The following is a 144,179-nucleotide window of genomic DNA, read 5'->3' on the forward strand; positions in this document are numbered from 1 at the left end:
TGACACTACCCGGAAACAGCAGGCGTGCTGGAACCAGGCTGGGCAACAGGGAGTCCCCGTGCCAAAGACACTGCCGAGAACCAGCTGACGGTGCTGGAACCCAGATGGGTATCAAAAGCTACAAGAGCCAATGGCACTACCGAGGAACAGCTGACGGTGCTGGACCACGGTTACTAGGCAGGAGGTACTTGTGCTAGAAAGCACTACCAAGGACCAGCTGACGGTGCTAGACCTCGGATAATGAGATGGAGGCACCTAGGCCAAAGGCTCTGGCGAGAACCAGCAGACAGTGCTGGAACCCGGGTGGGTAGCAGAAGGTACCCATTGAAAGCAAAGTAGCCAGGCCGCAAGCCGGCCGCAGTTACTGAAACCCACAGTCCTACAGGGGGTCCCTGTCCCATTGGCACTACGGATCCAGCCTTCAGTGCCAGTTCCCGCAGCCCACATAGGAGTCACCTAAACTGCAGGCACCGTAGAGTCGGCTAACCCGGCCGCAAAACGACAGGACAACGGATTGGTGGCATAGTGACCTTGACACTACCCGGAAACAGCAGGCGTGCTGGAACCAGGCTGGGCAACAGGGAGTCTCCGTGCCAAAGACACTGCCGAGAACCAGCTGACGGTGCTGGAACCCAGATGGTTATCAAAAGCTACAAGAGCCAATGGCACTACCGAGGAACAGCTGACGGTGCTGGACCACGGTTACTAGGCAGGAGGTACCTGTGCTAGAAAGCACTACCAAGGACCAGCTGACTGTGCTGGACCTCGGATACCGAGATGGAGGCACCTAGGCCAAAGGCTCTGGCGAGAACCAGCAGACAGTGCTGGAACCCGGGTGGGTAGCAGAAAGTACCCATTGAAAGCAAAGTAGCCAGGCCGCAAGCCGGCCGCAGTTACCGAAACCCACAGTCCTACAGGGGGTCCCTGTCCCATTGGCACTACGGATCCAGCCTTCAGTGCCAGTTCCCGCAGCCCACATAGGAGTCACCTAAACTGCAGGCACCGTAGAGTCGGCTAACCCGGCCGCAAGACGACAGGACAACGGATTGGTGGCATAGTGACCTTGACACTACCCGGAAACAGCAGGCGTGCTGGAACCAGGCTGGGCAACAGGGAGTCCCCGTGCCAAAGACACTGCCGAGAACCAGCTGACGGTGCTGGAACCCAGATGGGTATCAAAAGCTACAAGAGCCAATGGCACTACCGAGGAACAGCTGACGGTGCTGGACCACGGTTACTAGGCAGGAGGTACTTGTGCTAGAAAGCACTACCAAGGACCAGCTGACGGTGCTAGACCTCGGATAATGAGATGGAGGCACCTAGGCCAAAGGCTCTGGCGAGAACTAGCAGACAGTGCTGGAACCCGGGTGGGTAGCAGAAGGTAGCCATTGAAAGCAAAGTAGCCAGGCCGCAAGCCGGCCGCAGTTACTGAAACCCACAGTCCTACAGGGGGTCCCTGTCCCATTGGCACTACGGATCCAGCCTTCAGTGCCAGTTCCCGCAGCCCACATAGGAGTCACCTAAACTGCAGGCACCGTAGAGTCGGCTAACCCGGCCGCAAAACGACAGGACAACGGATTGGTGGCATAGTGACCTTGACACTACCCGGAAACAGCAGGCGTGCTGGAACCAGGCTGGGCAACAGGGAGTCTCCGTGCCAAAGACACTGCCGAGAACCAGCTGACGGTGCTGGAACCCAGATGGTTATCAAAAGCTACAAGAGCCAATGGCACTACCGAGGAACAGCTGACGGTGCTGGACCACGGTTACTAGGCAGGAGGTACCTGTGCTAGAAAGCACTACCAAGGACCAGCTGACGGTGCTGGACCTAGGATACCGAGATGGAGGCACCTAGGCCAAAGGCTGTGGCGAGAACCAGCAGACAGTGCTGGAACCCGGGTGGGTAGCAGAAGGTACCCATTGAAAGCAAAGTAGCCAGGCCGCAAGCCGGCCGCAGTTACCGAAACCCACAGTCCTACAGGGGGTCCCTGTCCCATTGGCACTACGGATCCAGCCTTCAGTGCCAGTTCCCGCAGCCCACATAGGAGTCACCTAAACTGCAGGCACCGTAGAGTCGGCTAACCCGGCCGCAAGACGACAGGACAACGGATTGGTGGCATAGTGACCTTGATACTACCCGGAAACAGCAGGCGTGCTGGAACCAGGCTGGGCAACAGGGAGTCCCCGTGCCAAAGACACTGCCGAGCACCAACTGGCGTTGTTGGAGCCCAGGGACAATCATGGTGTAGGCCGAGGCCTACTTGGTGGTAGTTTTAGATTGTTTGTAGGCTACAACAGACTGTCAACGTGCTCCAATTAGGCATCTGTCTCCACTCTGTTTCCAGGATTTCACGTGACCACCAACACCGCCAGTTTATGCGTACAGTAGCCGTCTGCCCAATCCACACGTGTTGCTGTGTTACTGGGATTCTGTAATGTCAGCAGATCCCCTGATGTGTGTCTGCCACTGTCTCCTGCTCTGTCCACCTTCCCACCGCTTGCAGTGGGAAGGTGGACAGCGCAGGAGACAGTGGCGGACACATATTGGGGGATCTGCTGATGTTACAGAACCCCAGTAACACAGGAACACGTGTGGAATGCATGGACGGCTACTGTGAGCAGGAACTGGCGGTGTTGGAGGTCAGGGGAAATACTAGAGACAGAGTGGAGACAGAGGCCAAATCAGAGAATGTTTAAATCTGAAGTAGTTACAATTTGGAGGCAGCAGCAGTTTGCCCTCCACACAGCAGGGGATCAGCTGACGTTACTGACCCCCACTTTCACATGAACGAGTGTGTTTTTCTGTGTGGACAGCACTTCTGAGCACCAACTAGCGTTGTTGGAACTCAGGGACAATCATGGTGCAGGCCTAGGCCTACTAGGAGCGAGGTGTAAAGCAGAGGTATTTTGACCTTGGAGGGAGCAGGACACTTTGCCCTCCACACAGCAGGGGATCAGCTGACGTTACTGACCCCCACTTTCACATGAACGAGTGTGTTTTTCTGTATGGACGGCACTTCCGAGCAACAACTGACGATGTTGGAGCCCAGGGATAGTCATTTTGTAGGCTGAGGCATACTTGAAGGCAGTTTAAGATAAGACGTTGTTTGAATTTGGAGGCAGTAGCAGTTTGCCCTCCACACAGCAGGGGATCAGCTGACGTTACTGAACCCCACTTTCACATGAACGAGTGTGTTTTTCTGTGTGGACAGCACTTCCGAGCACCAACTAGCGTTGTTGGAGCCCAGGGAGAACCAGGGTGCAGGCCGAGGCCTACTTGGTGGCAGTTTTAGATTGTTTGTAGGCTACAACAGACTGTCAACGTGCTCCAATTAGGCATCTGTCTCCACTCTGTTTCCAGGATTTCACGTGACTACCAACACCGCCAGTTTATGCGTACAGTAGCCGTCTGCCCAATCCACACGTGTTCCTGTGTTACTGGTGTTCTGTAATGTCAGCAGATCCCCTGATGTTTGTCTGCCAATGTCTCCTGCTCTGTCCACGTTCCCACCGCTTGCAGTGGGAAGGTGGACAGCGCAGGAGACAGTGGCGGACACACATTGGGGGATCTGCTGACGTAACAGAACCCCAGTAACACAGGAACACGTGTGGAATGCGTGGACGGCTACTGTGAGCAGGAACTGGCGGTGTTGGAGGTCAGGGGAAATACTAGAGACAGAGTGGAGACAGAGGCCAAATCAGAGAATGTTTAAATCTGAAGTAGTTACAATTTGGAGGCAGCAGCAGTTTGCCATCCACACAGCAGGGGATCAGCTGACGTTACTGACCCCCACTTTCACATGAACGAGTGTGTTTTTCTGTGTGGACAGCACTTCCGAGCACCAACTAGCATTGTTGGAACCCAGGGACAATCATGGTGCAGGTCGAGGCCTACTAGGAGCGAGGTGTAAAGCAGAGGTATTTTGACTTTGGAGGGAGCAGGACACTTTGCCCTCCACACAGCAGGGGATCAGCTGACGTTACTGACCCCCACTTTCACATGAACGAGTGTGTTTTTCTGTGTGGACAGCACTTCCGAGCACCAACTGGCTTTGTCGGAGCACAGGGAAAATGAGGTAGTAGGCCGAGGCCTACTTGGAGCCAGGTGTAAATCTGAGGTTGTTTGACTGTGGAGGGAGCAGGACACTTTGCTATACACACAGCAGGGGATCAGCTGACATTACCGAACCCCACTTACACATGAGAGAGTGTTTTGTCTGTGCGGACAGCACTTCTGAGCACCAACTGGCGGTGTCGGAGCCCAGGGAAAATCAGGTAGTAGGCCGAGGCCTACTTGGTGGCAGTTTGCGATTGTTTCTAGACTACTACTAACTGTCAATGTACTCCAATTAGGCCTCTGTCTTCACTCTGTTTCGAGTATTTCCGCTGGCTTCCAACCACGCCAGTTGCTGCTCTGAAATGCCGTCTGCACAACCCACACTTGTTCCTGTGAAGAGTCTCCGCGAGCTCAACGATCACTGGGTTTTGGCCGTTGCAGCTGAAAAGAGGAAATCGGAAAACCAGGGGAAGAGTCTTGAGGAGATCATTTGCATATTCCCAGTGCCTTCTGGGAGAAGTGAAGAGTCTCCGCGAGCTCAACGATCACTGGGTTTTGAATTTTGGATCATCTTTCATCGTTTTTAAGAAATCTCAAGATGGAAGAGGCCAGGAGCCATTTGGTGAGCTGCATTTCTTGCTACATGTTCACAGACTTACCAGTGGAAAAGCCAAACTTCACATGCCACAAATGCAAGCTTGTGTCCCTGTTGGAGGAAAAGTTGCAAAATCTCGAAGAGAGGTTGGCTACGTTGAAGATCATTAAGGAAGGTGAAGAGTTCTTGGACAGAGCAGAATTATCTCTTCATGTTACAGAAAGAGAAGAAATTCGAAGTGCACCTGAAGAAACAGAGGAATGGAGACATGTGACCCAGAGAAGCAGGAGGATCAGGAGGCAGTCAGCACCCATACTGCTCAGGAACCAGTACCAGGCTCTCACGCAGGAAAATGATGAAGAAATACATCAGGATAAGACTTTGCCAACAAACAGCAACCTTGTACACCTTCAGAGTCCTCCTGGATGGAGAAAGAAAAATGTTGTGAAGAAGAAACGGAGAGTGGTGGTCATGGGGGATTCCCTGTTGAGAGGAACAGAGGCCGCTATCTGCAGACCGGATATAACTTCAAGAGAAATGTGCTGTCTTCCAGGTGCAAAAATTAAAGATGTGTCTGACAGGATATCAGGACTCTTCAGACCTACAGATGACTACCCATTCCTGCTACTACATGTGGGGACAAATGACACCGCAAGAAACGACCTGGAAACCATCTGCAGAGACTTTGAAGACTTAGGCAAGAAAGTGAAAGAACTGGGAGCGCAGGTGGTCTTCTCTTCCATCCTCCCAGTGGATGGCCATGGAACAAGGAGGTGGAATAAGATTCTGCAGGTGAACAACTGGCTACGTCGATGGTGCCGTCAGCAACGATTTGGATTTCTGGATCACGGAGTGAACTACTTATACGATGGACTACTTGCTAGAGATGGGGTGCACCTTACGAAGACTGGAAAGCATGTATTTGGAAGTCGCCTTGCTACACTTGTAAGGAGAGCTTTAAACTAGAACAACATGGGAAGGGAAGCAAAAGACCAGAAAAAGCCATACACCTGACAAATGCTATTGAGAACTCTGCTAACAGAAGTGGAAAGGAAGAACAAAGACGAAAGAATCTAATTAATAAAAATATTGGAGAAAGAGAAACCAATCACAAACTAAAATGTTTCTATACTAATGCACAAAGCATGGGCAACAAACAAGGAGAATTGGAACTACTAACACAGGAAAAGAAATATGATGTCATTGGAATCACTGAAACTTGGTGGGACGATACACATGATTGGAATACAAGACTAGAAGGATACAACTTATTTGCAAGAAACAGACTTGATAAACGAGGAGGGGGTGTTGCATTGTATGTTAGAAACGCATATATCTACACAGAGATTGAAGCTTCAGAGACTGGGAGTTCTGTGGAAACTGTTTGGGTAAGAATACAAGGACAGAACAATGGAAAGGACACCATTGTAGGCATTTACTACAGGCCGCCTGTGCAAGCTGAAGATATGGATGAACTCTTTATGCATCAAATGGCCAAGTTCTCCAAAAAATATGACATAGTTGTCATGGGAGATTTCAACTATCCAGACATTTGTTGGGAATCTCTCTCAGGCAAAACTAACAGGTCAAGGAAATTCTTATCCTCTCTTGCTGACAACTTTATCTTCCAAAAGGTAGGGGAGAAAACAAGGGGAACTGCTACCTTGGATCTAATCCTTATAAACAGGGAGGAAATGGTTGAGGAGGTAAAAGTGGCTGGAACCCTAGGAGGTAGCGACCATGCTATTTTAGAATTTTGGATAACTAGAGGCGGAAGACCTGTGAAGACTCAGACGTCAAGGTTAGATTTCAGAAAGGCAGATTTTAAGGGATTCAGAAAGATAATTGGAGGAATCCAATGGCTGGATATCCTTAAAGACAAAAATGTCCAGGAAGGATGGGAAATCTTGAAAAATGAAATTCTCAAAGCACAGTTGTTAACAATTCCGAAAAGAGGGAAGAATAGGAAGCATTTAAGGAAACCAGGATGGGTGAACACAGAACTTAAGCACATGCTAAAAAGGAAGAAAAAAATGTTTATAAAATGGAAAGAGGGAGGCATATCTAAAGAAGAATATAATGCTGTCTGCAGAATCTGCAGGGCACAAATCAGATTAGCTAAAGCTGAAAATGAATTGAGGCTTGCAAGAGATGTCAAAAGCAATAATAAAGGATTTTGGGGATATGTCAAAAGTAAAAGAAAAGTCAAAGATGCTATAGGATTTTTACAGGATGAAAATGATGAAATGGTAAGACAGGATGTTGAGAAGGCTGAACTTTTAAATTCCTATTTTGCATCTGTTTTCTCTCAGAAAGGAAATGTAACACCAACTGTTATTCACTGTCCTATTAAGGGAATAGAAGAATCCAGGATATCTATAAACAGAAAGATAGTGAGGAAACACTTAGCTAACCTAAATGAATTCAAGTCTCCAGGTCCAGATGAATTACACCCCAGAGTACTGAAGGAGATAGCAGAAGAAATTTCTGAACCACTCTCCATAATCTTTGAAAATTCTTGGAGAACAGGAGAAGTGCCAGAAGACTGGAGAAGAGCAAATGTTGTTCCTATCTTCAAAAAGGGGAAGAAGGTGGACCCAGGCAACTATAGGCCGGTGAGTCTGACTTCTATACCAGGAAAGATCTTTGAACAAATTATTAAACAACATGTAAGTCAATACCTGGATAAGAATGAAGTGATCAAACAGAGTCAGCATGGGTTTGTAACTAATAAGTCATGTCAGACTAACTTAATTTCCTTCTATGACGGTATCACTGATTGGGTGGATCAAGGAAATGCTGTAGATATAGTATATCTTGACTTCAGCAAAGCATTTGACAAAGTCTCTCATACAATCCTTATTGAAAAAATGACTAAGTATGGAATGGACAAGGCAACTGTTAGGTGGATTCATAACTGGCTTAGTGATCGGACCCAAAGAGTGGTCGTAAATGGCTGCACATCCAGTTGGAAGAATGTCTCAAGTGGGGTACCACAGGGCTCTGTCCTGGGCCCTGTATTGTTCAACATCTTTATCAACGATTTAGATGAAGGAATTAAGGGTAAACTGATTAAATTTGCTGATGACACAAAGCTAGGAGGGATAGCTAATACTAGAGAAGAGAGAGAGAGGATTCAAAAAGATTTAAATAAACTGGAGAAGTGGGCAGTAACTAACAGAATGGTCTTTAACAGGGAGAAATGCAAAGTACTACATCTGGGCAATAAAAATGAAAAAAGCATATATAGAATGGGAGGAATAGGGCTAAGTGACAGCACATGTGAAAAAGACTTGGGTATACTAATAGATCACAGACTGAATATGAGTCAACAGTGTGATGCAGCAGCAAAAAAGGCAAATGCAGTTCTAGGATGTATTAACAGAAGCATACAGTCTAGATCACGTGAAGTCATTATTTCCCTCTACTCCTCTTTGGTCAGACCTCATCTGGAATATTGTGTCCAGTTTTGGGCACCACATTTTAAAAAAGACATCAACAAACTGGAGCAAGTTCAGAAAAGAGCGACCAGAATGGTGACCGGTCTGCAAACCCTGTCTTATGAGGAAAGGTTGCAGGATTTGGGAATGTTTAGTTTGCAAAAGAGAAGACTGAGAGGAGACTTAATTGCTGTCTACAAATATCTAAAGGGCTGTCACATTGTAAAAGGCTCAACTTTATTCTCATTTGCACAAGGAAAGACTAGAAGCAATGGGATGAAACTGAATGGGAGGAGACACAGATTAGATATTAGAAAAAACTTTTTGACAGTTAGAGTGATCAATGAGTGGAACAGGCTGCCACGAGAAGTGGTGAGTTCTCCTTCAATGGAAGTCTTCAAACAGAGGCTGGACAGACATCTGACTGGGATGATTTAGCGAATCCTGCTTTGAGCAGGGGGTTGGACCAGATGGCCCAGGAGGTCCCTTCCAACTCTACGATTCTATGATTCTATGATTCTATGATTCTATGTTACTGGGGTTCTGTAACAGCAGCTTCTCCCTAGAGGTGAGTCAGGCAGTGTCTCCTGCTCTGTCCACATTTCCACTACAAGTAGTGGGAATGTAGACAAAGCAGGAGACATTGCCGTGCTCAACTCTGGAGATGAGCAGATGTTACAGGACCCAGGTACCACAGGATCAAGTGTGGATTGTGCAGACGGCACTTGAGAGCAGAAACAGGCGGTGTTGTAGGCCGGAGGAAATACTCAAAACAGAGTGGAGACATAGGGCAAATCAGAGAACATATTAAATCAGAGGTAGTCAGAAGTTGTAGGCAGCAGGAGAGTTTGCCGTACACACAGCAGGGGATCAGCTGACGTTACCGAACCCCACTTACACATGAGCGAGTGTTTTGTCTGTGCGGACAGCACTTCCGAGCACCAACTGGCATTGTCGGAGCCCAGGGAAAATGAGGTAGTAGGCCGAGGCCTACTTGGAGCCAGGTGTAAATCTGAGGTTGTTTGACTGTGGAGGGAGCAGGACACTTTGCCATACACACAGCAGGGGATCAGCTGACGTTAACGAACCCCACTTACACATGAGCGAGTGTTTTGTCTGTGCGGACAGCACTTCTGAGCACCAACTGGCGGTGTCGGAGCCCAGGGAAAATCAGGTAGTAGGCCGAGGCCTACTTGGTGGCAGTTTGCGATTGTTTCTAGACTACTACTAACTGTCAATGTAATCCAATTAGGCCTCTGTCTTCACTCTGTTTCGAGTATTTCCGCTGGCTTCCAACCATGCCAGTTGCTGCTCTGAAATGCCGTCTGCACAACCCACACTTGTTCCTGTGTTACTGGGGTTCTGTAACAGCAGCTTCTCCCTAGAGGTGAGTCAGGCAATGTCTCCTGCTCTGTCCACATTTCCACTACAGGTAGTGGGAATGTAGACAAAGCAGGAGACATTGCCGTGCTCAACTCTGGAGATGAGCAGATGTTACAGGACCCAGGTACCACAGGATCAAGTGTGGATTGTGCAGACGGCACTTGAGAGCAGAAACAGGCGGTGTTGTAGGCCAGAGGAAATACTCAAAACAGAGTGGAGACAGAGGGCAAATCAGAGAACATATTAAATCAGAGGTAGTCAGAAGTTGTAGGCAGCAGGAGAGTTTGCCGTACACACAGCAGGGGATCAGCTGACGTTACCGAACCCCACTTACACATGAGCGAGTGTTTTGTCTGTGCGGACAGCACTTCTGAGCAACAACGGGCGTTGCTGTAGCCCAGGAAATAAAGTTCAGGTCAAAGAAACATGAACACAACAGGAGACCTGGATCCTGTTGCCAGCCAATTATTTATTCTGGAAGAGGACTGGCAAATTCAGGTGAGATCCAGGCCTTGTTCATTTTCACAAAAGTAAGCCGGTCAACATTATCGGCGGATAGTCGCGTGCAACGGTCTGTTACCACACCACCTGCAGCACTAAAGACACGTTCCGATAATACACTGGCAGCAGGGCAAGCCAGCACCTCCAATGCATACTGGCTAAGCTCTGGCCATGTATCCAGCTTAGAGACCCAATACTTGAACGGGGAAGAGCCGTCTGGGAGAACACTAACAGGGCACGACAAGTAGTCTGTCACCATCTGACGGAAACGTTGCCTCCTGCTGACTGGAGCCATCTGTGATGGTGTAGCCGTTTGTGGCAGTCCCACAAAACTTTTCCACATTTGGGCCATACTGGCCTTGCCTTGTCCTGCGGCACTGCCTCTGCTACCTCTTTGTGCAGAGCTTCCTCCACTGCCTCTACCCACATGGCTGCTTTGAAAAGCACTACCAGCAACACTTGTGGGGGGAATGGAGAACATGATGGCCTGCACAAGTGTTTCTTGGTACTCCCGCATTTTTCACTCCCGGTTCAACTGTGGTATGAGGCTTTGTAAGTTGTCCCGGTAGCGAGGATCTAGGAAGGTGTACACCCAATAATCAGCCGTGTGGAGAATGTTGGCGATGCGGCGGTCATTTAACAAGCACTGCAGCATGAAATCAACCATGTGCTGCAGACTGCCAACTGGACCGGAAACGCTGTCCCCAGCTTGAGGCAGCATCTCTGCCTGCTCAGCATCACCCCACCCTCGCTGTACACACTGACTACTAGAGCCTTGTGTACCTCCCTCCTCTGGAGAGATGTGTTCCTCCTCCTCCATTGACTCCTCGTCATCCTCCTCACTAAGTGTCCCCTGCCTGGGCCTTTGTGTGGAAGCACGTTGCGCAGACTTGCCAGAAACAGATGACATTTCTGACTGCTCATCCTCGACCTCTTCAAAAACCTCCTCACTTAGTGCTTGTAAGGTTTTTTGAAGCAGACAGATGAGGGGGACAGTCATGCTGATTAGTGCATCATCTGCACTGGCCATCCGCGTGGAGTCATCGAAGGCACGCAAAACTTGGCAGATGTCCCTCATAGTGGCCCACTCAGTGGTGGTGAAGTGTGTCCGGCGCACAGTGCGACTTGTTTGCGCCTGATGCAGCTGGTACTCCATTACTGCTGCCTGCTGCTCACACAACCGCTCCAACATATGTAACGTTGAATTCCACCTGGTGGGGAGGTCACATATGATGCGATGTTCTGGCAGGCGGAATCAGCGTTGCAGAGATGCAATGCGCGATCTTGCCATGCTGGAACGCCGCAAGTGAGCACACTCTAGGCGAACCTTGTGCAGCAGTGCATCAAGATCCGGATAGTCCCTCAGAAAGCTCTGCACGACCAAATTGAGCACGTGTGCCAGACATGGTATGTGAGTGAGGTTGCCTAGGCCCAGAGCTGCCACTAGATTTCGGCCATTGTCACTCACTACCAAACCTGGCTGGAGATTCGCTGGCACAAACCACACATCGCTCTCCTGCTTGATGGCATTCCAGAGCTACTGTGCTGTGTGGCTCCGATTCCCCAAAGAAATTAATTTAAGGATGGCCTGTTGACGTTTGGCCACACCTTTGCTCATATCTGGCCTAACAGGCTCACGCAGTGCTGATTCCGAGGAACTAGAGTAGGAGGAGGACTCAATATGTACAGACTGCATTCCTGCAATCCTTGGAGTTGGCAGAATACGTACAGAGCCACTCTCCAGATCTGTACCCGGCTCCACAACATTGACCCAATGGGCAGTGAGGGAAAGGTATCGTCCCTGTCCATGGCTACTGGTCCACGCATCGGTGGTCAGGTGGACCTTGCTACTGACGGCATTTAGTAGCGCATTTTTAATTTTTCCCTCCACATGCTTTTGCAGGGCAGGGACAGCTTGCCTGCTGAAATAAAAGCGGCTGGGCACATTGTATTGTGGAACTGCCAATGACATAAAGTTCCGGAAGGTGTCAGTCTCCACCAGCCTGAATGACAGCATCTCAAGGGCCAGTAGTTTGGCAATGCCGGCATTCAGAGCCAGTGCTCGGGGATGGTTTGCCGAGTATGGCCGCTTTTTCTCCCATGCCTGTGCTACCGATTGCTGGTGAGTGGCCTGGGAGGGTGCTGATGACTGCGAACGTGGTTCAGTGGGTGGAATTTCACTGGGTCTCTGGACAACAGTGGCAGTGGTTCTTCCATGGCGTTCCAGTGAGGAAGCCGAACCAGCTGTGTGTGAGCTGGAGGAAGAGGCCCCAACACGAGCTGAAGAGGTGGTAGGTGCTGCTGAAGGTTGGCCTACATCTTCAGTGTGTCTGTGTAACTCCACCTCGTGCTTGGTACGCACATGTTTCCACATATTTGTGGTATTGAGGTTGCTCACATTTTTCCCTCGTTTCACTTTCTGATGACACAGCTTGCATTTGACAAAGCAAATGTCATCTGCAACTGTGTCAAAAAAAGACCACGCACTGCAAGTCCTGGGAGCGCCCGTTTTGTGTTTTGGAAGAGGATTGCTCCTCACGGGTGCCAAAGTGGAGGCTACAGGCAACCAAGTCTGCCCCCGCCCTCTCCCTCCTCTTTTGGCCGTTCGGGGAATCTCTTCCTCAGAGCTGCTCCCACCACCTTCCTGTGGCTGACGCCATGATGGGTCAAGGACCTCATCATCTCCACTCCCCTCTTCAAGCACTGGCTGGTCCTGGGTTGTCTCGCCAGCACCGTACGCACCAGAAATTGGCAACTGAGTCTCATCATCATCTGATGCATACTGAGGTGTGCTGACCATAGGCACTGGCCCACCCGCCTCTTCAGATTCACAAAGCAGTTGCGCATCACTGCATACTCCCTCTTCTTCATGCTCTAGAATGCTGCTTGGCTGGCCACCTCTTTCCAAGCCAACAGATTCTGAGAACAGAAGTAAAGATTGAGATGGCACCTGTCCAGGGCTCTCAGACTGCCTGGGCAATTTGGCAGGTGGTGAAGAGACAGATGGTTGCTCTTCAGTGCTCTGGCCTTGGGAGGATGCGGAAGTCATTGAAGTGGATGCATTAGCTGCCATCCATCTGACAACGGCTTCAATTTGTTCGTCACGCAGCAGTGGGGTACGGCGAGGTCCTACAAAGCTGCGCATGAAGGACTGTTGCCTGGTAAAAGTGGGGGATGCCGGGTCACTGGTGGCCGCAGCAGATACCGAATCCCCACGTCCTCTCCCTGCTGAATCCCTCCGTCCTCTCCCTGCTGAAACTCCACGGCCACGACCACGTGCCTTACTCCCTGCCTTCTTCATCTTGGTAGACTGATAAAGATAGGCAGAAAAGTAAAAAAGGGGTGGCTTAGTGTTCTTATTCCTGAACACCTGCTAACCAGTATAAGAAACACTAATTTGGCTAAGAGTGTGTGTACTACACTTTAATATGATCTAATGTGGCCTAGACAACTGTAAAGTGGAGTGTTTGGTGAACTTTATTTCCTTTTTTTTTTGGGTGGTGGGAAAGGAAAGGAAAGGATGTGACTAAAGTTTGAAAGCTATAGTATCACAAACTTTTTGGATCGATTACAATGCAGGAAGCTAACCTACAATGCAATTGATGAGGCTCCAAAAAATAGGGTGATACTAGCCTGGCTGGCCCTGAAGGGCACAAGCCAGCAAAAAGGCTCCTCTATCTAATCCTATATAGTGTTTGCAACCAACCAATGACAATGGATGCGGTTGGAAGCACACAAATATAGGAGCAAAAATCTGGCTAAATTTGATGCAAAAAAAGGACTATGTATGAGGCAGTGATGCACGCTGAGCGGACTACAGCTAGCGGTGGCTGTAGAACACACTGCAACGTGAGCTGCACTCACACACAGAGAGACCTATCAGACAGCCAAAAACAGTGCAGAGAAATGGGCTATAGCACTGAAAGGCTGCTGAAAGGCTCCGCTGTCCACTCCTTTAGTGTTTGCAACCAACGTATATGGATACGTATGGAAGCACACTATACAGGAGAAAAAAAAAGCAGCAATAAAAGAAAAATGTGTATGAGGCAGAGACACACGCTGGCCGGCCTACAAGCAGACGTGCCTGCAGGACACACTACACAGCGTGGGTCTGCACTCACACAGCCCTTGCAGACAGCTGTGAAAACAGCGCTGCTAGGGAAAAGCAAGCTACAGTGGTGGTTTATGTAGCCTGGATAAAGCACAATATTGTTTTTAGAATCGCTATTTCTAACTGTCCCTCACAGTCTTCAACAGCAGCCTGTCCCTAACTGAATTCACAGCAGAGTGACCAGAAATGGCGGCTGCAGCGCTTTTTATAGTGCATCATGACATCATTTCAGCAGCCAATCACAGCCATGCCAGTAGTTAACATGCCTACATGCCTAACAGGATATGCCCACACTTCTGAGGATCCCCATTGGCTGAATCAAATCGAGCGGGCTCCTAGCATTATGGGAACTTCCGATTCCGGTATTCGATATGAAAAAAGTATCGGAACTAAGTATCGGAATTCCGATACAGCTAATATCGGCCGATACCCGATACTTGCGGTATCGGAATGCTCAACACTAATCACCATCCCTCTTCTCTGTATTTTGAAAAGCTCTCTGCTCACAATGAAAGAGGATGCACTGCAGGTGGGGCACAATGAGATGGAGCATGGAACCATACATAGTAATTACACACAGCCCAGCCTCATGTCATCCCAACATGGATTGGTTGACAATGAGGAAGAGGAGGAGGAGGAAGAACAGGAGCTACTTTCATGTGCTATAGACAGTACTACAAGCACATCTGTCATACTGTCTGTTCAGCATGGATGGTCTGATGACAGGGAGGAGAGGAAGAGGAGGAGAGCATGGTCAGTCGTTCTCTTCGTAAGGACATGGAAGTCTTGCCTGTTAGCAGTCTGGCACGCGTGGTTGACTTTATGTTGCACTGCCTTTCCCGCGACCCTCGTATTCTCCAATTTTTGTGTGACAGTCATTACTGGTTGGTGACACTTATAGACCCACGCTACAAGGAGAACAGTCAATCTCTTCTTCCTGAGGCAGACAGGTGTACTAAAATGGTGCAGTACCAGAAGGCCATTGATGCGTAATTATTTAAAAAAAATTCCCATCTGAAAACGCTGACGGCAGAGGTCATGTCATGTGCTTGGAAGCTTCTGATTTTTTTTGGCAACATCTTACTTAATAAGAGAAAGACATGTGGATGTATTTTAATGCACACCTGAAACACACTATTTCTTTGTGTAGCATCATGGAAAAGTCACATGGCCACATTGACCAAAAAAATAAAAGAAAAGTTATTACTCTAGGAAGAAGGGGAGCAAAAAACAAAATGCAAAAACTGAAATACCCCTGGTCATTAAGTGGCTAATGGGTGCAGAAAATGAACAGAAAATCTGCAACATTAAAAGCTAACCAGAAGCTCATCATAGGAACATAGCCTTATAAGAGAACATTCTCATAACTTCGTAAGGTAATATTCCCACTATGAGCTCTTGATGTGGCAGATTTTCTGAAATATTTCTGCACCAGTCAAACAAAATAGGTTAATTGCATTTTTTTTAAAAATACGCAGTGTAGAAAAGTCACCAAACGCCTATCGTGGAAACATAACTTTACATTTTTTATTTATATCTAACTTTAAGGTTTTGTTCCCACAATAATTTTTTGATGTTGCAGATTTTCTGTGTCATTTTTCTGTACCTACTAGGTAAAATAAGTTACTTGCATTTTTTTAAAAATACGCAGCATAAAACAACACAACAAAAGCTAATTGTGTGAACATAGTCTTACCTTTTGTACTGATGTCTAATTATAAGGCTACGTGCACACGTTCAGTATTTGGTTAGTATTTGACATCAGTATTTGCAAGCCGAAACCAGGACTGGAAAAATCATCACCACGTCATGTTTTGTAGTGCAGTGGTGTTAACACAGTGCAGTAAAGAGGCAGTGACCAAGGTTAATCCAACATAATTTTTTATTTTGGCAGCTCTCAGCAAAAATGCAAATGTTATCCTCCGGATATCAACCAGATCATCCAGAACAGTCCGTAAAACTTTTTGCCATGGGAAACTACACTACCGTATCTCTTATAAGAGCGTTAGCAGCTTTATTTTCTCTGGCTTTAAACCTGTGTTCAGTCTCCAACATACCTGTGGTACAGAGAGATCCTGCTCTCTAGCTTGCAAACCAAAAAAGTGATGCACTCAAAGCAGAACTGAAAGTTTAAATAGGAATCATAGACATGAGCCACAGCCCAAAGAGATCAATCCCACTACCAATTCTGTAGGTCTCCCAAAATAAAAACCCTTGTCAGGTTTTCTGAAATCTAACCTGGTCAAGTAACTTGACCAAATCCACACTTATTTTTATTTTGCAATGCAAACAAAGCTGTAGAAATTATTACAATGCACTCCAGTGGGTTCAATATACTTCTAAGCACATTCTAGAGGATACATAATGACCCTTGCGTATAATACCCCGCACTGTTTCACATGTCCCCCTTGTTTGAACTTTTGGGGTTGAACACCAGTCACCATACAAGGTGCCTATAACAGAGCATCTTCATTCCCCTGTGGCTTCCCAGCTGGATGTTCCACGGAAAAACTGAAATAATTTGGTGACCCAAGCATTCCACTCCTTAGAATTTTGCATCCAGACATGGGGTAAATTGTCTGTTACCAAGTTAAATTGTTTCCTGAGCAATTATTAACATAGTGACTCTGAGGCCCACTTATTGGCCAAGCAGTCTTTCCCCACTATGCAATAAATTTTTTCTGCTGGGGTAAGTTTCCTACTCAAGTAGGTAACCAGGTGTTCTTCTGCATTCACGTCCTGCAACAGAACCGCTTCTAGCCCTACCTCTGAGGCATCTGTTTGCGCAAAAAAGCCTTTCATGAAGTTGGAGCAGGTAAGGACAGGTTGTCCGCATAACACCAACTTCATAGATTGGAATATTTCCTCCTCCTGACGTTCTACTGAACCATGATTGATTTTCTTCCCTTAAAGAGATTGGTCAAGGGTACCAATCTCCCAGCAAAATTAGGAACTGTTTGAAGTACCCAATGATGCCTAGGTATGCTCTTAGCCGTTCTGTAGTAAAAGGCCTGGGCCAGCTTTGAATGACCTCGGTTTTGTTTATTTGGAATTTGATAACCTAATGCCAATCACGTACCTCAAGTACTTGGCTTCCTCCAGACCTAATGCAGATTTTTGGGGGTTCACTGTTAAGAAGAGCGAATCCACTACCGCTTGTACCTGGGACAAGTGCTTATACCAATTGCCATTCATTCCAAGGAATAATAGTGATTGGATTGTTTGAAACGCATGAGTTTTTATGCTTACCTGTATGTGTGTTTTTTTTTTTTTAATGGATTTTCAATAAAGTAACTTTTTAATACTTTCCATTGATGATTGTGCTGAAATTCCTCCTCTATTGCCTAAATAGCTGTAGCTGTGATTACAATGCACTCCAGCGATTTCAATATGCTTGCAAGAGCATTGTAGGGGATGCATAACAGCCCTCGCATACACATCTCTGGCAAAAATTAAAAGACCACTTTCAAATATTCAGCTTCTCAGATTTTTCTCTTTATAGGTATATTTTTGAGTAAAATGTAAATTGTTCTTTTTGTCTATAAACTTCTGACAACGTCTCTGAATTTTCAACTAATAAATTTTGCATTTTTTTTTCTGACAAAGAAAAATGGTCAAAATAAAAAAAGTGCTTTCAGACCTCAAATAATGCTATGAAAACAGGTTCATAATCATTTAGAAATAACAATACTAATGTTTTAACTCAGGAAGAGTTCTGAAATCAATATTTTGTGGAATGACTATGATTTTTAAAAACAGCTTTCATGTGTCTTGACATGCTTTCCACTAGTCTTTCACACTGCTTCTGGCACAAAAATTTAAACAGTTCTTTGTTTGATGACTTGTGACTATCCATCACCCTCTTGATTACATTCCAGAGATTTTCAATGGAGTTCACGTCTGGAGAATGGGCTGCCCATGACAGGGTTTTGAAGTGGTGGTCTCTTTTTGCCAGAGCTGTAATTCCCCTCACTGTCTCGTATATATATATATATATATATATATATATACACACATATATATATATATATATATATATACACACATATGTATATATATACACGTACTGTATGTGTATATAAATATATATATATATATATATTTATAGTGATGCAGTATATATATATATAGTGATGCAGTAACCTCTGACCTCTGATAAATCTAGGGGGCGCTACATGTGCTACTCAGAATATGCATGTGGGCATTTCCTTGATTGTGGTGGTGAAACAGTGACTGGCGTGATTGTAAATGTACAGTATGTATCGCAGAGGTTCTCTGCGCTATAAGCCCAAACATAATATTGTTATGCTGGGACTTGTAGTCCACGAATTATTTACCTATATGGGGGCTTATAGGGCTAGTTAGAGAGCTGGGCAGGATCGGCTAGCCACACACTCACAGCGCCAACATATGGGGGTGGTTTGGGATATATAATGTGGCTGAGGTCTGATCACATGGGTTGTGTGTTTTGATCCTGAGTGGTCAGAGTGCAAGGTCCTGTAAGACCTGTGTGTGTTGGAAGTGTCTGGGACTGAACTTCCTGAAGAGCACATGGAGTGGCCCTGGACCTTTTAGAGTCTGTGATGGCTCTGCATAGGGGAGCTAATGCCCGGCTGTGGGTCTGGAACTGCCAGGCGGCCTAGTGAGCAAGGCATTGTCCGGAACGGTGATCCCAGTGCGGCCGCTTCCCTGATAACTCATGAGTAATGCTGACAGGGGTCAGTAAGAGACTATGTCTGTGCTGTAAAACTGAATGTTTAACGGACGTTGTACTGGAAGCTGCATGCTATTTAGTTAATGAAGAGCGGTTTATGCTGCAGTTTAATAAACCAAATGAATTGCTTAACCTTGAGTGTCCAAGCGTGTGCCTCAAAGACCGAACAAGCGAGTAAATCCCCGTCCACTCATATGGTGGATCTCTACAATATGTATATATATATATATATATATATATATATATATATATATATATATATACAGTGTATATATATATACTGTATATATAATCAATAGCTGAATTTCTGCCTTTTCTTTATTCTGAGTCTAGAAAAACTATCTTCTATCTAAATAAAAAAGAAGAAAAAATGATATATACCACAAAATGGTAGCGGAAAATCTTTACTTTATCACACAAAAAATAAGCTGTCACACAGCTCTGTTCTCCAAAGAATTAAAAAGTTACATCTGTCAGAATATGGTGACGGAAAAACTATTTGTTATAAAAATGCATTTTTAGTGTGTGATAGCAGGAAAACATAAAAGACCTGATATAAATCTGATATTGCTCTAATCGCATTGACCATCTTATCATTGATATTGCATGTTGAACTGTGCAAAAATAAAAATAAGAACTATTCTTGTATTGTTGATATGCAGTGACCATAATATGGTACGTTTCAATTAAATTTTCAATCAAATATTCAGAAGGAGAAATGCAAAAACCTGAAACTTTAGGATAGCTGATTTCAGCAAATTAAGGTAAGAGCTTAATCATATAAACTGGGACCATATCATGGTAACTGTGGATACTGAACAAAAATGGGGCATTTTTAAGGATTTACTACTAATTAAATCCTGTGGAAAACTTTTACCCTCTGGTAATAAAATGTCATGGAATGCTGCCAAACACAGCTCTCTGCTTTCACTTTGCTGGTTATCAAAAATAGGTGGGAACTCACAATGTTTTTTTTTTTTTCATTTGTTTATTATTAATATAAATAAAAAGAAAAATATATGTCCCCTCTCTATTTTTTAATAACCAGTTGAGGGCTGATGTTGATATTCTGGGAAAGGGCCAATAGCCTTCAAAGTTCTAAGGCTATTTATTTCAGCTCACAGCTGTTTGCTTAGCTTTTACTGGTTATTATAAGGAAACCACTCAAAAAATTGTGTGGTCCCCCTATAATCAATAACCATCAAAGACTAAATTGCCAACTGCAGCCTGATATTAATAGGCTATTAAGTTGCCATGGTTAGTGGTCTCTTCCCCGACTAAAGATTTCCCACTTGCCTTGGTATGTTGGCAAGTGGGGTAATAGTTGTGGAGTTGATATCAGCTTTGTAATGTCAGCTGACATCAAGCCAACATAGAGAGGCGTCTATAAGAAGCCGCCATTAATAACACCATAAAAAGATTGTAATAAAAACACAGCAATTATTAACTCCTTGATTTGAAATAAAAGTCCCCACCATCTTTTACTAATTTATTAAAAAAATAAAAAATAAAAAACACCACATTGCTCACTTGTCCAACAGGAAGATAATCCACATCTGTCCCTCAAAGAAGTCCAGCTCTGCTTCATCTAGGTGGTTTGTTGAGTGCTGACATGATGTGAGAGGTAAGAAAGTCAGTCAGAACACACTGAGAAAGGGGCATGAGAATGCTCATGCAGTTTGTAGCGTGGACGTGAGAAAGGTTACTGGAGTACACAGCTTATGAACCATGGTCACTTTGCTGCTGTCATGGCTCACTGTGTGAGATTTTTCCCACAATAAGAGCAGTGCTGTTAGTGAAGTGACCGGGGTTTATCAGCTAGGAACTCTGGTGACCTTTTTCATATCAGCACTACACAATTCAGGAGCATGATCTCGCTCCTGTGTGTTTTCTGACTGACATGGAAAGGGGGCGCATCACTGATGTGACTGCTCTCCAAATAATTTGGATGATCATGGTACAGATATGGATTATCTTTTCGATGGACAGGTAAGAAACATGGTGTTAGGGTTGGTGGATTGCACTAAATGAAAATAAAGGATAAAGTGCAATCGTAACCCGGGGTCCACCCTGCAGAGATGCATAACTGCTGCTAGTAAGTAATGACGAAACACACAGCGAGCGATTGCTATTACACACAGAGTGAAAGCCACTCAGTGTGCACAGGGCGCTGAGTTCCAAACTCTATTACTGCACAGAGCGGAACTGAAGAAAATAAGCAAGATGCTAAACCCTATTAAATGTCACAGGGAAAGTAGCAAATGTGACACTAGGTGAGACCCTTTCGCTCTCCCAGGGAAATATAAGCTAAGGGTTGGACTTGCTCTGTTTCTCAGCTGTGCTCACTGCACACATGTCCGGAAACAGATACTAAGCCAAGCTGGGTTTACCACCCTACACTATCTGCCTAGACACACAGCTTCAGGTAAAGAGTGGCACACACACGTGCAAACAGAGTGGTAGCGTATCCACACTCTGACCACAATACATATGAAACTAGAGCACCGGCGTGCACCTCTGAGAGATTTTTATACACTATGCTCATGTCCAGTCAGACAGGACCTTGCCCGTGGACCAATCCGGAACTGCCACATCACCAGAGCAGGTGATGTCCAACCACCAATAGACTTGGCTGGAGAGCCGGTAGTAACCAAATGAACAGCATGAGCCTGAGCAAGTTGCTGGGACCGACATCTATGCTCAGCAGCACTCGCAGTGGCTGAAGCTGAATGGGAGACTGCAAAGGCAGATAAGGTCCTGGGGTCTATCCCATGCAGCAGGAGAATCCCGACACCTAACACATGGTGTTTTATTATTTTTGGTATTTTACAGAGGATATGGGCATCGGTCGGTGGGTATAACTTTGCATTTGTATTTTTAGTTTTTGTTTATAAATGTGTAAAACAGAGTGTGGAGTTTTTATTTCAAATAGAGGACTTTATTCTTGCTGTGTAGTTATTATAACCTGACTGTGAGGTTAGTAATGGGGGAGTCTTATAGATGCCTCTCCATTACTAACCTGTGGGCTTGATGTCAGCGACCACAAAAAAGCTGACATCAACCCCACAATTATTTCTCCACTTGCCATGGCACCAGAGCACGTGGGAAGAGCCCGTCAAATCACCATAATTGTCGCATCTACTAGATGTGCCTTTTCTGGGTCGACTGTGGGCTGCTATTTTTAGGCTGGAAAGGGACAATATTGACCACTTCCCAGTATGATAATAACAGCCCCTAGCTGTCTCCTTTAGCCCGGCTGGTTTTTAAAAATGGGAAGTACCCCACACCGATTTTAAAAATTATTTAAATAATTGAAAAATACAGAGTGGGGTCGACTCTGTTTTTGATAACCAGCCAGTATAAAGATGATAGCTAGGGTTTGCATCCCGCAGTTGTCAGGTTTACCTGCGCTGGTTATCAAAAACAGGGCAACCTAACCCTTGTTTTCATTTTTTTTATTTATTGCAAAAGTGCATACTGATGAATACTCTCATCAGCCTCGCTTGCTCTCACTGCTATCTGCAAGAGCAGGTGTAGGATGATGAGAGTAGTACCTAGCCATAATAAGTATCAGTGTACCTGGCCACTGATGTCAGCAGCTGCAGTATCGGACTCTGCCCAGGAGTGGTAGCTGGCGGCTAGAGCCTCCAGTGAGTGAGCACCAAGGTACCTGCTTAGTTATGCCCCTGCCTGGGTAGGACAGCCCTGTGGCATAGTTGCTCCACAAATTCATATATGCCACGTTTGAGCAATACAGTTTGAGCATAACAGTACATTGTCTGTCACTATAAAAGTTAATATTTAAATATGTATGTATATATACAGCTCTGGCAAAAATTAAGAGACCAACACATCAAAATCCTGCCTTGGACAGCCCATTCTCCAGACTTGAACCCCATTGAAAGCCTGTAGAATGTAGTCAAAAGGATGATGGATAGTCCCAAGCCATCAAACAAAGAACTGCTAAAATTTTTGCACCCGAAGCAGTGTGAAAGACTTGTGGAAATCATGCCAAGACGCATGAAACCTGTTTTTAAAAATCATGGCTATTCCGCAAAATATTTATTTCAGAACTCCTCCTGAGTTAAAACATTAGTATTGTTGTTTCTAAATGATTATGAACTTGTTTTCTTTGCATTATTTGAGGTCTGAAAGCACTGGGTTTTTTTTAATTTTGACTATTTTTCTTTGTCAGAAGAAAAACTACAACATTTTTTGCTTAGAAAATCGGAGCCATGTTGTCAGAAGTAGAGTTGAGCGAAACGGGTCGGTCATATTCAAAAGTCGCCAACTTTCGCTGAAGTCGGGTTTCACGAAACCCGACCACAGTGGGAGGTCGGCCACGAGGTCGGCGACCAGAGCGTCAAAGTCGCGTTTCAAAAGATGCTTCCAGCGCCCTTTTTCAGCCAATGATGGAGGACGCACACTGTGGGCAACGCGATGACATAGGCATCCGTCACCACCATCTTTGAGAAGGGCATGCAAGTGATTGGCTGGCTTTGTGTGGCATCACAGGGGCTATTAAAGGGCGTGAATGCCGACCGCCATCTTACTTATGCCGATCAAAGCATAGGGAGAGCTGCTGCTGCTGCTGATTCTGTAGGGAGAGTGTTAGGCAGGGAAGAAGAACCAAAAAACTGCTTCTGCTGTTATTGATTTCCACTTACAACACAACACTTTGTGTGCAGTGACAGGGGAGGCTCTATTTTTGTGCATTAGCTCTGTTGGTTATTAGGCTGCCTTATAAGGCTCCCTGATAGCTGCATTGCTGTTTGCACACTGCTGTGCAAACTGCTTTTTTAAAAGCAAAAATACTTTTCTTCCTCTTTTCTGCACAGTTACCAAGGGTTCATTTTTCCACCCTTTTGTGTGTGCACTGTGCAGCAGTCCTGCTTATTAGGCTGCCTGCGTCCATACTTGGACTGAGAGCATCATTGTCAGCGTCCTCAAATCTATAGTGAGATTCAAATTCTTACCAATCCTATAGACACCCTCCACCTTGTCATACACCATCCAATTTCAGCCTGTTACATTGAGGTGTAATCTCTACTGGGCCTGAGACAATAGTTCTGTGTCCTCAAATCTATAGTGAGATTCAAATTCTCACCAATAGTAGATACACAAAAATGAGCAAGTATGGTGGAAGACGCCATGGAAGTGGGCAGGGGTTGCTAGCTGGTCCCAATGGTGGTGGTGTTGCATCTGTTGGTAGTGGCAAAAGCACAATAGCACCTAAGGCAGGAGGTGTTGAGCCTGCGTCATCGTCTGGCTCCACAAGGCCTCGAAGGCTCTCTTTTCTGGGGGTAGGTAAACCACTTTTAAAGCAGGAGCTTCAGGAACAAGTTTGGGCTTACATTGCTGACACAGCCTCCAGCTCTCTCACCTCCTTTTCTGAAGTTTCAAAAAATAAAAGCACTGAGTCATCATTGGAGGCTACTTGTCAGGAACAACACCTTTCCTTGTGTCCTTCACCACTACCAAAAGTAAAAGATGTGGCAGGCCACACTATCGATTAGTCCATGGAGCTATTTTCACATACCATGCCTGGGTTAGCAAGTCAAATCGTGAATTCCCCAGTCCAAGATGAATCTGACATGGAGTGCACTGATGCACAGCCACTGCTAGATTTTTCTGCTGGTACATTCACTCAGAGCACTACATTGTCCTCGCAGTGTACTGAGGCAGAATCAGACCCTGATGAAACTCAGGTGCCCCTTCCCGCATACTATTCCACCTTACACGGTGACACACAGGAAGGTGCACATGAAATTGAAGAGGAGGTGATGGATGACCCAGTTGTTGACCCAGATTGGCATCCATTTGGGGAAGAGGGTGCCGCTGCCAATAGCTCAGAAGAGGAGGAGGAGGATCCGCAGCAGGCAACGACATCGCAACAGCTGTTATCTGGAAGGACCGTAGCAGTCCAAAAACGTGTTACAAAAAACAAAAGATTTTGAGGACAGCTTGGCCAGATGGTCAAATTAGTACAGCGTGCAAGGTCTCAAAATGTCTTCCATAGTAGGAAAAGTGCAGTGTGGCACTTTTTTGAACAAAATCCTAATGATCAGGCAAAAGTTATCTGTAAGAAGTGCACAAAAACCTTTAGCCGAGGGAAAAATCTTAGAAATTTGAATACCAGTTGCATGCTTAGACATTTAACCACCATGCACTTGCAAGCGTGGACAGACTACCAAACCTCACGTACCACATGTGCACCTGCTCCGAATTAAGGTAGTCAGCAACGCTACATCGCTTTCCCCACTGTAAGCCCACCGGTTAGCACACCACCAGCAGCAAATGTCGAGGTATCGTCGCAAGGCCAAAGCAGTCATGGAATCACAATGTTATTGCTATGAAAGACAGAATCTAGTCCATCAGCAACACCACCAACACCATCACCATCACCAACCCTCTCTCAGTCCGCCATGTCCACCGCTAGTTCCACCATATGCAGCTCTCAAGTCCAGCTCACCCTTCCAGAGATTCTGAGTAGGACAAGAAAGTACTCATCCTCTCATCCGCTTACACTGGCTTTGAACGCCCACATTGCCAATCTAATCTCGTTAGAGATGATGCCCTACCGGTTGGTTGAAAGCAAAGTTTTCCGCGAGCTAATGGCCTACGCAGTACCACGCTATGACCTACCCAGTCGGCACTTCTTTTCGCAAAAAGCCATCCCAGCCCTCCACGTGCATGTGAAAGACCGTATTGTCCATGCACTCAAGCAATCAGTGAGTGGAAAGGTGCACCTCACAACAGATGCATGGTCCAGTAGGCATGGCCAGGGCCATAACGTGTCCATCACTGCACACTGGGTTAATATGGTGGATGCAGGGTCCACAGGGGACAGCGGTGGTGGGACAGTGCTGCCTAGCCCAAAGTAGAGGAAATAGTTGGCTGTAGGCGTTCGACCCTCTTCCTCCTCCTCCAGAAGCGAAAGCTCGTCTACAGAGCGCAGTCGCATGAGCACTCGATCCACAGCTGCCAGTGTTGCACATGAGGAGTCCCACTATCGCACAGCTAGTGGTAAGCGTCAGCAGGCTGTGTTGAAGATGATGTATTTGGGCGACAACAGACACACCGCGGAGGTACTGGCCGACTACTTGCAGCGACAAACTGAGTCATGGCTGGGCAGTCTACATCTTGAGGCAGGCAAGGTAGTTAGTGATAAAGGCCGGAATTTTGTGGCAGCCATAGCCCTTTCAAAACTCAGACACATACCTTGCCTGGCTCACACCTTGAACCTGGTGGTGCAGTGCTTCCTCAATAATTTTACACAGTTAACACCCCTGCTCCATAAGGTGCGAAGACTGTGCTCGCACATCCGACGGTCGCCAGTACACTCCAGTCGTATGCAGAAGCTGCAGCGATTGCTCCACCTTCCCAAGCACCAAGTAATTATCGACGTTGCAACAAGGTGGAACTCCACCCTGCACATGGTTCAGAGGCTGTGCGAACAGAGGCAGGCTGTAATCCATTAGTGGGAGGATACACGGGTAGGCAGTTTGCAGGCAGACATGGAGTTGTCTGGTGCGCAGTGGTCGAAGCTGAAAGACCTATGTAAAGTCCTTCAGTGTTTTAAGGAATACACACGGCTGGTAAGCGCAGACGACGCCATCATAAGCATGAGCATCCCACTTATGCGTCTGCTCATGCAAACTTTGCGCACATTAAGGAGCAGACGTCTGCAGCCGAGGAGGAAGAGGAGGGAAGCCTTGATGACAGTCAGCCATTGTCTGCTCAGGGAAGTCTCGTGGATGAGGTGGAGGAAGAAGAGGAAGAGGAGGAGGAGGATGATGGGGATGATTATTTTGGGAAGAGGATGCTTCTCAGGGGGCAAGAAAAAATGTTGGCGTGGCAAGGTCAGTCACCGAAGGAGGAAAAACAAAAATACAAGCTAAGTCCAGAAAACCGGAGAGGTTGGTAGCTATCAGATTGCAGACCCCTGATCCTATCCACAACAACTAACAGTAGCCGTGGGGGGTTCCTACGATGCCCTAGACCCCTCAATCACAGTCGAAGAACTAAATAGGCCTAAAGAAAGAAAGGGGAAATCTAAACTGCCCTAGAGCAGACCCCAAAGCTATAGGCAGCCCCCAACATATAATGACGGTGAAGCAAGATGAAAACACTAACACAGATAGAAAGATAGGTTGAGCAAACGATGGGGCCCAAGCTAACTAAAAAGGACAGGATAGAAAAGCTGCTGTCTGCAATCCGTAAAAAACCCTATCAAAAAATGTCCCAACCGTCTGATAGGAAAAACAGGCCCTGAAGTCGCTAGGACTTCAAAAAGAATATATCAGCACTCAGGTAAATTCTGAAGACAGAGCAAAGAGACAAACTGATCAGAGACAAAAATGGAACTCAGCACACTCCCGACCGGGGATGGCTGAACGCCAAAAAACAAGGTAAACAAAACAAAACTAATAAGTTCAATGCAGAGCAAAAACTTATCTTTGGGAAGCAGGAATCAGACTGGTCTCCAAGAATCCAGCAGAGAAATCACCAGCGACTGAGAAGGGCGTCGGCTGCCTTATATCCAGCCAGAATTTCCTGTTACCCAGTCATCATCTACCAGATCAGGTGTTTGATAATCAGCCTCACTACCTTCCTTCACCAGAAGAGGGAGTTCATCAGACATCGACGCTGAAGGGGAAAATGAACTCACAACAGTACCTCCCCCTTGAGGAGGGGTCACCGAACCCTCATCCACGCCACCAGGGCGATCAGGATGGGCCCGATGAAAGGCACGAACCAATCTTTCGGCATGAATATCGGATGCAGGGACCCAAGAATTATCCTCCTGGCCATAACAGTTCCATTTAACCAAATGCTGGAGTCTCCGTCTAGCCAGGCGAAAATCCAGTATCTTCTCAACCGCATATTCCACATTACCTTCAACCAATACAGGTGCCACCACAGGAACTACTAGCTCAACAAACCTCTTTAACAGAGACTTATGAAGCACGTTATGGATCTTAAATGTAACAGGAAGAGCCAATCGAAAAGAGACTGGATTAAGAATCTCCAAAATCTTGTAAGGTCAAATAAATCTAGGTTTAAACTTTGGAGAAGCCACCTTCATAGCGATATTCTTTGATGACAACCAAACCATATCACCCACCTTAAACTGGGGACCAATGGTCCTATGCCGGTTGGAAAACCGTTGGGCCTTTTCCTGGTAGAGAGACAAGTTATCCACCACTTGGTCCCAGATCTGGTGCATTCTCTCCACCACAGTGTCAACACCTGGGCAGGCAGAAGGCTACACCTGCCCTGAAGAGAATCGAGGATGAAACCCAAAGTTACAAAAAAAAGGTGACATCAAAGTGGCAGAACTAGCTCTATTATTTAAAGCAAATTCGGCCAAAGGCAAAAATGAAACCCAATCATCCTGATCAGCAGAAATAAACATCTCAAAGACGACTCCAAAGTCTGGTTTGTTCTCTCCGTCTGCCCATTGGTCTGAGGGTGAAACGCAGAGGAGAAGGACAACTGAATTCCCAGCTTGGAACAGAAAGTCCTTCAAAATCTAGACACAGACTGAACTCCTCTGTCAGATAAAATGTTCTCAGGAATCCCGTGCAAGCGAACCACCTGTTGCACAAACAAGGGCACCAACTCTGAGGAAGATGGCAACTTAGGGAGTGGTACAAGATGGACCATCTTAGAGAATCTATCACAAATCACCCAAATAACAGTCATTCTCTGAGAGACAGGCATATCAGAGATAAAATCCATTGAAATATGGGTCCATGGCCTCCTGGGCACCGGCAAAGGCATCAACAACCCACTAGAGCGAGAACAGGGTTTAGACCGAGAGCAAGTCCCACAGGACTGCACAAAATTCCTGACATCACGAGACAAGGCGGGCCACCAAAAAGACAGACTCACCAAATCTCTAGTACCAAAAATACCTGGATGATCAGCCAATGCAGAGCAATGAACTTCAGACATCACTCTCTTCTTCCACTGGTCAGGAACATACAATTTTCCACTGGGACAATGCTCAGGTTTGTCCTCCTGAAACTCTTCCAGAGCACGTCTCAAATCGGGCGAGATGGCAGAAAGAACTACCCCCTCACCTAAGATGGTAGCAGGCTTGGTCACAACAGGAGAATCAGCAAAGAAACTCCTAGAGAGGGCGTCAGCCTTGACATTCTTAGTGCCCGGAAGAAAAGAGACCACAAAATCAAAACGTGTGAAAAACAAGGCCCACCTAGCCTGTCTAGGATTCAAGCGTTTGGCCGACTCCAGGTAAATCAAATTCTTGTGGTCAGTAAGGACCACGACTTGATGTTTAGCTCCCTCTAACCAATGTCTCCACTCCTCAAATGCCCATTTCATGGCTAACAGTTCCCAATTCCCCACATCATAGTTACGTTCGGATGGGGAGAACTTTCGGGAAAAGAAAGCACAGGGATTCATTTTAGATGTTACACTATCTTTTTGGGACAAAACAGCTCCTGCACCAATCTCAGAAGCGTCCACATCTACCTGAAACGGCAGTGAGACATCAGGTTGCCGCAAAACCGGTGCAGAAGTGAACCTTCGCTTCAGCTCCTGAAAGGAAGAAACAGCCTCCGGAGACTAATTCAGCACATCAGCACCCTTCTTAGTCAAATCAGTCAATGGTTTGGCATTACCAGAAAAATTAACTAGATTTTTACGATAAAAATTAGCAAAACCCAAAAACTTCTGGAGGGCCTTCAAAGAAGTGGGCTGAACCCAATCATAAATGGCCTGTACCCTGGCCGGGTTCATTTCAATAGTTGACGGAGACAAAATAAATCCCAAAAATGAAATCCTCTGTACACCAAAAAGGCATTTCGATCCCCTGACATACAGGGAATTCTCCCTCGAAATCCGGAACACAGTCCGAACATGTTCCACATCAGAGTCCCAATCCTTGGAAAAGATCAAAATATCATCCAGATAGATGATCAAAAATTTATCCACCAAGTCTCGGAAAATATAATTCATGAAGCACTGGAAGACAGAAGGGGCATTAGTGAGCCCAAAAGGCATCACCAGGTACTCAAAATGTCCCTTCGGAGTATTAAACGCCGTCTTCCATTCATCCCCATGCTTAATGCGAATAAGATTATACGCCCCCTGAGGTCAAGCTTTGTAAACCAGCAAGCACCTTTAACTCTGGAGAATAGATCAGAAATCAGGGGTAACGGATACTGATATTTAACAGTAATTTTGTTGAGGGCACGATAATCAATACAAGGCCTTAATGACCCATCTTTCTTAGCCACGAAAAAAAACCCCAGCACCTAAGGGTGAAGAGGATGGTCTAATATGACCCTTCTCCAACGGCTCCTTAATATAGGATCGCATAGCCTCGTGCTCGGGTACAGATAAATTGAAAAGTCGACCCTTGGGAAATTTACACCCAGGGTTCAGCTCAATTGCACAGTCATAACTCCTATGAGGAGGCAAAGACGCAGACTCATTCTCACTAAATACATCATAAAAATCAGCCAAATAGTCAGGAACATCATGCGACTGGGGAGAGGTGGAGAAAACAGGAGCATCACTAAGGGCACACCGACAACCCCAACTCACCACAGACACAGATTTCCCATCCAAAACTGGATTATGGATTTGCAACCAGGGAAACCCCAGAACAATGGTATCATGCAAATTATGCAACACCAAAAATCTGCAATTTTCTTGATGGTCTGGGGCGACCCGCATTACCACCAGGGTCCAAAACTGAGGTTTATTCTTCGCCAAAGCAGTAGCATCGATACCCCTCAAAGGGATAGGCGTCCGCAGAGGTGTCATAGGTAATCCACAACTGTTGTGAGTTCATTTTCCCCTTTGTCACTGAGGTCTGGTGAACTCCCTATTCTGGTAAAGGAAGGTAATGAGCCTGATTATTAGGCACCTGAGTCTAATGAGGATGACTGGCTGAGTGGAGTCACTGACTGGATATAAGGCTGCCTACACCCTTCTGCCCTGCGGGTGATTTCTCTGTGGACTTCTAGGACACCAGTCTGATTCCTGCTTCCCTAAAGCTAAGTTTTTCTGCTTTGCCTGTTTGCATTTATGTTTTGTTTTTGTTTTCCTTGCTTTTCTGGATTCTGCTATTCCCTGCTGGGATGAGCTGAATCTCCTTTTGCCGGTTGCTCTGTCTTCAGAATATTCCTGAGTACTGACATAGCTTTTTTGAAGCCTAGCGTCTTCAGGGCCTTTTTCACTGTCAGTCTGTTGGCTCTTATTTTCATAGTGTTTTTCACAGATTGCAGACAGCAGCCTTCCTGTCCTTTCCTATCTAGGTAGTTTGGGCCCCGCCTTTGCTCAGTCTGTCTTTCTGTCTGTGTTAGTGTTTTCATCTTGCTTCACCATCATTATATGTTGGGGGCTGCCTACTGCTTTGGGGTCTGCTCTGGGGCAGTTTAGTTTTCCCCTTTCTTTCTTTAGGCCTATTTAATTCTCCGGCTGTGATCGAGGGGTCTAGGGCATCGTAGGAACCCCCCCACGGCTACTGTTAGTTGTTGTGATAGGATCAGGGGTCTGCAATCCGATAGCTGCCAACATCTCTGGTTTTCTGGACTTAGCTAGCATTTCTGTTTTTGCCTCCTACGGTGACTCAATCATAACACACAACGTTTAGCAAAATCCAAGTCCATCAGGTTCAGAGCTGCTCCCGAATCCACAAAATCCTTAGCGGAAAATGTGGACAGGGAGCAGATCAGAGTAATTGCCAGAAGAAACTTAGGTTGAACACCTCCCACAGCAAATGTGTGTGCAAAACGTTTCTCTCGTTTAGGGCAGACAGAAATAATATGCGAGGCATCACCACAGAAGAAACACAGCTTATTACTAGAGTTGAGCGACTTTTGGTTTTTTAGGGTCGCGTTTCGTTTCGTGAAACCCGACTTTTCCAAAAGTCGGGTCGAGCAAGATCGTTCGATTATAGGGAAAAGTCGGGGTCGTACCGAAACACGAAACCCAATGTAAGTCAATGGGGAATAAAAGTCGGCAGTGAGAGGAGGACAGGAAACACACCAACAGTTCCCATTTGAATGCCAAAAGCATCAATTCTTCTTACTTAAGCTTGTCAACCTTAATTAACTTCATAATACAAGTTACGCACTGAAAAATGGGGGTTATTTGGCTAAAGTTGTGGGGGGGGAGGGCTGCCTCCAGGTTTTCATGTGCCCTGGGCGAAAGAGCGCCCCTTTAACACATACCACAACTCATCATGCTCTGATACGGCAGAGAAATAGCGGTATAGTACAATGAAAAATACTTCACTTTTTACATCTCATGACGAGGCCCATCTATTTCTCCATACAGAATCATTGGTCCCATATAATGTTTGAAACAGTATATGATGAGCTCCACATAATGCTACAGTATATGTTGGTCCCCATGGATGAAGCTCCACTGTCTTATGGGCCCAAATAATGCTCCAAACATAATGGGCCCCATTTCTAATGCTCTAGTGTATAATGGGCCCTGTAAATGCTGCTCCAGTGTCTGATGTCCACCTTTGGAATGTTCCAGTGTATGGTGGGCCCCATCTATCATTCTTCAGAGTATAGTGCTCCCCAAAAATTGCTGTTCCAACATTGAAAACAATCAAATAAGTCTCCTCGCTAGGGAATCCCTGTACTTGTCTGGACTCCTCGTCGTCCCCATCTTCCATCTCACTGCACAGTATTTCAACTTTGCAAGTGCTGTGATCCTGAGCAAGCAGGGGGGGCCCACTCATTGGCGACGGCACTGGCACAGGGCCCCTGAGAGTACGGTGGTGTGTCTGATGGCGGGTGGGCCGAACCTGCACTTTCATCTGCAGCTTCCTCTTTGTCACCGTGTAAGATGGAACTGTATATGGGAAGGGTAACCTGAGTTTCATCAGGGTCAGATTCAGGCCGTGTAGCGTGCGAGGGGAATGTAGTGGTCTGGGTCAATGTACCAGCAGATTCATCGAGCAGTGGCTGGGCATCAGTGCACTTGTGTCGCCCCCAGGAGTAGGGTCGCCACAGTGGCATTACCTTCTTCCTAGGGAGTGTGATGTCATGCTTGGGAGCAACGAACGATCTCTCTAGCAGGTTAACTGATTGGGCGGCGTTATTCCCACGAGTGATGACCCTCCAAACACCGTTCATGAAGGCAAAGTGTTTGTTTTACGTGGGCAGTATGGTTGCAAAGCTGAACCTTAAAGGAATGTCCAGAAGGGCACCACCAGGAGTGGAGCCTACGGTTAAATTCGACTCCACCTGGGAAACCTCAACCATGCCAGCTACAGAACAGATGCACACATTGCAAGCTTAATTCCGTTAACGAACGAGACTCCGTCATGCCCCGCGGTCCGAGTCCGGCTTACTAGAGGGACACGTGAGGCTCTGGCACATGAGATTAGCCAATAACTCGTGTGTCATGCCCTTACATGTCCGTGGCTGCATGTGCGCTACACTGAAAAGGCCAGCGTTTGTCGCTTACAGGTGCAGATAACCTGCTGAACAACGTTAGTGATGGGGATCACTGATTACAATTATTACCCGCGAACAATGATTTCCCAGTAAGTGCAGGTCAACCGCAGTTCCGGAATTAGGCCTAACCGTCATTCCTGAAAAAATGAAAAACTTACGTGTGCAAACCACAGGTGCTGTAGCTTGCTTAACAGCTCGCCAGCCGTTCTCACGCCCAGTATGGATTACACGTGATTGCACAAAGGTGAGAAAGGGTACCGTATCCCCAGATAACATGTATGGATAGCGTACACATTCAAAATATATGTCTATGCATCAGGAGGCAGGCTCAGACGGTGTTAGGCCCAGTATGGATTGCATGTGATTGCACAAAGGTTAGAAAGGGTACCGTATCCCCAGATAACATGTATGGATAGCGTACACATTCAAAATACATGTCTATATATCAGGAGGCAGGCTCAGATGGTGTTAGGCCCAGTATGGATTGCATGTGATTGCACAAAGGTTAGAAAGGGTACCGTATCCCCAGATAACATGTATGGATAGCGTACACATTCAAAATATATGTCTATACATCAGGAGGCAGGCTCAGACGGTGTTAGGCCCAGTATGGATTGCATGTGATTGCACAAAGGTGAGAAAGGGTACCATATCCCCAGATAACATGTATGGATAGCGTACACATTCAAAATATATGTCTATACATCAGGAGGCAGGCTCAGACGGTGTTAGGCCCAGTATGGATTGCACGTGATTGCACAAAGGTTAGAAAGGGTACCGTATCCCCAGATAACATGTATGGATAGCGTACACATTCAAAATATATGTCTATACATCAGGAGGCAGGCTCAGACGGTGTTAGGCCCAGTATGGATTGCACGTGATTGCACAAAGGTTAGAAAGGGTACCATATCCCCAGATAACATGTATGGATAGCGTACACATTCAAAATATACGTCTATACATCAGGAGGCAGGCTCAGACGGTGTTAGGCCCAGTATGGATTGCACGTGATTGCACAAAGGTTAGAAAGGGTACCGTATCCCCAGATAACATGTATGGATAGCGTACACATTCAAAATATATATCTATACATCAGGAGGCAGGCTCAGACGGTGTTAGGCCCAGTATGGATTGCACGTGATTGCACAAAGGTTAGAAAGGGTACCGTATCCCCAGATAACATGTATGGATAGCGTACACATTCAAAATATATGTCTATACATCAGGAGGCAGGCTCAGACGGTGTTAGGCCCAGTATGGATTGCACGTGATTGCACAAAGGTTAAAAAGGGTACCGTATCCCCAGATAACATGTATGGATAGCGTACACATTCAAAATATATGTCTATACATCAGGAGGCAGGCTCAGACGGTGTTAGGCCCAGTATGGATTGCACGTGATTGCACAAAGGTTAGAAAGGGTACCGTATCCCCAGATAACATGTATGGATAGCGTACACATTCAAAATATATGTCTATACATCAGGAGGCAGGCTCAGATGGTGTTAGGCCCAGTATGGATTGCACGTGATTGCACAAAGGTTAGAAAGGGTACCGTATCCCCAGATAACATGTATGGATAGCGTACACATTCAAAATATATGTCTATACATCAGGAGGCAGGCTCAGACGGTGTTAGGCCCAGTATGGATTGCACGTGATTGCACAAAGGTTAGAAAGGGTACCGTATCCCCAGATAACATGTATGGATAGCGTACACATTCAAAATATATGTCTATACATCAGGAGGCAGGCTCAGACGGTGTTAGGCCCAGTATGGATTGCACGTGATTGCACAAAGGTGAGAAAGGGTACCGTATCCCCAGATAACATGTATGGATAGTGTACACATTCAAAATATATGTCTATACATCAGGAGGCAGGCTCAGACGGTGTTAGGCCGAGTATGGATTGCACGTGATTGCACAAAGGTGAGAAAGGGTACCGTATCCCCAGATAACATGTATGGATAGCGTACACATTCAAAATATATGTCTATACATCAGGAGGCAGGCTCAGACGGTGTTAGGCCATGTATGGATTGCACGTGATTGCACAAAGGTTAGAAAGGGTACCGTATCCCCAGATAACATGTATGGATAGCGTACACATTCAAAATATATGTCTATACATCAGGAGGCAGGCTCAGACGGTGTTAGGCCCAGTATGGATTGCACGTGATTGCACAAAGGTGAGAAAGGGTACCGTATCCCCAGATAACATGTATGGATAGTGTACACATTCAAAATATATGTCTATACATCAGGAGGCAGGCTCAGACGGTGTTAGGCCGAGTATGGATTGCACGTGATTGCACAAAGGTGAGAAAGGGTACCGTATCCCCAGATAACATGTATGGATAGCGTACACATTCAAAATATATGTCTATACATCAGGAGGCAGGCTCAAACGGTGTCAGGCACAGTATGGATTTGATGGCCCAGACTACACAGCGGAGGAGCAGGGAGAGGTAAAGATTGCAAATGCTGGGGCCCTGCCCAAGCAAGGGGAGCCCACTCGTGGGCGTCGGTACTGGCACTGGGCCCCTCATAGTACGGCGGTGTGTCTGACGGCGGGTGTGCACCACCACCGTCAGAGACACTTGATTGCACTATGAGGGACCTTGTGCCAGTGCCCGCGCCCAAGAGTCGGCCTACCCACCTGTCCAGGGCAACAGCACTCACACGGTGTCGTGCGCTAGGTGGTGACCCCGGCCATGGGGGGGAGGCAGCACAGTTAGGGAGTTTTAGAAAGTGGCATATGTTGATGTTGGACATTCAGCTGATGCAAAAGGTGAAATAGGTCAAGTCCCAGGAAGAGGTGGACCAAAGCAAGCCATTTTTCTGTCACCCTATGTGTCATCAGGGGAAGGTGGGACAAAATCCTTGGAAACCCATGCGTGGTTCATTTTAATGAAGGTTAGATCATCCACATTTTGGGTTGACAGACGGGTCCTTTTTTCTGTCAGGATTGAGCCAGCTGCACTGAAGACTCTTTCCGATAGCACACTTGCAGCTGGGCAAGCGAGCTCCTGTAAGGCATATTGTGCCAATTCAGGCTAGGTGTCCAGTTTAGCGGCCCAATAGTCAAAGGGGAATGACCTGTGTGGGAGAACATCGATATGGGAGGAAAAGTAGTTTGTAACCATAGTTGACAACTGCTGTCTCCTGTCACTTTCCATCGATGCAGTATTACCAGTTGTGTGAGCGGTACTTGAAAAATCAGTCCACAACATTGTCATGAAACCCCTGTCTCCAACGCCACTTCTGCTGTGTGCACCACAAACACCTCTGCCAAGCTGCCCCCGGCCCGTACGGCTCGTGTGAGAACCATCAATGCTGCTGTGTGCTGGGAATGCCTCAAGCAACCGATTTACCAGAGTTGCTTGTTTATCAGCCAATATTAGGTCAAGGTTCTCCTGTGGCATGATGTTTTGTAATTTGCCTTTATAGCATGGATCCAGGATGCTGGCCAACCAGTAGTCGTCATCGTTCATCATTTTGGCAATGCGGGGGTCCCTTTTTAGGATCTGCAAGGCATAATCTGACATGTGGGCCAATGTTCTCGGTGTCAATGATGCACTGCGAGTGCTGGTTGGAGGAGCACTTTCTGGCAAATCCACATCCCTCCAGTCACGCACAAACCCTGTACCAGACCTTGCCACGCCAACATTTTCACTTGCCCCACGAGATGCATCCTCCTCCCCTAAGTAATCATCCCCATCATCCTCCTCCTCCTCCCCCTCTTCTTCCTCCATCTCGTCCAGGAGAGGTCCCTGAGCAGACAATGGCTGAATGTCATCAAGGATTCCCTCCTCCTCTTCCTCCTCATCAACATTGGCTGCAGAAGCCTGCTCCTTAAGGTGCGTCAAAGTTTGCATGAGCAGACGCATAAGTGGGGTGCTCATGCTTAGGATGGCGTCGTCTGCGCTTACCAGCCGTGTGCATTCCTCAAAACACTGAAGGACTTTACAGAGGTCTTTCAGCTTCAACCACTGCACACCTGTCAACTCCATGTCTGCTCTCAAAGAGCCTGGCCGTGTATCCTCCCACAAATGCATTATGGCCTGCCTCTGCTCACACAGCCGCTCCACCATGTGCAGGGTGGAGTTCCACCTTGTTGCAATGTCGATAATGAGGCGGTGGTTGGGAAGGTGGAGCAATCGCTGCAGCTTCTGCATACGAACGGAGTGTACAGGCGACCGGCGGATGTGCGCGCACAGTCTTTGCACCTTCTGGAGCAGGGCTGTTAACTCCTGATAATTTTTGAGGAAGCACTGCACCACCAGGTTCAAGGTGTGAGCCAAGCAAGGTATGTGGCTGAGTTTTGAAAGGGCTATGGCTGCCACAAAATTACGGCCGTTATCACTAACTATCTTGCCTGCCTCAAGAAGTACACTGCCCAGCCATGACTCAGTTTGTTGCTTCAAGTACTTGGCCAGCACCTCGGCGGTGTGTCTGTCGCCCAAACACATCATCTGCAACACAGCCTGCTGACGCTTTCCACTAGCTGCTCGATAGGGGGACACCTCGTGTGCAACAGTGGCAGCTGCAGATGGAGTGCTCGTGCGACTGCGCTCTGTGGACGAGCTTTCGCTTCTGGAGAAGGAGGAGGAGGAGGGTCGAACGCCTACAGTCAACTGTTTCCTATACCGTGGGCTAGGCAGCACTGTCCCACCACGCTGTCCCCTGTGGACCCTGCATCCACCACATTAACCCATTGCGCAGTGATGGACACGTTATGGCCCTGGCCATGCCGACTGGACCATGCATCAGTTGTGAGGTGCACCTTTTCGCTCACTGACTGCTTAAGTGCATGGACAATGCGGTCTTTCACATGATGGTGGAGGGCTGGGATGGCTTTGCGAGAGAAGAAGTGGCGACTGGGTAGGTCATAGCGTGGTACTGCATAGGCCATGAGTTCGCGGAAAGCTGCGCTTTCCACCAACCGAAAGGGCATCATCTCAAACGAGATTAGTTTGGCAATGTGGGCGTTCAAACCCAGTGTACGCGGATGACAGACTGAGTACTTTCTTGACCTACTCATAGTGTCGGGGAGGGTGAGCTGGACTTGAGAGCTGCATATGGTGGAAATAGCGGTGGACAGGGCGGACTGAGAGAGGGTTGATGATGGTGATGGAGTTGGTGTTCTTTCTGATGGCCTAGAATCAGTTTTTCGTTGATATAACAGTGGGATTCCCTGACTGCTGTGGCCTTGCAACGACACCTCAACATTTGCTGCTGTGCTAACCGGTGGGCTTACAGTGGGGGAAACAATGTAGCGTTGCTGACTACCTTCGTTGTGATAAGTTGCACATGTGGCACTTGAGGTTTGGTGTTGTGTCCACGCTTGCAAGTGCATGCTGGTTAAATGTCTAAGCATGCAACTGGTATTCAAATTTTTCAGATTTTTCCCTCGGCTAAAGGTCTTTGCGCACTTCTTACAGATAACCTTGGCCTGATCATGAGGATTTTGTTCAAAAAAGTGCCACACTGCACTCTTCCTACTTTGGCAGACATTTTGCGGCCTAGCACGCTGTGATCTTTTGACCCTCTGGACAAGCTGTCCAGCAACTCTTTTGATTTTTGGAACCTGTCTTTGGAGTGCTCCGGGCCTGCCAGATAACAGCTGTTGCGATGTCGATGTCTGCTGTGGATGCTCCTCATCTGAGCTATTGGAAGCAGCACCCTCTTCCCCCAATGGATGCCAATCTGGGTCAACAACTGGGTCATCCATCACCTCCTCTTCTATGTCATGTGCACCTTCCTCTGTGTCACCGTGTATGGTGGTATAGTGTGCGGGAAGGGGCACCTGAGTCTCATCAGGGTCAGAATCTGGCTCTGTACACTGCGAGGACAATGTAGTGCTCTGAGTGAATGTACCAGCAGAATCATCCATCAGCGTCTGTGCATCAGTGCACTCCATGTCAGATTCATCTTGGCCTGGGTAATTCACCATTTGACTTGATAATCCAGGCATGGTATGTGAAAACAGCTCCATGGAGTAAACAGTAGTATGGCCTGCGTCATCCTTCAATCTTGGTTGGGGTGAAGGACACAAGAAAAGGTGTGGTTCATGAACATGAGCCTCAAATGACGACTCAGTGCTTTTACTTTTTACAACTGAAGAAGAGGAGGCAATAGAGCTGGAGGCTGAGTCAGCAATGTAACACAAAACTTTTTCCTGATGCTCTGGCTTTAAAAGCGGTTTGCCAACTCCTAGAAAACTAAGCATTCGAAGCCTTATGGAGCCAGACGATGACGCAGGCTCAACACCTCCTGCATTCGGTCATATTTTGCTCTTGCCACTACCATCAGATCCACCACCAACACCATCATTACCAGCTGCCTACCCCCGCCCAATTCCACGGCCTCTTCCACCAGCCTTCCTCATTTTTGGTAGAAATGTAGACAAAATCCAACAAACTATATAGTAATGTAAAACAAGGTACAAGGTGTCTATAGGACAGGGGAGATTTTGAATTTCTACTCACACTAGTGGACACTGGACACTTTTGGATTGTGTGAGGCCCACTGAATATCTGAGCTCTATGTCACAGGCTCGATGGCACAGCTGTGACCAAAGTGACTAGAGGATAAGTGAGATTTTGAATTTCTGCAGACACTTGTGGACACTGGACACTTTTGGATTGTGTGAGGCCCACTGAATATCTGAGCGCTATGTCACAGGCTCGATGGCACAGCTGTGACCAAAGTGACTAGAGGATAAGTGAGATTTTGAATTTCTGCAGACACTTGTGGACACTGGACACTTTTGGATTGTGTGAGGCCCACTGAATATCTGAGTGCTATGTCACAGGCTCGATGGCACAGCTGTGACCAAAGTGACTAGAGGATAAGTGAGATTTTGAATTTCTGCTCACACTAGTGGACATTGGACACTTTTGGATTGTGTGAGGCCCACTGAATATCTGAGCGCTATGTCACAGGCTCGATGGCACAGCTGTGACCAAAGTGACTAGAGGATAAGTGAGATTTTGAATTTCTGCAGACACTTGTGGACACTGGACACTTTTGGATTGTGTGAGGCCCACTGAATATCTGAGCGCTATGTCACAGGCTCGATGGCACAGCTGTGACCAAAGTGACTAGAGGATAAGTGAGATTTTGAATTTCTGCTCACACTAGTGGACATTGGACACTTTTGGATTGTGTGAGGCCCAATGAATATCTGAGCGCTATGTCACAGGCTCGATGGCACAGCTGTGACCAAAGTGACTAGAGGATAAGTGAGATTTTGAATTTCTGCAGACACTTGTGGACACTGGACACTTTTGGATTGTGTGAGGCCCACTGAATATCTGAGCGCTATGTCACAGGCTCGATGGCACAGCTGTGACCAAAGTGACTAGAGGATAAGTGAGATTTTGAATTTCTGCTCACACTTGTGAACACTGGACACTTTTGGATTGTGTGAGGCCCACTGAATATCTGAGCGCTATGTCACAGGCTCGATGGCACAGCTGTGACCAAAGTGACTAGAGGATAAGTGAGATTTTGAATTTCTGCAGACACTTGTGGACACTGGACACTTTTCGATTGTGTGAGGCCCACTGAATATCTGAGCGCTATTTCACAGGCTCGATGGCACAGCTGTGACCAAAGTGACTAGAGGATAAGTGAGATTTTAAATTTCTGCAGACACTTGTGGACACTGGACACTTTTGGATTGTGTGAGGCCCACTGAATATCTGAGCGCTATGTCACAGGCTCGATGGCACAGCTGTGACCAAAGTGACTAGAGGATAAGTATGATTTTGAATTTCTGCAGACACTTGTGGACACTGGACATTTTTGGATTGTGTGAGGCCCACTGAATATCTGAGCGCTATGTCACAGGCTCGATGGCACAGCTGTGACCAAAGTGACTAGAGGATAAGTGAGATTTTGAATTTCTGCAGACACTTGTGGACACTGGACACTTTTGGATTGTGTGAGGCCCACTGAATATCTGAGCGCTATGTCACAGGCTCGATGGCACAGCTGTGACCAAAGTGACTAGAGGATAAGTGAGATTTTGAATTTCTGCTCACACTAGTGGACATTGGACACTTTTGGATTGTGTGAGGCCCACTGAATATCTGAGCGCTATGTCACAGGTTCGATGGCACAGCTGTGACCAAAGTGACTAGAGGATAAGTGAGATTTTGAATTTCTGCTCACACTAGTGGACACTGGACACTTTTGGATTGTGTGAGGCCCACTGAATATCTGAGCGCTATGTCACAGGCTCGATGGCACAGCTGTGACCAAAGTGACTAGAGGATAAGTGAGATTTTGAATTTCTGCAGACACTTGTGGACACTGGACACTTTTGGATTGTGTGAGGCCCACTGAATATCTGAGCGCTATGTCACAGGCTCGATGGCACAGCTGTGACCAAAGTGACTAGAGGATAAGTGAGATTTTGAATTTCTGCAGACACTTGTGGACACTGGACACTTTTGGATTGTGTGAGGCCCACTGAATATCTGAGCGCTATGTCACAGGCTCGATGGCACAGCTGTGACCAAAGTGACTAGAGGATAAGTGAGATTTTGAATTTCTGCAGACACTTGTGGACACTGGACACTTTTGGATTGTGTGAGGCCCACTGAATATCTGAGCGCTATGTCACAGGCTCGATGGCACAGCTGTGACCAAAGTGACTAGAGGATAAGTGAGATTTTGAATTTCTGCTCACACTAGTGGACACTGGACACTTTTGGATTGTGTGAGGCCCACTGAATATCTGAGCGCTATGTCACAGGCTCGATGGCACAGCTGTGACCAAAGTGACTAGAGGATAAGTGAGATTTTGAATTTCTGCAGACACTTGTGGACACTGGACACTTTTGGATTGTGTGAGGCCCACTGAATATCTGAGCGCTATTTCACAGGCTCGATGGCACAGCTGTGACCAAAGTGACTAGAGTATAAGTGAGATTTTGAATTTCTGCAGACACTTGTGGACACTGGACACTTTTGGATTGTGTGAGGCCCACTGAATATCTGAGCGCTATGTCACAGGCTCGATGGCACAGCTGTGACCAAAGTGACTAGAGGATAGGTGAGATTTTGAATTTCTGCAGACACTGGACACTTTTGGATTGTGTGAGGCCCACTGAATATCTGAGCGCTATGTCACAGGCTCGATGGCACAGCTGTGACCAAAGTGACTAGAGGATAAGGGAGATTTTGAATTTCTGCAGACACTTGTGGACACTGGACACTTTTGGATTGTGTGAGGCCCACTGAATATCACAGCGCTATGTCACAGGCAGAAATTGGCTAGTGTATCACAAACTACAAGGTGTATGTAGAATTGGGCAGAGTAGGAATCTCCCTAGAGTGCATGTCTGTAAGAACGGAACATGTCCTCGACTTATTCTCACAGAGTGACACAGATAGCTTCACTGTGGCTGTGATAACAGCCGTTACACGGTACTGTGTGAGGAGCGTACACCGCTGTATGGTGTGAAAAAATGCACGCTCAGTACCTCAGCAGGACAAAAAAAAAAAAATTGGGATTGCTTTTAAAAAAGCAGTTTGCAAATCAGTACCTCAGCAGGACAAAAAAAAAAATTGGGATTGCTTTTAAAAAAGCAGTTTGCAGAGCAGTGGGTAAACAGCAATGCAGCTGTCAGGAAGCCTTAGAAGGCAGCCCAACAACCAACACCACTGATACACCACAATATAGCCTCCCCTTGCACTGCACACACAGTGACTGGTGTGTTGTACAGGCACAATCGCTAGCAGCAGAAGAAGGTTTTTTTTCTTCTTCCCTGCCTAACACTCTCCCTACAGAATCAGCAGCAACCTCTCCCTATGCTAAGATCGGCAGAAGTAAGATGGCGGTCGGCATGCACGCCCTTTTATACCCCCTGTGACGCCCACCAAAGCAAGCCAATCACTTGCATGCCCTTCTGAAAGATGGTGGTGACCCGTGCCTATGTCATCACGTTGCCCACAGTGTCCGTAGATCCTGATTGGCTGAAAAAGAGTGCAAAGCAAACTTTTGAAACGCGACTTTGGCGCGTAAGTCGCCGACCTCGTGGCAGACCTCATCCTAGGGTCGGGTTTCGTTTCATGAAACCCGACTTTGCCAAAAGTCGGCGACTTTTGAAATTTTTCGACCCGTTTCGCTCAACTCTACTTATTACGGCTTCTGAACTCCTGATGTTGCGCCCTAGACAAAACACTAGCACATTGCATAGGTTCAGACATTTGTTCAACAGGTGGCAACACCTCTTGTGCGGTTTTGCGTTCACGCAAACGCCGATCAACCTGAATGGCTAATGACATAGAATCGTCAAGACCAGAGGGAACAGGAAATCCCACCATAGTATCTTTTATGGTTTCTGACAAACCCTTCCGAAAGAGAGCTGCCAAGGCACCATCATTCCAGGTAGTAAGGACCGCCCACTTTCAGAATTTTTGAGAGTACAACTCTGCAGAATCTCGACCCTGGCTCAATGCCAACTGGGCCTTTTCAGCCTGATCAATAGCATTAGGTTCATCATACAACAACCCCAAGGCTTGAAAAAATGCGTTCACATTAGTAATAATAGGATCATCTAGTTTCAAAGAAAACGCCCAATCCTGGGGATCGCCGAGTAGCAAAGAGATGACAATTTTAACCTGCTGCGCGGAGCTCCCCGACGAGTTAGGCTTCAAGGCAAAAAATAATTTACAATTATTCTTAAAATTCAAAAATTTAGACCGATCCCCAAAAAACACATCAGGAGTAGGGATCTTTGGTTCAGCAGCATGTGAATGAGCAAGATAGGAGAAATTCCCCGCACTTCAGCAGTGAGCTTCTCCACACGATCAGACAATTGCTTCATCTCCATTGAGAAAGAAAAAAAAATTCCCCCTACGGCCTCAGAGACAGAGGAAAAAATATACACAAAAAAAAATTCTGACAAACTCTTTTTTTTTTTTACAATTCCTTCCTGCTATTGAGTACCCTAGGATCTGCGGTATGGCTGGTGATTCTGTTATGAATGAGTCACCGAAGGAGGAAAAAACAAAAATACAAGCTAAGTCCAGAAAACCGGAGAGGTTGGTAGCTATCGGATTGCAGACCTCTGATCCTATCCACAACAACTATCAGTAGCCGTGGGGGGTTCCTACGATGCCCTAGGCCTCTCGATCACAGCCGGAGAACTAAATAGGCCTAAAGAAAGAAACGGGAAATCTAAACTGCCCTAGAGCAGACCCCAAAGCAATAGGCAGCCCCCTACATATAATGACGGTGAAGCAAGATGAAAACACTAACACAGATAGAAAGATAGGTTGAGCAAACGATGGGGCCCAAGCTAACTAAAAAGGACAGGATAGAAAAGCTGCTGTCTGCAATCCGTAAAAAACCCTATCAAAAAAATGTCCCAACCGTCTGATAGGAAAAACAGGCCCTGAAGTCGCTAGGACTTCAAAAAGACTATATCAGCACTCAGGTAAATTCTGAAGACAGAGCAAAGAGACAAACTGATCAGAGACAAAAATGGAACTCAGCACACCCCCGACCGGGGATGGCTGAACTCCAAAAAACAAGGTAAACAAAACAAAACTAATAAGTTCAATAGCAGAGCAAAAACTTATCTTTGGGAAGCAGGAATCAGACTGGTCTCCAAGAATCCAGCAGAGAAATCACCAACGACTCAGAATCGCGTCAGCTGCCTTATATCCAGTCAGAATTTCCTGCTACCCAGTCATCATCTACCAGATCAGGTGTTTGGTAATCAGCCTCACTACCTTCCTTCACCAGAAGAGGGAGTTCATCAGACATCGACGGTGAAGGGGAAAATGAACTCACAACAGCTGCTCCACCCAGCACTCGCAGTGCATCATTGACACCTGGAACATTGGCCCACATGTCTGATTATGCCTTGCAGATCCTAAAAAGCTACCCCCGCATTGCCTAAATGATGAACGATGACGACTACTGGTTGGCCAGCATCCTGGATCCATGCTATAAAGGCAAATTCCAAAACATCAAGCCACAAGAGAACCTAGAGCTAATATCGGCTAACAAACAAGCAACTCTGGTAAACCATTTGTTTGTGCAATTGACAGCACATAGCGGCAGTGATGTTTTTCCAACAATCTGTAGGTGGCAACATGAAAGAGGTGTTCGTGGTGCACACAGCCGAAGTGGCGTTGGACACAGGGGTTTCATGAACATGTTGTGGACTGATTTTTCAAGTACCGCTCACACGACTGGTAATACTGCATCGATTGAAAGTGACAGGAGACAGCAGTTGTCAACTATGGTAACAAACTACTTCTCCCATATCGATGTTCTCCCTCACCGGTCATTCCCCTTTGACTATTGGGCCAGTAAACTTGACACCTGGCCTGAATTGCCACAATATGCCTTACAGGAGCTCGCTTGCCCTGCTGCTAGTGTGTTATCTGAACGAGTCTTCAGTGCTGCTGGATCAATCCTGGCAGAAAAAAGGACCCTTCTGTCGACCCAAAATGTTGATGATCTAAACTTCATTAACAGAACCATGCATGGGTTTCAAAGGAATTTGTCCCACCCTCCCCTGCTGACACGTAGGTTGCCAGAAAAATGGCTTGCTTTTGTCCTCCTCTTCCACGGACTTCTCCAATTACTCCATTTGCAGCTGCTAAATGTCCAACATCAACATATGCCAATTTTTCCACCTCCCTAACTGGGCTGCCTCCCCCCACAGGGCCGGGGTCACCACCTGGCGCACGCACCCGTGCGAGTGCCGTTGCCCTGGACAGGTGGGTGGGCACACTGTTTGGCAATGGCACTGGTACAAGGTCCCTCATAGTAGAATCAAGTGTCTCTGATGGTGGGGGTGCACACCCACCGTCAGACACAGCGGCGTACTATGAGGGGCTCTGTGCCAGTGCCGTCGTCAATGAGTGGGTCCACCCTGCTTGCTCAGGATCACAGCACTTGCAAAGTTGAAATACTTACCTCTCCCTGCTCCACCGCCTTGACGTCTTCCGCGTTTCCAGACATTGACATTCTGGTCAGAAAGAGCGATGACATCACGTCTGTACACCCTCTGCCTAAACAGTCCAAGTGCAGTGAGATGGAAGATGGGGATGACGAGGAGTCCAGACTAGTACAGGGATTCCCTAGTGAGAAGACTTATTTAATTGTTTTCAATGTTGGGACAGTTATTTTTGGGGAGCACTATACTCTGGAGAATGATATATGAGGCCCACCATACACTGGAGCATTCCAAAGGTGGTCATCAGACACTGGAGCAACATTTACAGGGCCCATTATGCACTGGAGCATTAGAAATGGGGCCCATTATATATGGAGCATTATTTGGGCCCATAACACAGTGGAGCTTCATCCATGGGGACCAACATATACTGTAGCATTATGTGGAGCGTATCATATACTGTTTCAAACATTATATGGGACCAATTATTCTGTATGGAGAAATATATGGGCCTCATTACTCTGTATAGTGCACTATGCGGTGGCCATAATTCTGTATGGAGTAATATACTGTCCGTTTTTGGAGCTATTGGAGAATTTAAAATGGATATCAGTCATGAGATGTAAGAAGTGAAGTATTTTTCATTGTACTATACTGCTATTTCTCTGCCATATCAGAGGATCATGAATTGTGGCATGTGTTAAAGGAGCCCATTATCACTCTTTAGTCCTGGGCCCACGAAAATCTGGAGCCAGCCCTACCCCCCATAACTTTAGCCAAATAACCCCCAGTTTTCAATGCCTAGCTATTATTATAAAGTAAATTAAGGTTGACAAGCTTAAGTAATAAGAATTGATGTTGTTGGCATTAAAATGGGCACTGTAGTTGTGTTTCTTGTCCTCCACTCACTGCTGACTTTTCTTGCCCATTGACTTGCATTGGGCTTCGTGTTTCAGTCGGTCTTCAACTTTTCACGATAATCGGCCGATTTCGTACGACCCGACTTTTGAGAAAGTCAGGTTTCATGAAACCCGACTCGACCCGAAAAAAGGCAAAGTTGCTCATCTCTAGTCAGAAGTTTAGAGAATAAAAGAACAATTTACATTTTACTCAAAAATATACCTATAGATAGAAAAATCAGACAAACTCAACATTTCAAAGTGGTCTCTTAATTTTTGCCAGAGCTTTATATACTGTAGCTATAGAAGAAATGCTAGCAGAGGTTTCCAGTGTCCATTGTTTCAGATGCTGCACATCTGGTATCTTCACAGCATAGACAATTACCTTCAGATGACCCCAAAGATAAAAGTCTAAGGGGGTCATATCAGGAGACCTTGGTGCCTATTCAAATGGCCCTGGATGACCAATCCACTTTCCAGGAAACTGTTCATGTAGGAATGCTCAGACCTGACACCCATAATTAATGATATGGTGTGATATATAGGGTACAAATATTTTGGGGCCATCCTTTCATCAATGGAAACCTTAATGCCACTGAATATCTGAAATTGCTACATGATGATGTGTTGCCCTCTTTATGCACCACCACATTATGGGTCCGAGCATTCCTAAAAGGAATCTGACCCCCTTAGACTAGCATTTCTTCTGCGGTGTTGCTATCAGTGTGTCAAGAGTGGGAGAAGAGGGTTGTATTGACATTCCAACACAATGGGCAGCACTTTGAACACATTTTATAAGTGGTCATAAACTTATAAATAACTCATGAAAGAATAATGTTACTTTAAAACCAAGCACACCATTCTTTTTCTTGTGAAATTCTCAATAAGTTTGATGTGTCACATGACCCTCTTCCCATTGGAAAAAATAAAGTTTGATCCAAAATGGACGGCTTTAAAATGGCCACCATGGTCACCACCCATCCTGAAAAGTTTCCCCCCTCCCATATACTAATGTGCCACAAACAGGAAGTTGATATCACCAACCATTCCCATTTCATTTAGGTGTATTCATATACATGGCCCTCCCTGTGTATATATATAATTATTTAAAAATTGCAAATCTTTAGATTAGAAATAAGCTATATAAAGAAATTAATTAACTAAATTAAGATATATAAAATATGTAAAATATTTAATAAAAATATGGATGATTGAGTCATGCTCAGCATTATGATAACTAAAGCAATTTAGGAATATTTTACTTTATACACATTTATAGTATTTTAATTAATGTGAAATGTTTCAGTATTTGGAAAAAAAAATACATTAGAAAGCAATATGCTTTATTTCCTTATTCATGACAAATGAAGAATATGCTTTTAAATTAAAAATCCATTTGAATTCTGCTCTTGACATTTTTGCCCCATAGTTTCCTGCTCTCCATTCAATGGAATTGTATTCTAGTCCCATGAAAGTTGTACATTTCACAGTGCTGTTCTGTTTTTTTTAAGTGGCTGGAGAGGGGCTGTCCTTTGTAGCCTCTTTTAATGTTATAAAAATGTTCCTTTATACATTCTGCAAAATTTTACATTTTCCTGCCTACATATATTTTGCAGCACAGGCAGATGATAATGTGGATAACTCCTTTAGAATGACACATAATGACTTTTTTATGTTAAAGGTAACTTTTTCTTCAGAGCTTTCATTTTTATTAATGGCTTTATGTTTATCATTGTGTAAGTTTCTGGCAAGGGTAGCACTAGAAGCTTATCATTCTTGATATTAATTGCAGTGATTTACTGTAGGTGATACTAAGTTTCCAATTGTGTGTGCTTGGCGGAAAACAAATTTTGTTTTTTTGAAGCAGAAGTTGTTTACCAATTAACAGATCATGTTTGAGTATTTGCCAAAATGTATGAACCACTTCTAAAAAAGCCTGTTTGAACATATTATCTAATAATAGCTACGTTATTTGAGATAATTTTCTTCACACATCACAAGCCTTTTAATTCGATGTTCATGATGTTGATTTTCTATTTCTAGAAGTAAATTTTCTAAGGTAGTAGGTTGATAACCAAATAGGCGTCATGAAATGCGGTGCCAATCTGACCTGTGACGCCTATGTTGCGTCATAGCAGGATCACGCTCCTGTGGGTCGGGTGACCGGGGTCACTGAAATATCATCCGACCTGCAGGTACAGGGGGACCTATACTTGACCCCAGGGGGTGGTTTTGCCCCCTTGGGGCTACGATCACTTCTGATGACCTTTTTGTCACCCAGATCTGATTGGAGCTAGCATCAATGTGACACTATCACTCTAATCAGATGTGGAGGGGCGGAGTAAAGTATGGCTGCCCTCGCTCTTCATCTTCATCCCGTCCATGGAAGCTGAAGAGCGAGGTTCCTGCTTGCTGCCCTGCTACCAATGATCAGCGATCACTGCCGCTGCCAATATCCGGTACTCCACTCTGCTCCCCCGTCATCTGATTCCAGCCCCCCACCTCCACTCACTCCCCTCTATCCCCTGCACCCCTGATCAACCCCCTGCTGCTCCCGGCTCCATCTCCATCTGCATCTCCTCAGCCCCCTCCTGCCCCCATGTGTGACAGCCCCCTTCTGCCCCCAGCCCCATTGATCACCCCGATCACTCCCTGCCCCCCTGATCACTCCCCTACTGCTGCTGCCACCGGCTCCATCTCCACCTCCATCTCCATCTACATCTGCATCTATTCAGCCCCCTCCTTCCCCCTGCACCTGACAGCCCCCTTCTGCCCCCAGTGGTCATCCCCTGCCCCCCTGTTCACCCCCCCTGCTGCTGCTGGCTCCATCTCTTCCTCCATCTGTATTTCCTCAGCCCACTCCTGCCCCCCTGCATCTGACAGCCCCCTGCTGTCCCTGGTGATCATCCCCAGCCTCAGTGATCACCCCAATCACCCCCTGCCCCCCTGATCACCCCTGCCCCCCTGATCGCCCCCCCTGCTGCTGCCACCAGTTCCATCTCCATCTGCTGCTTCATCTCTTCAGCCCCCTCCTGCCCCCCGCACCTGACAGCTCCCTCCTGCCTCTGGTGATCACCCCCCACCCCAGTGATCACCCTGCGCCCCAGTGATCACCCTGCGCCCCAGTGATCACCCCCTGCCCCCTGATTACCCCCTGACCCCGTGATCACCCCCTGCTGCTGCTGCCAGATTCATCTCTGCCATCTCCATCTGCTGCATCTCCTCAGCCCCCTCCTGCCCCCACGCATGCCTGACAGCCCCTTCCTGCTCTCTGCTCTCCGCATGCCTGACAGCTCCCTCCTGCCCCCATGTGCCTGACAGCCCCCTCCTGCCCTCTGCACACCTGACAGCTCCCTCCTGTCGCCATGTGCCTGACAGCACCCTCCTGCCTTCCGCGTGCCTGACATTCCCCTCCTGCCCTCCACGCACCCAGCAGCCCCCTCCTGCCCCCCGCATGCATGACAGGCTCCTCCTGCCCCTCCCACGCCAGACAGCCCCCTCCTGTAGTAGAAAGTTTCACCACTCGCACATGCGCACGCACACTACAATAAAGCTTTTTTTACTCACACACAAAATGTCCCACTCATTCCAGTCATCCCAGTCACAAAGGGTGTACTCAGCTGAGGAGGCATATGACATTATTGCCTCTGAAACTGATAGTGAGGGAGAGGACCCCACATTTCTCTATTCCTCCCACTCTTCCACCTCCAGTGACACAGACTTACCACAACCAAGATGTCGCAGAAATCGTCTGGAACCCAGGGAGGAAAAGCCAGAGGCCAGGGGAGAAGACCCACAGCCAAGTGTGAGTAACCCCCAACCTAGTGCTAGTCACATCCAACCTAACACTATTGCCCCCTCCTGGACCCCCATCCCTGAACATTTTGCTCCACGGATTCCTGATTTTGTTCCCCAATCAGGAATCCAGTTCGAGACGGCCACCTTCAGGGAAATAGACTTTTTCAAAGTCTATTTCTAGGAGTCAATTGTCAGTCTTATGGTTGAGCAAATCAACTTGTATGCCCTGCAATTTTTTGCCCAAAACCCAAATTCATCATTTTCTACTTGGAGTCCCATTGACTCTGTAGAAATGATGAAATTTTGGGGGCTGGTCCTTTACATTGGGATTGTGAAGAAACCGGAAATTTGCCAATGCTGGAGCACTGATATTTTTTTATCAAACTCCAATTTTGGCATGGTTATGATTTGTAAATGTTTTAAGGCGATTCATAAATTTCTCCATTTTAGGGATAATACTGACAGCCTTCTCCACGATGACCCGAATTTTGATAGACTGTTCAAAATTCCACCGGTCATTGAACACTTCAGCAACAAGTTTGCTGAAGTGTATATTCGCCAAAGGGAAATTTGTGTGGATGAATCCCTCATCCATTTCAAAGGGAGGCTTCAGTTCAATCAGTATCTGTCCAGTAAGAAGGTGAGGTACGGGATAAAACTCTATAAGCTGTGTGAGAGTACCTCAATAAGCACTCACAGCTTTAGAGTTTACCAAGGGAAGGACAGCAGGATTCAGCCCCCAGAATGTCCACCTGCTCTGTGTTAGGGCTGGCGGAACGCACCAAACAATAAAATAATAGTAAGGTGCGTTTGCAGCCCAGGGTCCACCATGCAGGGGTGGTAAACTGCTGCTTAGTAATGGCAGAAGTATAAAGCGTTCTACAAAAGGTCACATGTGGGTTAACACTCCGTCAGGAACAATATCTTTACTAAGGAGATAGGGAATAATGTGCCTGTCAGGCGCAGGCTAGAAAAATACCTATAATATCTAATTTTTGCAATTTCAGTGCTATAAAAGTGATCAGTGACCTTCTTAGGGATGTAATAAAAGAGACTACACATAATCAGGTGCAAAAAAAAGACCATTTACTTAACATAAAAGTAATAACTCTGAAATACAAACATTTCAAAACTCCAGCCAAATAGCCCCCAGTTTGACGCTGACAAATAACTCTATAAAGAAAATTTAGGGAAACAAACTTAATTTTAAGGTACCTAAAGTAATATTACACACATATTCATTCAGAATTAGAACCTGAAGTTTCCCCAGAAAAAACACATTTGCAGAGCAAAGAGCAAGAATTACACATCATTTTTGCATGTGTCAGGCAGATTGCATTATGACATTTGTGACATTCATAATTAGAAAGCCTTCTGCTTCTGCTTTCCGTGGTGCAGGTGGTGCATCTCCTTCTGTTGGGAGGTGGTGCAGGTGGTGGATTTTCACTATCATCTTCTGGGCAGACTCTTTTGAGCTGAACTTGAAGGCGAGAGGGGATACCGATAGTTTTCATACTCCTGCGTAGCTCTCCAAGCACTAGTTCATGGGCCAATTTTTTCAGATAGACTCGTCTACGGAGTGGGTCAAGCTGGTTTTCAAGGTAAATGACTTGTGAATTTATACCACCCAAATTCAACATAGTGAAAAATATAACCACTGGCCAGCGCTAGGTGTTTCTGCTGATGCTGAAAGTTCAGCACATCTGATCAGCTGTATCAACACCCCCTTTGGTTGCATTATAAAATGTAATTATCTCCATTTTTTTGTGCCTCAGACCCAGGATCAATGGCACCATCATTATGAAATGTTGAGAGAAGAAGTACAATTTTTTTTCGCGTGGTACATAGGAAACCAAAACCTTTCCATTATGGAATGCAAACATACTGCTGTACTGTTTTCTCCCTTTCACACTTACAAACTGTGTAGGCAATTCTTTTTTATTTTTTCTTATAGTTCCAACATACTAAAGCTTCTGCATTTTCAGATAATCAATCAGATCACAATTTGAAAACCAATCGTTAGCTGTTATATTGCGACCTGATCCAAATAAGGGCTCAGACATTCTTTTCACAACATCAGTGGGCTTGTTGCTGACACAGTAATTCTGGTTGTTTTCCTGTATAAATTTCAAAGTTGTATGTGTAGGTCTTACTGGCATCAATAAGGGCATACATTTTTATTCCGTATTTGCTAGGCTTTGATGGAATGTATTGACGAAATGCACATCTACCACGAAAACCAGGGAGCATTTCGTAAATAGTGAGATTAGCCCCAGGGCAATAGCTTTTTTTACAGTTTTCCACAAATTTTGGGAATAAATTGCAAATTGGAGCAAGTCGGTCATATATTTTATGTTCGGTTCGGGTAGTTCTGTCATCAAACCGAAGGCAACGAATTAGAACGTCCTTGAATCTTTTTAGAGACATAACAAGGCCAAATTTTTCAATTCCATCACCATCTTTACTCCAAAGTTCCTCCAAACTATATGTTCCTGTAAGGTATAACAATCCAAAAAAAGCACGCAGATCTATTTCATCTGTGGCCTTGATGATTCTGTTGCAGATGAACTTGTCTTTTATAATTTCTATATATTGCTTTGTGTATGTGACAATAGAGTCCAGAATGTCATCTGTGAAAAAACTATTCCAGCATTCAGCTGCAGTTTTTGCATTACTTGCTGTACCTATAACTGCAGGAAGGTGAGTGATAATGTTTTAATGTTCCCTACGTTTTTTTCAAGGGTGGCTTCTTGTTCCATTTTTTTTTTTTATCTTTTCCCATATAATATGATTCTACTGTACATCTCCTTCAACCTCATCACTGTCACCATCTTGCTCTGTTTCAGAATCAATTTCACATACTTCCACCTCATCATGAGAATCAATCTCACTTTCTTCTCCTAAATCCTCATTCAGTGTGGGATCTGCATCATCATCATCATCATCATGTTTCAAACAGCATGTTTCTCACTTCCTCAACATGAAGGGGTTCTGATAAATTATACATTTCACTCTCCATTTCAGCAGCTAATCTGAAGCAAGAGAAAGAATATGTGTTAGGGAACAATGTGCCTGAGAAGCACACTTTCATTTGTAATCTGCCTTATTTCTATGAAATACCCACACACTTTGCACTATCCATTCATAAAACAAGCTAAATAAACAACTGTGATGACTAAAACATAAAATACCAACCTTATAAAGTGTGACGTGTTCGAGAACAATGAGTCTAAGAAGCCAGCACAGTTATATCTGCCCTCCTGAAGCTCTGCAATCCAACCGTGGTATCAGGTTTCACACAGCAGCTAGAGCCAGGAAGCTACCTGGAGGGAGGGGCAGGGCCGGTTTTAGGCAAAGTGGGGCCCTAGGCAAAGATTAAAATGGGACCCCAAAAGCTAACATATTGCACATCACACAGAAGCATTTCGGTTGTATTTACATGCGCTGAGTTCAGGCCGCTAAATGAGTGTGATCGACAATATTGAAGTCGTTCAACGCTTGTTTCCAGGTCTCTTTCCACCATCTGAGAAAGAATGATGGGGACAGAACTATCACTAATGGATCACTAACAGATCACCATACAGTATCATGTTATCAGCAGCACATCTACGGTTTACACCCCATAGTCCTCCATATAATATAATGTGCCCCATAGTCCTCCATATAGTATAATACACTCCTCCGTCCTCCATATTGTATAATAATATTGTATAATACACTCCCCATAGTACTCCATATTGCATAATACACTCCCTATAGTCCTCCATACTGTATAATACACTCTCTATAGTCCTCCATATAATATAATGTACCTCATAGTCATCCATATAGTGTAATATACTCCTCAGTCCTCCATATAGTATAATACACTCCCCATGGTCCTCAATATAGTATAATACACTCCTCATAGCCCTCCATTAAAATACACTCAGTTATCCATATAGTATAATAATACACTCCCCATAGTCCTCCATATATTAACATACACTGCTTAGTCCTCCATATAGTATAATACACTCCTCATAGTGCTCCATATAGTATAATGCACCGCCAAAGTCTTCCATGTAGTGCAATTCACTTCCCATAGTATAATGCACACCATAGTTCTTCATATAATGTATTCCCCATAGTCCTCGATACAGAATAATGCAGCCCACATATAGCATAATGCAGCCACCCCACAGAGTATAATGCAGCCCGCCATACAATATAATGTAACCCCATAGAATATAATGCAGCCCCCCTTCTATAGTATAATGCAGCCACCCCTTAGAGTATAATGCAGCTACCCATCAGAGTATACTGCAGCCACTCCACAGAATATAATGTAACTACCCCATAGAATATAATGCAGCCCCTCCATAGAATATATGGCAACCCCCTCATAGCATATAATACAGCCCCTTATATATTATAATGTAGCCCCTCCATAGAATACAATGTAGCCCTTCTCATATAGTATAATGCAGCCCCCATAGAATATAATAAAGTCCCCATACAATATAATCTAGCCCCCATAGAATATAATGCAGCGCCCCCATAGAATACAATGTAGCCCCCTCATAGAGTATGATGCAATCACCCCCCATAGAATATAATAAATATAATACAGCCCCCCACAGAATATAAAGTAGCCCCAAATAGAATATAATACAGCTCACCTCCCCATAGAATATAATGTAACCCCCCATATTATATAAAACAGCCTCCCCCATGGAATATAATGTAAAATGTACCCCCCTTGGTAAATAACACAACCGCATAGTATATAGCCCAGCACCACATGGAATATAGCCCAGCCCCATATGGTATATAGCCCAGCCTCACACGGTATATAGCACAGCACCACACAGTATATAGCACAATACCACACAGTATATAGCACAACACCACACAGTATATAGCACAGCACCACACAGTATATAGCACAGCACCACCATGGTATATAATACAGCACCACACAGTATATAGCACAACACCACACGGTATATAGCACAACACCACACAGTATATAGCACAGCACCACACGGTATATAGCACAGCACCACCATGGTATATAGCACAGCCCAACCATGGTATATAGCACAGCACCACCATGGCATATAGCACAGCACCACCATGGTATATAGCACAGCGCACCATGGTATATAGCACAGTACCACATGGTATATAGCACAGCCCACCATGGTATATAGCCCAGCATGGTACATAGCCCAGCACCCCAATGTAAATAGCCCGGCATGGTTTAAAGCCCAGCATCACATGGTATATAGTCCAGCACCACATGGTATATAGCCCAGAATAGTATATAGCCCAGCATAGTATACAGCCCAGCACAGTATATAGCCCAGCATAGTATATAGCCCAGCACAGTATACAGCCCAGCATAGTATGCAGCCCAGCATGGTATATGGCCCAGCATGGTATATAGCCCAGCACAGTATACAGCCCAGCATAGTCTATAGCCCAGCACAGTATACAGCCCAGCACAGTATACAGTCCAGCATAGTATATAGCCCAGCATAGTATATAGCCCAGCACAGTATACAGACCAGCATAGTATACAGCCCACCATAGGGTATAGCCCAGCACAGTATACAGCCCAGCATAGTATACAGCCCACCATAGTATATAGCCCAATACAGTATACAGCCCAGCATGGTATATAGCCCACCATAGTATATAGCCCAGCACAGTATACAGCCCAGCACAGTATACAGTCCAGCATAGTATACAGCCCACCATAGTGTATAGTCCAGCACAGTAGATAGCCCAGCATAGCATACAGCCCAGCACATTATACAGCCCAGCACAGAATACAGTCCAGCACAGTATACAGTCCAGCATAGTATATAGCCCAGCACAGTATACAGCCCAACATAGTATATAGCCCAGCACAGTATACAGCCCAGCACAGTATACAGCCCAGCATAGTATATAGCCCAGCATAGTATATAGCCCAGCACAGTATACAGCCCAGAATAGTATACAGCCCAACATAGTATATAGCCCAATACAGTATACAGCCCAGCATGGTATATAGCCCACATAGTATATAGCCCAGCACAGTATACAGCCCATCATGGTATATAGCCCAGCACAGTATACAGCCTAGCACAGTATACAGTCCAGCATAGTATACAGCCCACCACAGTGTATAGTCCAGCACAGTAGATAGCCCAGCATAGCATACAGCCCAGCACAGTATACAGCCCAGCGCAGTATACAGTCCAGCACAGTATACAGTCCAGCATAGTATATAGCCCAGCACAGTATACAGCCCAGCATAGTATATAGCCTAGCACAGTATGCAGCCCAGCACAGTATATAGCCCAGCATAGTATATAGCCCAGCACAGTATACAGCCCAGAATAGTATACAGCCCAACATAGTATATTACCCAATACAGTATACAGCCCAGCATAGTATACAGCCCACCATAGTGTATAGTCCAGCACAGTAGATAGCCCAGCATATCATACAGCCCAGCACAGTATACAGCCCAGCACAGTATATAGCCCAGCATAGTATATAGCCCAGCACAGTATACAGCCCATCATGGTATATAGCCCAGCACAGTATACTGCCCAGCACAGTATACAGTCCAGCATAGTATACAGCCCACCATAGTGTATAGTCCAGCACAGTAGATAGCCCAGCATAGCATACAGCCCAGCACAGTATACAGCCCAGCACAGTATACAGTCCAGCACAGTATACAGTCCAGCGTAGTATATAGCCCAGCACAGTATACAGCCCAGCATAGTATATAGCCCAGCACAGTATAAAGCCCAGCACAGTATACAACCCAGCACAGTAGATAGCCCAGCATAGTATACAGCCCAGCACAGTATACAGCCCAGCATAGTATGCAGCCCACCATAGTATATAGTCCAGCACAGTAGATAGCCCAGCATAGCATACGGCCCAGCACAGTATACTGTCCAGCACAGTATACAGTCCAGCATAGTATATAGCCCAGCACAGTATACAGCCCAGCATAGTATATAGCCCAGCACAGTATACAGCCCAGCACAGTATACAGCCCATCATAGTATATAGCCCAGCAGAGCATACAGCCCAGCATAGTATACAGCCCACCATACTATATAGCCCAGTACAGTATACAGCCCAGCATGGTATATAGCCCACCATAGTATATAGCCCAGCACAGTATATAGCCCAGCGTGGTACATAGCCCAGCACAGTATACAGCCCAGCACAGTATACAGTCCAGCATAGTATATAGTCCAGGACAGTATACAGCCCAGCACAGTATACAGCCCACCATAGTATATAGTCCAGCACAGTATATAGCCCAGCATAGCATACAGCCCAGCACAGTATACAGCCCAGCATAGCATATAGCCGCCCATCAACCGAATGGCCCCACAATCCAGCACTCACACTCATATATTTAAAAACAAACAAACCACTATTCTCACCTTCTCCTCGTGCCCGAGCTGCTCCCGGCTCCTGTCTCCTGCTCTGTCTAGTACACAGTGAGAGCGCGATGATGTTGGGTCGCCTCGTCGTCGACTTCACCCAGGGCTGTGGGGTGCTCGGTGCCGGGCCGGTGTCAGGGGGACGATGTGTCACAGCAGCGGTGACCCGGTCCGTGGCCCTGGGCCCCAATATCAATGGCGGTGATGCTTGTTTGTAATTTAAAGTTCGTGATGCCACCCATGGTGTTTGGCAAGTAAGATGTTAGCCAACGCTGCGTGCAGATCCTCTGGGGCTGATGGTGTGTCGCAGCTTAGATGGTGTAGCTCCCCACAGGTGAAGCTGTTACCCCAGGGCAGTGTGAAAGTACAATGGAGGAGTAAGGGCACGGGATGATGTAGATGTTGATACCCAGTTGTAGCGGTGCTGATGCGGGAATGATTGGAGGACACCAGAGCTCGCAGTTTCAAAGCTTTACTCACAGTTCGTAGTGCACACAGGTGCCCCCTTCGGTACCATGTCCTCCGGGGCAGAGGCCCAGCCAACCTCCAGGCAAGATAGGACTCTCCCCGCCAGCACCTCGCCAATGTGTCCTTCCTGAATGACTCCTCTATTGCGCCTTTTAATGTGAAGAGCTCCAGTACCGTGGTTACTCTGAAGTTCCTCCTGTCTGATGTTCCTAACAACTCTCTCACTTGTATGACAGACAGCTGTAGCCTGCTTCGGGGACTCCCTTCTCCTGAATCCCGGCTCACTATCCGTTTCGCTGTTGTGTCCCAAGTCTTGGTTGGGAGTAGTGCATGTACAGCCAACTACTCCACCGGTGTCTGCTGCAGAACCATAAGTGTTCATACAACCTCGGGGACCGGGCCCCGGCCTTGCGCTGAGAACCTATAGGCAAGGTTCCTATCCAACCCACTCCTCCTCTCTGTTCTCTCACCACTTCGTTCCATGCTTGTCTTTCTCTCTCTTATGGAAATGCAGATTACAGTTCTACGTCTCTCTCTCTTCCTTTCCTATGCCATCTGGCTCAGGTTACTGAGGCAGCTGCAGCACTCCTTCCTCCATCCCTTCGTCCAGGGACCCTCACTCCTATCTGAGTGATTTCTTTCTCTTCTCTCCTCTGGGACTCACCCCAGACTGACCCCTGTCAGACTGACCCCTAAATCTATCTTTCCCCTTCTTTTTATACTAACTCCACCCACCTCCCAGCACATCTCGTGTTAGGAAGCAGGGTTCCACAAAAGGTGCTCCTTCTACACCCTGAGCCTAAAGCTGCAATGTGGCCCTGATGAACTATCCTGTGTGTGGGATGCATGTGTTGGAGTGTGGCAGGGAGTTCCCACCTTACCTGGATGGTGGGGCACTACACCTTAGGAGAAGGTGCAGTACCTCTGTGGTGACTGAGCCTCAGGGGCGCCACACTCCTCCCCGTTGTGAGTTCATTTTCCCCATCACCATTGAGGTCTGATGAACTCCCACTTCTGGTGAAGGAAGGTAGTGAGGCTGATTACCAAGCACCTGGGTATGATGATGATGACTGGGTGACGGGAATTGCTGACTGGATATAAGGCAGCCGACGCCCTTCTGCCTTGTTGGTGATCTCTCTGAGGGATTCTAGGAGACCAGTCTGATTCCTGCTCCTCAAAAGCTAAGTTTTCTGCACTGCTTTTTGCATTTGTGTTTTGCTTTGTTTTGCCTTGTTTTTCTGAATTTCTGCCATTCACTGCTGGGGTGAGTTGAATTCCTTTTTGCTCTGTCTTCTGAAAATACCTGAGTGCTGATATAGTCTTTTTGAAGCCTAGCGTCTTCAGGGCCTTTTTCCCTATCAACCTGTTGGCCCTTGGGTTTTTGGTGGATTGCAGACAGCAGCTTTCCTATCCTGTCCTATTTAGTTAGCTTGGGCCCCATCATTTGCTCAGCCTATCTTTCTATCTGTGTGAGTGTTTTTTCATCCTGCTTCACCGTCATTATATGTTGGGGGCTGCCTATTGCTTTGGGGTCTGCTCTGGGGCAGTTTAGATTTCCCTTTCTGTCTTTAGGCTATGTAGTTCTCCGGCTGTGATCGAGGGGTCTAGGGCACCATAGGAACCCCCCACGGCTACTGCTAGTTGTTGTTGATAGATTCAGGGGTCTGCAATCTGATAGCTGCCAACTTCTCTGGTTTTCTGGACTTAGCTAGTATTTCTGTTTTTGCCTCCTATGGTGACTCATTCATAACAGAATCTCCAGCCATACCGCAGATCCTAGGGTACTCAATAGCAGGAAAGGATTGTAAAAAAAAAAGTGTGTATTCTTTCCTCTATATCTCTGAGGCCGTAGGGGGAATTTTTATTTTTCTCCCAATGGATATAAAGCAATTGTCTGATCGTGTGGAGCAGCTCGCTGCGGAAGTGCGGGGAATTTCCGCCTACCTTGCTCATTCACATGCTGCTGAACCAAAGATCCCTACTCCTGATGTGTTTTTTGGGGATCGGTCTAAATTTTTGAATTTCAAAAATAATTGTAAATGAAGCCTTGAAGCCTAACTCGTCAGGGAGCTCCGCGCAGCAGGTTAAAATTGTCATCTCTTTGCTGCATGGCGATCCCCAGGATTGGGCGTTTTCTTTGAAACCAGATGATCCTATTCTGACTAATGTGAACGCATTTTTTCAAGCCTTGGGGTTGTTGTATGACGAACCTAATGCTACTGATCAGGCTGAAAAGACCCTGTTGGCATTGAGCCAGGGTCGAGATTCTGCAGAATTGTACTGTCAAAAATTCCGAAAGTGGGCGGTCCTTACTACTTGGAATGATAATCCCTTGGCAGCTCTATTTCGGAAGGGTACTTACTACCTGGAATGATAATGCCTTGGCAGCTCTCTTTCGGAAGGGTATGTCAGAAGCTGTAAAAGATACTATGGTGGGATTTCCTGTTCCCTCTGGTCTTGACGATTCTATGTCATTAGTAGTGTTGAGCTTTCCGATACCGCAAGTATCGGGTATCGGCCGATATTTGCCGTATCGGAATTCCGATACCGAGTACCGATACTTTTTTCGTATCGGATACCGGAATCGGAAGTCCAAAATGCAATGAGCCACTTTTGTGGCTCTGATTGGCTGCCGAAATGACGTCATCATGATGCGTTGTCTGTGCGCATCATGATGCGCCATCAGTTCGGGCCTTCGGGGGGGCTGTGCCGACTGTCCGGGGGTCTGTGCCGGCCTGCTGGTGGTCTGTGCTGGCTCCGGGGGTCTGTGCCGGCCTGCCGGGGGGGCTGTGCCGGCCTGCCGGTGGTCTGTGCAGGCTCCGGTGGTCTGTGCCGGCCTGCCGGGGGGCTGTGCCGGCCTGCCGGTGGTCTGTGCAGGCTCCGGGGGTCTGTGCAGGCATCGTCCGATGGGACTACAAGTCCCATCGGGCGATGCCTGCTACCATGACAGTGATTGACACATTAGCCAATGATGGGACAGTAGTAGTCCCATCATCCGGCTAATGTGTTGAATGTAAAAAAAAAAAAAATGTACATGCTACATACATGCTACATACATGCTACATACAGTCATATGTAAAAGTTTGGGCACCCCTATTAATGTTAACCTTTTTTCTTTATAACAATTTTGGTTTTTTCAACAGCTATTTCAGTTTCATATATCTAATAACTGATGGACTCAGTTATATTTCTGGATTCAAATGAGGTTTATTGTACTAACAGAAAATGTGCAATCTGCATTTAAACAAAATTTGACCGGTGCAAAAGTATGGGCACCCTTATCATTTTCTTGATTTGAACACTCCTAACTACTTTTTACTGACTTCCTGAAGCACTAAATTGGTTTTGTAACCTCATTGAGCTTTGAACTTCATAGCCAGGTGTATCAAATCATGAGAAAAGGTATTTCAAGTGGCCACTTGCAAGTAGTTCTCCTATTTGATTCTCCTATGAAGAGTGGCATCATGGGCTCCTCAAAACAACTCTCAAATGATCTGAAAACAACATAGCTTTTCAGGGGAAGGATACAAAAAGTTGTCTCAGAGATTTAACCTGTCAGTTTCCACTGTGAGGAACATAGTAAGGAAATGGAAGAACACAGGTACAGTTCTTGTTAAGCCCAGAAGTGGCAGGCCAAGAAAAATATCAGAAAGGCAGAGAAGAAGAATGGTGAGAACAGTCAAGGACAATCCACAGACCACCTCCAAAGACCTGCAGCATCATCTTGCTGCAGATGGTGTCACTGTGCATCGGTCAACAATACAGCGCACTTTGCACAAGGAGAAGCTGTATGGGAGAGTGATGCGAAAGAAGCCGTTTCTGCAAGCACGCCACAAACAGAGTTGCCTGAGGTATGCAAAAGCACATTTGGACAAGCCAGTTACATTTTGGAAGAAGGTCCTGTGGACTGATGAAACAAAGATTGAGTTGTTTGGTCATACAAAAGGGCGTTATGCATGCGCTGTATTGTTGACCGATGCACAGTGACACCATCTGCAGCAAGATGATGCTGCAGGTCTTTGGAGATGGTCTGTGGATTGTCCTTGACTGTTCTCACCATTCTTCTTCTCTGCCTTTCTGATATTTTTCTTGGCCTGCCACTTCTGGGCTTAACAAGAACTGTACCTGTGTTCTTCCATTTCCTTACTATGTTCCTCACAGTGGAAACTGACAGGTTAAATCTCTGAGACAACTTTTTGTATCCTTCCCCTGAAAAGCTATGTTGAATAATCTTTGTTTACAGATCATTTGAGAGTTGTTTTGAGGAACCCATGATGCCACTCTTCATAGGAGAATCAAATAGGAGAACTACTTGCAAGTGGCCACTTGAAATACCATTTCTCATGATTTGATACACCTGGCTATGAAGTTCAAAGCTCAGTGAGGTTACAAAACCAATTTAGTGCTTCAGGAAGTCAGTAAAAAATAGTTGGGAGTGTTCAAATCAAGAAAATGATAAGGGTGCCCATACTTTTGCACTGGTCAAATTTTGTTTAAATGCAGATTGCACATTTTCTGTTAGTACAATAAACCTCATTTGAATCCAGAAATATAACTGAGTCCATCAGTTATTAGATATATGAAACTGAAATAGCTGTTGCAAAAACCAAAATTGTTATAAAGAAAAAAGGTTAACATTAATAGGGGTGTCCAAACTTTTACATATGACTGTACATACAACATGCATACTACATATATACTACATGTAACATACATACTGCATGCAACATGCATACTACATACATGCTACATACTACATGCATGCTACATACATGCTACATACTACATACATACTACATACATTATACATATATACTACATGCATGCAACATACATACAACATATATACTACATGCATGCAACATGCATACTACATATATACTATATATACTACATGTAACATACATACTACATATATACTACATGCTACATACATGCTACATACTACATACATGCTACATGCTACATACATAATACATATATAGTACATGCATGCAACATACATACAACATATATACTACATGCATACTACATATATACTATATATACTACATGTAACATACATACTACATATATACTACATGCTACATACATGCAACATACATACTACATACATGCTACATACATACTACATACATAATACATATATACTACATGCATGCAACATACATACAACATATATACTATATATACTACATGTAACATACATACTACATATATACTACATGCTACATACATGCAACATACACACTACATGCTACATACATGCAACATACATACTACATACATGCTACATGTAGTATGTTGAATTTATATTTTTTGTATATTTTTTGTTTTTATTTATATTATTGTAGTATGTTGAATTTCCCACGCAGCAATGGCATAAAGTGAGACTAGGGACTTTTTTTTTTTTTTTAAAGTGGTGGAGGAATACAGTGCGGAAGGATACCTACCTTCCGTCATTGTATTCCTGGAGCTGGTAGAGAACGGTAGCATCAGCTGATGCTATATGTAGTATGTATGTAGCATGTATGTTGTATGTAGCATGTATGTAGTATGTATGTTGCATGTATGTAGCATGTAGTGTGTATGTATGTAGCATGTATGTAGTATGTATGTTGCATGTATGTAGCATGTAGTGTGTATGTTGCATGTATGTAGCATGTAGTATATATGTAGTATGTATGTTACATGTAGTATATGTAGTATATATGTAGTATGCATGTTGCATGCATGTAGTATATATGTTGTATGTATGTTGCATGCATGTAGTATATATGTATTATGTATGTAGCATGTATGTAGTATGTATGTTGCATGTATGTAGCATGTAGTATATATGTAGTATGTATGTTACATGTAGTATATATAGTATATATGTAGTATGCATGTTGCATGCATGTAGTATATATGTTGTATGTATGTTGCATGCATGTAGTATATATGTAGTATGTTGCATGTATGTAGCATGTATGTAGTATGTAGCATGTATGTAGCATGTAGTATATATGTAGTATGTATGTTACATGTAGTATATATAGTATATATTTAGTATGCATGTTGCATGCATGTAGTATATATGCATTATGTATGTAGTATGTATGTAGTATGTAGCATGTATGTAGCATGCATGTAGTATGTAGCATGTATGTAGTATGTAGTGCATGTATATATGTTGTATGTATGTTGCATGCATGTAGTATATATGTATTATGTATGTAGTATGTATGTAGTATGCATGTTGCATGTAGTATATATGTAGTATGTATGTTACATGTAGTATATATGTAGTATGCATGTTGTATGTATGTAGCATGTATTTTTTTTTTTTTTACATTCAACACATTAGCCGGATGATGGGACTACTACTGTCCCATCAATGGCTAATGTGTCAATCACTGTCATGGTAGCAGGTATCGCCCGATGGGACTTGTAGTCCCATCGGGCGATGCCTGCACAGACCCCCGGAGCCTGCACAGCCCACCGGCAGGCCGGCACAGCCCCCCGGCAGGCCGGCACAGACCACCGGAGCCTGCACAGCTCCCCGGCAGGCCGGCACAGCTCCCCGGCAGGCCGGCACAGACCCCCGGAGCCTTCTCAGACCACCGGCAGGCCGGCACAGCCCCCCCGGCAGGCCGCCACAGACCCCCGGAGCCTGCACAGACCACCGGCAGGCCGGCACAGCACCCCGGCAGGCCTGCACAGACCACCGGAGCCTGCACAGACCACCGGCAGGCCGGCACAGACCACTGGCAGGCCGGCACAGCCCCCGGGCAGGCCTGCATAGACCACCGGAGCCTGCACAGACCACCGGCAGGCCTGCACAGACCACCGGAGCCTCCACAGACCCCCCGGCAGGCCGGCACAGCCCCCCGAAAGGCCCGTACAGACCCCAGAGAGGCTGTACAAGGCAAAAATAGGGTTTTTCTTATTCCGATACCGGAAGTCCCATAGACTTGAATGGGACTTCCGGTATCGGAATCGGCGATACCCGATATTTTTTTTAGATCGGCCGATACCATCCGATACGATACTTTTAAGTATCAGACGGTATCGCTCAACACTAGTCATTAGCCATTCAGGTTGATTGGCGTTTACGTGAACGCAGGACTGCACGAGAGGTGTTGCCACCTGTTGAACAAGTGTCTGAACCTATGCAATGTGATAGAGTTTTGTCCAGGGAGCAACGTCTGGAGTTCAGAAGGCGTAATAAGCTGTGTTTTTTTTGTGGAGATGCCTCGCATATTATTTCTGTGTGTCCTAAATGAGAGAAACGTTTTGCACACACGTTTTCTGTGGGTGGTGTTCAACCTAAGTTTCTTCTGGCAATTACTCTGATCTGCTCCCTGTCCACATTTTCCGCCAAGGCTTTTGTGGATTCGGGAGCAGCCGTGAACCTAATGGACTTGGATTTTGCTAAACGTTGTGGATTTCCGATGACACCTCTGCGGATGCCTATCCCTTTGAGAGGGATTGATGCCACTCCTTTGGCGAAAAATAAACCTCAGTTATGGACCCAAGTGGTAATGCGGGTCGCCCCAGACCATCTAGAAAATTGCAGATTTTTGGTGTTGCTTAATTTGCATGATACCATTGTTCTGGGGTTTCCCTGGTTGCAAATTCATAATCCAGTTTTGGATTGGAAATCTGTGTCTGTGGTGAGTTGGGGTTGTCGGTGTGCCCTTAGTGAGGCTCCATTTTTTTCCACCTCTCCTCAGTCGCATGATGTTCCTGACTATTTGGCGGACTTTTATGATGTATTTAGTGAGAATGAGTCTGCGTCTTTGCCTACTCATAGGAGTTATGACTGTGCAATTGAACTGAGGCCGGGGTGTAAATTTCCCAAGTGTCGGCTTTTCAATTTATCTGTACACGAGCACGAGGCTATGCGATCCTATATTAAGGAGGCGTTGGAGAAGGGTCATATTAGACCATTCTCTTCACCCTTAGGTGCTGGGTTTTTTTTCGTGGCCAAAAGGATGGTTCATTAAGGCCTTGTATTGATTATCGTGCCCTGAACAAAATTACTGTTAAATATCAGTATCCATTACCCCTGATTTCGGATCTATTCTCCAGAGTTAAAGGTGCTTGCTGGCTTACCAAGCTTGACCTCAGGGGGGCGTATAATCTTATCCGCATTAAGCATGGGGATGAATGGAAGATGGCGTTTAATACTCCGGAGGGACATTTTGAGTACCTGGTGATGCCTTTTGGGCTCACTAATGCCCCTTCTGTCTTCCAGTGCTTCATGAACGACATTTTCCGAGACTTTGTGGATACATTTTTGATTATCTATCTGGATGATATTTTGATCTTCTCCAAGGATTGGGATTCTCATGTGGAACATGTTCGGACTGTGTTCCGGATCTTGAGGGAGAATTCCCTGTAGGTCAAAGGATCGAAATGCCTTTTTGGGGTACAGAGGATTTCTTTTTTGGGATTTATTTTGTCTCTGTCAACTATTGAAATGGACCCGGCCAAGGTACAGGCCATTTATGATTGGGTTCAGCCCACTTCTTTGAAGGCCATCCAGAAGTTTTTGGGTTTTGCTAATTTTTATCGGAAATTTATAGCAAAATTTTCTAGTATTGCCAAGCCATTGACTGATCTGACTAAGAAGGGTGCTGATGTGTTGAATTGGTCTCCGGAGGCTGTTTCTTCCTTTCAGGAGCTCAAGCGAAGATTCACTTCTGCCCCGGTTTTGCGGCAACCTGATGTCTCACTACTGTTCCAGGTAGAGGTGGACGCTTCTGAGATTGGTGCAGGAGCTGTTTTGTCCCAAAAGGATCCTGTAACATCTAAAATTAATCCCTGTGCTTTCTTTTCCCGAAAGTTCTCTCCATCTGAACGTAACTATGATGTGGGGAATCGGGAACTGTTAGCCATGAAATGGGCATTTGAGGAGTGGAGACATTGGTTGGAGGGAGCTAAACTTCAAGTCATGGTCCTCATTGACCACAAGAATTTGATTTACCTGGAGTTGGCCAAACGCTTGAACCCTAGACAGGCTAGGTGGGCCTTGTTTTTTACACGTTTTGATTTTGTGGTCTCTTTTCTTCCTGGCACTTAGAATGTCAAGGATGACGCTCTCTCTAGGAGCTTCTTTGCTGATTCTTCTGTGGTGACCAAGCCTGCTACCATCTTAGGTGAAGGGGTATAGTTCTTTCTGCCATCTCGCCCGATTTGAGACGTGCTCTGGAAGAGTTCCAGGAGGACAAACCTGAGCGTTGTCCCAGGGGATAGTTGTATGTTCCTGACCAGTGGAAGAAGAGGGTGATGTCTGAAGTTCATTACTCTGCATTGGCTGGTCATTCAGGTATTTTTGGTACTAGAGATCTGGTGAGTCGGTCTTTTTGGTGGCCCGCCTTGTCTCGTGATGTCAGGAATTTTTGTGCAGTCCTGTGGGACTTGCTCCCGGTCTAAACCTTGTTCTCGCTCTAGCGGGTTGTTGATGCCTTTGCCGGTCCCCAGGAGGCCATGGACCCATATTTCAATGGATTTCATCTCTGATATGCCTGTCTCTCAGAGAATAACTGTTATTTGGGTGATTTGTGATAGGTTCTCTAAGATGGTTCATCTTGTACCACTCTCTAAGTTGCCATCTTCCTCAGAGTTGGTGCCCCTTGTTTTTGCAACAGGTGGTTCGCTTGCATGGGATTCCTGAGAACATTGTATCTGACAGAGGAGTTCAGTGTGTGTCTAGATTTTGGTGGACTTTCTGTTCCAAGCTGGGAATTCAGTTGTCCTTCTCCTATTTTCACCCTCAGACCAATGGGCAGACGGAGAGAACAAACCAGACTTTGGAGTCATATTTGAGATGTTTTATTTCCGCTGATCAGGATGATTGGGTTTCATTTTTGCCCTTGGCCGAATTTGCTTTAAATAATAGAGCTAGTTCTGCCACTTTGATGTCACCTTTTTTTTTGTAACTTTGGGTTTCATCCTCGATTTTCTTCAGGTCAGGTGGAGCTTTCTGCCTGCCCAGGTGTTGACACTGTGGTGGAGAGAATGCACCAGATCTGGGACCAAGTGGTGGATAAGTTATCTCTCTCCCAGGAAAAGGCCCAGTGGTTTTCCAACCGACATAGGACCATTGGTCCCCTGTTTAAGGTTGGTGATATGGTTTGGTTATCATCAAAAAATATCACTATGAAGGTGGCTTCTCCTAAGTTTAAGCCTAGATTTATTGGACCTTACACGATTTTGGAGATTATTAATCTGGTCTCTTTTCGTTTGGCTCTTCCTGTCACATTTAAAATCCATAATGTGTTTCATAAGTCCTTGTTGAAGAGGTTGGTTGAACCAGTAGTTCCTGGGGTGGCACCTCCGGACCCTGTATTGGTTGAAGGTAACATGGAATATGAGGTAGAGAAGGTACTGGATTCCCGTCTGGCTAGACGGAGACTCCAGTATTTCGTTAAGTGGAAGGGTTATGGTCTGGAGGATAATTCCTTGGTCTCTGCCTCTGATATTCATGCCAAAAGATTGGTGCGTGCCTTTCATCGGGCTCACCCTGATCGCCCTGGTGGCGTGGATGAGGGTTCGGTGACCCCTCCTCAAGGGGGAGGTACTGTTGTGAGTTCATTTTCCCCTTCACCATTGAGGTCTGATGAACTCCCTCTTCTGGTGAAGGAAGGTAGTGAGGCTGATTACCAAGCACCTGGGTGTGATGATGATGACTGGGTGACGGGAATTGCTGACTGGATATAAGGCAGCCGACGCCCTTCTGCCTTGCTGGTGATCTCTCTGAGGGATTCTAGGAGACCAGTCTGATTCCTGCTCCTCAAAAGCTAAGTTTTCTGCACTGCTTTTTGCATTTGTGTTTTGTTTTGTTTTGCCTTGTTTTTCTGAATTTCTGCCATTCCCTGCTGGGGTGAGTTGAATTCCTTTTTGCTCTGTCTTCTGAAAATACCTGAGTGCTGATATAGTCTTTTTGAAGACTAGTGTCTTCAGGGCCTTTTTCCCTATCAGCCTGTTGGCCCTTGTTTTGATAGGGTTTTTGGCAGATTGCAGACGGCAGTGTTATGATTGAGTCACCGTAGGAGGCAAAAATAGTAATGCTAGCTAAGTCCAGAAAACCAGAGAAGTTGGCAGCTATCGGATTGCAGACCCCTGAACCTATCAACACAACTAGCAGTAGCCGTGGGGGGCTCCTACGATGCCCTAGGCCCCTCCATCACAGCCGGAGGACTACATAGCCTAAAGACAGAAAGGGAAATCTAAACTGCCCCAGAGCAGACCCCAAAGTAAAAGGCAGCCCCCCACATATAATTACGGTGAAGCAAGAAGAAAGAACAAAACACAGACAGAAAGATAGACTGAGCAAAGATGGGGCCCACGCTAGCTTAGATAGGAATGGACAGGAAGGCTGCTGTCTGCAATCCGTGAAAAACCCTATGAAAATAAGAGCCAACAAACTGACAGTAAAAAAAGGCCCTGAAGACGCTAGGCTTCAAAAAAGCTATGTCAGTACTCAGGAATATTCTGAAGACAGAGCAACAGGCAAAAGGAGATTCAGCTAACCCCAGCAGGGAATGGCAGAAACCAGAAAAGCAAGGAAAACAAAACACTAATGCAAAAAGGCAAAGCAGAAATCTTAGCTTTAGATGAGCAGGAATCAGACTGGTTTCCTAGAAGTCCACAGAGAAATCACCCGCAGGCCAGAAGGGCGTCGGCAGCCTTATATCCAGTCATTAACTCCACTCAGCCAGTCATCATCATCAGCCCCAGGTGTTTGACAATCAGGCTCACTACCTTTCTTCACCAGAAGAGGGAGTTCCTCGGGCCTCAGTAGTGAAGGGGAAAATGAACTCACAACAGTACCTCCCCCTTGAGGAGGGGTCACCGAACCCTCAACCACGCCACCAGGGCGATCAGAGTGAGCCCGATGAAAGGCATGCACCAATCTTTTGGCATGAATTTCAAAGGCAGAGACCCAGGAATTATCCTCCTGACCATAACCCTTCCACTTAACCAAATACTGGAGTCTCCGTCTAGCCAGACGGGAATCCAGTACTTTCTCTACCTCATATTCCATGTTACCTTCAACCAATACAGGGTCTGGAGGTGCAACCCCCGGAACAACAGGTTCAACAAACCTCTTCAACAAAGATTTATGGAACACATTATGGATTTTAAATGTGACAGGAAGAGCCAAACGAAAAGAGACCGGATTAATAATCTCCAAAATCTTGTAAGGTCCAATAAATCTAGGCTTAAACTTAGGAGAAGCCACCTTCATAGCAATATTTTTTGATGATAACCACACCATATCACCAACCTTAAATTGGGGACCAATGGTCCTATGTCGGTTGGAAAACCGCTGGGCCTTTCCTTGGGAGAGAGATAACTTATCCACCACTTGGTCCCAGATCTGGTGTATTCTCTCCACCACAGTGTCAACCCCTGGGCAGGCAGAGGGCTCCACCTGCCCTGAAGAAAATTAAGTATGAAACCCAGAGTTACAAAAAAAAGGAGACATCAAAGTGGCAGAACTAGCTCTATTATTTAAAGCAAATTCGGCCAAGGGCAAAAATGAAACCCAATCATCCTGATCAGCAGAAATAAAACATCTCAAATATGACTCCAAGGTCTGGTTTGTTCTCTCTGTCTGCCCATTGGTCTGAGGGTGAAAAGCAGAGGAGAAGGACAACTGAATTCCCAGCTTGGAACAGAAAGTTCTCCAAAATCTAGACACAAACTGGACTCCTCTGTCAGATACAATGTTCTCAGGAATCCCGTGCAAGCGAACCACCTGTTGTAAAAACAGGGGCACCAATTCAGAGGAAGACGGCAACTTAGGGAGTGGTACAAGATGAACCATCTTAGAGAACCTATCACAAATCACCCAAATAACAGTCATCCTTTGAGAGACAGGCATATCAGAGATGAAATCCATTGAAATATAGGTCCATGGCCTCTTGGGGACAGGCAAAGGCATCAACAACCCACTAGAGCGAGAACACGATTTAGACCGGGAGCACGTCCCACAGGACTGCACAAAATTCCTGACATCACGAGACAAGGAGGGCCACCAAAAAGACCGACTCACCAGATCTCTAGTACCAAAAATACCTGGATGACCAGCCAAAGCAGAGCAATGAACTTCAGACATCAGTCTCTTCTTCCACTGGTCAGGAACATACAACTTTCCACTGGGACAACGCTCAGGTTTGTCCTCCTGGAACTCTTCCAGAGCACGTCTCAAATCAGGCGAGATGGCAGAAAGAAATACCCCTTCGCCTAAGATGGTAGCAGGCTTGGTCACCACAGGAGAATCAGCAAAGAAGCTCCTAGAGAGGGCGTCAGCCTTGACATTCTTAGTTCCAGGAAGAAAAGAAACCACAAAATCAAAACGTGTAAAAAACAAGGCCCACCTAGCCTGTCTAGGGTTCAAGCGCTTAGCCGACTCTAGGTAAATCAAATTCTTGTGGTCAGTGAGGACCACGACTTGATGCTTAGCTCCCTCCAACCAATGTCTCCACTCCTCAAATGCCCATTTCATGGCTAACAGTTCCCGATTCCCTACATCATAGTTACGTTCAGATGGAGAGAACTTTCGGGAAAAGAAAGCACAGGGATTCATTTTAGATGTTACAGGATCCTTTTGAGACAAAACAGCTCCTGCACCAATCTCAGAAGCATCCACCTCTACCTGGAACAGAAGTGAGACATCAGGTTGCCGCAAAACCGGGGCGGAGGTGAATCTTCGCTTCAGCTCCTGAAAGGAAGAAACAGCCTCCGGAGACCAATTTAACACATCAGCACTGTGACAACTCTGGTCTAATACGTCCAAGAGTGGACCCTCTGGGTCGTGGATCAGGAGCCCCTGGGCCGAGCGCACCTGGTGAAGACCGACCCCTGTACAGGGATCGTTAGGGGCAGGACCGCAGGGGGCAGAACCGCGACAGCCGGTGCCAGGAGGGACGACTCGATGGACAGGCAGGCAGAACAAGGATGGCGGGATGGAATAGCGGAAAATACTGGCCAGGAGTCCACAGGGGAGGGTTCAGAGAGGGGGCACAGGGCAGAGACAGACAGACGGGAGTGGAGCAGGCCACAGAGCACACAGGGAAAACAGCAAAAGGATAGGCAGGATACACTAGAATAGGTATGGGCCGATGGGTGCAAGAGGTCACACAATCACCAGGCGCCCTCAGAATAGAGCGGACGCCTGATATAGCCAGAACCCGGAAGTACGTCCTACAGACCCTCCCCTCAGCGACGCCCCCTACTAGCAGAAGAGAGCGGGGGAACGCGCGTGCGCGGCCTAAGGCCGGCGCGGTTACCCGCAGCAGAGCGGGAAGCAGAGCGGAAGCGCGCGTGGACAGGAGGGCGCAGGTGAGGGGACGCTGCGGCGGGCACCGCCGCTGAAGGGGCATCGGCGGGCACGGCCGCCGATGTCACAAGCACCCTTCTTAGTCAAATCAGTCAATGGCTTGGCAATACTAGAAAATTTTGCTATAAATTTCCGATAAAAATTAGCAAAACCCAAAAACTTCTGGAGGGCCTTCAAAGAAGTGGGCTGAACCCAATCGTAAATGGCCTGTACCTTGGCCGGGTCCATTTCAATAGTTGACGGGGACAAAATAAATCCCAAAAAAGAAATCCTCTGTACTCCAAAAAGGCATTTAGATCCTTTGACATACAGGGAATTCTCCCTCAAGATCCGGAACACAGTCCGAATATGTTCCACATGAGAATCCCAATCCTTGGAGAAGATCAAAATATCATCCAGATAGATAATCAAAAATTTATCCACAAAATCTCGGAAAATATCGTTCATGAAGCACTGGAAGACAGAAGGGGCATTAGTGAGCCCAAAAGGCATCACCAGGTACTCAAAATGTCCCTCCGGAGTATTAAACGCCGTCTTCTATTCATCCCCATGCTTAATGCGAATAAGATTATACGCCCCCCTGAGGTCAAGCTTGGTAAACCAGCAAGCACCTTTAACTCTGGAGAATAGATCAGAAATCAGGGGTAACGGATACTGATATTTAACAGTAATTTTGTTGAGAGCACGATAATCAATACAAGGTCTTAATGATCCATCCTTTTTGGCTACAAAAAAAAAAACGGCACCTAAGGGTGACGAGGATGGTCTAATATGACCCTTCTCCAACGCCTCCTTAATATAGGATCGCATAGCCTCGTGCTCGGGTACAGATAAATTGAAGAGCCGACCCCTGGGAAATTTACACCCCGGGCTCAGTTCAATAGCACAGTCATAACTCCTATGAGGAGGCAGAGACGCAGACTCATTCTCACTAAATACATCATAAAAGTCTGCCAAATAATCAGGAACATCATGCGACTGAGGAGAGGTGGAAAACACCGGAGCCTCACTAAAGGCACACCGACAACCCCAACTCACCACAGACACAGATTTCCAATCCAAAACTGGATTATGAATTTGTAACCACGGAAACCCCAGAACAATAGTATCATGCAGATTATGTAACACCAAAAACCTGCAATTTTCTTGATGGTCTGGGGCGACCCGCATTACCACTTGGGTCCAAAACTGAGGTTTATTTTTAGCCAAAGGAGTAGCATCAATCCCCCTCAAAGGGATAGGCGTCTGCAGAGGTGTCATCGGAAATCCACAACGTTTAGCAAAATCCAAGTCAATTAGGTTTAGAGCTGCTCCCGAATCCACAAAAGCCTTGGCGGAAAATGTGGACAGGGAGCAGATCAGAGTAATAGCCAGAAGAAACTTAGGTTGAACACCACCAACAGAAAACGTGTGTGCAAAGCGTTTCTCGCGTTTAGGACAGACAGAAATAATATGTGAGGCATCTCCACAGAAAAAACACAACTTATTACGCCTTCTGAACTCCTGACGCTGCTCTCTGGAAAAAACTCTATCACATTGCATAGGTTCAGACATCTGTTCAACAGGTGGCAACACCTCTCGTGCAGCTCTGCGTTCGCGTAAACGCCGATCAACCTGAATGGCTAAAGACATAGAATCGTCAAGACCAGAGGGAACAGGAAGTCCCACCATAGTATCTTTTACGGCTTCTGACAACCCCTTCCGAAAGAGAGCAGCCAAGGCACTATCATTCCAGGTAGTAAGTACCGCCCACTTTCGGAACTTTTGACAGTACAACTCTGCAGAATCATGACCCTGGTTCAATGCCAGCAGGGTCTTTTCAGCCTGATCAATGGCATTAGGTTTGTCATACAACAACCCCAAAGCCTGAAAAAATGCGTTCACATTAGTCAGAATAGGATCATCTGGTTTCAAAGAAAACGCCCAATCCTGGGGATCGCCACGCAGCAAAGAGATGACAATTTTAACCTGCTGCGCGGAGCTCCCTGACGAGTTAGGCTTCAAGGCAAAAAATAATTTACAATTATTTTTGAAATTCAAAAATTTAGACCGATCCCCAAAAAATACATCAGGTGTAGGAATCTTTGGTTCAGCAGCATGTGAATGAGCAAGGTAGGCGGAAATTCCCCGCACTTCCTCAGCGAGCTGCTCCACACGATCAGACAATTGCTTTATCTCCATTGAGAGAAAAAAAGAAATTCCCCCTACGGCCTCAGAGATATAGAGGAAAAAATATACACACTTTTTTTTTTATTATACAATTCTTTCCTGCTATTGAGTACCCTAGAATCTGCGGTATGGCGGGTGATTCTGTTATGATTGAGTCACCGTAGGAGGCAAAAATAGTAATGCTAGCTAAGTCCAGAAAACCAGAGAAGTTGGCAGCTATCGGATTGCAGACCCCTGAACCTATCAACACAACTAGCAGTAGCCGTGGGGGGCTCCTACGATGCCCTAGGCCCCTCGATCACAGCCGGAGGACTACATAGCCTAAAGACAGAAAGGGAAATCTAAACTGCCCCAGAGCAGACCCCAAAGTAAAAGGCAGCCCCCCACATATAATTACGGTGAAGCAAGAAGAAAGAACAAAACACAGACAGAAAGATAGACTGAGCAAAGATGGGGCCCACGCTAGCTTAGATAGGAAAGGACAGGAAGGCTGCTGTCTGCAATCCGTGAAAAACCCTATGAAAATAAGAGCCAACAAACTGACAGTAAAAAAAGGCCCTGAAGACGCTAGGCTTCAAAAAAGCTATGTCAGTACTCAGGAATATTCTGAAGACAGAGCAACAGGCAAAAGGAGATTCAGCTAACCCCAGCAGGGAATGGCAGAAACCAGAAAAGCAAGGAAAACAAAACACTAATGCAAAAAGGCAAAGCAGAAATCTTAGCTTTAGATGAGCAGGAATCAGACTGGTTTCCTAGAAGTCCACAGAGAAATCACCCGCAGGCCAGAAGGGCGTCGGCAGCCTTATATCCAGTCATTAACTCCACTCAGCCAGTCATCATCATCAGCCCCAGGTGTTTGACAATCAGGCTCACTACCTTTCTTCACCAGAAGAGGGAGTTCCTCGGGCCTCAGTAGTGAAGGGGAACATGAACTCACAACACAGCAGCTTTCCTATTCTGTCCTATTTAGTTAGCTTGGGCCCCATCATTTGCTCAGCCTACCTTTCTATCTGTGTGAGTGTTTTTTCATCTTGCTTCACCGTCATTATATGTTGTGGGCTGCCTATTGCTTTGGGGTCTGCTCTGGGGCAGTTTAGATTTCCCTTTCTGTCTTTAGGCTATGTAGTTCTCCGGCTGTGATCGAGGGGTCTAGGGCACCGTAGGAACCCCCCACGGCTACTGCTAGTTGTTGTTGATAGGTTCAGGGGTCTGCAATCTGATAGCTGCCAACTTCTCTGGTTTTCTGGACTTAGCTAGTATTTCTGTTTTTGCCTCCTACGGTGACTCATTCATAACACCCCCCGTTAAACACAGCACTTCCGCGGGCTGCAAGAAAACACAGCATACAGCAGAGAAACATACAAAAATTTTATATTGCATAATAACTTTTCTTACTCTAAGCTTCCTAATATAGGAGGTACTATTCTTGAATGTTACCAACAATCCTATATTAAACAGTGCAATTCTTTCTCAATTCTAAGTGCAATTCTCATTTTCAAAGTGCTAATCTCTGTAACTCATTTCATTATCACTTTCTCTTATTCTGTCACTTTATTCTTATTTTTCTCTCATTCTACTAGATGAAAGACACTGACCTCAAATACCTGGTCTGTCACCTGTCTATCAATTCTTCATCTACTTTGCTCATCTCTATATCAGACATTCCTAATTCTCACTATATGAAAGCCATTTCTCAAATATCAACATTCTCATAAAACACATTATCAAATACTTTTCATTAAAACATTGCAAAGATTCTTGTAAGCACTGGACACCACTCCCAGCCGGGATCTCTTGCAGTGTCTTTTGAGGTAGACATCATTCTTTGAAAAGTGTCCATGCAAAAACATCATCTTCACAAAGTGTCTCTGTCTGTATGTAAAACCAAGAAATGTGAAGAGAAAGAAAAAATAGGATGGCACTCACCGTTCATGTGAATCAAATCACTTCATTTCACATACACAAGGCATCGGCATAGGCACGGGAGCACATTGCTCCCGTGCCTATACCAATGCCTTGTGTATGTGAAATAAAGTGAATGGTGAGTGCCATCCTATTTTTTCTTTCTCTTCACAATGAAATGTTCTGTTTTTTCAACATGGGATTGAGCACCCGTTCCAAGCGGGATTAAGGTGTTTTTTTAATTAATGTGAAAAATATATGTGCAGACATCCAGGGTATTTTTCCACACAACGGTGCCGGATATCTATTTTCTCAATTTGTGGACAAAACCAAGAAATGGCACCTAAAGAGGTGCAAACTATTTACAATGTAAGTTCGGATCAATCAGTGTCTATCATCTCCTTAGTTCCATTTCAAAAATAACGCTGCCAATCAAAACTAGGCAACAAAATAAACAAAAGGCACAACTGGTGCAACAAACCCTCCTGGGCAACGAGATTGAAAAATGAAAAATAATCTTCTAATGGTGGTCCCCTCCTGGGGTTCGGGATCTCAGGTACTCCTTTTCCCAGGGTGTCAAATCTGTAAAATTCAACTTGGGCTGCCGGGTAGGTGTTGGTATTGTGTCAACTGGTTTCTCAGGAACCGGTACAGGAACTGTCTGGATGGTAGCTGTAGGTGGAGGGGCAGCAACTGGTCGCTTTGGCTTGTATCTGTCGATAAACTCTTCGGGGATGTGGCAGATGTTCAGGGCGTACCACCCACTGAGTCCTTCGTGCCGGGTGAATGTTACGTACTCCCCGGGCTGCAGGTCCCTGTCAGGGTTCCCCCACCTCAGATGGGGTTCCAGGTCCCGCCGGTTGAAGAACAGGTCACTGATCTGTTTGGGGTCTGCGATAAATCCAAAACCCCTCTCCCGATTCACATTCAAGACCTGCCCCCAATCGGCTACATCCCGGGGACCAAATTGACCAGCACGGGCCCGCTCTTTCTGGTTTAAATCACGGCCCAGCACCGACATTTTCCGCTGCTCCCGCTCCCTATATTCGGCTGCCAGCTGCCGTAACGTAGCCTGACAATGGGCCTCAGTCTTCTTTTTCTCCTCCCGGGACCTACTCTCACCCACTTGGGCCCGTGGTACCACCGTAAGGGGTTCAGGTGTCTCCCCTTGGGACTAGCATCCCGGTCCCAGATGAGGTCCAACACGACCTGTCCCACCGCCACCACGGGCGCGCACCCCAGGGCCTTAACATGTGCAGGGACTGCAGTCCTACCTGGGACCTCCTGGCGGTGCTCTGGTTCCGGTACAGGCCCGAAGCAGTGGGGCATTGTGGGGACTTCCTCCGGAATGGTGGGTCCGGGTGCTGGTGGTGGTGGAGCAGATGGCGGCTCCGGATCCACATGGGTTTCCGTAGGTACCTGCGCGGCCGCGACAGGTCCGGGCGGGAGCACGACCTCAACTCCCGGGCCCTCCAATGACTTCTTCGGGCCAGCGGCACTCAGCTGCACGGACAGCGAGGAGGTGAATATCAGCACTGTCGGAGGGCAGTCCGGTGCAGCGGTAGTAGGTACCGGTGGAGCGGGTACCGCTAATGTAGGCCCGGCCAGGGCGCGCTGCCGCCTCAGCTCCTCCAGGGCCTTCTGCCTCAGCTGCAGATGAGTGGTTAGCTCGGCTATCTCCGCTTCCAATTGCTGATGATTCATTCTTGAGTCAGGGTTGGAGCCGTCAGCCAGGGCACTGGGGGAACGCACTTCCCCGTGCTCCGCAGGCCTCCTTCCCTTGCTCTCCAAGATGGCGTTCTGGCATTTCTGTTCCTGCCTCAGCCCCTTTCCCACCACTGGCTTCTTCTGCCCCTCCTTCCGGGGGCGGCGTCTTCTTCCAGCGCCTCCATACCAAGCCAGTATCCGAACCCCTCGGGGGGTGGGCCATGTATCAGTCACGTAATAATTCAGGCAGGGCAGGCCCAATACTCTTTGTGGTCTTTTCTTAGGACCTCCTATCTTTTCACGCCCTTCTTCTCCGCACCAGCGGCCATTTCTAATGTCCATTTTACAGTCCATCAAATCAGGTCTTCCACACATTCTCAAAAAGTCAAAGTTCCACAATCCTCAGGCACATAGAACCCGATGGCTTCGGGTCTCGTCATCCTGTATGTGACGCCAAAAATTGGGTCGCCCCCATGTTGGCTTCTCGGTACCGGGTCGGTGTCAGGGGGATGATGTGTCACAGCAGCGGTGACCTGGTCCATGGCCCTGGGCCCCAATATCAATGGCTGTGATGTTTGTTTGTAATGTAAAGTTCATGTCGCCACCCGTGGTGTTTGGCAAGTAAGATATTAGCCAACGCTGCATGCAGATCCTCTGGGGCTGATGGTGTGTCGCAGCTTAGATGTTGTAGCTCCCCACAGGTGAAGCTGTTACCCCAGGGCAGTGTGAAAGTACAATGGAGGAGTAAGGGCACGGGATGATGTAGATGTTGATACCCAGTTGTAGCGGTGCTGATGCGGGAATGATTGGAGGACACCAGAGCTCGCAGTTTCAAAGCTTTACTCACAGTTCGTAGTGCACACAGGTGCCCGCTTCGGTACCATGTCCTCCGGGGCAGAGGCCCAGCCAACCTCCAGGCAAGATAGGACTCTCCCCGCCAGCACCTCGCCAATGTGTCCTTCCTGAATGACTCCTCTATTGCGCCTTTTAATGTGAAGAGCTCCAGTACCGTGGTTACTCTGAAGTTCCTCCTGTCAGATGTTCCTAACAACTCTCTCACTTGTATGACAGACAGCTGTAGTCCGCTTCGGGGACTCCCTTCTCCTGAATCCCGGCTCTCTATCCGTTTTGCTGTTGTGTCCCAAGTCTTGGTTGGGAGTAGTGCATGTACAGCCAACTACTCCACCGGTGTCTGCTGCAGAACCATAAGTGTCCATACAACCTCGGGGACCGGACCCCGGCCTTGCGCTGAGAACCTATAGGCAGGGTTCCTATCAACCCACTCCTCCTCTCTGTTCTCTCTCCACTTCGTTCCGTGCTTGTCTTTCTCTCTCTTATGGAAATGCAGATTACAGATCTACGTCTCTCTTTCTCTCTTCTTTCCCGTGCCAGCTGGCTCAGGTCACTGAGGCAGCTGCAGCACTCCTTCCTCCATCCCTTCGTCCAGGGACCCTCACTACTGTCTGAGTGATTTCTTTCTCTCCTCTCCTCTGGGACTCACCCCAGACTGACCCCTGTCAGACTGACCTCTAAATCTATCTTACCCTTTTTTTATACTAACTCTACCCACCTCCCAGCACATCTCGCGTTACGAAGAAGGGTTCCACGAGAGGTGCTCCTTCTACACCCTGAGCCTAAAGCTGCAATGTGGCCCTGATGAACTATCCTGTGTGTGGTATGCAGGTGTTGGAGTGTGGCAGGGAGTTCCCACCTTACCTGGATGGTGGGGCACTACACCTTAGGAGAAGGTGCAGTACCTCTGTGGCGACTGAGCCTCAGGGGCGCCACAGTGTCATTGCGCACCCGCTGTGTCAGAGGCAGAGCAGGGAATGATGGGAGAGGGAGTGTCAGCTGACGCTCTCTCCTCCATCATTGCTTTGAACTGTCCCGGCAGTTGTGCAGCTGCATGATGTGCTGCTAGCTGGGGCCCCTGGGGGAGCAGGGGCCCTAGGCAGCTGTCTGGTCTGCCTACCCCTAACGCTGGCCCTGGGGAGGGGATTTCATTAAAATCTGGTAAGGAGGGAGAAATGAAAGTAAAAGAGAAGCACCTGTCAGGCACATTAGTCCCGTCCAAGTGTTAACGTCACCCAGTGTGAACCGGGAGAACTCTTTTACCTCACAGAGCCGCACTACCGCATAACATAAATGCCGGAGCCTGTTTAGCTCACAGAGCTTGGCAACAGAGCGCACAGAATGCGGTCACAGAACTCTGCCCCAAGGACACGGGGTCAGAGTCCCTCTCGACCTTCTGAGCGCGCGGTGTTGCACCTGTGGACGCCACTTTAGATGCTGACTATGGTGGAGTGTCGAGCACGTGCACCGTGGCGTGCAGAGCCACCGGTGGACACTGATGCCAGCTTCAGACTCTGCCTCTACCTACACCTAAGCCTGGGTGCTTAACAGGCTAAGCTTCACAACACATGCATACCAAGGGTAAGGGTGTCTTAATGAGTCATTCACCAGAGATATTCATACATGCATACAACACTCACTCCTCATAGTCTGGTAATGCAGTCTATACCAAAACATGGCCGGGCGGACATGAGAACCTTTTATAGCAACGTCCTTCTGGGACCTTCCTGATTGTCCAATCCGAGCTGGAGAAGGACCTGAGCATGTGACCTCTGATCTCCAATGAGAGATCGACCCACGGGCATTCTCAGTGGACCGAAATGAGGACCTAGTCAATGGAGTAGCTCGCTACTGACCAGCATGCGTTGATATAGCTGGACCAGAGGTGGCAGCAGCAACCAAACCCACAGAGCTGGTCTGAGCAGAGCGCCGGGATCAACGAGCCTGCTGAGCAGCCTCCTCTGCTGCCAGAGAGGAATGGGAGACTGCTGAATTCAAGGCTTGGGATTCCTGCTGTGCAGCGACAGGAACCCGACGCTTAACGGTACTGCAGTACTGTGTGCAGAAACTAGAGGGGTGTCCCTTTGTTGCTAGTTGAGCAGCCTCTCCCAAAGTGTGAGAGCCGAGCCCAATGTAGCTGCAACATGGTTGTCGACAAGTTCAAAGACAAAATAGACGTCTTTTTCTTGACAACAATCCATGGTCCCAGCACCACGACCACCACCGTACAAGGTACCCCCAGCACAGGTTTGCAAACTAGCCTGTGCCCTGGGGTACAACAGACACATGGGGGGAGTTGATCTTTTTTGTCAAGTCCTCCAGCCCTATAGTGCCATGCGGAAGGCGAAGGTGCTGTATAAAAAACTAGCTGTGCACATCATACAAATGGCACTGTATAACGCATACGTGCTATCATGATTTGCAGGCCAGACCAACAACACCTTCCTTCAGTTCCAGAAGGCAGTGAAAAAGGCCCTGATGTTTGGAGACAAGGAAGGAGTGGGCCCCAGCACTTCTAGAACTCAAGTTTCCCGTATGGTACCAGGACATTTTCACCATGAGGGGAGAGCAAAAAAAAAGGTGCCGGCTATGCTATAAAAGGGGGATAAGAACGGAAACTTGTTTCCTATGTGAAATGTGCCCTGACAAACCTGGGCGTAGTGTGTCAGGTTGATGTGTGTGGTGTAGTATACATCAGGTTGGTGTGTGGTGTGGTATAGTGTATGTCACGTTGGTGTGTGTGTTGTAGTGTATGTTAGGTTGTTGTGTGTGTGGTGTATACTACACCATACACACCAACCCGACGTACACTACACTACACCACACCACACACCAACCTGACATATACTACACCACACACACCAACCTGACATAGTGTGTCAGGTTGGTGTGTGTGGTGTAGTGTATGTCAGGTTGGTGTGTGTGGTGTAGTGTACATCAGGTTGGTGTGTGTGGTGTATACTGCACCATAGATCCCAACCTGACGTACACTACACTACACCACACACCAACATGATGTATACTACACCACATACACCAACCTGACGTAGTGGGTCAGGTTTGTGTGGTAGCGTAGTGTACATCAGGTTGGTGTGTGTGGTGTAGTGTACATCAGGTTGTTGTGTGTGTGTGTGTGATGTATACTACACCATACACACCAACCTGACAAACACTAGACTACACCACACCACAAACCAACCTGACATATACTACAACACACACATCAACCTGACGTAGTGTTTCAGGTTGGTGTATGTGGCGTAGTGTACATCAGCTTGGTGTGTGTGTGGTCTATACTACACCACACACACCAACCTGACGTACACTACACTACGCCACACACACCAACCTTCCGAGCCTTGCAGTGCACCGAAACAGTGGTTTATGAACACATATGAGGTATCAGTGTACTCAGGAGAAATTGCCCAACAAATTTTAAGATCCATTTTATCCTGTTGTCTATGTGAAAAGGAAAAAAATTGAGGCTAAGAGAAAATTTTTTTGAATAAAAGTACTTTTTCATTTTTATGGATCAATTTGTGAAGCACCTGGGGGTTCAAAGTACTCACTATGCATCTAGATAAGTTTCTTGGGGGGTCTAGATTCCAAAATGGGGTCACTTGTGGGGGAGCTCCAATGATTAGGCACACAGGGGCTCTCCAAACACGACATGGTGTCCGCTAAAGATTGGAGCTAATTTTCCATTCAAAAAGTCAAATGGCTCTCCTTCCCTTCCGAGCCCTACCATGTGCCCAAACAGTGGTTTATGACCACATATGAGGTATCGGTATAATCAGAAGAAATTGCCCTACAGATTTTAGGATAAATTGCCTATGTGAAAATGAAAAAATTGAGGCTAAAAGAAAGTTTTTGCGAAAAAGTACTTTTTCATTTTTACGGATCAATTTGTGAAGCACCTGGGGGTTCAAAGTGCTCACTATGCATCTAGATAAGTTCCTTGGGGGTCTAGTTTCCAACATGGGGTCACTTGTTGGGGAGCTCCAATGTATAGGCACACAGGGGCTCCCCAAATGCGACATGGCAACAGCTAAATATTCCAGCATATTTTCCATTCAAAAAGTCAAATGGCGCTCCTTCCGTTCCAAACCCTACCGTGCGCCCAGTGGTTTATGACCATATATGTGGTATTGGTGTACTCAGGAGAAATTGCCTAACAAATAGTATGATCCATTTTATCCTGTTGCCCATGTGAAAATGAAAAAATTGAGGCTAAAAGAAAATTTTTGTGAAAAAAAAGTACTTTTTCATTTTTACGGATCAATTTGTGAAGCACCTGGGGGTTCAAAGTGCTCACCATGCATCTAGATAAGTTCCTTTGGGGGTTTAGTTTCCAAAATGGGGTCACTTGTGGGATCTCCAATGACACAGAGGCTCTCCAAATGCGACATGGCAACAGGTAAATATTCCACCATATTTTCCATTCAAAAAGTCAAATAGTGTTTCTTCCCTTCCAAGCCCTGCCGTGGGCTTAAACAGTGGGTTATGACCGCATATGAGGTATAGGTGTACTCAGGAGAAATTGCCCAACAAATATTAGGATCCATTTTATCCTGTTAGCCATGTGAAAATGAAAAAAATTGAGGCTAAAAGAGAATTTTTGTTGGAAAAATTAAAATGTCCATTTTTTTCTTCCACGTTGCATTAGTTCCTGTGAAGCACCTGAAGGGTTAATAATCTTCTTGAATATAGTTTTGAGTAGCTTGAGAGGTGTAGTTTTTAGAATGGTGTCACTTTTTGGTATTTTCTGCCATATAGACCCCTCAAAGTGACTTCAAATGTGAGGTGGTCCCTAAAAAAATGGTTTTGTAAATTTTGTTGTAAAAATGCTTTTAACCCTTTTAACTTCCTAACAAAAAATATTGTTTCCAAGATTGTGCTGATGTAAAGTAGACATGTGGGAAATGTTATTTTTAAACTATTTTGCATCACATAGCTCTATGGTTTAACAGAATAAAAATTCAAAATGTGAAAATTGCGAAATTTTCAAAATTTTTGCCAAATTTCCGATTTTTTCACAAATAAATGCAAAACTTATTGACCTAAATTTACCATTTACCACTAACATGAAGCCCAATATGTCACGAAAATACATTCTCATAATCGCTAGGATCCGTTGAAGGTTTCCTGAGTTATTACCTCATAAGGGGACACTGGTCAGAATTGCAAAAAAACGGCCAGGTCATTAAGGTCAAAATAACCCCTGGGTCATGAAGGGGTTAATAATTTGCATTATTAGGTTGTTGACTTCTTATAAATATTTTCTCATATATGTCCAATTTTCATGTATACGAGTAAACTGTCCCATTGGGATGTTTACCAGCCAAGCTGAAAGATGCCAAAATGATGTGAATATAAAAATTTCAGAATCTGCAGGTTTATGAAAACATTTACTGGATATAACATGATTACAGATAAAAATATTTAGATTTAGGAAGTTTATTTTCGAGTGACTAAATGTGCTGGTAAAGTTCAGTAGCAAATTATTAGTATCAATTCCATTAAATAAACGTTGCAGACATTCTTTGGAACCTTTTCAAATAATTATGATGTTGTCAATAAAACAACACCATAGGACCGGCTCTGCCCTTAGCTTGCCTCTTGCCTCCTGGAAAAATGGCACTGTATCCCCATCTCACATATACAAATTAGCATAGCTAGCGATGAACCTGGTTCACATACCTGTTACCAATGTCTGAAGTTAGATATAACTTTTATGTAAAAAATAATTGTGAGATAGAATAAAGTGAATATGCTCAGCAATACAACTAATATGATAACTATATCTACTGTTCGTGTCTAAAAAGTGAAATAACATGCAGGAGAGGTATAAGTCACCACGGAACAGGCAGACCAACAGTAAAAGGGAGGTTTATTTACAGGGGATGATACTGGTAAAACATACAGCATAACAGGGAAAATAATGTGAAAGGGTTATTTCGATAGAAGGAGAAATATACAGGGTTAAAACAGTAGAAAAAAGTTATTCGCTGATGAGGCAAACTTATCAGTTCTCAGGGATCTTGATTGGAGAAATCCTCTGGTCCAACGTTGGCACCGAGGCACCAGAGGTGCTTGATGTCCTCTGTCTCTGGGGTACTCAAAATAGTCCAGCTGTAGTATAGGGGGTTTATGCGGGGGTCCAAGGGGTAGGAAGATGGTGCTATCCCCCTGTGCTCAAGATCCCTGCCTCTGCTGCGTCCGCGGTGTTCTCCCATTGGGGTCAGGGACTCTGCCTCTTTCAGTCTCTCTCTGCAGATCAGTGTCACATTACTGAATGCCCCTTGGTCACAGGGGAGCGCTCAGCATATGTTCCGGTCTCTCTGCTAGGGAGCGTCTTATCAAGGTATGCGGTTTGTCTGTGGGGCAGGGTCTCCTCAAGGAGGGGAGTCAACAGCCTTCCTGCCTGTGCAGCGACAGGCCTCACGCACTCACTGCACACCGCCTGTGTCCGTGGTATCCCAGTCTCCAGCTGCTGCACCCGTCTGCTCTCTGTTCCTGCGTCAGCATCCTCCCACTTCTCCTGTCTGCGCTGCTCTCCTGAAAGCGCGCACAGTTCTCCCGCTCCCAGTCCTGACCTCTTCCCGTTCCTGGTTGCAGTCCAGTCCCCTAAAGCTTCCCCCGGGGAACCTAACGCCCTGCTCGATGGTTAAGGGAACGGAGACAGGAAGGCAACTCCCCCTCGGCTCCTTCGGTGCTTCACCCCTTACAAAAGAAAAGGACAGATTTACAGCTTTTATTTTTTATAATACCTGTCTATAGCAAAGAGGTTCCAAACTATACTCTTCTACCCAATGAAATGGGTTCAACAATTCAATAAGGTTACAAGTATCTTTAAAATAATCTAGTAGTGCAAACCGTAGGAAAACAAAGGAGCGCAAATAAGGTCTTATTCCACGTTATACAATGTGCAATTTTGATCAAAAACTGCTCACCTGGTGGTGTAGAGACACGTCTTATGTGTCAGGTGCCACAGATCCACAGGTCAGCTAGCGACCTAGTAGGAGCTATTATCAAGGAAGATTGAGGATTATATCCACGCTGCCAGACAATTTAGGATGCAAAATATGGTTAAAAGATAATGGTGGTTTATCTCTTAACCATATTTTGCATACTAAATTATCTGGCAGCGCGGATATAATCCACAATCTTCCTTGATAATAGCTCCTTTAAGATAATCAAGTAAGTCTTAAGCTGGAGTCACACATAGCAATCTCGCTAGCGAGATCGCTGCTGAGTCACAACTTTTGTGACGTAACAGCGATCTCACCAGCGAGATCGCTGTGTGTGACAGCGATCAGCGACCAGCCCCCCTGCCGGTATCGCTGATCGCTGCAAGAAACCTCTGGACATTTTTTTCGTCGCTGGTCTCCCGCTGGCCAGCACGCATCGCTGCGTGTGACAGGCGGGAGACCAGCGATCAGCTGTAAAAAATAAGAAAAAAATAAAATATATTGCTATTCTCACCTTCCGGCGTCCCGCGCAGCCATCCCGCCTCTCTCCATGCTCCCGGTCCCAGTGATCCTTTGCACGAATGGCCATGGGACGTCGCGCTCCCTTGAGACAGTGACATTCTCGCGGTCATTCTCGCAAAGGATTATTGGGGCCGGGAGCGTGGAGAGAGGCAGGATGGCTGCGCGGGATGTCGGAAGGTGAAAATAACAATATTTTTTATTTTAATTCTATTTTTTTACAGGGATATGGCATCAGCGCTAACGAACACAGCGATGCCGCGCGCTCGGCATCACTGTGCTAATAGCTGGTGAAGCTGTCTGTGTGACAGCTCACCAGCGATCACATAGCGACTTACCAGCGATCCTGACACGTTGATATCGTTGTCGGGATCGCTGGTAAGTCGCTATGTGTAACTCCGGCTTTAGACACATAATTGGAGAATAATGTCTACATACTTGAATAAAATGGCAGTTAGTCAGTCAATCCCTGAGGTGATTGGTTATCTCAGGGGGTTAGCCTTATGCTTATGTAGCTTCAGGATATAAATTAGATCGCTTCTGAGGCACCTTTTTTCTAAGCTAAACAAGCCCTACTTTTTCAACCTCTCATACTATGAGAGGCCTTCTATTCCTTGTAATAATCTTTACCTACTTTTGAACTGACTCTAACTTCTGAATGGTGGGATTGTATAAAAAAACTAATTTCATGGATAAGAACGTGGTTGCCGCCAGCAGCAGCTCCAACACCAACAATATAATAATAATAATACATTTTATTTCTATAGCGCCGACATTCCGCAGCACTTTACATTTCAAAGGGGACTTGTACAGACAATAGACATTACAGCATAACAATAATCACATAGATCATAACAGATACCAAGAGGAATGAGGGCCCTGCTCGCAAGCTTACAATCTTTGAGGGAAAAAGGGGAGACACGAAAGGTGGGTGGTAACAATTGCCCTGTTAAGGGTGTAACAGTATGGACACAGAGGGCTAATAGATGCATAAAGCATGTGGGAACATGATACGGGGAACCTGGTTATGGTAAAACTTTTGACTGTGCTACACAGGGATAGTTAGGTTAATGTGTTGAGGCGATAGGCCAGTCTGAATAAATGAGTTTTCAGGGCACGCTTAAAATTGTAGGGATTGGGGACTATTCGTATTGACCTGTGAAGTGCATTCCAAAGAATTGGCGCAGCACGTGTATAGTCTTGGAGACGGGAGTGGGAGGTTCTGATTATTGAGGATGATAACCTCAGGGCATCAGCAGAACGGAGGGCACGGGTAGGGTGGTAGACTGAAACAAGGGAGGAGATGTAGGGTGGTGCTGAGCCATGGAGTGTTTTGTGGGTGAGGGCAATAAGTTTGTACTGGATTCTGGAGTGGATGGGTTGCCAGTGTAAGGACTGGCACAAGGTAGAGGCTTTGATGTAACGATTGGCGAGGAATATGATCCTGGCTGCAGCATTCAAGACAGATTGGAGGGGGGAAAGTTTGGTAAGAGGAAGACCAATTAGAAGAGAGTTACAATAGTCGAGACGAGAATGAATAGGAGAAACAGTAGTTTTTGCAGAGTCAAAGGTAAGAAAAGGTCGAAATCTAGAAATGTTTTTGAGATGCAGATAACAAGAGCGAGCCAGTGATTGGATGTGGGGGGTGAATGAAAGCTCGGGGTCAAGTATGACCCCAATACAGCGGTCATGTTGCTGGGGAGTAATAGTGGAACCACACACGGAAATGGCAGTGTCGGGTATAGGTGCATTAGTAGAGGGAGGAAACACAAGGAGTTCAGTCTTTGACAGGTTCAATATCAGATATAGTGAGGACATGATGTTAGACACAGCATTTAGACAATCGCTGGTGTTTTCTAGAAAGGCTGGCGTGATGTCAGGTGTTGTGAGTTCATTTTCCAGTCCACCAGTTGTGAGTTCTCCTTCCAGGCTCCCTCTGGTGGTAACTGGAGGTAGTGAGGCTGATTTAATCAGTAGAGATCTGCCACCTGATAATGAGGATGATGATTGGACCTCAGGAATCTCAGACTGGATTTAAGACAGCCGACGTCCTAGTCTGGTGCTGGTGATTCCTTCTGGCTTTTCAGGTCCTGGTTTTCAGCTCTGTTCCAGCCATTTCAAGCTAAGTTTTTCTGCTAATGTTCACACTTGATTTTGATGGTCTATTCAGTTTTTTGTGTGGTCAGCCAGCCCTGGCTGGGGCTGTGCTGAATTTCCACTCTTATTTATCTGTATTTGCCAATTTGCTTTTTGTCCCTTATTAGATTGGCCTCTTTTTGCTCTGTCTCAGAATATTTCAGAGTGCTGATATAGCGGGAGAAGTCTAGTGACTTCAGGGTTAATTTTACTATCAGAAGTGTTGGACATTATTCTTGTAGGGTTTTTGGCAGATTGCAGACAGTGTCTTTCCTTTCCTATCCTTTCTAGTTAGTTTGGGCCCCATCATTTGCTGAGCCTATTTTCCTGCCTGTGTTTGTGCTTTCATCTTGTTTCAGCGTCAATACATGTGTGGGGGCTGTCTTTCCTTTGAAGTCTGCTCTGGGGCAGTTAGTTTTCCCCTTTTCTTGCTTTAGGCTTATTTAGTCATCCGGCTGTGACAAAGCATCTAGGACCATCGTAGGTAAGCTCCACGGCTGCTGCCAGTTGTGTGGTTAGGATCAGGGATCTGCAATCTGCATAGTTACCAACCTCTCTAGTTTTCTGTGACTTAGCTTGTTTTGTCTTTTCCTCCTCGGTTACCCATTCATAACAGTCAGGAGAAGAAGCGTATAATTGGGTGTCATCAGCATAGAGATGGTACTGGAAACCAAATCTACTGATTGTTTTACCAATAGGGGCAGTGTACAAGGAGAAGAGGAGGGGGCCTAGAACCGATCCTTGAGGAACCCCAATAGTAAGGGGAAGATGAGAGGAGGAGGAGCCAGCAAAAGATACAGTAAAGGAGCGGTCAGAGAGATAGGAGGAGAACCAGGAGAGAACGGGGTCCTTGATGCCGATGGAGCGGAGCATAGTGAGGAGGAGCTGATGATCCACCGTGTCGAATGCTGCAGAGAGATCCAAGAGAATTAGCATGGAGTAGTGACCGTTAGATTTAGCTGTTAGTAGATCATTAGAGACTTTAGTGAGGGCAGTTTCAGTAGAGCGTAGAGAGCGAAAACCGGATTGGAGAGGGTCGAGAAGAGAGTTATCAGAGAGATAGCGGATCAGACGGGAGTGGACCTGGCGTTCCAGGAGTTTTGAGATGAAGGGAAGATTAGAGACAGGTCTATAGTTAGCAGCACAGTTTTGGTCGAGGGATGGTTTTTTAAGTAGTGGATGCATGATGGCATGCAGGAGGGAAAGATACCAGAAGAGAGAGAGAGGTTAAATATTTTAGTTAGGTGAGGGGTGACAGCAGGGGAAAGGAACTGGAGCAGATGTGACGGAAGTGGGACACTGGTGCAAGTGGTTGGGCGAGAATATGCAAGAAGCCTGCTTACGTCTTCTTCTGTGACTTGTTCAAACTCAGAGAGTGAGCTAGATGCAGTGGGGGAGGGAGGACAATGCATGGTATGAGATGATTGGGAGATAATTTCCTGTCGGTTTTAATCAATTTTTTCTTTGAAGTAATTGGCCAGATTGTCAGCTCGAAGCTCTGTGGTTGGGGCCTGCACTCTTTGGTTGAGCAGGGAATGAAAAGTGTCAAAGAGACGTTTCGGGTTATTGGACAGTGAAGTGATGAGGGTGTTGAAATAGGTTTGTTTGGCGAGGTGAAGGGCAGTGTTGTATGTTCTAAACATGAACTTATAATGGATGAAATCTTCGTATAGATTGGATTTTTTCCATAGACGTTCAGCACACCTGGAGCACCGCTGCAGGTGTGAAGTACAGTATTCAGATGTACGGGACATCTTGTTCTTCGGGATCCATTTTTGTGCTTGCAACGCCATTTTGTTGTTTACGAGTTAAATTTTGTAACTTAACTAGATGAAAGTTCACGGCTGTTATGAAACCAGACTGTTCTAGCTTGTACAAGATATGAGATATGAGATGAGACCCTAAAAGAATGTGCTATTGTTCTATATTCTACGTCATGCAGCTGGGGACATATTCCGATTTTCTTGCAATACTATTGGCTTAAATGTATTACGATTCTATTGGTAGCTGTATACTTTGCATAATTAAGTAGAATGCTATGTAATGTGAGATTCAATAAACGGGGTTAGTGGTCTGCTTTGATCCTCCCATACAGAGACACATCTCCGTGTGGTTATTCTCAGTTGCTAGCAACATTCTGTGAACTAATTTGGAAATCACTGGATCAACCGTGATGGGTTAATTTAGCCCTACCTCAACAGTCTTGGCGCCCAACGTGGGGCCCCCGAGTAGTGACGCCTCTGCCCCCGGAGGACAACAAGACAAAGGACCCTCGGAGCGGACACAGGTGTTGGAAAATTGGGACTGATCACCCCCCACAGCCGCGGTAAGTTGGCAGTTATACTGTTCAGACTGGCCGTTGGTGTGGTTTTCCTGTGCTTGTTGCTGCAAAGAGGATCTGAGGTTTGTCCCCGTGGTGGGGTGATTCATGGGTGGAATCATATAGAGGTGTAGTCCCGTTGGAGGCCCAGTGCTCGAACCGTACCTCATAAGGGACGGACACCCCGGATTGGCCAGTGATTGTGACTCTCTTTATAGTCAAAATATCCTGAAATCCTGAATTCACTGTTAAGAGTCAGGCGTGGTGAGTGATCGAAGACTGGGTAGGATACGTAGCTCAGGTATATATAGATAGATATATATAACCAGAGGTGTCCGGAGGGATAGTCTGAGACGCCCTCCTCCTTTCACTGAGTACCGCGAATTTTGGGCTTCCCAGAGGGGGTTGACCCTGTGGAACAAACGGAGACAGCTGCTCCAGTATTGTGCACAACTGAAGTAAGGATATTTAGCTCTAAAGGAGAGAATTATGTTTCTGTGGAAGAAAAAGAAAAGTTTGGAGTTGTGTGAAAGATCAGATACTGTTAGTCTTATGATTCAAAGACGAGGAAAGAAATCTGTCAAGAATGCAGGAAAAATATTTTCGATTCTGGGATTTCCTAAGGGCGGGAGGTTACAGCCTATGCTATGGGATGAAGGGGTTAAAAAGAATAAAGGGAGATTGACTGATGATGGATTACTTAAAGGCGCTGAGGAATTCCGTGGCTTGGCACATGAATTGTATAATGAAGGTTATGTGGAAATTGAACAGCAAGTGAATTCTGATTGTTTTTACTGCTATGTGGAAAAAGGAAAATTGTCTAACACTGTGAAAAAGACTGAAAGTGTTGTGGTACAAGAAGGAATTGACAAATGTGATTAAACAAGACACTGAGATCTAGGTTAATGTGTCGGGCAGGAAATTAGTTAAGAATGATTTGAAACAAGAAGTTTCCCTGCTAGATGATAAGGTACCTCCCCAGGAAATCAAGCCTCTACTCCCGACTGTAAGCTCTGTGCCCCTTAACCCTAAGGCACCGATATATCCTGGACTACCAAAACTCAGTATGCCCCCACCCTATGATCCTGCCGGGTGGCTCTGTGCTGTGTGCGGAGTTACTAATCCTCAGTGGAGAGAGGTCTGTTATAATTGTGGTACAAGGAGACCGGGTGTTACAGCCCCCACCTTTCCTTTGTTGAATGCTGATGGTACCTGTTATCATCCTCCGGCAGCCCCAGTCTCCATTATGACTAATATTGCTAGTGGTTATGAATATCCACCCCCTCCCACTTTAGTTACCAGGTCAGAGACAGGATGCTCAGAGGAGATAGAAGATTTCCAGGAAATGTATTCCAATATTATTCCTGGACCCCAGTGTTATGATGTGCTCTTTAGGATAGGGACAGGGGATCTCACGAAGCAGCACGTTGGAGCCATAGTAAATGCCGCGAATAATCAACTCCGCCATGCTGGAGGACTGGCTGCAAAAATTTCACAGAAAGGCGGACCCATGATACAGGAAGAATCTGATTCATATATACAAATGTATGGCCAGGTAGAAACAGGACAGGTCGCAGCAACCAGAGCAGGACAGCTGCCATGTCAATATGTAATACATGCAGTGGGACCACGATATGACCCTATCAATATTCCTAGGTCCCAACAATTGCTTACTGAGGCTGTCCAGAACGCAATCCTGTATGCCTCCTCTGTCCCCCCAGGTACGATGCCTCAACGTACAGTGGCAATACCATTAATCTCTGCCGGTATTTTTCAATATCCCAGGAAGGATGCTGCCATGGTCATAGTATCAGCAATAGAGCGGTGTATACAGGAAAACCCCATAAAATTGGAAGAGGTCCGATTTGTTCTCGACAGCCGCCTAACGGCCCATCAGGCAATACAATCTCTAACTGTAACAGAGCCTCCTGCCTCGCTCCCACAGCAGATGCCTCTTGTACTACCGCCACCTCCTCCCCCCGAGTTGTCAGTAATATCCGAATTTGAGGAAGATAACGTGGAAAGCACTCCTGACAGGCCAAAGTATACTCCATTCACCCCATCACAAATAGACACTGTTTGCAATCAATTACCCGATCCAGAGACTTCCCCCATGGCTTTTTACAGGCAAATGGCATCAAATCGAGATATTTATTCCACTCCCCGAAGAGATCTATTACATATACTTCGGGTAAAAGCTGGGGAGGGGTATTTTCCAATTATGGAGGGTGGCATAATGTATAATGTGGATCTGGATGGGGGAACTTATGAGAGTGGTGTTGATTTCTGCAATGCTTTAAAGGTCTTGGCACAGGATAGATTAGCGGATCAAGCTACCTCTCTCACAGATGTCACACAGGACAAGGGGGAGACTGCCGAGAAGTTCTATGGGCGTCTTATGGTAGTATTTAGAGATCTGGGATTTTCGTTGTATAATAAAGCCCATACACACCTTTTTGTGGCGCTTTGATGTCTCAGATCCGAATTGCGAGAGGCAATAATGACAGTTAGACCTGACGTCGAGAATTCCACTCCGGATGATGCATTGAAAGTAATAAAAAGTTTTCAAAAAAATTTAACCCTTTCTGTGTCAGGAGGAAAAGCAAAAAATAAGCCAGCAGCTGCAGCTGTAGCAGCTCCAGTTCCTCCAATAACAGCAGCCCCCACCATTGTGCCCAGCACGGCTGCGAGTACGCAGATGGTTCCTTATCACTGGAGCACACAGCAAACTATGGCCCCCCCTCAGACTTCAGCTCCTTACTCCAGTATCTCTCCTAATACTATGAATAGAAGCCTTCCTCTCCAGATCCGCCGTGCCAATTCTCGTCTACAATGCTGGCGCTGCGGGCGACTGGGTCATTTTCAGAGAGACTGTCACACTCCCGCTGATAGATGCTACCCTCAATTTCCCTCTTCCAATCGTAATCTAAATACTGGGAACCACAGAGGATACCTCGGTTGCGGACAGTCCCAAAATCCTGATAATTGTCCATACTGAAGGGGTGGCCAACCAGGGTCTGCCATCACAATGTCCTCCGCCAAACCTGGGGCATGCTCATCAGTCACGCTCCCTGTAGGGGACACCCTTGTTAAGTTCATGGTAGACACTGGGGCGGCCAATTCTATAATCAAATCAACAGATGTACCTACGGATATCCCTATTCAATTTTCAGATCAAGAGCTTGTTTTAATTGGAGTAGATGGCAGACCCAATAAACATACTCTTACAAAACCCATCCCTGTGGGGCCTTTCCCTGAGGTTACTGCTCAATTCGTAATCTCTCCCACATGTCCTGTAAATTTACTGGGGGTAGATTTGCTATCACAGTTCCGCTCCAGAATACAATTCCAAGAAGATGGTCGGATGGTTCTTACATTACATAACCCCTATGCAGATGAATACAGTGAGGAAATCTGTATTTTGCATGCCCTTCCTACAGTTATGATGGCCCTGATAGGCCCAGATCCACCCCCAATATTACCTGAGGATCAACGCCTCACCCCATATCTCTCAGAGATACCATCTGACCTTTGGTCAAAAGGGCCAAATGATATAGGGAAAATGCCTGTAGAACCAGTAAAAGTGTTTCTCAAACCCGGTGCCCCTTTTCCCAAAGTCCATCAATATCCTTTGAAACATGATCAGGAGCGGGGCCTTCAGGAACAAATACAAACGTTACTTGATAACGGTGCTCTGATACCCTGTGTTTCTCCATGTAATACGCCCTTGTTTCCCGTTAAGAAAAAGACCCCACCTGGCCAGCCCCCTGTGTACCGGCTGGTACAAGATCTATGGGCAGTTAATGCAGCTACTATTCTGGAAACTCCAGTGGTACCTAATCCACATACTCTTTCGTCCCAAATACCCCAGGATGCTGCTTGGTTTACAGTCATCAATCTTACCAATGCCTTCTTTAGCATTCCGCTACACCCAGATTGCTGGTTTTTGTTTGCATTCACTTTTCAGGAACGACAGTTAACATGGACGGTTATGCCACAAGGGGCCCAAAACAGTCCCAACCAGTTTGCAAAAAACATGAGCGAGTGTCTCTTGCCCTGGCAGTTAGATCACCCCCAGGTCACGCTGCTTCAGTATGTGGATGATCTTTTGCTGTGTGCACGGACGGAGCAGGAAGCCATTTCTGCCACTGTTAGCCTCCTCAAGCATCTGGCAGCACTGAACTGTCGGGTTTCGGCCTCGAAACTTCAGTTCTGCCTTGGTCAAGTGATATTCTTGGGTCACTGTCTCCTTCAGGGTGTCAGACACCTCACAGAAGAAAGAAAAATAGCTGTCAGCTCCCTTCCTTTCCCAAAAGATGAAACTGAATTCCAGAGTTTTCTTGGACTGTGGACTTATTGTCGTCAGTGGATACCGGATGCATCCCGCATAATGCAACCCCTTTACAACGCCTTGAAAGATGGTATAATGAGCTACAAGGAAAGATCACCGGTTTGTATGGAAAGCCTTCATCATGCCTTCTCTGAATTGAAGCGGCTTATTGCTTCCGCCCCTGCCTTGGGCATCCCGGACTATACTCGACCGTTCCATTTGTATGTGTCTGAGAATGAAGGACACGCAGCAGGGGTGCTCACACAATCACATGGCAACAGGCAACGACCAGTGGGCTATTATTCGGCCCGCCTCGACCCAGTGGCCCGAGCATCAGCAAGTTGCATGAGGGCAGTTCACGCCACTCACTCGTTGCTTGACAAGACTGCAGACATAATTCTTGGACATGAAACGCATATTTTTGCTCCGCATGATATTGCAGCAATACTGAGCCTTCAGCAACCAAGACATTTGACTGTGCAACGACTCTTACGGCTGCAGTGTTCACTCCTTTTGCCTGATTATGTCAAGTTACATCGCTGTGCTACAATCAACCCCGCTACTTTACTGCCGGTCCCCAAGAAAGATGGCAGTGATGAGGATTTTCTCCAACATGATTGTTCCCAACTTCTGACTGAAGAAACAGCTACTCCACCAAATGTCAGTGAGAATCCACTCCCAAATCCCGATCTGGTGTTGTACACGGATGGTTCAAGATATGCTGACGAGTTTGGTAGATTCCACACGGGATACGCTGTTACCACAGAGGACACTGTAGTGCACGTAGCTGCACTCCCACCCTCACAGTCAGCACAAGAAGCAGAACTCCAGGCTCTGTCTACTGCATGTACTTTGGCCAAGAACAGACGGGCTAATATATACATGGACTCACGGTATGCATTTGGTATTGCTCACGATTTTGGGGCTCTATGGGCCAATCGAGGGTTTATTACTACTGCTGGAACCCCAGTGAAAAATGCTGAAGCTGTTAAAACCCTCATGGACTCGATCCAATTACCTACTCAGGTGGCCATTATCAAAGTTAGGGCGCACGGTCCTAGGAACAGCCCACAGACTGTTGGCAACGCATTTGCGGATATGCAAGCAAAAGCCGCCGATCTCTTACCCGTTGAACCAACCATACCAACTATGGTGACCACACGCTCTCAGCGTAAACAGTTACAAGAAGCACTGACCCTACAAGAACCTGAAGATCTACAACAGACTGAAGTTTTCTGTCGGACCCCACGAGACCGCTTAATGACGATGCAGAGAATGTCTCCAAAGGAAGAGGTGAAGCAATGGAAGACTGATGGGGCACGTATGGATAATGGTCTCTGGAAAAAGGACCAACTTGTGTGTCTCCCTAAGCGAATGTACCCTGCTATTGCCACATGGGCACATTGACCTACACATCGAGGAAAGAATCAGGCCCTCGCACTGGTGCAAAAATTCTACTGGGCCCCGGGAATTTCCACAGTTTTGACAGCGCTCAACCGTGCCTGCAATATCTGTCAGACTTGCAATCTCGGTCAACTTCAACGTGTACCCCCGAAGCATCTTGCTAAGCCCGACTATCCTTTCCAAAGGCTCCAGGTGGACCATATCATGTTGCCTAAGTCTGGAAGGTATGAATACTGTTTGGTTGTTGTTGACATGTTCTCCAGTTGGCCGGAAGCATTCCCTGTTACCAACATGACTGCAAAAACTACGGCGAAGAAACTGGTGATGGAAGTCATATGCAGATATGGGGTTCCAGAAGTTGTTGAAAGTGACCAAGGCCCGGCCTTTTCTTCTCATGTGTACCAAGAAGTTCTGACAATGCTTGGATCCACTGTAGCCCTACATACTCCGTACCACCCACAATCCAGTGGAAAAGTTGAGAGGTTGAATGGCACACTGAAGGGACAATTGACCAAAATGATGCAGGAGACTACGGCTACATGGCCAGAGCTCCTACCCATTGTACTATACCACATTCGTACTACCCCTATTGCAAAACATGGCCTGTCCCCATATGAGATATTGTTTGGTACTAGGCCCCCAGTTGCAAATTTCCAGCCCCAGCAGTTATCAGAAGAGATTGACCGTGCTGTTCAATATGTTATTCAGCTTAGTAAAAATCTTGCTAACACCCATGCTCTAGTTTCTTCTTCTATTCCAGATTAAGCAGAAACCGACACCTGTCATAACCTGAAGCCTGGTGATTTGGTAGTCGTGAAAAGGCATGTCAGAAAGCACGGACTAGAACCCTTGTATGACGGTCCCTATCAAGTCCTCCTCATCACCCCTACATCAGTGAAACTAGAAGGAAGACCGACTTGGATTCACGCATCGCACTGCAAGCTGGTTAAACGAGCCAATAGCAAATAAGGGGGCATAATGTTTTGGTCTTTCACATTTTCCATATTACTATTGGTAACCGCATGGGACAGCCTAAATTCCCCAACGTCCTTGAATAATAAGTTTATACAACATCATGAAAAATTACTGAGAGATTTGTTGGACAATTCCCAGTCTCTGGCAGACTGTTGGATCTGCATGTATTCACCAGTGTCAGCCACAAGCATCCCCTTTTTGGCTATCCCTGTTCCACCAGAGGAGTTATTTGCTTGGACTGACTGCTCTGACACACTCGCTAATAATGCCACAGATAATGCTAAGTTATGGAATTTAACTGTTGGTATACCTATTGTGGGATGGGTGGGGTACCCCTGGTGGCAAGGTAACCTTTCAGGAAGTAATACACAACTTCAATATTTGGCCTACAAAGGAGGGGCATGGGTCCCTAGGAATAAGACTAGTTTAATCAATCTGGGGCAAGTTCCAACGTATGGTCTACAAGTCAGTTTCAATGTAATTTCACACTCTACTGATGCCTTCATGCCTTCAAACCAATGTTGCTAGAAAGAAGGTTACATAACAAGTCATGGGAATATTCTAATTTGTTTCCCCAGGGTTCTAATGAAACCTGTGCCAGTATTCCTGGCAATATATCTTGTAATGAGTCCTCTGAATATGTGCCAGGAACCCCCACTTGTGGAAATCCCCATGTAGGTTATTGTAGTCCTTTAGGACAATCTCCAGCTTGGTGCATGCTTCAGAATGCATCTGCATTCATAGACTTAGCTCATAGATTGGTACTGCAACATTCAGCCCTATGGGATTTACCTGATGACATGTTCTGGGTATGTGGAGACAATGCTTATAAATGGTTGCCAGTAGGGGTAAGAGGTACTTGTACTCTGGGTCGCTTGACCCCGGCCACCTTTGTTATTCCGAACAAACAGTTGGATGCACAGGCTATACCCAAACATACATTATACAAAAGAGCTGCGGACAATTCACCCCGCCCTTCAGGGAGACCACATATAGTACAGATGAGTGTGGCCAATAAGATTGTCAGTTCTATTTTCATTTACCCTATGATTACACAAATTTGGGATAAATTGGTTAGAGCCACAGACTATCTAGATGATCAAATTTGGGATATATTGGATATACTTAACACTACTGTTGCTGCCCAAAATCAACTTATTATAGTCACTAATCAACATACTGTAGTGCTGGACTACTTAACAGCAGCACAAGGTGGTATGTGTCAGGTCATCGGACCCGCTTGCTGTCATTATATAGATCCTAACAGTACTATGAAGTTAAAGTTAAAGTTAGAAGATATTCAAAGACTCAGAGATCAATACAATAAAGACAATGATCGTAATAAGGACAGTTGTTGGTCAGACACCTTCTCCTTTCTCAATCCAGCCAATTGGTTTAAGGGAATTGGGGGCTGGATAGCTGGGATCTTACAGAGCTTGTTACACATTGCTGCCTGTATCCTTGTTGTATATGTGATACTAAAACTTGTTCTTTGGTGTATTTCTGTATGTATTAGGAAATTCTGCACTAAGACAGCTAATGATGATACCAAAGGTGTCGTTGCCCCTGCTCTTCTCTGCACCGATCTCAAAAGGCTACTTGATGAAGATGTTGAAGCCAAGCACATGCCTACCTACAAAAGATCCCTACCACCGTCATCAAAAATTGTTATTCGTGAACTGCAGTATACAGGGGGGACGGGTGCGCCGCGACAGCCATGACTAGTAACACGGCATCAGTCATGTGAAGACCAGTACCCCTCAAGCTGTTAGCTTGGGATAGGACTTCTGATGCTGCATATGTGTTATCAAAATTTATCTAGGGGGGAATTGTGAAGTACAGTATTCAGATGTACGGGACATCTTGTTCTTCGGGATCCATTTTTGTGCTTGCAACGCCATTTTGTTGTTTACGAGTTAAATTTTGTAACTTAACTAGATGAAAGTTCATGGCTGTTATGAAACCAGACTGTTCTAGCTTGTACAAGATATGAGATATGAGATGAGACCCTAAAAGAATGTGCTATTGTTCTATATTCTACGTCATGCAGCTGGGGACATATTCCGATTTTCTTGCAATACTATTGGCTTAAATGTATTACGATTCTATTGGTAGCTGTATACTTTGCATAATTAAGTAGAATGCTATGTAATGTGAGATTCAATAAACGGGGTTAGTGGTCTGCTTTGATCCTCCCTTACAGAGACACATCTCCGTGTGGTTATTCTCAGTTGCTAGCAACATTCTGTGAACTAATTTGGAAATCACTGGATCAACCGTGAAGGGTTCATTTAGCCCTACCTCAACACAGGAAACATGTTTGCAGGGTGTGCCAGGGTTGTTGCTGTCTTTGTCGTGTTGTTCTATGTATAGGAGGTGCAAAATCATCCAGGGCAGTTTGAAGTGTTTCATTGTAATACTTCAGTGCAGAATCAGGACATGAGAGGGAGGAGATAGGGGTCAATGAAGACTGCAAGTTCATCGTAAGTTTCTGGGTGTTAATGGCCTGTAAGTTTCTATAAGTATGGACAGTGGGGGTGACCTGAGTGGCCTGGCAGTTCTTGATAGACAATTAAAGAAGGTTGTGATCAGAGAGCGGGAGAGGGGAGTTTGCAAAACCATCCACTGCACAAAGCCGAGAGAAGACCAAGTCAAGGGAGTTTCCGTCTTCATGCGTTGGAGAATTAGTAAGCTGCAAAAGGCCAAACGAGGAGGTTAGAGATAAAAGGTGAGTAGCAGATGGGAGAGGGGAAGAGCAATGGGGATGTTGAAATCACCCATGATGAGGGTAGGGATGTCACAGGAGAGAAAATGTGGAAGCCAAGTGGCAAAATGATCCAGGAACTGATGGGAGGGGCCGGGAGGACGATACACTACCACCACTCGCATGGAGAAGGGGGTGTAAAGTCTGACAGCATGGACCTCAAAAGAAGGGAAGACTAGTGTGGATACTTGAGGGATAACCTGAAAGGTACATTTTGGTGATAGAAGCAGACCAACGCCTCCACCTGCTCTTTTGTCTGATCTTGGGGTATGAGAGAAGTGTAATCCCCCATATGAAAGAGCAACAGCAGCGGTAGTGTCTGACTGCTGGATCCAGGTTTCAGTAAGAGCCAGGAGGTTAAGAGAATTAGAAAGGAAGAAGTCATGGATGAAGGAGAGTTTGTTACACACTGAGCGAGAATTCCAAAGTGCACAATTAAGAGAGACAGTTGGCATGCAGGGAATATTAATAAGATTAGAGGGGTTTCTGAGTGTAGCAGTTGGGGGGTTTGACTTTCTATAACATAGGGGACCAGGGTTGGGAGCAATGTCTCCTGCGACAATATTGATGGCAGTAACTGTTCTGTCAGTATTAGTACCAAATGCAATTAGAATCATAGAATCATAGAATCATAGAATCATAGAATCGTAGAGTTGGAAGGGACCTCCTGGGCCATCTGGTCCAACCCCCTGCTCAAAGCAGGATTCGCTAAATCATCCCAGTCAGATGTCTGTCCAGCCTCTGTTTGAAGACTTCCATTGAAGGAGAACTCACCACTTCTCGTGGCAGCCTGTTCCACTCATTGATCACTCTAACTGTCAAAAAGTTTTTTCTAATATCTAATCTGTGTCTCCTCCCATTCAGTTTCATCCCATTGCTTCTAGTCTTTCCTTGTGCAAATGAGAATAAAGTTGATCCTTCTACAATGTGACAGCCCTTTAGATATTTGTAGACAGCAATTAAGTCTCCTCTCAGTCTTCTCTTTTGCAAACTAAACATTCCCAAATCCTGCAACCTTTCCTCATAAGACAGGGTTTGCAGACCGGTCACCATTCTGGTCGCTCTTTTCTGAACTTGCTCCAGTTTGTTGATGTCTTTTTTAAAATGTGGTGCCCAAAACTGGACACAATATTCCAGATGAGGTCTGACCAAAGAGGAGTAGAGGGAAATAATGACTTCACGTGATCTAGACTGTATGCTTCTGTTAATACATCCTAGAATTGCATTTGCCTTTTTTGCTGCTGCATCACACTGTTGACTCATATTCAGTCTGTGATCTATTAGTATACCCAAGTCTTTTTCACATGTGCTGTCACTTAGCCCTATTCCTCCCATTCTATATATGCTTTTTTCATTTTTATTGCCCAGATGTAGTACTTTGCATTTCTCCCTGTTAAAAACCATTCTGTTAGTTACTGCCCACTTCTCCAGTTTATTTAAATCTTTTTGAATCCTCTCTCTCTCTTCTCTAGTATTAGCTATCCCTCCTAGCTTTGTGTCATCAGCAAATTTAATCAGTTTACCCTCAATTCCTTCATCTAAATCGTTGATAAAGATGTTGAACAATACAGGGCCCAGGACAGAGCCCTGTGGTACCCCACTTGAGACATTCTTCCAACTGGATGTGCAGCCATTTACGACCACTCTTTGGGTCCGATCACTAAGCCAGCTATGAATCCACCTAACAGTTGCCTTGTCCATTCCATACTTAGTCATTTTTTCAATAAGGATTGTATGAGAGACTTTGTCAAATGCTTTGCTGAAGTCAAGATATACTATATCTACAGCATTTCCTTGATCCACCCAATTCAACCCAATTCATATTTTGCATCTTTTGAAAACTCTGTGAAGCGTATTAGCAAGGAGGAAGTGAAGGGTGAAATGAAGTATATGTCCAATCCCTTGCTTGATTTGCGGTAGGAAGATGTAGTCTCTGATAATGACACTAGCAGCTGGGGTAAGTGATCAGCTTAGTCCACCTCTTCTACCGCCATAAAAAATAATGTTGTACTTGGCTGAATTGTACATGGCTGAAATTTAATCCATCAATAACACTTGTTTCTTTTCTGCTCTACAATCCCCTAACCCACAGCACAATGGGGGCTAAAGAACATAATACACCTGAAAAACTTCTTCCAATTGATATTTTGGAAAACATGTACAGTCAGCCTTTGTATTCAGAAGACATGGTGTTGGAGGAAATGGACAACATGATCTAATGCCAATCTGTGACATGGTAATGGTAAAGACACTGTGGTAGTACAGTTCTTAACCTGGGCAAATTTTCAGATATGAGTCAAGTTGGGTAGGGCAATTAGCAATGGACGTTTCTCACACAAGGGCACCAGTCAGACGAATCATAGATGACAATAATGAAGACAATGATGATGATTTTTTAGTGGACAAAACCTTGGAAAAAGTCATAGGTGGCAAGTAGTTGAGGCCTTCAGAAGAGGAGGTCGCTGGCTTCAGTGATACTAGCGCAGGCGAGGTGCATCAATAACATACAGCTGCTGCTCACAACATTAGAATATCATCAAAAAGTTATTTTTTTCTGTTCTTCAATACAAAAAGTGAAGCTCATATGTTATATAGAGTAATTACAAACCAAGTGATCTATTTCAAGTATTTATTTCAGTTAATGTTGATGATTATGGCTTGCAGCCAATGAAAACTCAAAAGTCATTATCTCCATAAATTGGAATACGTTATAACACCAGCTTGAAAAATGATTTTAAAATCCGAAATGTTGGCCTACTGAAAAGCATGTTCAGTAAATTCACCCATTACTTGGTTGAGGCTCCTTTTGCATCAATTACTGCATCAATGCGGCATGGCATGGAGGCAATCTGTCTGTGGCACTGCTTAGGTGTTATGGAAGCCTAGGTTACTTTGATAGCAGCCTTCAGCTCGTCTGCATTGTTGGGTCTGGTCTTCTTCTTGACAATGCCCCATAGATTCTCTTCTAATGATACTGCTGTTTTTATACAAGGTATTGGTATTTTTGGCAGTGTGGATATGTGCCAAGTCCTGCTGGAGAATTATATTTCCATCTCCAAAATGCTTGTCGGCAGAGGGAAGCATGAAGTCCTCTAAAATTTCCTGATGGACGGCTGCACTGACTTTGATCTTGATAAAACACAGTGGACCTAGACCAGCAGATGACACCCCAAAATCATCACTGATTGTGGAAACTTCACAATAGACCTCAAGCAGCTTGGATTGTGTGCCTCTCCACTCTTCCTCCAAACTCAGGGACTTATATTTCCAAGCGAAATGCAAAATTTACTTTAATCTGAAAACAACACTTTGGACCACTGAGCAACAGTCCAGTTCTTTTTCTCCTTGGCCCAGGTAAGATGCTTATGGGGATGTCTATTAGTCATGAGTGGATTGACACAAGGGATGTGACACTTGTAGCCCATGTCCTGGATATGTCTGTGTGTGGTGGCTCTTTAAGCAATGACTCCAGCAGCAGTCCACTCCTTGTGAATCTCCTCCAAATTTTTGAATGGGCTTTTCTTAACAATCCTTTCAAGGCTGCGATTAGACCGTGCTAGGGCTGGCGGAACGCACCAAATAATAAAAGATGGTAATGAGGTGCATTCGCAGCCCGGGGTCCACTGTGCAGAGATGGTAGACTGCTGCTCAGTAATGGCGGACAGAAACTGGCGGTATAGCAAACACTCTCGGGTTAATAGGAGGCAGACCCTGTTGCTTCATAGGGCCATGATACCGCAGAGTGAACGCTAGTGTCTTGGTCACAGGAGCCTGCCCCAAGGACACGGGGTTAGAGTCCCTCTAGACCCACTAGCCTTCGGTGCCACAACTGCGACGCCAGGGAGAGACCCTTACTGAACGCTGTGCCCTGTTAACAGTCACAGGGTGCAGCTGATAGAAAAATACAGCACAAAGTACATACAGCGCAGGTCTAGCGGACGCCACTAGCCAGCCTAAGCTTTGATCTGACTGATATCGCCGAATGTGCTGTACCGTAGTGCCTAAAGTAGCATGGCGCACACTGGCGCTAACATGTGATAGGAGCTGGAGGCACTGCGGCACTAGGCAGTGCCACTACTTGGCGCTGACTCGAGACTCTAAACCCTACTAACATGTGTATCAGAGGGAAGGGGTTTCATAATGAGTCAGTCAGCGGTTCACAAGCATCCATCATCACACACACTACTACAAATTACAGACTATACTAGGGCATGGCTGAGCAGCCATGCAAACCTTTTATAGCAGCGTCCTTCCGGGACCTTTCTGATGGTCCAATCCGAGCTGGAGAAGGACTTAGCGTGTGACCCCCAACCCCAATGAGAGGTCGTCCCACAGGCATGCTGAGAAGGCTGAAAAAAGGACTTAGTAGCCTCTGGAGCTGCTCGCTGCTGGCTAATGCAGATTGCCAAAGCTGACCCAGAGGTGGCAGCAGCAACCAACCTGACCACACTAGCCTGAGCAAGACGTCTTTGCTTAGCAGGCTCCTCTGCGGCTGGGACTGAATGGAAGACCGTAGAAGGCAAGGCTCGAGATTCCTCCTGTGCAGAGGCAGGAATCCAATGCCTAACAAATCGGATGCTTAAACACCTTTTTCTGACACACTTTTTCCTTCCATTCAACTTTCCATTAATATGCTTGAATACAGCACTCTTTGAACAGCCAGCTTCTTTAGCAATGACCTTTTGTTGCTTACCCTCCTTGTGGCGTGCGTCAATGACTGCCTTCTGAACTTCTGTCAAGTCAGCAGTCTTCCTCATGATTGTGGAGCCTACTGAAATAGACAAAGGGACCTTTTTAAATGCTTAGGTAACCTTAGCAGTTGTTTTTTGTTTATTATTCTAATTTACTGAGATAATGACTTTTGGGTTTTCGTTGGCTGTAAGCCATAATCATCAACATTAACAGAAATAAGCACTTGAAATAGATCACTCTGTTTGTAAAGACTCTATATAATAAATGAGTTTCACTTTTTGCACAGAAGAACTGAAATAAATTAACTTTTTGATGATATTCTAGTTTTGTGTGAAGCACCTGTAATCTGGGGTCAAATCAGGTTTTCATGGGTCAGCTCTTTAACAGATAATGTTGCACCTGCTGTTGGTGGAGGATGCTATAAAGTGCTTGAAGTAACGGTATTGGTGAGTTACACTTGGGGGCTTCTCAAGTGCCAGAGTTCTTGTGCACACTACTGCATTCTGCACAACTAATGTAGTGACATCACATTCTAATTTGGCAAAGTGAAGCCGGCCATCAATAAAAGCAAGTAACAAGTTGTCTTCCTGTTGCTAGTTTATAATAATAATTAATATATTAAAATATATTATATTTTATTATATCATTTTATATTATAAAATACGTGGGTACTCATTCACTTTTCCCTGAGAACAATTGATATCATAATATAAACTTTTCCAGCATATAAATTCAGTGCATGTGAAAATAAGAACGCTGTTCACCATAATGAGTATTTTCCTGCCTGAAACAATGTTTAAATAAGCCCCATAAAACAGTGGTATATGATCAGGGTATTATTTCTGAGAGTAAATCCAAAGTATGCAATTATGTTTATTTATGTTGGCGCTAGTCAATCTGACACACAATTCAAGTAATTAGATCTTTAGAGACTTTGGCTAAATATTATTAAAAATGAGTAACTGTAGCAGAATTGATTTGAAGTGCAATACTCCAAGAGGGAAATTCTAGAAATCTTTCATTAGCAAGAGGTTTCTGATGTTGACTTTTGGAATCTTACAACTGTCTAGACCTCCAGTTATTATGGGACCGAGAGAAAGAAAGCAACACACTGAAATCCTGCTTCTTCTAGTTTCTTAATGATGGAAAGAAAATAGTCAAATGATTCACTTGTTTTGCAAGTAAATGTCAAGCTATTCTCACAGGTATTTAAAATAAATTGGGAGAATTGTAAGAAAGTAGACCTTTATTTTGCTACATATCTTCCAATTAACACGCTAGCAGTAGAAGGTCTTCTCTAGAGTCTGGTGAATTATCATCATGCTATTCTTTAATTTCAAATTTAACTGTAAAACATTCACCTAAGAGCATGTACTTGCTTCAGCTGATCCTTAATTTATACCTAAAAGAACACTAAACTGAGAAAAGAATGATAAAAGTAAACAAGTGATATTCCTGCCCGACTGTCAGTATAAATTATTTTTTTTGCATTTTTTTTTAAACCAACAGTGTGGGGATGACTGAGCTGGGCCTCTGCTAGAGAAGTAGAGACAGGGCTGTCAACCATCCAGTAACTCCAGCACGGTCATAAAAAATAGGGCTTATTTTTGTCATGTCTGTTAAAAAAAAAGGCATCCATGACTTTTTTGAAGCTGATGAAACATATACAGATTATTTTGATTGCAATTATCATCATTTTACAGTTTATAATGAATGCAGCTGATGTTTTCATATCAGAATTATGGGCTGTAGAAATGTATTACTTATAATCAAAATGATTTATTATGACGTTCCAATGTGTCCATGAAAAAATATTGTCTATGATTTTTCATTACGCCTTCCAGAAAAAAAAGTGCAGTTGGCAATGATTGGTAGTCATTAACTACATTTGATCATAAAGCAATGGCTGAAGTGCCTTCTGAAGCCATTTGTCTAACAGTCAGATATTGGACAGTGAGAACTAAGAGTGTCATCGTGGGTCATTACCTGAAACACTTAGAGAAAGAAATAACTAATGTCAGGATCCTGTCAGCGTCGGCAAACTGCCACACCTGAGCAGGGTGACTTACCCACACTACGGGAGGGCCCGGGGTCCGATACTGCAGTGAAAGTTCAAGCAGACAGGACCTGTGACACTGAAAGTAGTAAGGAGTACAAGGACCTACGATCATGTGACTGCAGGGGGCGGGGCTTAGCATCCTACTGCTGCAGATGATGTAATATACTAACTGTAGGGATACTGTAGTAGAGGAGAGGGAAACGCAGGTCAGACAAGCAGAGGTCATAATCAGAGAGGGTGGAGCGGTGCCAGAGGGATGAGCAGAGAATAGTCAAGTCACAGGCAGAGAGTTATACACAGAGAAGGTAGCGCAGTACAAGAGGGACAGGCAGAACTCATAACAGGGACGGAACTGGATCAAAACCAAGCAAGCAACAAGTTATCAGGCACAAGGCACACGTACGCAAGAGGTCAACTAACTCAGCCGAGGGCAGGAGTATAACTGACACCGGACCTAGGTCGAGTGGTTACTAAATAGCCGCCCTCTGTAAGAGAGAGGCAGAAACAACTAACCCCTGGCTGACCAGGACGGGCCAAAGACAAAACCCCATCCTGGATCATGGCAACTAAATTTTTCACATTTCAATTCAAATAACCATTTCCAAATCCCACCAAGGACAACATTTTCAATGAGTTTGTATGTTCTCCCCGTGTTTGCATGGGTTTCCTCCAGGTATTCCAGTTTCCTCCCACATTCCAAAGACATACTGACAGGGAATTTAGATTGTGAACTCTATCGGGGACAGCGATGATAATGTGTGCAAAAAGTGTAGTGCTATATAAATAAAGAGATTATTATTATATCCATAATTTATTTTTGCAATACTAGACAAAATCAGATCAAATGAAAAAACAACATAAAAGATTTATTTTGAAATGTAAGTGCATTTTCTTTGTATAATATTCCTTTTAAGTCATCTATGGTACAAACATACAGTATGTTATCAGCTAATCTACAGATGTTAAATAGGATCAATCATTAATTTTCCACCATGGTCAGATATCAATGTCATATACCAAGAGAGCACATTATAAACTAAAGGGGAAATACAATGGCGTATGTAGGTCATTGTCCGTGGTCAGAATACCAGAATGATAGTGGATTAGAACAAAGGGGCTAGGCAAAAGATGGTCAAATTCATGTCCAAGGTCAAGCAGAAATAGATCAACAGAGCACAGAATTCAAGGCAAACATCCACCAACAAGGAAATGCTACGATTGGTAGAGATCTGTGACTGGCAGCTTAGCCAAGTAGCTGGGTAAGCAGTTAGAACAGGGAACACCTAAGAGAAGCTCCACAGCTCCCAGACTCAAATTGGACAGCTGAGCTATCTATTAAACTCCTGACAGCTCAGCACCCCCTGCACTAGATTGGATGACTGAGCTATCATTCTCTGCATCCAAGAAAGACTTAGCAGAGGAATCATAAAAACAGACCATTTTAAATTCCAATTTGTTGACTTTGCAGAGTTTTCCACCAAAATGTGATTTTGCACAAATAAATTATCTTGAATCTCAATACTGGAAAGCTTGTATTTTCACATGTATACATTAATTAGAGAGCTAGAGTGAGAGACAAAGAGAGAGATAGAGTTCCGCTGACCATAAGAGTTTAAAGGTTCTCCAGTATTTGCTATGCCACAATTTTTTTTATGTTTGACTACAAATACTTTCTACAGGTTCTTTCTAGGTGCCCCAATGGGCTTGAGATTCTCTCCGTCTTTAGCTATACTTTATATGTCCTGGTGGGAAGAAATTTTCATATTTTCTAGGAACAAACCTTTTTTCATGATATCAAATGGTTTGGCAGGTATCTGGAGGACCTCATTGTAGTTTGGCAAAGAGACCCACTTAAAGTAGATACTTTTTCAGCCTAGATAAATTCAAATAATCTCCATCTCAGATTCTCTGCTAGTATACCCTGTAAGGAGATTTCTTTCCTGGACATTTTCTTGTCCCTGTATTCACACACCAAAAAAGTGGATACAACAGTTTTTAAGAAGAAAATTAGTGGCAACACCCTATTACATTGATCCAGTGCACATCCAAACCACACTATGCATTCTCCACCATATGGTGAATTTTTTTCATGCAAAAACGGATCTGTTCCACGAAAGATGCATTTATTAATGAAGGTGCAGTCGTCAGTAAACGTCTGACAGAAAGGGGTTATAACAACCTGCAGGTTAAAACATTTTTTAAAACTTTAGTAAACAAACCCAGACACTCGTTATCTAATAAAACAGATTTTTCTCTCCCTCAAGATAATCGATCCTCTTTCACGTTTTCGACTCCGTACAGCCCACAGTTTAAACAAATTAAAGACATTATCTGTAAGTATTTACCTGTAAATCGTGATGATACACTGCACATTATAATTGATGACGGATATAGATGTGTTGCCAGGCGAGGCATCACCCCTGGCAACATGTTGTCACCCAGCTTTCCCAGATATTCTGATTCTATCTCTAATTGGTTAACAGTAAAAGGCTTCCACAAGTGTGGCGGTATTAGGTATAATGTATGCCCCTTTGCATTGGGCTGCAAAAAAACATTTCCGATATCCCCCACGATAAATCATCAGATATCCACTTTTATTAATTGTGATACCAAACACGTGGTGTACTGCATTCACCGCTCTTCATGCCAAGTCAATTACATTAGTTGCAAGATCCGTAAATTCAAAAAGAGGATCGCCGAGCATAATGTTAATATCAGCGCCAATAATAGCTCCTACTTTTGAGCAACAAAACATTTTGTTTCTATCCATAAGGGGGACCTCACTTATTTTACATGTTTTTCTATAGAAAAAGTCAGTTGTCCTAGAAGAGGTGGGGACCGGCATAAACATTTATTGATGAGGGAGGCTTATTGGATATTGCACCTAAATACAAAATTCCCCAAGGGAATGAATTATGAAAATGACTTGTTCAATATCTATTGGTTCTAACCATTCAACATCCAGTCATCATTTGTTTTATGTTACAGCTGCTGCAATTCATTAATCAATTATTTCTCTTTGCTCTAATTGGTGCTTGTTCCTTATTTATACCTGTCTGTATGTTCTCACTATATCCTTTGACTAAGGGTGCACCGTTGCGTCAGAAATACGTCAGGTTGCTTTTATTGTTTATTTTTAATCATGTCCAAATAAACATTTTTCATTTTAACTGGTTGGTGTGCCAGAAACATTTCCTTTCCTTTTCCTACATTTGCTGAATGCACCAGCAGGATTGTCACCCACCAGACACATGCTAGCCAACTCGCTTGGATTCCTGCTGGAAACTACTCACGTGGAGACTCCCTGTCCCTCTTCTCTGCCATAATAGCTTACTTTTTACAAACGAGAAAGAGATGCCCCACCTGACCATAAGAGAGGTGAATAAAACACGACAGTTCTGTTTATTTTACTTTTGTTTGGTGTTTATTGCATGAAATAAATTATTTTAGATTAAAAAAAGTGAAAATCAATAATCTTTTCTATCTGAAATCCTGAATTTCCATCCACAATGACAGGAGATGATGGTAGCACTGATGGTAAAGAGAATGTAGCACATTTTTTGAGCAGAGATTGATGAAACACATTATAGATGTTAGAATCTGCTCATTTTTTGACTATCCGCCATTTTCGTGTAGTCTTCTGGCTGCTGGTCTTTTTCCCCTGGTGCTCGGTTTGCCTATGGTCAGGTGATGGTATCACCCTTTATTAGCTTTCACTTGTCTCCCATTCCTTGCTGGACAACAGTGTTAATCTGCTTGAAGTCTGGCTTGGAGCTTTGCCTTGCTTTCTGTGTGTTTAATTAGTGCAGTTCTGGGACCTCCGGTTCTGCTAGTCTTAGTTGCTGTTTTCGGTTTGTTTCTGCAGCCTTCTTTGTGTTTTCTGTTAGGAGGTGACCCGTTTTTGTACCCAGCCTTTATATCTTTCAGGGACCCCCTTCCCCCTATCTATAGGTCTTTGCTTGAGAGTAGCCTAGGATCGTCGGCGGGTCTATTAACAAGGAATGGGTCGCCCACTCCATCGTAGGGCATCAGCCTAGCCGCAGTGCAGGGTCAGTTTTCCCTCTCCTACCCTAGTCCTGTGCTGCAGAACCGTAACAGTTTGTCCAGCCTGAGAAAGTATAAAAAAAAACCTCTCTCGTATTTCTGCAATATGAATAGTGTTCAAGAATCAACTCAACGCCTGCAACGGTTAACTTTGGAATTTTCCAGCTTACAACAGCACGTGAGTAATTGCCCAGGGGTCCGCTGTTATGAGTGGGTCACCAAGGAGGATGGAAAAATAGACCAAGCAGCCAGAAAACCAGAAAGGTTGGTCGCTTAGCGGATTGCAAACCCCTAATCCTAACAACACAACTAACAGTAGCCGTGGAGCGTACCTGCGTTATCCTAGACGCCTCGGCACAGCCGGAGAATTAACTAAAGCTAAAGCAAGAAAGGTGAAATCTAAACTGCCCCGTAGTAGAACCCCAAAGAAATAGATAGCCCACGAACATATATTGACGGTGAGACCAGATGAGGCACAAACACAGGCAGAAAATAGACTGAGCAAATGGTGGTGCCCAAACTATCTAGATAGGACAGGAAAGGAAAGACACTGTCTGCAATCATGCAAAAACCCTAAAAAATCCAACATGTCTGATGTACAAAAACATTGAGGTCGCATGACCTCTCCCACACTTAATCAGCATTCTGGTGATGCTGGCAGCAAAGCAAATGAGACTAATATAACAGGGGACTGAACAAACTGACACAAGCTGAAATATGTGGAGCGGGGTCCAGCAAGCTCCCTCACAGCAAAGCAGAAAAAGGCAAAACCAGATCAGATGCAAAGGATTAGAAAGGAATAACTTAACTGGCAGATGCAGGATCAGGTTGGAGACAGCAGACCTCAAAATGCACTGAAAGAAACTAATCACCAGCAAAAACTGAGGGAGGCTTGCTCACTTATATGCTCCCAATCATTACCACCTGTTTTCCAATCACCATCGTCAGGTGGAAGACTTCTGGCAACCAGGCCAGCTCCACTACCCACAGTAACCATCAGAGGGAGCCCCGACTCAGAAGTCAGATCCATAGAATTCACAACAGTCCGCCCTGAAGATCCTAAGGTGAGCTTGCCTGAATGTTTTTCTGGTTAACAGCAGGAATTTTTTTAGTTGAAAAATGCATGTTTGCATTATTTTCTGCTTAGATCTAGGTCTTCAGGGGTTGAATTACAGTGTGTGGAGATTATTATGTCCTTAATGCTGGGAGAGCCGCAAGATTGGGCATTTTCATTGTGTCCAGATGACCCTTGTTTGGGGTCAGTGGAAAGGTTTTTTTCTGCTATGGGCTTAATATATGACGATCCAGATCGGGTTGCTACAGCCGAGGCTAAACTCAGACGGCTGAAACAGGGTTCTGGTGATGCTGAGAGATATTGTACCCAGTTCATACGATGGTCTGCAGAAGTCAGGTGGAATGATCCAGCACTCAGAAGCCAGTTTTTAGCAGGTCTGAATTACAGGGTTAAAGACATACTCATTGCATACCCTGCACCTGATACACTTGAGGCTGCAATGCATTTAGCCATCAGGTTGGATAGAAGATTGAGAGACAGGCATAATGAGGATTCAATCCTGCTGGGTCCTGTCTCTCAAGAGAACCCCATGGACTATGGGGAACCAGTGCAACTTTGCGCAATGTCCTCTCGTTCCCAGGAAAGGGAGAGAAGGTTCTCTGAGGGGCTCTGCCTTTATTGTGGTAAGACTGGCCATTTATCAAGCAATGTGAAGGTCGCATTAATCAGGAAAGGAAAAAAAGGGCTCAGAGTAACCCTCCTGTTCGTATTGCATTTTTGCAGTCCGCTGGAGTTTCTTTTTCTGCTAGTTCTATCTGTCATGGTCACACGATGGATTTTTAAGTGATGGTGGACTGTGGGTCTGCACTGAATTTGATCAATCAACAATTTCTTGACAAGTATAAAATTGAGTCCGTACCTTTGTCATTTCCTTTTCCTGTAGTGACAATTGATAACACTCAGCTAGAGCATGGGTGCGTTTCCCAAAAGGTCACTGGGTTTCCACTCACTGTGAATATGGAACACCAGGAATCTTTAGATTTGTTTGTACTTGATAAGTTGCCTTTTCCAGTTGTTCTGGGGTTACCCTGGTTAAAAGTTCGCAATCCTGTACTAGACTGGTCATCAAATACTATAAGGTCCTGGGGTCAAGGGTGCTATGGGAAATGTTGTGATGTACACATCGCTGCTGTGGTGAAAAATGAGCTACCTAAACCCATTCAGGAATTCTGGAAAGTCTTTTCTGAAGTGAAGTCACAAGCTCTACCACGGCACAGAGATTATGATTGTGCTATTGAGTTCGTCCCAGGTGCCACTCTCCCTAAGAGTCATTTATTTAATCTGATGATCCCCGACAGGGAGGCCTTAAAGGAGTACCTACGGACTAGTCTTGCTGCAGGTCATATTAGACCCTCCAAATCTCCAGTGGCAGTGGGATTCTTTTTTGTCAAAAAGAAAGATGGGGGTCTTAGGCCGTGTTTGGATTTCAAGGAGATTAACAAGATCACTGCGCAATCCTTACCCCTTGTCGCTAATTCCGGATTTGTTTAACCAATTGGTTGGAGCCAAGTGGTTCTCCAAGATTGATCTCCGTGGGGCATATAATTTGATGCGTATCAAAGAGGGCGATGAATGGAAGGCAGCCTTTAATACACCAGAAGGTCATTTTGTGTGTCTAGTAATGCCTTTCGGCCTTACAAATGCTCTGGCGTTCTTTCAAAATTTCATCAATGACATTCTGAGACCGTTGATCGGTAGGAGTGTTATCGTTTGATACTTTGATCTACTTGCCTGATCTGGAGTCGCATTGGCAGAGTCCGCAAGGTTCTGCAGATTCTGAGAGAAAACTCACTCTTTGCTAAACTGGAGAAATGCGAGTTTGCTGTACAGAAAATTAGCTTTTGGGGGTACATTGTTTCCAGTGATGGGTTTGAGATGGACCCAGTGAAGGTTCAGGCGGTATTGGAGTGGCCAAGACCTGAATGCTTGAAGGCAATTCAGAGATTCTTGGGGTTTGCTAATTATTACAGAAAATTCATAAAGAATTTTTCTGTTATCACCAAACCCCTTACTGATCTGACTAAGAAGGGTGCCCATACTGTCCAATGGTCCCCTGAGGCCGTCCAGGCCTTTGAGCATCTCAAGGAACAGTTTAGCTCTGCTCCTGTCTTGATACAGACAGACGAGACTAAGCCCATTCTGGTAGAGGTGGATGCCTCATCAGTAGGAGTGGGGGCTGTTCTGCCACAGGAGGGAGAGGGTGGGGGTACATACAGTCATATGTTAAAGTTTGGGCACCCCTATTAATGTTAACCTTTTTTCTTTATAACAATTTTGTTTTTTGCAACAGCTATTTCAGTTTCATATATCTAATAACTGATGGACTCAGTTATATTTCTGGATTCAAATGAGGTTTATTGTACTAACAGAAAATGTGCAATCTGCATTTTAACCAAATTTGACCGGTGCAAAAGTATGGGCACCTCAACATAAAAGTGACATTAATATTTCGTAGATCCTCCTTTTGTAAAAATAACAGCCTCTAGTCACTTCCTGTAGCTATTAATGAGTTCCTGGATCCTGGATGAAGGTATTTGTGACCATCCCTGTTTATAAAACAATTCCAGTTCCGTTAAGTTTGATGGTTGCCGAGCATGGACAGCCCACTTCAAATCATCCCACAGATGTTCAATGATATTCAGGTCTGGGGACTGGGATGGCCATTCCAGAACATTGTGATTGTTCCTCTGCATGAATGCCTGAGCAGATTTGGAGCAGTGTTTTGGATCATTGTCTTACTGAAATATCCATCCCCTGCGTAACTTCAACTTCGTCACTGATTCTTGCACATTATTGTCAAGAATCTGCTGATACTGAGTTGAATCCATGCGACCCTCAACTTTAACAAGATTCCCGGTGCCAGCATTGGCCACATAGCCCCAAAGCATGATGGAACCTCCACCAAATTTTACTGTGGGTAGCAAGTGTTTCTCTTGGAATGCTGTGTTTTTTAGCCTCCATGCATTACGCCTTTTTGTATGACCAAACAACTCAATCTTTGTTTCATCAGTCCACAGGTCCTTCTTCCAAAATGTAACTGCCTTGTCCAAATGTGCTTTTGCATACCTCTGGCGACTCTGTTTGTGGCGTGCTTGCAGAAACGGCTTCTTTCGCATCACTCTCCCACACAGCTTCTCCTTGGGCAAAGTGCGCTGTATTGTTGACCGATGCACAGTGACACCATCTGCAGCAAGATGATGCTGCTGGTCTTTGGAGGTGGTCTGTGGATTGTCCTTGACTGTTCTCACCATTCTTCTTCTCTGCCTTTCTGATATTTTTCTTGGCCTGCCACTTCTGAGCTTAACAAGAACTGTACCTGTGTTCTTCCATTTCCTTACTATGTTCCTCACAGTGGAAACTGACAGGTTAAATCTCTGAGACAACTTTTTGTATCCTTCCCCTGAAAAGCTATGTTAAATAATCTTTGTTTTCAGGTCATTTGAGAGTTGTTTTGAAGAGCCCATGATGCCACTCTTCATAGGAGAATCAAATCAAGTAGTTAGGAGTGTTCAAATCAAGAAAATGATAAGGGTGCCCATACTTTTGCATCAGTCAAATTTTGTTTAAATGCAGATTGCACATTTTCTGTTAGTACAATAAACCTCATTTGAATCCAGAAATATAACTGAGTCCATCAGTTATTAGATATATGAAACTGAAATAGCTGAGGCAAAAGCCAAAATTGTTATAAAGAAAAAAGGTTAACATTAATAGGGGTGCCCAAACTTTTACATATGACTGTACAAGTGCGTTCTTCTCTAAGAAATTTTCGGAGGCGGAGCTCAACTACGATGTTGGGAACCGAGAATTGCTGGCTATTAAGCTTGCGTTTGTGCATTGGCGACATTTTTTGGAGGGCGCTAGACATCCTATACAAGTCTTTACTGATCACAAGAATCTAATCAATCTGGATGCTGCCAAACGTTTGAATGTTCGTCAAGCCAGGTGGGCAATGTTTTTTCCCGGTTCCATTTTTCTGTAACATATATCCCTGGGACAAAGAATGTTAAAGCTGATGCTTTGTCTCAAAGTTTCTCCCCAGCGGTTAATACTGAAAAGGAGGAATCTATTCTGCAGAAAGGCGTGGTGGTGGCAGCTTTAGGTTCTGAGCTGGAAAATAGCATTTTTAAAGCCCAGGATGCAGCACCAACCAACACTCTGTATGGGAAATTATTTGTGCCTAAAGCCCTGAGGAGAGCTTTGTTTGAGAGAGAGAAAGAGAGAGAGAGAGAGAGAGAGAGTTTTTTTTTGTCTGGCACCCGGAAAGAATTTCGGGTTAAATCAGTGTCTGGAGGATCCGCCAGAGAAAAAAACGTTGCAAGCTCCATTTTGAAATCTTTGAGGATGGTGACGGACAGCAACTTTTGGCGGATCCTCAAAAAAAACGGATGCAACGGACAGCAATCTGTCACAATCCGCCATTAATGGAGGTCAATGGGGGAAAAAACTGATCCTCAAAAGAAAATTGAGGATCCGTTTTTTTCAAAACCTGGCGGATTGTGACTGATTGTAAAAAACTGAAGTTTGAAAGAGGCCTAAGAGAAATCGTCAAGTGGGTGAATCAGTGTACTGTGTGCGCTAGGTCTAAAGCTTCTCATGCTCCAGCGGCAGGGTTGCTTTGCCCATTAGAGGTTCCCAGTTCCCCATGGACGCATCTTGCAATGGATTTTATCACTGACCTGCCGGTCTCTGAGGGTTTTTCTGTCATCTGGGTTGTGGTAGACTGGTTTAGTAATATGTGTCATCTGGTCCCACTCAATAAATTACCCTGCGCTACGACACTTGCCAGTGCATTCATGAAATAGATTGTCAGAATAAATTGTGTCCCTATCGACATTGTCTCCGATAGGGGACCACAGTTTGTGGCTCAATTTTGGCGTGCCTTTTGTGATAGACTTAAGGTTCATTTGTCATTTTCATCAGGTTATCATCTGGAGTCCAATGGATAGACCAAGAGGAAGAACCAGGACGTTGAGCAGTTTTTGAGATGTTTTGTAGCAGACAATCAGGAGATGTGGTCATACATCTTCTTTGGCTGGGTGTTCGTTTTTCTGTTGTACTGGGAAGCATCCATCTTTCGGTCCTTTTTCTAGAATTGGGGCAGCGGTGCCTGAGGAGGAGAGTTTTTCTGGAAATTTGGAGAGGGTTTGGACCAGTGTACGCCATAATCTGAATCAGGCGTATAGGAGGTCAAAGAAATATTTTGACAAGAAAAGAAGGGAGGCAATGTCATGATCCAAGGTGGATCTGACAAGTAAATGGACAAAGTAAACTTTTTTTCCTTTGGCTTGGTGCCAAAGTGGGTTGATTGCCCTCGGTGGCCATTAGAATTATTACACGTGGTGTTGTTTGTTCTAAGTTGCTCCGGTGGTGGTGAGTGGTATTACACTTTAGTTTTAATGTGCACGTATTACAAATCAGGTGTGAGGCTCTATAAAAGAGTTTCAGGTGTGTTTGATGAGCATTTGGTGATAGTTATTCACAAGTAAGCTTGGGTGAAAGATGGAGCTGAACAGGAGTCCTGGGCAGCCCAGCCAGAGGGGACGAGTGCCAGCTATGAAGTATGCAGGGAGTGCTGGCATGGATTGGTGGAGTCCAACGATGTGGTCTGCAAGAAGGGCTGGCATGGCGTGGTGGAGTCGTGAAGTGCTTGCATGGCTTTTTGGAGTGGCAACTATGGTGAGAGTTGCACTCAGCATGCTGGACTTGGTTGCTGAAAACTGGACTCAAGCATGCAGGACTTATTGGCAGAAAAGTTGGACTCAAGCATGCTGGGCTTTTTGGCAGAAGCTGGACTCATCTTTGGGACTCTGTTTACTGTGGAGCTGTAACTGGTGGTGGACTCTGCTCCAAGGCTGCACTATGGTGATGGATCCAGTTGGAGGAGAAGATGCATGCAGGTGGTGGGCTCTGTTGCTGGGAGCGTAAGCAACAGAGCAAAGCTAAGTGGTGTCCCCCTGTTTTGTCATTTTCCCTTATGTATGTTTAGTGCAGTGGTGGGATTAGTTTCCGCACCGACCAATTCCCTAGTGAGGGTTTAGGTGCAGGGCGAGTCAGGGTTTTAAGGTACGCGTGCGTCGCCCGGTGCGGAACCGGCATAGGGAACGTTAGGAGTGCAGGGACTCTGGCTCAGGGGAGTGCAGGAGGTCTCCTCTTCCCCGTTTCCCTATCGCAGGGCCCTCCATTGTTATTGTTACCCAGGTTTCCCCTTTATTATTTAAATTCGCCTTACTGGAGGCTGGGTTTCCAGACTGCTGTATATATAACGTGTATTACCTAAATTCGCCAGTTGGAGGCGGTGTATCCAGCTGCACGTTTTATTATTTAAATTCGCCCTACTGGTGGTGGTGTATCCAGGGTCACGCGTGTCATGGGTTCGCCTTGCGGTACTCACTGCGTCCAGACACACATGACCGTGACAGGCAAGGTTTGTTGTTGGGGACATGGTTTAGTTGTCTTCTAAGAATCTGCATCTAAAAATCCCTTCCACAATAATGGGGCCTAAGTTTGCTGGACCCTTCAAAGTGGTTCAGACTGTCAACTCGGAAGCGGTCAGATTGGACATTCGTTCGTCCTGGAAAATTAATTTAGTTTTTAATGTATCTTTGCTGAAGAAAGTTGACAGGCCTGACAAGGTGGCTATGCCGTCTGCTCCTCCAATTGATGAGGACTGTGAGTTTCAGATTTCACACATTCTTCATTCCTGGTGGCACAGAGGAGGCTTACAGTATCTCGCGTCCTGGAAGGGTTTTGGTCCCAAGGACAATTCCTGGGTGAAAGCTGTGGACATCTCAGCCTCAAGATTAATTAAGGCTTTTCACAGGAGATTTACGAATAAGGCTCAGCCTAGAGGATCAGGGTGATCATCGTTAAAGGGGAGGTACTGTTAGAATCTGCTCAATTTTTGACTATCCGCCATTTTCATGTAGTGTTCTTGCTGCTGGGCTTTTTCCCCTGGTGCTGGGTTTGCCTTTGGTCAGGTGATGTTATCTCCCTTTATTAGCTTGCACCTGTCTCCCATTCCTTGCTGGGCAACAGTGTTAATCTGCTTGAAGTCTGGCTTGGAGCCTTGCTTTGCTTTCTGTGTGGTTAATTAGTGCAGTTCTGGGATCTCCTATTCTACTAGTCTTAGTTGCTGTTTTCAGTTTGTTTCTGCAGCCTTCTTGTGTTTTCTGTTAGGAAGTGACCCGTTTTTGTACCCAGCCCTTATATCTTTCAGGGACCCCCTTTCCCCTATCTATAAGTCTTCGCTTGAGATTAGCCTAGGATTGTTAGTGGGTCTATTCACAAGGAATGGGTCGCCCACTCCATCATAGGGCATCAGCCTAGCCGCAGTGCAGGGTCAATTTTCCCAATCCTACCCTAGTCCTGTGCTGCAGAACCGTAACAATACATCCAAAGCAAACAGGAATGCTACGGGATTAATGACGGCCACAATGTTCTAAGGATCTTTAAACCTGGGACCCAGTTACCAAGAGGGAATTTTCAACTTAATCTTAATTTTCAACTTAATGTTACTTGAGGACAACCATAACAAGTCACCAACACACTGGTCCGGACCCACCAAACAGCCCTGATTATACACATTTTTTTATTTAGACCCCCTTCCTCAAATTGTCAATAACCCCTTGCCACATAGTCAAAATCACCAGCAGAGCAGGGGAAAATGATGAGGTTATCTTCTACACCCGGCACTGCGGAACAGTGATTACTGTGCCGCTGCTTCATTGGCGCTGCTGTTTGGTAATGATGTAGCACACGGATGGCACACGGTTGCCTCACATGTGTCAAAGGTATTACACACATGGACACTGACACCTCCAGTACCGTTTTGGCGCTAGAGCCAGCACAGTGGGAAAATTGTGATATTAGTTAGGGGAAGTGAGTTCAGTGGCTGTAGACTGCCAAGACTTTTCTGACAGCACTGTGAGCATGAGAACTTTCTCATGGTATTGTTGTTTTTTATTTTAATTCTCTTGCAGGAGAAAATGGTATCACTGGAATGGGTGATTCAGTAAGTATGGTTTAATTAAGATTTATTAAAGGAGTCTGTGTCATTCTTTCAATTAAATGACTTTATTCTGGGTGTGTGTGTTTTTATACAATATGACTATAGGGGTAGTAATAGGGGAGTCTTATAGATGCCTTTCTATTACTAACCTCAGGGCTTGATGTCACCTGACAATACAAATGTGACATCAACTCCCCTAACTCACCCCACTTGCCACCACTGCAGGGCAAATGGTAAAATGGAAGCTAAGTGCCAGATTATGCACAACTTATAGATGCGGCTTTTCTGGGTTGGTTGAGAACTGATGTATACAGACTTGGGGGGACAGTATCCATGGCCCCTTCCTAAGCTATTATTATCAGCCCACAGCTGTCTGCCTAGTCTTTGCTGGTTATTAATTATAGGGGGACCCTAAGCCATTTTTTCTGGGGGTCCCCCATTTTAATAGCTGGTAAAGGCTAAGCATACAGCTGTGAGCTGACATTAATAACCTGGGAAGCTGCAGGGGTAATACCCCTTTCCCTGCCTCTAAATATCTACCCCCAGCCATCAACTTTCCCTCTGCTGGTAAAGAAAATTACGCGTGAGTCCACGCCATTTTTTTCAGAAAAATAATCTTTTAATAATAAAATACCTGTACAGTGAGCTGCACACACTATACTAATATCTATATCTATCTTTTCAATGTGTATACGCTGTATGGGACCCATCTATGCTTTCCTGTCAGGTTCCGCTGCAATTTTACAGTGTGTGGCTGCTGAATTGCAGCTTTTATTATCTATCCATCTATGTAATATATATACGTATATATATATGTATATATATATACACTGTATGTGTGTGTCGCTCATATCTATATATCTAACAATTCTATGTGTATATACTGTATGTAATCTATCTATTCTATTCTGTCGGGTCCCGTTGTGATTTTATTGTATGCGGCTGCTGAATTGCTGACTCCTTATCAATCTATCTATCTATCTATCTATCTATCTATCATCTACTTTAAAATAATTTAGTGGCAAAGCAATTATTTTCCCTCACTTTTACCAAATTTTACTGAGTTTTTCCGATTTTAAGAAAAATGCTTGTGTTTCCAACCCGAATCCGAATGTGCGACGTTCGAGCCGAATTTATGTCTGGCGATTGTTTTCCGAACATATTCGCTCATCTCTATTAGCAGCTCCAGTTCTGCTTGTTTCCCATGCTCTGTACATTTGTATAGACACATTTTAGTTTCTAGTCGGTTTCTCTTGGTCCTCTATTTTCAGTTGGAATTTGTTGTCTTTGTTCTGTATTTCCATTTCTAATAGCAGGGTTCTAAAAATAACTAGATGTGTATTTCCTGAAGGAAGTACAGATAGTGGTTTGAAATGGTGCCCGGGCTGCCCCTTTAAGAGAGACTTGCCTGCTGCCCCTGCAAGACTTTCAACTCAGGATCCGATTTAACTGTGGGTGCCTCTCAGGGGCCACTTTGGTCTGTGGGGCCCCTCAGGGTCTGATTTGGTGGGTGGGACCCCTCAGGATCCGATTTGGTGGGCGGGGCCACTCTGGGTCCGATTTGGAGGCCAGGGTGGCTCAGCCTCCGATTTGTAGGCAAGGGTCGATCAGCCTCCGATTTGGAGGCTGGGGTGCCTCAGCCTCCGATTTGGAGCGTGGGGTCACTCAGCTTTCAATTTGGCGCGCCGGCCCTTTAAGACTCATTTCGGTGCATCAGCCCTTTAAGAATCACTTAGGCGCATCGGCCCTTTAAAAGCTAGTTTGGCGCACTGGGCTTCTAAATCCACTTTGGCGGACATTCTCTCTCAGGGGCATGCATCATGTGATGAAGCTAGATTTGCATTTGTGCTTTGGGTTTCGCTTTAAGAGCTGATATTATCTGGCAGAAACTGTGTCCTGCTGGGGTCATGTAAAGTTCGTATTCGTTGGCATAGTAACTGGGTGTGCCTGCGCCAGGGCCGACTCCAGGTTTTTGAGGGCCCCGGGCGAAAAAGTCTCAGTGGGCCCCCCCTTAACACATACCACGACTCATGCCGTGTGACATCCGTGGTGACCGCCAAAAACGGACTTGTCTCCGCATGGATCACACGGACACGCATGTGATCAACACAGACACTCGCTCTGTGGCAAAACACGTTCATGTGAAGGAGGCTACTGATTAGTAGTGTACGCATGAAAGAAAGAAGAGAGAGAGAGAAAGAACAGAGAGAGAACAGAAAGAAAGAGGGGAAATAAAGAACAGAGAAAGAAAGAGAGAAAGAATGGAAGGAAGAACAGAGAGAGAAAGATACAGAGAGCGAGAGAGAGAAAGAAAGAACATAGAAAGAACGAACAGAGAAAGAAAGAAAATAAACAACAAAGAGAAAGAAAGGAAGAACAGAGAGAGAAAGAGAAAGAAAAGAACAGAGAGAAAGAGAAAGAAAGAGGGGAAAGAAAGAAAGAACAGATAGAGAAAGAGTGGAAAGAAAGAACAGAGAGAAAGAAAAAAGAAAGAAAAAGAACAAAGAGAAAGAAAGAGTGGACAGAAAAAAAGAACAGAGAGAGAAAGAAAGAAAGAAAGAAAGAAAGAAAGAAAGAAAGAAAGAAAGAAAGAAAGAAAGAAAGAAAGAGAAAGAAAGAAAGAAAGTAAGACGGGAAAAAAGAACAGAGAGGGAGAGAAAAAAAGAGGGGAAGAAAGAACGGAGAGAGAAAGAACACAGAGAAAAAGCGTCAACAGAAAAAAAGAACAGGGAGAGAGAGAAAGAAGGAGGGGAAAGAAAGAAAGAACAGAGAGGTAGAGAGAAAAAGAAAGAGGGGAAAGAACAGATGGAAAGAAAGATCAGAGAGAGAGAAAGAAAAAGAGGAAAGAGAGAACAGAGAGAGAGAGAGAAAGAACAGAGACAGAAAGAAAGAAAGAGAAAGAAAGAAAGAGAACAGAGAGAGAGAAAAAAAGATTAGAGAGAAAGAACAGAGAGAGAAAGAAACAGAGAAAGAAAAATTCTATAAAGATACTATAGCAGCCCAGATCCCATTGTAGTGCCCACCTGAGCCTCCTGGTGCAGGACATATCATGATCCGCTCACATGCCCGACATCCCCGATTCCAAGGCGATCCCGCTGTCCGCTCTGTCAGAGGAGGACACGGTGATGGATCTGAAGCATTCCTGGTTCCGTCACAATCTCCTACTGAAATTACCTAATTTCTGGTCAGCTTCCAGCAAGTCACTTCCGGTAGAACGTTACGTGCAAGTTTTAAATTGCTCCTTGGGGCTCCACTGTGTACTCCTGTGTCCCGCGGGGAAAGTATGCTCCCGGCTGGGGCAGTCTCTCTCTCAAAATCAGGACTGTCTCGCTGGATCCGGGATGGTTGGGACTCGGGAGGTATAAATGCTCCCCACCATACACCTCGTACACACACGGCTCCGCTCCGTACACCCCCGGCTCTGCTCCGCTCCATAAACACACGGCTCAGCTCCGTACACACAGGGCTCCGTTCCGTACATCTCGTACACACACGGCTTCGCTCCGTACACATCGTACACACACGGCTCCGCTCCGTACACCTCGTACACACACGGCTCTGCTCCGTACACCTTGTAAACCCCTCCTGACCCCACCAAACAACACACACGGCTCTGCTACATCCACCTTGTAAAACCCCTCCTGACCCCACACAAGTACACACACGGCTCTGCTACATCTACCTTGCAAAACCCCTCCTGACCCCAAACAAGTACACACACGGCTCTGCTACATCCACCTTGTAAAACACCTCCTGACCCCACACAAGTACAAACACGGCTCTGCTACATCCACCTTGTAAAACCCCTCCTGACCCCACACAAGTACACACACAGCTCTTTTACATCCACCTTGTAAACCCCTCCTGACTCCACACAAGTACACACACGGCTCTGCTACATCCACCTTGTAAAACCCCTCCTGACCCCACACAAGTACACACACGGCTCTGCTACAACCACCTTGTAAACCCCTCCTGACTCCACACAAGTACACACACGGCTCTGCTACATCCACCTTGTAAAAACCCCTCCTGACCCCACACAAGTACACACACGGCTCTGCTACATCCACCTTGCAAAACCCCTCCTGACCCCACACAAGTACACACACGGCTCTGCTACATCCACCTTGTAAAACCCCCTCCTGACCCCACACAAGTACACACACGGCTCTGCTACATCCACCATGTAAAACCCCTCCTGACCCCACACAAGTACACACACGGCTCTGCTACATACACCTTGTTAAACCCCTCCTGACCCCACACAAGTACAAACACGGCTCTGCTACATCCACCTTGTAAAACCCCCTCCTCCTGACCTCACACAAGTAGACACACGGCTCTGCTACATCCACCTTGTAAAACACCTCCTGACCCCACATAAGTACACACACGGCTCTGCTACATCCACCTTGTAAACCCCTCCTGACCCTACACAAGTACACACACGGCTCTGCTACATCCACCTTGTAAAACACCTCCTGACCCCACACAAGTACACACACGGCACTGCTACATCCACCTTGTAAACCCCTCCTGACCCCACACAAGTACACACACGGCTCTGCTACATCCACCTTGTAAACCCCTCCTGACCACACACAAGTACACACACGGCACTACACCATCCACCATGTAAAACCCCTCCTGACCCCACACTAGTACACACACGGCTCTGCTACATCACCTTGTAAACCCCTCCTGACCCCACACAAGTACACACATGGCTCTGCTACATCCACCTTGTGAAACACCTCCTGACCCCACACAAATTACACACACGGCTCTGCTACATCCACCTTGTAAAACACCTCCTGACCCCACACAAAGTACACAAACAGCTCTGCTACATCACCTTGTAAACCCCTCCTGACCCCACACAAGTACACACACGGCACTGCTACATCCACCATGTAAAACCCCTCCTGACCCCACACAAGTACACACACGGCTCTGCTACATCCACCATGTAAAACCCCTCCTGACCCCACACAAGTACACACACGGCACTGCTACATCCACCTTGTAAAACCCCTCCCTGACCCCACACAAGTACACACACGGCACTGCTACATCCACCTTGTAAAACACCTCCTGACCCCACACAAAGTACACACATGGCTCTACTTCATCCACCTTGTAAACCCCTCCTGACCCCACACAAGTACACACATGACTCTGCTACATCACCTTGTAAACCCCTCCTGACCCCACACAAAGTACACAAACAGCTCTGCTACATCACCTTGTAAACCGCTCCTGACCCCACACAAGTACACAAACGGCACTGCTACATCCACCTTGTAAACCCCTCCTGACCACACACAAGTACACACACGGCACTACACCATCCACCATGTAAAACCCCTCCTGACCCCACACTAGTACACACACGGCTCTGCTACATCACCTTGTAAACCCTTCCTGACCTCACACAAGTACACACATGGCTCTGCTACATCCACCTTGTAAAACACCTCCTGACCCCACACAAATTACACACACGGCTCTGCTACATCCACCTTGTAAAACACCTCCTGACCCCACACAAAGTACACAAACAGCTCTGCTACATCACCTTGTAAACCCCTCCTGACCCCACACAAGTAAACACACGGCACTGCTACATCCACCATGTAAAACCCCTCCTGACCCCACACAAGTACACACACGGCTCTGCTACATCCACCATGTAAAACCCCTCCTGACCCCACACAAGTACACACACGGCACTGCTACATCCACCTTGTAAAACCCCTCCCTGACCCCACACAAGTACACACACGGCACTGCTACATCCACCTTGTAAAACACCTCCTGACCCCACACAAGTACACACACGGCTCTGCTACATCCACCTTGTAAACCCCTCCTGACCCCACACAAGTACACACACGGCTCTGCTACATCCACCTTGTAAACCCCTCCTGACCCCACACAAGTACACACATGGCTCTGCTACATCCACCATGTAAAACCCCTCCTGACCCCACACAAGTACACACACGGCACTGCTACATCCACCTTGTAAAACCCCTCCCTGACCCCACACAAGTACACACACGGCACTGCTACATCCACCTTGTAAAACACCTCCTGACCCCACACAAGTACACACATGGCTCTGCTACATCCACCTTGTAAAACACCTCCTGACTCCACACAAGTACACACACGGCTCTGCTACATCCACCTTGTAAAACCCTCCTGACCCCACACAAGTACACACACGGCTCTGCTACATCCACCTTGTAAACCCCTCCTGACCCCACACAAGTACACACACGGCTCTGTTACATCCACCTTGTAAAACCCCTCCTGACCCCACACAAGTACACACACGGCACTGCTACATCCACCTTGTAAACCCCTCCTGACCCCACACAAGTACACAGATGGCACTGCTACATCCACCTTGTAAAATCCCTCCTGACCCCACACAAGTACACACGCGGCTCTGCTACATCCACCTTGTAAACCCCTCCTGACCCCACACAAGTACACACATGACTCTGCTACATCACTTTGTAAACCCCTTCTGACCCCACACAAGTACACAAACAGCTCTGCTACATCCACCTTGTTAAACCCCTCCCTGAGCCCACTGTCCCACACATAAACGTTACCTCATCCATCCAGACCAGCACCATAATGACAAGCGACCAGCACAGCAGAGTCCTGCAGCCGCCCTGATCATGTGACCCCTGACTCCTCCCCTCCTGTGACCTCATCACAGGTCCTGTGTCGGCACCGCACACAAGATTACAGCCGAAGGAAGCGATGACCATTGCTGGCAGTAAGGCTGTGTGCACACGATGCGGATATCCAGTGGATCCGCAGCGGATTTTACCGCGCAGAAACATTGCATATCCGCATTGTGATGTACAGTAGCCTTAAAATCAATGAAAAAAAAACGCTGTGCAGACGCTGCAGATTTTTCCGCGCGGTTTTCCTGCGGTTCAAAATCCGCAGCATGTTACTTCTTTTGTGCGGTTTTCCATCTCCCCTGTCTCCAAATCCGCAGGGGGAAAACCGTACAAAAACCGCAATAAAACCGCAGGAAAAATGGAAGAAATCCGCAGGAAAAATGCAGGTCATTTGACCAGTGGATTTATTCCATTCTGAGCGGAAAAATCCGCAGGGCCAAAAAGTCGTCTGCACTCAGCCTAAGGGGCTGCGTCACTGCGTGGGTCCCTCGCGGAGGGCGCAGGTTGGGGTCAGTACATGGGGGCATGGCGGCGGCCGGCGGGTATCCCAGACAGCGTGAGTGGGCCCTCCCATTTCACCAGGGCCCTGGCATTTGCCCGGGTGCTGACGCCGGCCCTGGCCTACGCATATCAATCAGCATAACTGCCACCTCACGACTGCACCGTGTTTTCACTATGGCAACATTTTCCCATTAAAATGCATTGGAGACAGTGCATTCCAATGACAGGAAAATGTTTTTTAAAACGCAAATTGCGCAAAAACTACAAATCTGATCGACACGAAAAATACTTAGCACACCACTCGTGGACGCTGGCTTCGAAACGACACCTCAACGGAGTCTGTGCGTGTAGCGGTTCGGGCCGCATTAATTGCGGAAATCAACTGAATAGTAATAATAATACTAGATGTGTATTTCCTGAAGGAAGTACAGATAGTGGTTTGAAATGGTGCCCGGGCTGCCCCTTTAAGAGAGACTTGCCTGCTGCCCCTGCAAGACTTTCAACTCAGGATACGATTTAACTGTGGGTGCCTCTCAGGGGCCACTTTGGCCTCATGGTCTGATTTTGTGGGTGGGGCCCCTCAGGGCCTGATTTTGTGGGTGGGGCCCCTCAGGGTCCGATTTTTTGGGTGGGGCCCCTCAGGGTCCGATTTTGTGGCGGGGCCACTCAGGGTCCGATTTGGTGGCCGGGGCCCCTCAGGGTCCGATTTGGTGGCCGGGGCCCCTCAGGGTCTGATTTGGTGGGTGGGGCCCCTCAAGGTCCGATTTTGTGGCTGGGGCCCCTCAGGGTCCGATTTTGTGGCCAGGGCCAATCAGGATCCGATTTTTGCGGCCGGAACCCCTCAGGGTCCAATTTTGCAGGTGGGGCCCCTCAGGGTCTGATTTTGTGGCCGGGGCCCGTCAGGGTCCGATTTTGTGGGTGGGACCTCTCAGGGTCTGATTTGGTGGGCGGGGCCCCTCAGGGTCCAATTTGGTGGGCAGGGCCCCTCAGGGTCCGATTTTGTGGCCGGGGCCCCTCAGGGTCCGATTTTGTGTCAGGGGCCCCTCAGGGTCCGATTTTGTGGTTGGGTCCCCTCAGGGTCTGATTTTGTGGTTGGGGCCACTCAGGGTCCGATTTTGTGGCCGCGGCCCCTCAGGGTCTGATTTTGTGGCCGCGGCCCCTCAGGGTCCGATTTTGTGGCAGGGGCCCCTCTGGGTCCGATTTTGTGGGTGGGGCCCCTCTGGGTCCAATTTGGTGGGCGGGACCACTCTGGGTCCAATTTGGTGGGCGGGGCCTCTCAGGGTCCGATTTTGTGGTTGGGTCCCCTCAGGGTCCGATTTTGTGGTTGGGGCCCCTCAGGGTCCGATTTTGTGGCCGGGGCCTATCAGGGTCCAATTTTGTGACTGGGGCCCATCAGGGTCCGATTTTGTGGCTGCGGCCCCTCAGGGTCTGATTTTGTGGCAGGGGCCCCTCTGGGTCTGATTTTGTGGGCGGAGCCCCTCTGGGTCCAATTTGGTGGGCGGGACCACTCTGGGTCCAATTTGGTGGGCGGGACCACTCTGGGTCCGATTTGGTGGGCGGGGCCTCTCAGGGTCCGATTTGGTGGGCGGGGCCCCACAGGGTCCGATTTGGTGGGCGGGGCCACTCTGGGTAAGATTTGGAGGCTGGGGTCGCTCAGCCTCCAATTTGGAGGCCGGGGTCGTTGAGCTTCCGATTTGGAGGCCGAGGTCAAAAAGCCTCTGATTTGGAGGCCGGGGTCGATGAGCCTCCGATTTGGAGGCCGGGGTGGCTCAGCCTCCGATTTGGAGGCCGGGGTGGCTCAGCCTCTGATTTGGAGGCCGGGGTGGCTCAGCCTCCGATTTGGAGGCCGGGGTGGATCAGCCTCCGATTTGGAGGCCGGGGTAGATCAGCCTCCGATTTGGAGGCCGGGGTGGATCAGCCTCCAATTTGGAGGCCGGGGTAGATCAGCCTCCGATTTGGAGGCCGGGGTGGATCAGCCTCCAATTTGGAGGCCGGGGTGGATCAGCCTCCGATTTGGAGGCCGGGGTCGCTCAGCCTCCGATTTGGAGGCCGGGGTGGCTCAGCCTCCGATTTGGAGGCCGGGGTGGCTCAGCCTCCGATTTGGAGGCCGGGGTGGCTCAGCCTCCGATTTGGAGGCCGGGGTCGATCAGCCTCCGATTTGGAGGCCGGGGTGGCTCAGCCTCCGATTTGGAGGCCGGGGTGGATCATCCTCCGATTTGGAGGCCGGGGTGGCTCAGCCTCCGTTTTGGAGGCCGGGGTCGATCAGCCTCCGATTTGGAGGCCGGGGTGGCTCAGCCTCCGATTTGGAGGCCGGGGTGGCTCAGCCTCCGATTTGGAGGCCGGGGTCGATCAGCCTCCGATTTGGAGGCCGGGGTGGCTCAGCCTCCGATTTGGAGGCCGGGGTGGCTCAGCCTCCGATTTGGAGGCCGGGGTGGCTCAGCCTCTTATTTGGAGGCCGGGGTGGCTCAGCCTCTTATTTGGAGGCCGGGGTGGCTCAGCCTCTTATTTGGAGGCCGGGGTGGCTCAGCCTCTTATTTGGAGGCCGGGGTGGCTCAGCCTCCGATTTGGAGGCCGGGGTGGCTCAGCCTCCGATTTGGAGGCCGGGGTGGCTCAGCCTCCGATTTGGAGGCCGGGGTGGCTCAGCCTCCGATTTGGAGGCCGGGGTGGCTCAGCCTCCGATTTGGAGGCCGGGGTGGCTCAGCCTCCGATTTGGAGGCCGGGGTGGCTCAGCCTCCGATTTGGAGGCCGGGGTGGCTCAGCCTCCGATTTGGAGGCCGGGGTGGCTCAGCCTCCGATTTGGAGGCCGGGGTTAATCAGCCTCCGATTTGAAGGCCGGGGTCAATCACCCTCCGATTTGGAGGCCGGGGTGGCTCAGCCTCCAATTTGGAGGCCGGGGTGGCTCAGCCTTCGATCTGGAGGCCGGGGTGGCTCAGCCTCCGATTTGGAGGCCGGGGTGGCTCAACCTCTAATTTGGAGGCCGGGGTGGCTCAGCCTCCGATTTGGAGGCCGGGGGGTCGATCAGCCTCCCATTTGGAGCCTGTGGTCACTCAGCTTTCGATTTGGCGTGTTGGCCCTTTAAGACTCATTTCGGTGCGCCGGCCCTTTAACAGTCACTTTTGCACTTCGGCCCTTTAAGAGCCAGTTTGGCTCACTGGGCTTCTAAATACACTTTGGCGCACATTCTCTCTCAGGGGCATGTGTCATGTGATGAAGCTAGATTTGCATTTGTGCTGTGGGTTTCGCTTTAAGAGATGATATTATGTGGCAGAAGCCCTGTTCTGGAGATGTCATGTGACGTTCGTAGGCGTTGGCATAGTAACTGGGTCTGCCTGCGCATATCAATGAGCTCAACTGCCATTTCAATCGCCTCAGGGCATGTTTTGCCATTTCCCCATTCAAGTGCATTGGAGACAGTGCATTCCAATGACGTGAAAAAAATTTTTCGAACACAAATTGCGCAAAAACTACAAATCTGATCGACACGAAAAATACTTAGCACACCTCTCATGGGCGCTGGCTTCGAAACGACACCTCAACGGAGTCTGTGCGTGTAGCGGTTCGGGCTGTATTAATTGCGGAAATCAACTTAATAATAATAATAATAAGAAGAAGAAGTTAGCAGCATTCGGATTACAATATAGTGGTTTTTTCAAACCACTATAACTAGATGTGTATTTCCTGAAGGAAGTACAGATAGTGGTTTGAAATGGAGCCCGGGCTGCCCCTTTAAGAGAGACTTGCCTGCTGCCCCTGCAAGACTTTCAACTCAGGATCCGTTTTAACTGTGGGTGCCTCTCAGGGGCCACTTTGGCCTGTGGGGCCCCTCAGGGTCTGATTTGGTAGGTGGGGCCCCTCAGGATCCGATTTGGTGGGCGGGGCCACTCTGGGTCCGATTTGGAGGCCAGGGTGGCTCAGCCTCCGATTTGTAGGCCAGGGTCGATCAGCCTCCGATTTGGAGGCTGGGGTGGCTCAGCCTCCGATTTGGAGCCTGGGGTCACTCAGCTTTCGATTTGGCGCGCCGGCCCTTTAAGACTCATTTCGGTGCGCCGACCCTTTAAGAGCCAGTTTGACGCACTGGGCATCTAAATCCACTTTGGCGCACATTATCTTTCAGGGGCATGTGTCATGTGATGAAGCTAGATTTGCATTTGTGCTTTGGGTTTCGCTTTAAGAGCTGATATTATCTGGCAGAAACTGTGTCCTGCTGGGGTCATGTAAAGTTCGTATTCGTTGGCATAGTAACTGTGTGTGCCTGCGCCAGGGCCGACTCCAGGTTTTTGAGGGCCCCGGGCGAAAAAGTCTCAGTGGGCCCCCCCTTAACACATACCACGACTCATGCCGTGTGACATCCGTGGTGACGGCCAAAAACAGACTTGTCTCCGTGTGGATCACACGGACATGCATGTGATCCACACGGACACTCGCTCTGTGGCAAAACACGTTCATATGAAGGAGTCTACTGATTAGTAGTGTACGCATGAAAGAAAGAAGAGAGAGAAAGAACAGAGCGAGAACAGAAAGAAAGAAATAGGGGAAATAAAGAACAGAGAAAGAAAGAGAGAAAGAATGGAAGAACAGAGAGAGAAAGCGAAAGAAAGAACAGATAGAGAAAGAAAGAGGGGAAAGAAAGAACAGAGAGGAAGAAAAAAGAAAGAAAAAGAACAAAGAGAAAGAAAGTGGACAGAAAAAAAGAACAGAGAAAGAAAGAAAGAAAGAGGGGGAAAAAGAACAGAGAGGGAGAGAGAAAAAAGAGGGGAAGAAAGAACGGAGAGAGAAAAAGAGTCGACAGAAAAAAATAACGGAGAGAGAGAAAAAGAAGGAGGGGAAAGAAAGAACAGAGAGGTAGAGAGAAAAAGAAAGAGGGGAAAGAACAGATAGAAAGAAAGAGGGGAAAGAACAGATAGAAAGAGGGGAAAGAAAGATCAGAGAGAGAAAGAAAGAAAGAAAGAAAGAAAGAAAGAAAGAAAACAGAGAGAGAAAGAAACAGAGAAAGAAAAATTCTATAAAGATACCATAGCAGCCCAGTACCCATTGTAGTGCCCACCTGAGCCTCCTGGTGCAGGACATATCATGATCCGCTCACATGGCCGACATCCCCGATTCCAAGGTGATCCCGCTGTCTGCTCTGTCAGAGGAGGACACTTTGATGGATCTGAAGCATTCCCTGAAGTGCCTCCATGGTTCCGTCACAATCTCCTACTGAAATTACCTCATTTCTGGTCAGCTTCCAGCACATCACTTCCGGTAGAACGTTATGTGCGAGTTTTAAATTGCTCCTTGGGGCTCCGCTGTGTACTCCTGTGTCCCGCGGGGAAAGTAAGCTCCCGGCTGGGGCAGTCTCTCTCTCAAAATCGGGACTGTCTCGCTAGATCCGGGACGGTTGGGACTCGGGAGGTATAAATGCTCCCCACTATACATCTCGTACACACACGGCTTCGCTCCGTACACCTTGTACACACGCTGCTTCACTCCGTACACCCCCGACTCTGCTCCGCTCCATAAACACACGGCTCAGCTCCATACACACAGGGCTCCATTACGTACATCTTGTACACACACGGCTCTGCTCCATACACCTCGTACACACACGGCTTCGCTCCATACACCTCGTACACACACGGCTCTGCTCCGTACACCTCGTACACACACGGCTCTGCTTCGTACACTTTGTAAACCCCTCCTGACCCCACCAAAGAACACACACGGCTCTGCTACATTCACCTTGTAAAACCCCTCCTGACCCCACACAAGTGCACACACGGCTCTGCTACATCCACCCTGTAAACCCCTCCTGACCCCACACAAGTACACACACGGCTCTGCTACATCCACCTTGTAAAACCCCCTCCTCCTGACCCCACACAAGTACACACACGGCTCTGCTACATCTACCTTGTAAAACACCTCCTGACCCCACACAAGTACACACGGCTCTGCTACATCCACCTTGTAAACCCCTCCTGACCCCACACAAGTACGCACACGGCTCTGCTACATCCACCTTGTAAAACCCCCCTCCTCCTGACCCCACACAAGTACACACACGGCTCTGCTACATCCACCTTGTAAAACACCTCCAGACCCCACATAAGTACACACATGGCTCTGCTACATCCACCTTGTAAAACCCCCTCCTCCTGACCCCACACAAGTACACACACGGCTCTGCTACATCTACCTTGTAAAACACCTTCTGACCCCACATAAGTACACACATGGCTCTGCTACATCCACCTTGTAAACCCCTCCTGACCCTACACAAGTACACACATGGCTCTGCTACATCCACCTTGTAAACCCCTCCTGACCCTACACAAGTACACACATGGCTCTGCTACATCCACCTTGTAAAACCCCTCCTGACCCCACACAAGTACACACACGGCTCTGCTACATACACCTTGTAAACCCCTCCTGACCCCACACAAGTACACACACGGGCCTGCTACATCTACCTTGTAAAACCCCCTCCTCCTGACCCCACACAAGTACACACACGGCTCTGCTACATCCACCTTGTAAAACACCTCCGGACCCCACATAAGTACACACATGGCTCTGCTACATCCACCTTGTAAAACCCCCTCCTCCTGACCCCACACAAGTACACACACGGCTCTGCTACATCCACCTTTTAAAACACCTCCTGACCCCACATAAGTACACACATGGCTCTGCTACATCCACCTTGTAAACCCCTCCTGACCCTACACAAGTACACACACGGTTCTTCTGCTACATCCACCTTGTAAAACACCTCCTGACCCCACACAAGTACACACGGCTCTGCTACATCCACCTTGTAAAACACCTCCTGACCCACACAAGTACACACACGGCTCTGCTACATCCACCTTGTAAAACCCCTCCTGACCCCACACAAGTACACACGGCTCTACTACATCCACCTTGTAAAACACCTCCTGACCCACACAAGTACACACATGGCTCTGCTACATCCACCTTGTCAACTCCTCCTGACCCCACACAAGTACACACACGGCTCTGCTCCATACACCTCGTACACACACGGCTCTGCTCCGTACACTTTGTAAACCCCTCCTGACTCCACCAAAGAAAACACGGCTCTGCTACATCCACCTTGTAAAACCCCTCCTGACCCCACAGAAGTACACACACGGCTCTGCTACATACACCTTGTTAAACCCCTCCTGACCCCACACAAGTACACACACGGCTCTGCTACATCCACCTTGTAAAACCCTCCTGACCCCACAGAAGTACACACACGGCTCTGCTACATCCACCATGTAAAACCCCTCCTGACCCCACACAAGTACACACACGGCTCTGCTACATACACCTTGTTAAACCCCTCTTGACCCCACACAAGTACACACACGGCTCTGCTACATCCACCATGTAAAACACCTCCTGACCCCACACAAGTACACACACGGCTCTGCTACATCCACCTTGTAAAACCCCTCCTGACCCCACACAAGTACACACACGGCTCTGCTACATCCACCTTGTAAAACCCCTCCTTCTGACCCCACACAAGTACACACACGGCACTGCTACATCCACCTTGTAAACCCCTCCTGACCCCACAAAAGTACACACACGGCTCTGCTACATCCACCTTGTAAAACACCTCCTGACCCCACACAAGTACACACACGGCTCTGCTACATCCACCTTGTAAACCCCTCCTGACCCCACACAAGTACACACACGGCTCTGCTACATCCACCTTGTAAAACCCCCTCCTCCTGACCCCACACAAGTACACACACGGCTCTGCTACATCCACCTTGTAAAACCCCCTCCTCCTGACCCCACACAAGTACACACACGGCTCTGCTACATCCACCTTGTAAAACACCTCCTGACCCCACATAAGTACACACACGGCTCTGCTACATCCACCTTGTAAAACACCTCCTGACCCCACATAACTACACACATGGCTCTGCTACATCCACCTTGTAAACCCCTCCTGACCCTACACAAGTACATACACGGCTCTGCTACATCCACCTTGTAAAACACCTCCTGACCCCACATAAGTACACACATGGCTCTGCTACATCCACCTTGTAAACCCCTCCTGACCCCACACAAAGTACACACACGGCTCTGCTACATCCACCTTATAAAAAAAACCTCCTGACCCCACACAAGTACACACATGGCTCTGCTACATCCACCTTGTAAAACACCTCCTGACCCACACAAATACACACACGGCTCTGCTACATCCACCTTGTAAACCCCTCCTGACCCCACACAAGTACACACACGGCTCTGCTACATCCACCTTGTAAAACACCTCCTGACCCACGCAAATACACACACGGCTCTGCTACATCCACCTTGTAAAATCCCTCCTGACCCCACACAAATACACACACGGCTCTGCTACATCCACCTTGTAAACCCCTCCTGACCCCACACAAGTACACACACGGCTCTGCTACATCCACCTCGTACACATCGTACACACACGGCTCTGCTCCGTACACCTCGTACACACAGCTCTGCTCCATACACCTTGTAAACCCCTCCTGACCCCACAGAAGTACACACATGGCTCTGCTACATCCACCATGTAAAACCCTCCTGACCCCACACAAGTACACACACGGCTCTGCTACATCCACCTTGTAAAACACCTCCTCCTGACCCCACACAAGTACACACACGGCTCTGCTACATCCACCTTGTTAAACCCCTCCCTGACCCCACTGTCCCACACATAAACGTTACCTCATCCATCCAGACTAGCAACATAATGACAAGCGACCAGCACAGCAATGTCCTGCAGCCACCCTGATCACGTGACCCCTGACTCCTCCCCTCCTGTGACCTCATCACAGGTCCTGTGTCAACACCGCACACAAGATTACAGCCGAAGGAAGCGATGATCATTGCTGGCAGTAAGGGGCTGCATCACTGCGTGGGTCCCTCATGGAGGGCGCAGGATGAGGTCAGTACATGGGGGGCGTGGCGGCGGCCGGCGGGTATCCCAGACAGCATGAGTGGGTCCTCCCATCTCGCCAGGGCCCTGGCACTTTCCCGGGTGCTGACGCCGGCCCTGGCCTACGCATATCAATCAGCATAACTGCCACCTCACGACTGCCCCATGTTTTCCCTATGGCAACATTTTCCCATTAAAATGCATTGAGACAGTGCATTCCAATGACAGGAAAATGTTTTTTCAAACGCAAATTGCGCAAAAACTACAAATCCAATCGACACAAAAAATACTTAGCACACCTCTCATGGACGCTGGCTTCGAAACGACACCTCAACGGAGTCTGTGCGTGTAGCGGTTCGGGCCGCATTAATTGCGGAAATCAACTGAATAGTAATAACTAGATGTGTATTTCCTGAAGGAAGTACAGAGAGTGGTTTGAAATGGTGCCTGGGCTGCCCCTTTAAGAGAGACTTGCCTGCTGCCCCTGCAAGACTTTCAACTCAGGATCTGTTTTAAATGTGGGTGCCTCTCAGGGGCCACTTTGGCCTCAGGGTCTGATTTGGTGGGTGGGGCCCCTCAGGATCCGATTCGGTGGCCTGGGCTAATAAGGATTTGAATTAGTGGCCGGGATTCCTCAGGGTCCAATTTTGTGGGTGGGGCCCCTCAGGGTCCGATTTTGTGGGTGGGTCCCCTCAGGGTCCGATTTTGTGGGTGGGGCTCCTCAGGGTCCGATTTTGTGGGTGGGGCCCCTCATGGCTGATTTTGTGGGTGGGGCCCCTCATGGCTGATTTTGTGGGTGGGGCCCCTCAGGGTCCAATTTTGTGGGTGGGGCCCTTCTGGGTTCGATTTTGTGGCCGGGGTCTCTCAGGGTCCGATTTTGTGGTTGGGGCCCCTCAGGGTCCGATTTTGTGGGTGGGGCTCCTCAGGGTCCGATTTTGTGGGTGGGGCCCCTCAGGGTCCAATTTTGTGGGTGGGGCCCTTCTGGGTTCGATTTTGTGGCCGGGGTCTCTCAGGGTCCGATTTTGTGGGTGGGTCCCCTCAGGGTCCGATTTTGTGGGTGGGGCTCCTCAGGGTCCAATTTTGTGGGTGGGGCCCCTCATGGCTGATTTTGTGGGTGGGGCCCCTCAGGGTACGATTTTGTGGGTGGGGCCCCTCAGGGTCCAATTTTGTGGGTGGGGCCCTTCTGGGTTCGATTTTGTGGCCGGGGTCTCTCAGGGTCCGATTTTGTGGTTGGGGCCCCTCAGGGTCCGATTTTGTGGGTGGGGCCCCTCAGGGTCCGATTTTGTGGCTGGGGACCCTCAGGGTCTGATTTTGTGGCTGTGGCCCCTCAGGGTCTGATTTTGAGGGTGGGGCCCCTCAGGGTCTAATTTGGTGGGCGGGGCCCCTCAGGGTCCGATTTTGTGGGTGGGGCCCCTCAGGGTCCGATTTTGTGAGTGGGGCCCCTCAGGGTCCGATGTTGTGGCCGGGGCCCCTCAGGGTCTGATTTTGTGGCCGGATCCCCTCAGGGTCCGATTTTGTGGCCGGGGCCCCTCAGGGTCCGATTTTGTGGGTGCGGCCCCTCAGGGTCCAATTTGGTGGGTGGGGCCACTCTGGGTCTGATTTGGTGGGCTGGGCCACTCTGGGTCCGATTTGGTGGGCGGGGCCACCCTGGGTCCAATTTGGATGCCAGGGTGGCTCAGCCTCCTTTTTGTAGGCCAGGGTCTATCAGCCTCCGATTTGGAGCCTTGGGTCACTCAGCTTTCGATTTGGCGCGCCGGCCCTTTAAGACTCATTTTAGTGCGCCGGCTCTTTAAGAATCACTTTGGCGCGTCGGCCTTTTAAGAGCCAGGGTGACTCACTGGGCTTCTAAATACACTTTGGCGCACATTCTCTCTCAGGGGCATACGTCATGTGATGAAGCTAGATTTGCATTTGTTCTGTGGGTTTTGCTTTAAGAGCTGATATTATGTGGCAGAAGCTCTGTCTTGGAGAGGTCATGTGACGTTCGTAGGCGTTGGCATAGTAACTGGGTCTGCCTGCGCATATCAATGAGCTCAACTGCCATTTCAATCGCCTCAGGGCATGTTTTGTCTATAGCAACATTTCCCCATTCAAATGCATTGAGACAGTGCATTCCAATGACGGGAAAAAAAATTTTCAAACGCAAATTGCGCAAAAACTACAAATCCGATCGACACGAAAAATACTTAGCACACCTCTCATGGACGCTGGCTTCGAAACGACACCTCAACGGAGTCTGTGCGTGTAGCGGTTCGGGCCGCATTAATTGCGGAAATCAACTTAATAATAATAAGAAGAAGAAGAAGAAGAACTAGATGTGTATTTCCTGAAGGAAGTACAGATAGTGGTTTGAAATGGGGCCTGGGCTGCACCTTTAAGAGAGACTTGGCTGCTGCCCCTGCAAGACTTTCAACTCAGGATCCGTTTTAAATGTGGGTGCCTCTCAGGGGCCACTTTGGCCTCAGGGTCTGATTTGGTGGGTGGGGCCCCTCAGGATCCGATTCGGTGGCCTGGGCTCCTCAGGATTTGAATTAGTGGCTGGGATTCCTCAGGGTCCAATTTTGTGGGTGGGGCCCCTCAGCATCTGATTTTGTGGGTGTGGCCTCTCAGGGTCCGATTTTGTGGGTGTGGCCCCTCAGGGTCCTATTTTGTGGGTGGGTACCCTCAGGGTCTGATTTTATGGGTGGGGCCCCTCAGGGTCCGATTTTGTGGGTGGGGCCCCTCATGGTCTGATTTTGTGGGTGGGGCCCCTCAGGGTACGATTTTGTGGCCAGGGCCCCTCAGGGTCCGATTTTATGGCCGGGGCCCCTCAAGGTCTGATTTTATGGCCGGGGCTCCTCAGGGTCTGATTTTGTGGGTGGGGCCCCTCAGGGTCCGATTTTGTGGCCGGGGCCCCTCAGGGTCCGATTTTGTGGCCAGGGCCCCTCAGGGCACGATTTTGTGGCCAGGGCCCCTCAGGGTCCGATTTTGTTGGTTGGGCCCCTCAGGGTTCGATTTTGAGGGTGGGGCCCCTCAGGGTCCGATTTTGTGGGTGGGGCCCCTCAGAGTCCGATTTGGCTAGCGGGGCCCCTCAGGGTCCGATTTGGTGGGCGGGGCCCCTCAGGGTCCGACTTTGAGGGCGGGGCCCCTCAGGGTCCGTTTTTGTGGGCGGGGACCCTCAGGGTCTGATTTGGTGGGCGGGGCCCCCAGGGTCCAATTTTGTGGGTGGGGCCCCTCTGGGTTCGATTTTGTGGCCGGGGTCTCTCAGGGTCCGATTTTGTGGCCGGGGCCCTCAGGGTCCGATTTTGTGGTTGGGGCCCCATAGGGTCCGATTTTGCGGGTGGGGCCCCTCAGGGTCCGATTTTGCGGGTGGGGCCCCTTTGGGTCCGATTTTGCGGGTGGGGCCCCTCAGGGTCTAATTTGGTGGGCGGGGCCCCTCAGGGTCCGATTTTGTGGGTGGGGCCCCTCAGGGTCCGATTTTGTGGGTGGGGCCCATCAGAGTCCGATTTGGTGAGCGGGGCCCCTCAGGGTCCGATTTAGTGAGCTTGGCCCTTCAGGGGCCACTTTTGCCTGTGGGGCCCCTCAGGATCCAATTCGGTGGCCTGGGCTCCTTGGGGCTTGAATTGGTGGCCGGGGCCCTTCAGGGTCCGATTTGGTGGGTGGGGCCCCTCTGGGTCCGATTTGGTGGGCGGGGCCCCTCAGGGTTCAATTTGATGGGCGGGGCCCCTCAGTGTCCGATTTGGTGAGTGGGGTCCCTCAGGGTCCGATTTGGTGGGCGGGGCCCCTCAGGGTCCGATTTGGTGGGCGGGGCCCCTCAGGGTCCGATTTGGTGGGTGGGGCCCATCAGGGTCCGATTTGGTGGGTGGGGCCACTCTGGGTCCGATTTGGTGGGTGGGGCCACTCTAGGTCCGATTTGGAGCCTGAGGTCACTCTGCTTTCGATTTGGCGCGCTGGCCCTTTAAGACTCATTTTGGTGCGCCGGCCCTTTAAGAATCACTTTGGCACGTCGGTCCTTTAAGAGCCGGTTTGGCGCACTGGGCTGCTAAATCCACTTTGGCGCACATTCTCTCTCAGGGGCATGCATCATGTGATGAAACTAGATTTGCATTTTTGCTTTGGCTTTCGCTTTAAGAGCTGATATTATCTCGCAGAAACTCTGTCCTGCTGGGGTCATGTAAAGTTCGTAGGTGTTAGTATAGTAACTGCGTCTGCCTGCGCATATCAATGAGCTTAACTGCCATTTGAATCGCCTCACGACTGCCCAATGCAATGCATTCCAATGACATGAACATTTTTTTCAAACGCAAAAACTACAAATCCGATCGACACGAAAAATACTTAGCACACCACTCGTGGACGCTGGCTTCGAAACGACGCCTCAACGGAGTCAGTGCGTGTAACGGTTTGGGCCGCATTAATTGCGGAAATCAACTGAATAGTAATAATAATACTAGATGTGTATTTCCTGAAGGAAGTACAGATAGTGGTTTGAAATGGTGCCCGGGCTGCCCCTTTAAGAGAGACTTGCCTGCTGCCCCTGCAAGACTTTCAACTCAGGATCCGTTTTAAATGTGAGTGCCTCTCAGGGGCCACTTTGGCCTCAGGGTCTGATTTGGTGGGTGGGGCCCCTCAGGATCTGATTCCTTGGCCTGGGCTCCTCAGAGCTTTAATTGTTGGCCGGGATCCCTCAGGCTCCTATTTTGTGGGTGTGGCCCCTCAGGGTCCGATATTGTGGGTGTGGCCCCCAGGGTCCGATTTCGTGGGTGTGGCAGCTCAGGGTCCGATTTTGTGGGTGTGGCCCCTCAGGGTCCGATTTCGTGGGTGTGGCCCCTCAAGGTCTGATTTTGTGGGTGTGGCCCCTCTGGGTTCGATTTTGTGGGTGGGCCCCTCAGGGTCCGATTTTGTGAGTGGGGCCCCTCAGGGTCCGATTTTGTGGCCGGGGCCCCTCAGGATCTGATTTTGTGGCCGGATCCCCTCAGGGTCTGATTTTGTGGGTGGGGCCCCTCAGGGTCCGATTTTGTGGCCGGGTCCCCTGAGGGTCCAATTTTGTGGGTGGGGCCCTTCAGGGCCCGATTTTGTGGCCGGGGCTCCTCAGGGTCCGATTTTGTGGTTGGGGCCCCTCAGGTTCCGATTTTGTGGGTGGTGCCACTCTGGGTCTGATTTGGTAGGCGGGGCCCCTCAGGAACTGATTATCTGGCCGGGCCCCTCAGGGTCCTATTTTGTGGGTGGGGCCCCTCAGGGTCCGATTTTGTGGTTGGGACCCCTCAGGGTCCGATTTTGTGGTTGGGGCCCCTCAGGGTCCGATTTTGTGACTGGGGCCCATCAGGGTCCGATTTTGTGACCGGGGCCCCTCAGGGTCTGATTTTGTTGGGGCCCCTCAGGGTCTGATTTTGTGGCCGGGGCCCCTCAGGGTCTGATTTTGTGGGTGGGGCCCCTTAGGGTCTGATTTTGTGGGCGGAGCCCTTCTGGGTCCAATTTGGTGGGCGTGAACACTCTGGGACCTATTTGGTGGGCGGGGCCACTCGGGGGTCGATTTAGTGGGCGGGGCCACTTGGGGGTCGATTTGGTGGGTGGGGCCACTCGGAAGCCGATTTGGTGGGTGGGGCCACTAGGGGCCCGATATGGTGGGTGGGGCCACTCGGGGCCCGATATGGTGGGCGGGGCCACTCGGGCGATTTGGTGGGCGGGGCCACTCGGGCGGTTTGGTGGGCGGGGCCACTCGGGGGTTGATTTGGTGGGAGGGGCCACACAGGGCGATTTGGTGGGCGGGTCCACTCAGGGGGCCAATTTGGTGGGCGGGGCCACTCGGGGGCCGATTTGGTGGGCGGGGCCACTCGGGGGCCGATTTGGTGGGTGGGGCTACTCTGGGTCCGTTTTGGTGAGTGGAGCCCCTCTGGGTCTGATTTGGTGAGCGGAGTCCCTCTGGGTCCGATTTCTTGAGCGGGGCCACGCTGGGTCCAATTTGGAGGCCAGGGTCGATCAGCCTCCAATTTGGAGGCCGGGGTGGCTAAGCCTCTGATTTGGAACCTGGGGTCACTCAGTTTTCGATTTGGCGCGCTGGCCCTTTAAGAATCACTTTGGCGCGTCGGCCGTTTTAGAGACAGGGTGGCTCACTGGGCTTCTAAATCCACTTTGCCGCACATTCTCTCTCAGGGGCATGCTTCATGTGATGAGGCTAGATTTGCATTTGTGCTGTGGGTTTCGCTTTAAGAGCTGATATTATGTGGCAGAAGCTCTGTCCTGGGGGCGTCATGTGATGTTCGTACGCGTTGGCATAGTAAATGGGTGTGCCTGCGCATATCAATGAGCTTTACTGCCATTTGAATTGCCTCAGGGCACGTGTTAAGTTGCCCATTGAAAAGCATTGAGACATGCATTCCAATGACGGGAAAAAAAATTTCAAACGCAAATTGTGCAAAAACTACAAATCCGATCGACACGAAAAATACTTAGCACACCTCTCGTGGATGCTGGCTTCGAAACAACACCTCAACGGAGTCTGTGCGTGTAGCGGTTTGGGCCGCATTAATTGCGGAAATCAACTGAATAAAAAGAAAAAGTTAGCAGCGTTCGGATTACAACATTAATACTAGATGTGTATTTCCTGAAGGAAGTACAGATAGTGGTTTGAAATGCTGCCCGGGCTGCCCCTTTAAGAGAGACTTGCCTGCTGCACCTGCAAGACTTTCAACTCAGGATCTGTTTTAACTGTGGGTGCCTCTCAGGGGCCACTTTGGCCTCAGGGTCTGATTTTGTGGGTGGGGCCCTCAGGGCCCGATTTTGTGGGTGGGGCCCCTCAGGGTTTGATTTTGTGGCCGGGGCACCTCAGGGTCCGATTTGGTGGGTGGGGCCCCTCAGGGTCTGATTTGGTGGCCGGGTCCCCTCAGGGGCTGATTTGGTGGGTGGGGCCCCTCAGGGTCCAATTTTGTGGCCGGGGGCCCCTCAGGGTCTATTTTGGTGGTTGGGGCCCCTC

This window comes from Dendrobates tinctorius, unplaced genomic scaffold, assembly GCF_039654945.1.
Source record: "Dendrobates tinctorius isolate UK_male_01 unplaced genomic scaffold, ASM3965494v1 ptg000040l, whole genome shotgun sequence".
Lineage (NCBI taxonomy): Eukaryota > Metazoa > Chordata > Amphibia > Anura > Dendrobatidae > Dendrobates > Dendrobates tinctorius.